This window comes from Petromyzon marinus, chromosome 47 (assembly GCF_048934315.1).
Source record: "Petromyzon marinus isolate PM22_M1 ecotype Great Lakes invasive population chromosome 47, UKy_Petmar_22M1.pri1.0, whole genome shotgun sequence".
NCBI lineage: Eukaryota > Metazoa > Chordata > Hyperoartia > Petromyzontiformes > Petromyzontidae > Petromyzon > Petromyzon marinus.
The window spans coordinates 4,859,272-4,982,085 of NC_133713.1; the positions used below are offsets into that span (position 1 = coordinate 4,859,272).

The 122,814-nt window shown below is 50.2% G+C and overlaps 4 protein-coding genes and 6 non-coding genes across 15 annotated transcripts; 7 read left to right on the forward strand and 3 right to left on the reverse strand.

The window, feature by feature from the left end:
* Nucleotides 1–2,277: 2,277 nt before the first annotated feature.
* Nucleotides 2,278–2,468, forward strand: LOC116952649 (U2 spliceosomal RNA). Its single transcript, XR_004404493.2, has one exon. It is a non-coding gene; the product is annotated as a U2 spliceosomal RNA (small nuclear RNA).
* Nucleotides 2,469–3,998: 1,530 nt separating this feature from the next.
* Nucleotides 3,999–4,189, forward strand: LOC116952643 (U2 spliceosomal RNA). The gene has a single exon (XR_004404487.1). It is a non-coding gene; the product is annotated as a U2 spliceosomal RNA (small nuclear RNA).
* Nucleotides 4,190–11,043: 6,854 nt separating this feature from the next.
* Nucleotides 11,044–11,234, forward strand: LOC116952648 (U2 spliceosomal RNA). Its single transcript, XR_004404492.2, has one exon. It is a non-coding gene; the product is annotated as a U2 spliceosomal RNA (small nuclear RNA).
* Nucleotides 11,235–12,933: 1,699 nt separating this feature from the next.
* On the forward strand, nt 12,934–13,124 carry LOC116952642 (U2 spliceosomal RNA). The gene has a single exon (XR_004404486.1). It is a non-coding gene; the product is annotated as a U2 spliceosomal RNA (small nuclear RNA).
* On the reverse strand, nt 12,963–23,054 carry LOC116952454 (divergent protein kinase domain 2B). 2 transcript variants are annotated; one of them, XM_032971815.2, is made up of 7 exons: nt 22,719–23,054; nt 18,736–19,033; nt 17,922–18,216; nt 16,356–16,529; nt 15,872–16,009; nt 15,474–15,624; nt 12,963–14,111 (listed from the first exon to the last, which is right to left on the reverse strand). In XM_032971815.2, exons 2-7 carry the CDS (start codon nt 19,029–19,031, stop codon nt 13,735–13,737), a joined length of 1,431 nt encoding a protein of 476 aa, XP_032827706.2. In that variant the 5' UTR covers nt 19,032–19,033; nt 22,719–23,054; the 3' UTR covers nt 12,963–13,734. The 2 variants fall into 2 exon arrangements, with proteins under 2 accessions (XP_032827706.2, XP_075930428.1); XM_076074313.1 differs by having other exon boundaries at nt 22,020–22,725.
* LOC116952505 (transmembrane 4 L6 family member 1-like) lies at nt 22,816–44,817 on the reverse strand. 4 transcript variants are annotated; one of them, XM_076074316.1, is made up of 6 exons: nt 44,377–44,817; nt 31,167–31,241; nt 30,333–30,401; nt 26,651–26,834; nt 24,882–25,016; nt 22,816–23,193 (listed from the first exon to the last, which is right to left on the reverse strand). In XM_076074316.1, the coding sequence occupies exons 1-5, from the start codon at nt 44,419–44,421 to the stop codon at nt 24,898–24,900; spliced, it is 492 nt and encodes a 163-aa protein (XP_075930431.1). In that variant the 5' UTR covers nt 44,422–44,817; the 3' UTR covers nt 22,816–23,193; nt 24,882–24,897. The 4 variants fall into 4 exon arrangements, with proteins under 4 accessions (XP_075930431.1, XP_075930429.1, XP_075930430.1 ...); XM_076074314.1 differs by lacking the exon at nt 44,377–44,817 and having other exon boundaries at nt 31,167–32,183; XM_076074315.1 differs by lacking the exons at nt 22,816–23,193; nt 44,377–44,817 and having other exon boundaries at nt 24,154–25,016; nt 31,167–32,183.
* Nucleotides 44,818–52,781: 7,964 nt separating this feature from the next.
* On the reverse strand, nt 52,782–63,188 carry MED17 (mediator complex subunit 17). The gene is made up of 12 exons (XM_032971801.2): nt 62,768–63,188; nt 61,199–61,365; nt 60,542–60,752; nt 60,168–60,304; nt 58,503–58,587; nt 58,211–58,363; nt 57,523–57,659; nt 56,798–56,985; nt 56,193–56,330; nt 55,043–55,160; nt 53,858–54,017; nt 52,782–53,408 (listed from the first exon to the last, which is right to left on the reverse strand). The coding sequence occupies exons 1-12, from the start codon at nt 62,985–62,987 to the stop codon at nt 53,203–53,205; spliced, it is 1,920 nt and encodes a 639-aa protein (XP_032827692.1). The 5' UTR covers nt 62,988–63,188; the 3' UTR covers nt 52,782–53,202.
* Nucleotides 63,189–66,806: 3,618 nt separating this feature from the next.
* On the forward strand, nt 66,807–66,997 carry LOC116952641 (U2 spliceosomal RNA). Its single transcript, XR_004404485.1, has one exon. It is a non-coding gene; the product is annotated as a U2 spliceosomal RNA (small nuclear RNA).
* A 2,117-nt stretch (nt 66,998–69,114) lies between these two features.
* LOC116952640 (U2 spliceosomal RNA) lies at nt 69,115–69,305 on the forward strand. Its single transcript, XR_004404484.1, has one exon. It is a non-coding gene; the product is annotated as a U2 spliceosomal RNA (small nuclear RNA).
* A 3,339-nt stretch (nt 69,306–72,644) lies between these two features.
* Nucleotides 72,645–105,605, forward strand: LOC116952451 (F-box-like/WD repeat-containing protein TBL1XR1). Of its 2 annotated transcripts, none has more exons than XM_032971809.2 (16): nt 72,645–72,856; nt 73,701–73,767; nt 75,261–75,340; nt 76,353–76,498; nt 78,501–78,681; nt 79,733–79,859; nt 81,478–81,631; nt 82,635–82,698; nt 84,351–84,448; nt 85,662–85,722; nt 87,970–88,091; nt 89,478–89,552; nt 91,501–91,628; nt 93,647–93,812; nt 94,135–94,236; nt 101,336–105,605. In XM_032971809.2, exons 3-16 carry the CDS (start codon nt 75,283–75,285, stop codon nt 101,360–101,362), a joined length of 1,509 nt encoding a protein of 502 aa, XP_032827700.1. In that variant the 5' UTR covers nt 72,645–72,856; nt 73,701–73,767; nt 75,261–75,282; the 3' UTR covers nt 101,363–105,605. The 2 variants fall into 2 exon arrangements, with proteins under 2 accessions (XP_032827700.1, XP_032827701.1); XM_032971810.2 differs by lacking the exon at nt 72,645–72,856 and adding an exon at nt 73,086–73,189.
* The last annotated feature ends 17,209 nt before the right edge of the window (nt 105,606–122,814 follow it).

The following is a 122,814-nucleotide window of genomic DNA, read 5'->3' on the forward strand; positions in this document are numbered from 1 at the left end:
AAAAAGGGGAAAAACCTATGATCATAGAACACCATATTTTCAGAAGTCACTCACAATAGCCCCATCTAGTGGAAATGTCACGATCCGCCACTGGATACGTCTCATAGCAAACTATAAAAATAAAAAAAAAATTGCAAACAAGACCTTGCTATTTATATTGACGTCTCATTTGTTTCTATGTTCATCCAATTATACAATAAAATATTAGCAGATAACGTGTATATGTTGTTAATAACTCATAAACACAATAGAGAGGAAGGACAAATTCAAAGGGCTCGCATAATGCACATGCATAATGTATGTTGCCTAAGCAATCCCCCCCCCCACACACATTGTGCAAGAGCGCAGCTGCGTGGTCAACACATCTACGCCTCTATATAAGGAACGAAACAGTAAGACTTCTCCACAAATGTGGCTGTCGCCTGATGAAGCTAGTTGTGATTACTGGCGAAACGTCGTACTCGGTTTGTAAATGTCGTGGCTTGGCTCTCCAACACACCTTGTGTGCTGTACTAGTGAGGAATTGGCACGTTCTGTTTACGTGACAACCCTTACTAGTTGGCTGTGTCGGGTGGTGGCGGGTTTTAACGACACATTTATATATTTACACGATCTAACCCAAAAAAACCTCTATTATGGATGATATTGGTCGCGAAAGCCTACGTGTTAAACTCTGTACAGTATTGTGATTGCTGCATCGTTTCCATGGCTTCTAATATTTTTGTGTCATTTTTTTTCATTGCGACTTGTCACCAGCGTGGCCTGGGATTGAAGATGCTGGCTTAGTGTGGATGAGCGATGCCCCTTTATTTTGCAGTTCTGAGCGTGGTGGTTGCTGCCTCATCCCGTTGACTGCCCCAGTAAACATGGAACGTTGGCCCAACGTTGGCCCAATGGTTAGAACCAATGTCGGAAAGTGCAGAATGCATGCCAACCTCGAATGTGTGTTGGCTGTCTGTCCTACCTGCCAACCCTGCATATCTGCCCTCCCCGTAAACTTGTCTCTGCCCTGCCAACCCTCTGTCTGCCTTGTTTTAGCTGCCTATCAACCAGCATTCCTTCCTTGTCTGTATGCCAATTCAAGATATATATTTATGTCAAACTATTTCGCGGCGTACGTGGACAACCGTGCTAATCGGAGGTGCGAGGAAAGTCTAACAACGGTTGTAAAGAATTTCGTTTTCCCAAATAGTTTCATAGGATCCCATATTTCGTTTGACCAAGACTCATAGAGCCGCACTCTTAGTTTATATAGATTGTAAATGTCGATGTCGCACGTGGAGTTTCTGAGTTCGGCACCAGCGTTCGTTTGTAGCTGAAGAGTGGAAATCGCTCCGTGCCGTGGACAGAGGTGGTATGTGGGATCCTATATTCCGGATTCAGTGGCTCAATGGGCCACTCTGTGGTGTATATGGGATCCGATATTCTGGATTCACAGTAGCCACTCTATGGTGTATATGGGATCCTATATCCCGGATTCACAGTGGCTCAATGGGCCACTCTGTGGTGTATATGGGATCCTATATTCCGGATTCACAGTAGCCACTCTGTGGTGTATATGGGATCCTATATCCCGGATTCGCAGTGGCTCAATGGGCCACTCTGTGGTGTATATGGGATCCTATATCCCGGATTCACAGTAGCCACTCTGTGGTGTATATGGGATCCGACATTCCGGAGTCACCGAGACTCGTAGAGCCACTCTGTGTGTGGGTTGTCAGGGTTCCCCATCCCTTCTTGGTGTAGCTCTCCGAGTCATTCATTGTTTGGGAACCCGGCGTCTAGGCCAGGCCGAAGCCTCGGCCTGGCCTAGACGCCGGGCCGGGCACGCGATCGGTCATACCGCCTAGGTGAAAGACGGTATGACCGAAACACCATTAGCGTCTGGTGGGATGCTAATAATTTGCCATGTTTATATACGGTACAAACAGCAGATATCCGAATTTAAATATAAAGCTGCTTAAAATATTATTACATCACGAGTGAGATTGTGAAATAGCCGTTTTGTATTCATTACGGTACGGCTCATACCGGGGAAGCCCGGTGACGTCACTCCCAGAAGTCAGTGCGTGATATTCTAACAATGTAATATTTTCGATACAAACACACGATCTGTGACTTAATGTTATAAAATTTAAAGCTACAACAATGTTCCATATTACGTTTATAGCTGTGTTACATGTGATTATAGCTGTTTTATGATGATCATGGTATGACCCCATAGCGTAGAGAGAGTTTCTGTGGGTATTTGTACCCCACCACCGACAGGTTGAAGTTATCGCTTCTCGGCCTTTTGGCTAAGATCAAGTGTAGTATCTGTTCTTATCAGTTTAATATCTGATACGTACCACATTGTGGTACCTTATATTAAATTGATTTTTGGGACAGGGAGATGGAATAGGGGCTTGCTCCGTCCACTCCGCGCATCAACCCGGTATTGCAGTACCTCCGGGAATGGTGCACCTCCCCGCTTGGGGAGGGAAAATGTTAAACAAAGAGAGAGTGCAACAGCTTGTGCATCGTATGAAATGGGGCCTCTAACGCACTCATCACCAGGCTTGGGCCCATCTGTGTCATAACTCACCGATACTGCATGGTGTAAACTCTTTAGTTCTTTCGGTAAAGTCACCAGGTAAAGTCATCAGGTGGGAAGGCATGGTCTGCTGCTGAAGCCAAGTTCTTAATTTCTGAGCGATGCCCCTTTATTTTGCAGTTCTGAGCGTGGTGGTTGCTGCCTCATCCCGTTGACTGCCCCAGTAAACATGGAACGTTGGCCCAATGGTTAGAACCAATGTCGGAAAGTGCAGAATGCATGCCAACCTCGAATGTGTGTTGGCTGTCTGTCCTACCTGCCAACCCTGCATATCTGCCCTCCCCGTAAACTTGTCTCTGCCCTGCCAACCCTCTGTTTGCCTTGTTTTAGCTGCCTATCAACCAGCATTCCTTCCTTGTTTGTATGCCAATTCAAGATATATATGTATGTCAAACTATTTCGCGGCGTACCTGGACAACCGTGCTAATCGGAGGTGCGAGGAAAGTCTAACAAACTAAACATAAAAAACGGTTGTAAAGAAATTCATTTTCCCAAATAGTCTCATAGGATCCCATATTTCGTTTGACCAAGACTCATACAGCCGCACTCTTAGTTTATATAGATTGTAAATGTCGATGTCGCACGTGGAGTTTCTGAGTTCGGCACCTGCGTTCGTTTGTAGCTGAAGAGTGGAATTCGCTCCGTGCCGTGGACAGAGGTGGTATATGGGATCCTAAATCCCGGATTCAGTGGCTCAATGGGCCACTCTGTGGTGTATATGGGATCCGATATTCCGGATTCACAGTAGCCACTCTGTGGTGTATATGGGATCCGACATTTCGGAGTCACCGAGACTCGTAGAGCCACTCTGTGTGTGGGTTGTCAGAGTTCCCCATCACTTATTGGTGTAGCTCTCCGAGTCATTCATTGTTTGGGAACCCGGCGTCTAGGCCAGGCCGAAGCCTCGGTCTGGCCTAGACGCCGGGCTGAGCACGCGATCGCACCCCACGGCAGTGTTGTCGGTCATTCCGCCTCGGTGAAAGACGGTATGACCGAAACACCATTAGCGTCTGGTGGGATGCTAATAATTTGCTATGTTTATATACGGTACAAACAGCAGATATCCGAATTTAAATATAAAGCTGTTTAAAATATTATTACATCACGAGTGAGATTGTGAAAAATCCGTTTTGTATTCATTACGGTACGGCCCATAACGAAGGGAAGCGCGGTGACGTCATTCCCAGAAGTCTGTGCGCGATATTCTAATGATTTAATATTTTCGATACAAACACACGATCTGTGACTTCATGTTATAAAATTTAAAGATATAACAATGTTCCATGTTCAGTGTATAACTGTGTTACATGTGATCATTGCTGTTTTATGATGATCATGGTATGACCCCATAGCGTAGAGAGAGTTTCTGTGGGTATTTGTACCCCACCACCGACCGGTTGAAGTTATCGCTTCTCGGCCTTTTGGCTAAGATCAAGTGTAGTATCTGTTCTTATCAGTTTAATATCTGATACGTACCACATTGTGGTACCTTATATTAAATTGATTTTTGGGACAGGGAGATGGAATAGGGGCTTGCTCCGTCCACTCCGCGCATCAACCCGGTATTGCAGTACCTCCGGGAATGGTGCACCTCCCCGCTTGGGGAGGGAAAATGTTAAACAAAGAGAGAGTGCAGCAGCTTGTGCATCGTATGAGATGTTTACTCAACATTGTGGTCTCTAACGCCTTCTAAGTCAAAACTCATCACCAGGCTTGGGCCCATCTGTGTCATCAAACTCACCGACACTGCATGGTGTAAACTCTTTAGTTCTTTCGGTAAAGTCACGTAGGTTTAAAATTAAAAAAAATCACGGCGTTTCGGGCGCAACACAAGCGTCCGTCATCAGGTGGGAAGGCATGCACTGCTGCTGAGACCAAGTTCCTAATTTCTCACTTTAACATCACTCGCCCCGGACACTTCTGTATGATCCTTGCGCTACGCCCATTTCAAACCTTTTCAAACAGTCTGCCTCAGCAGCAGACCATGCTTTCCCACCTGACGCTTGTGTTGCGCCCGAAACGTCGTGATTTATTTTATAAGAAAGAACCAAAGAGTATGGATTCCTGCAGTCACGAAAGCTTGAAATCATGCGTGTTGTATGTTGAACTTCTTTCGCACCGTACGGAGACAACTCCAACTGATCTGCTCGGTTCCATTCTCTCGTTTGTATTGTTTGCTGCTACATAACCTGTGGAATTAGTATCAAGAATTCTTAGACAAGTTGATGCCTATGTAAGACTCGACGTTGAATAGACTGTAGCCATGATTACAAGCAAAGATCCCCCGTATAGCCTGCAACAGACTGCTCGGGCAAAGTATGTTAGCGAGTACTTATGAAAGACGGCACGGCGCACGAGGGGGTGAGTAGCCAGCAACCACGCCCAGCCGCCTTTGTCTCTAGTGACGCTGTTTAGACAACAAAGCAGATCATATTTAGGTTTTTTTAGGCTGAGTCGACATAGGGGAGGCACAGGACCTGCTCAGATAATCGTCACTGGTGTTGGGCCGAGCGGGAATCGAACTCGGGTAGGCCGCGTTTGTAGCGCAGCGCGATCACCGATGCACCACCGCTCCCCATGTGACCGCACGTGGAGACGCTGTGAAGTGTAAATTGAACGACTGAACCTTGTGGCGGGACCCCGGGGTACCGAATAAACGGAAGGAAAAATCGTAATTTATTCATTTAAATTTTTGCGACTCCGTCCCACCACGCACATAAACGCCGAGGCCCGCCTGGCGCGGATTATTCTGTTGCCACGCCGTGTTCAAGCACAGCAGCGAGGACGAATGCGCACAAGAGCTGAACAAGCGAAAGCACTCCATGCTCGGGTATGGGCAGGATCATAACAAGCCTTAACCAAAGCTGCTCAAACTGCCGACACGACTTAAGTCCTTTATTTGTCATAACGGTATGCATAATACAGCGAAACTGCTCGCTCTCTAATCTTCATTATTAATTGTGACCTGCCAATGTTTGCAGGCAGGATCAATCGATGACAATCCTATTACCTGCAGATATTTAACAGATGAGATGCGTTGCACCTCCTGTTTGATAATACTTTCTTGTCTGTATGCATCTGTACAGATACGTTTTTTTTGCGGTTAAGCCATAGTCCCCACATACCGCTCGTATCAATGCGGATAAGAGGAGCGGCGACCCACTACTCTGTAGAGTAACATTGGTATGAACGCTTGCTACAATATGAACAGCGCATTGAAAACGCGTACTAGTTTAAGTACTGTTTACCAAAGTGTGTTCACAAATCTACAGTGAGAAAAATGATGATTGACAAAGGGCTGTATATTATTTTTTCGATAGTGTATTTAAATGGAGGTACTGCAGGTAAGTGGTTTTCAGTTTTAAAGGCATAGTTTGACAAGACAACACTTGCCACCATCCTTGGTGAAAAAGAGCAAAGTTTTTGTTTACATTATAATATAATGTTTATGCGAGAGCCGGGGGCTTATGGTTCAATTCATTAAAATATTTAGCGATTAGAAGATGCTTGATGTTGAATCTCGTCTATTCACGTACACGACTGAACAGCGCGCCACCACGTGGCGCTGGGCGATATGACCGGAATGGACACAATTCCCATAACCCATTGCGTCTATTGCCCGCATTGTGACAATGTGCTATGCTTATACATTATCGATTTAAAAATCAGCTTTCCATATCGTATCAGATATTTGAAGTTAATTACAATGTTTTAATGTGCCGGTTATGGTTCTGCTACATCTGCAATAGCTGTTGTGTGACAATCACGGTTGGTACCCATGGCGTAGAGAAAGAGTCCGGCAAAACAACCCCCTACCTCCTCGCGGTGCCCGACTGGCAACTGTGTCGTGGACAATGCTGTGGGGGTGGAGGGCCAATTCCGATTGGTGCCTCTCCTCATGGCGTACGTGACCACAACAGGGGTCATGAGGGGGCTCTGTAACTAATAAGCTTGTGCCGGTGGCCCAGTTGTGGCAGGCCAAACCACACCACAATTGGCGGAGCCAGGAGATTGAATCTCTGCCATCGGGGCTCCTCCAGAAACAACGATAAGACACGTCGTTTGGCCACGTGGAATGTTCGAACACTCCCTGCTGCCACTCCTCTGTCGGGAGCTGGACCAGTACCGCCTGGATCTCTGTGGCATTCAGGAGGTCTGGTGGACCGGTTGGGGTATACTCGGGGCAGCAGAATACTTTGGGCTCGCCTTCCCATCAATCGGAGGCGTGGTTACCCCCCACCGAAGACGAACATCCGTGGAGGGATGCAAGCAAAGCCGATGAGTCAGATGCGTTCTATGACCTCCTGTCATTGAAGTGGCACCTTGGGATAGAGTCATCTTGTTGGGTGGTCATGATGCTGGCACCTGGTCTGGAGTGATTGGAGGGCATGGGCCGGATCAGCTCAATAACAACGGTAGGAGGCTACTAGATTTTTGTGCAGCCCATGGCTTGTAATTACCAACACGATGTTCGGGCATCGGCGCATCCACACAACATCATAGATGCATGCCGGGTTCAAGCTGCTGGACTACATAGTGACGGACCAGCGGATGCGAGCCCATGTCCTTGACACCAGGTCCTACCGTAGAGCTGATCTGCCCTCTGACCATCGACTTGTCATCTGTAAGATGCGCCTGCCATTCTTACGCTCCGGTGGTGGGTGTAGTTATCTCAGTTATCTGATGAAAGTTGCAAGCGAGAATTTCATCATCGCCTGCGGCTGGGGTTGGCATCGTCCCCCACTCCTGATGTCGAGGGTAAATGGGCGAGGTTTAGGACTGTGACTCATGCAGCTGCAATGGCTGCTTTGGGTACGCGGTCCAGACCTCCCCAGAGACCCTGGCTGACAGAGGTGTTCAGGATGGTTGAGAAAAAGCGACAGGCCCACTGTCATCGGCTACAGAATCCCACGTCAGAGAATGAGGAGGCTTACTGCAGCCTTCGCTCGGAGGTTCAGAGAGCCGTGAGGCGCTGCAAGGATGGGTGGTGGTCGCGGGTTGCAGTGGCCCACGATCACAAATCTCTATTTAACTCCATCAAAAAAGTAACCTGCAGCGCCACACCTATTACCATCATTAGGGGGAAAAACGGTGATCCAATCTCCAACCCCCAGGAACAGGTTTGCAGATTTGCTGAGCATTTCTGTGAGGTCCTGGGGGAGGGAAATCCCTCAGCCAGGAAAACATCGTGGCACAAAGTGAGGATGACCCTACTGAGGCTGCGGTGCCTCAAATATTGGAAGAAGTCACCGCCTGTGAGTGGCTGGCTGAAGTGCCATCTGTTGAGGAAGTACTGAAGGCGATCCGGAGTCTGAGACAAGGAAAGGCAGCGGGCAGAGATGATCTCTCAAGCGAAATGCTGAGGGAGGGTGGCGTTTGTGCACAGACTGCCCTATATGACATCATAACAAGAGTCTGGACCATTGGACAGGTTCCGCAGGATTGGAAGGATACCCCGGTGGTCCCCCTCTTTTGGAAGGGGGACCGCACAGACTGTAACAACTACAGGGGCATCTCACTCCTCAGTGTGCCGGGAAAGGTCCTGGCAAGGATTATTCAACATCGCCTTGCCAGGCATGCTGAGGAGAGGCTTGTGGAGCCCCAATGCGGTTTCAGGAAAGGGCGGTCCTGCACAGATGCCATATTTTCTGTCCGTCTGCTACAGCAGAGGTGTAGGGAATTCCAGCAAGACTTACATCTCTGCTTTATTGACCTGGTCAAGGCCTATGATACCATCAGTAGGCCTGGGCTCTAGGTTGTTCTTCGTGCTTTTGGAGTACCTGACCCTCTGCTCACGATCATTAAGGACCTTTATGATGGTGAGCGGGCCCGGGTAAAACTACGTGGCCGGGAGTCCGAGCCATTCCCTGTACACCTTGGGGTGCGATAGGGATGTCCTCTGGCTCCCACATTATTTAACAACTATTTTGACCACGTAGTTTGTGAAGCCTTCAATAGCTGTACCGGGGGAATCTCCATTTGGTACACATATAATGGGAGGCTGATCGATGCCCGGGTGCGGTCAAGGGATGGCTCCCCATTGCTCAACCACGTTATGTATGCCGATGATTTGGTAACAGCTGCTCATTCAGAGGAGGAGTTGGAGACGCTGCTGCTGAGACTGGAGCGTGCCACTAAGAGATGGGGCCTTACCTATCAGCCCCACCAAAACTAAGCACCTGCCTGGGTATTTTGTACCATCGGACACTCCTCCCTCACAACTCCCAATTGGTGATGGTGCAATTGTGGAGAGAGTGGAGAGTTTCCCATACCTGGGCAGTGTGCTTATGACCGGCTCCAGTTTAACAGCCGAGGTCTCACTCCGAATCAGTCGAGCGGCAATATCTTTTCATCGGTTGTGTAACGCTTTGTGGAAGCTACCTGGTCTGTCGCTCCGCACTAAGCTTCAGGTCTTCTCGGCCACGGTCATTCCCTCCCTTCTCTACACTTGCGAAACGTGGACCCCCCTAATGGAACATCTTCGCCGGTTAGAAACATTTAGGCTGGCCTGCCTACAATCCATCCTGCGGTTAAGCAGACTGGATTGTGTGAGGAGCTCACAAATACTTGAAAGATCTGGGAAAGGTCCCGTGGGTGAGCTCCTCCGGTGGGCAAGGCTGCGATGGCTGGGTCATGTAGTCCGCATGCCCAGCCACCGCATGCTGAAACAGCTATTGTTCGGCCGGATCGAGGGTGCTAAACGGGCGCGGCACGGGCTAGAGAAGAGATGGAGTGATGTGGTACAGGAGGACGTGGAGTTGAGTGGACTTGCCGATGACTGGTACCAGCGGTGTCAAGATTGGCTTCTGTGGAGGAGGCTCGTGAAGGACGCTACTGGGCAGTTGGAGGTAGTCGCCCTCCAACAACAACGGAGGGCAGAGGAGCGACGCTCACAGCAAGAGCGGAGCGCCGGGTGGCTAGGGCACAGCTGGTTGACACAGTAGGGGGCACAGGTGGTGCATCAGCCAGTCATCTCAGTCATCTCAGTCAGTCGACCCGTGGCACCTGCGTCTGCCCCTTGACCTGCCAGCGGGCGTTCGACACTTCACGTGGCCTCAAGGTGCACATGGCCTGGCACAAGCATCGTGGTGACGTTGGATATCGACCTTTTTCCAAAATTGATATCAATAATAATATTTGTATATATATTTTTAAATTACCCGAAATAATGAATAAAAACACAAAAAACAAAAACACGCAAACACAGATGGAAATCGTAAAAAGGCCATAAATGTACAGAATAATAATCTCCAAGAGAGGGCAGAGAGGTTATCTGCGAATCACGAGATGGCCAGGGGACGATTTCACAAACAAACCGGTTGATGGACACAGCCTCCAGGGTCACCAAGAGGGGGGGGGAAGTTAACTCAAAGGTAGAGAGAGAGAGAGGAAGAGCCTCCCGGCCGTCTTTGTCTCTCCCCACAGCACGTTGAATCTCGTCTATTCACGTACACGAGTGAACAGCGAGCCACCACGTGGCGCTGGGCGATATGACCGGATGGACACTATTCCCATACTCTTTGGTTCTATTCGGTAAAGTCACGTAGGTAAAAAAAATAAAACAACAAAAATCACGACGTTTCGGCCACAACACAAGCGGCCTTCATCAGGTGAAGGGACCAGCCTGTCTCGAAGACTGCGCTGGAGTGAAACAGAGCCAAGCTCAGACTACGGCCTTTAAGCTGTGTGAGAGGGATTAAGGTGCCTTGACAAAAGAATTAGCGTAAAAATTAGCATTTGATTGGCGGACTTAGCATGATGAAAGGTGTGCTACACCTACAGGCGGACTTAGCATGATGGAAGGTGTGCTACACCTACAGGTGTAGCACACCTTTCAATCAAATGCTAATTTTTACGCTAATTCCATTGTCAAGGCACCCTAATCCCTCTCACACAGCTTAAAGGTGCACTGCCGCGTGCTACACCTTTCATCATGCTAAGTCCGCCAATCAAATGCTACTTTTTTACGCTAATTCCTTTGTCGAGGCACCTTAATCCCTCTCACACAGCTTAAAGGCCGTACTCTGAGCTTGGCTTACCTACGTGACTTTACCGAATAGAACCAAAGAGTATGGATCCTTGCAGTCACGAAAGCTTCAAATCTAGAACTATTCCCATAACCCATTGCGTCTATTGCCCGGATTGTGACAATGTGCTATGCTTATACATTATCGATTTAAAAATCAGCTTTTCATATCGTAACAGATATTTGAAGTTATTTACAATGTTTTAATGTGCCGGTTATGGTTCTGCTACATCTGCAATAGCTACTCTTTTATTTTCACCTACGTGACTTTACCCAATAGAACCAAAGAGTATGGATCCTAGCAGTCACGAAAGCTTTAAATCTAGAATCTGCAATAGCTGTTGTGTGACAATCACGGTTGGTACCCATAGCGTAGAGAGAGAATCTGTGGGTATGTGTACCCCACCACCGACAGATTAAAGTTATCGCTTCTCGGCCTTTTGGCTAAGATCAAGTGTAGTATCTGTTCTTATCAGTTTAATATCTGATACGTACCACATTGTGGTACCTTATATTAAATTGATTTTTGGGACAGGGAGATGGAATAGGGGCTTGCTCCGTCCACTCCGCGCATCAACCCGGTATTGCAGTACCTCCGGGAATGGTGCACCTCCCCGCTTGGGGAGGGAAAATGTTAAACAAAGAGAGAGTGCAGCAGCTTGTGCATCGTATGAGATGTTTATCGGACCTACCATGTGGCCTCACCTAGCCTTACCCCCTTTCTGTGTCATCAAACTCACCGATGCTGCATGTTGAACTTCTTTCGCACCGTACTCCCATGAACTGCTCGGTTTCCTTGTCTCGTTTGTATTGTTTGCCTCCGCTGTTCCGTGATGCTGTCGTAATCGCGCACCAGGTGCACGATGTCGAGCAGGGCGTAGACGCCGTTCCGTTGCTGCGGCACAAACACCGCGGCGATCGCCACCGGCGTGCTCGCCGGTTCGGCGCGCACGACCCGGGCCACCACCGCGCTGGCCGCGATGCTCTTGGTGTTGTGCGACTGCCCCCCCCGCGCGCAGCCATTGAGTCTAACAGCATGGCAGTCGACCTTGGTGGGCACGTGGCGTTGACGATGACCATACGATTTGCGTATTTGCGTTCGGAGGATATCATACTTTGTTCAAGCTAAAAACACTCACGAAATACGGATAAAAAATAGTGCCGAAACTCCAATTATGCGGATGGAATTCCGGATATGCACGACAGACAGACAAAACACATTCTCCTTCGGAGGGAGCTGGTAGGAACGTTGGGTTGCTCGGTCAATGGCCAGGGTCAACGGCGGCACCACGTGGTGTATTCCGCACAATATGCCCGGCTGTGAGGGCGGGCACAAGCCGGCGTGAGTTGGTTAAACGTTGAGTTTTATAAGGGCACCACGGGGTGACCAGCCCCTCCCCACCCAGCCCCACCCCTCCCACCCCCCACCCAGCCCCATCCCTCCCACCCCCCACCCAGCCCCTCCCCTCCCACCCCCCACCCAGCCCCTCCCCACCCAGCCCCACCCCTCCCACCCCCCACCCAGCCCCTCCCCACCCAGCCCCACCCCTCCCACCCCCCACCCAGCCCCATCCCTCCCACCCCCCACCTAGCCCCTGCCCTCCCACCCCCCACCCAGCCCCTCCCCACCCAGCCCCACCCCTCCCACCCCCCACCCAGCCCCTCCCCACCCAGCCCCTTCCCACCCTCCCCTCCCCTCCCCACCCAGCCCCACCCTCCCCACCCAGCCCAGTCCCCCCCCACCCAGCCCCACCCCTCCCACCCCCCACCCAGCCCCATCCTCCCAACCCAGCCCCTCTCCACCCTCCCCTCCCCACCAGCCCCACCCCCCACCCAGCCCCTCTCCACCCAGCCCCACCCCTCCCATTTTTGGATGCACGACGGACGGACACAATAAACCCTGTGGGCTGGTGTAACCAGGAGGTTCCCACCAGTATAATCCCTGGTGGGCAGTGTGGAACCTGTTGTTCCTACCTGTAAATTGTTTTTACATCACGAGTGAGATTGTGTTCCATGTAAAACAGCCGTTTTGTAATTATTATGGTACGACCCATAGCGTAGAGAAGTCCATATTACGTCACTCCCATAAGTCATTGCGCGGAATTCTAACACTGTACTAGCCAATATTTTAGATACAAACATACGATCTGTAACTTAAAGTTAATTAAATTTCAAGCTATAAACAATGTTCCATATTACGTGTATAGCTGTGTTACATGTGATTATTGCTATTTTATGATGATCATGGTATGACCCCATAGCGTAGAGAGAGTTTTTGTGGGTATGTGTACCCCACCACCGACAGATTAAAGTTATCGCTTCTCGGCCTTTTGGCTAAGATCAAGTGTAGTATCTGTTCTTATCAGTTTAATATCTGATACGTACCACATTGTGGTACCTTATATTAAATTGATTTTTGGGACAGGGAGATGGAATAGGGGCTTGCTCCGTCCACTCCGCGCATCAACCCGGTATTGCAGTACCTCCGGGAATGGTGCACCTCCCCGCTTGGGGAGGGAAAATGTTAAACAAAATCAGATACGCTTCGGTGGTTTTTCTTTATTCGTTTCCCCAGTTAATAAACTGCATGGATGTTGCACAGTGGAGCCATCAGGGAGGACATGGATCGTCGGGACAGGCAAGGTACGACGTGACTCCCGAAAAGAAGCGATGCAGCCAATTATTTCACCCTATCCACACTCTAGCAGTTCCCATGTGGAGGTGACATCGCCCAGCGTTAGCACATTTGTTATTCGTTACAGGGGTTCATTATTCGAATCTGGATTTGAAACTGGGTTCTGAGCGACCCCTCAACCTCGTATGGTGGCGAGATGTTAACTACATCGCCTGGTATACAAGAGGTCGTGGGCTCGATCCTTACCCTGGCGCCTGTAATATTTGGAAGTTTGCATGTTCTCCCCGTGGTGCCATGGATTTTTCTCTCCATTTATAATCAACCTGAGTATTTAGCTGCTATTCATTTCCACGCGATAAGCCACTTCGTTGAGCTACCATTTGTGGTTCTGAAAAACAGCTATACAGCTCAGTGGGCCTTACCTGCCATAATAAAATACAGTTGAGTTTTTTTTTCTAAAAGAGTTTTCCCCGTCCACCTCTACAACCCACCGCCACCGTAGCGGCACTCGGGGTAGCGGTAGGGAAAGTCCGGCCGGCATGGCCTCAGCGAGTCGAGCAGCGAGCGGAGCCACGCGGCGGCCTGCGTGACAACGCGTGGGCCCATGGCAGAGTCCGCGCACAGCGCCAGCAGCGAGTCCACCTGGTGCTGCAGGCCCTGCGGGGAGTGGAACGCGCCGGTGAGCAGCGGCCGCAGCGCCACGTGGCACACGAGCGCCACGTTGCGAGCCTCCAGCTCGCCGGCGGAGGGGAGGGCGCTGCACGAAGTTGAGGGTGGATGCGACGACGATGGTGGCGACAACGTGGAGAAGATGTCGTCGCTGAATCCCGTCGCGGTTGTTGTGGGCGGCGCGCTCGCTGGAATTGCACGCGAAACAATAAGCAGAGCAAAATGTGAGCCTTGATTCTCATTCAGATGAATTAACTATCGCTTCATGGTAGGAAAAAAAATATTTATCAAGATTTGATTAAGTATCCGTTCATGTCACTCAGACATTTCCTTCCCAAAGAGTCAATTTGTCAATATAGTAATCGGGTTTATTAATCTGGTTTCATATCGCATTGTGCATTCACAACCACTTCCGTTTCCACGCACTTCTTTCCACGTTATTTTGAGGAAGTATAAAAAAAGATAAAATTATTATGGTGGCATTTAAAATTGTCTAATAAAAGCAGTTTCGGTTTTCCAAACACCCACGGCGCAAACATGACAATTTAATTTCCCTTGTGGCGAATCGAGCAAAAAAGTTTAAATGCAAACGGTTGGATGACTTTGCTCCTACAAGTGAGTAACTTTACTCCCAACTCAATTGACAAACACCTTCTCTACACAGCTTGGCCACGGCAATGCAATCCCAGTGAAACAAGGGACTGCACGAGATTTTATTTGCTCACCAAGAGAAGCCCAGAGCTGCTGCTCTATGTGTGTGTGTCACGTGTTCAGTGTACAAAGCGGTGGGGAGCGGTGGCACTGTGGTTGGCGCAGTACGCTCACAATTTGGCGATCTGAATTCAGAGATCCCGCTATCACCGTGATTGGTGGGTGGCATCGTTTTGGGAGAAGTCTGAGCTGGCTCGGGGTGCTCTCAATTGGAAGGTTGCGAGTTGAAATCCCGGTTGGGGAATTTGACTCAGTCCATCATCCTTCTCGGGGGTCGATAAAATAGATATCACACTTTGAGGAAGTCAACAGTGGTCCTATGGAATATTCCTTCATGGGGATGTGGAATATCCACCGCTGGCTCGCTATCAACAGGATATAAGCATCGATTTAAAGCTTTCGTGACTGCAAGGATTCATCTTCTTTGGTTCTTTCGGTAAAGTCACGTAGAATGAGAATAAAATAATAAAATAAAATAAAATTATCACGACGTTTAGGCCACAACACAAGCAGCCTTCATCAGGTGAAAGAACAGAACTGTCGGGACGACACCTGATGAAGGCTGCTTGTGTTGTGGCCGAAACGTCGTGAGAATTTTATTGTCATATTTTATTTTATTATTTTATTCTCATTCTACGTGACTTTACCGAAAGAACCAAAGAAGAGGATATAAGCAACAACGCAATGCTCATTTGAGCACGGAAAAATAAAAAATAAAAACCACTTTGACTTGAAGACGCATCATCTATGTAACTCGCATCAATAGATGATGCGTCTTCAAGTCAAAGCCAGCCACACAAGGCCACCAGCCACACAAGGCACAACGCCGGCCGGCGTACGCTGCTTCTGGTCGAAGACTCCGACGACTCTGGCGTCCGCGATGCGGAGCTGCCCATCGCAGCGCACTCCAAACACCGCCCCGTGCATCTCGGTGAAGTAGAGGAGGTAGCCAAAGTCATTGGAGGTCATGCCGGCCGTGATGGTCAGAGCCTAAGAGAGTACATTATTTATTGACGTTAGGACATCCCACCTTAAAACGATCGACTCATTATGAAGTTATCATGGATGAAGTCGTTTATCTACCCCTACGCACTTTTTCAGTAGGGTCCTGCGTTCGATTATTTGACCAATTCCATGGAACGACTGCTTCGGCGTAATGTAGGAGGTAAAAAACCCAAGTCCCCGCATTTGCTCTACTGCCACACCCGGTCCACGCGCTGCAGCGGGGGGCACGCACCTGGTAGGCCAGATCGGCGCTGCGTTCCGCGTCGCCACCGACGAAATGGGCGAGCGGCACCGTGCCCACCGACACGGCCAGCCGCCCACATGCACCGAAGTACCGGGCGAACGGCCACCCCTCCTGCATCGGAAAAATCTTGGGAGGACAAAAAAGAGACACGAGCGTATCAGTGGCGGGGGGTGGGGGGAGGGGGGGGGGAGGGGGGTGTGCTTCCGATTAAATTCGGATCGATCAGAATTGTTTATTTTGTTTTTGACGATCACGCCTGGGTACGATCAGATTTATTCCACCAGAAATTGTCACGCAACGTCGCTCTGGTGGAGCTCCGCGTGCGTTTTCTTGGCGCGTACTTTTCTTGCACTCGTTCGCAAAGTCTCCTGCACGGTATCCATGCCGTGGCGGCGCGACCCACTGGTATGATGGGTGGTGCGGGGGGGGGGCCCGCAGCAATGGACTTTGAGCAAACCCCCACGCCCGTTACCTGCTGCAGTACGAGCTGGGGGCTGGCGGCGAGCGTGAAGAGGAGACGGAGTCTGTCGCGCTCGTCCAGGTGATGCATGAACACGCTGCCCCCGTCGCTCGCCTCCGCAAAGCGACGGACGATGCGGTCCAGCAGCCTCTGGGAGGGACAGGCCAGCAGTGGAGACCGCAGACCCTGGGGGTGGCAGCAGCAGCCAGCGGCGGCGGCGGCGGCAGCAGCGGCAACGGCCTCGCAATTGAGTTACAGTGAGGACTCGGCGTGTCCTAGATGCAACCGCTCGCATAAATAATCCCCACCCTGTTCTCTGTGGATCAGCTGCTGGACTAATCGCCATCCGTTTCCATCTGCACGGCAGTTATAACAACACGACTGTATACACGTTGAACCGTTATGTAGCCGGTCGTGCTCATCGGAGGGTGCGGCAGTCTAAATGGATAAAGAACAGCGTGGTTTCAGTTTCTTTTATTAGGTACCAGCGGTACTACCCGGCTTCGCCCGGGACTTAGATTCACCACGCCCGGCCGCCTTTGTCTCCCCAGTGGCGATGTTCACACACCACAGCAGTTACTCGTTTGAGGCTGAGTCGACCTAGGGGAGGCCCAGGACCGGTTAAAATAATCGTCACCGGTGGTGGCCGTGAGCGGGAATCGAACTCGGGTCGCCGGGTTCGTAGCGCGGCGCGCTTAACCACTACACTACAATGCGTTACGCTTCCACATGCGCGGGTCACGTGACAGATTTGACGTCACAGCTCACTTGCTGTGCAAAAAATATATGCATTGTTGAGCTCCCCCCCCCCCCAAAAAAACCCACAAAAGTATATTTTTATAATTGTTGCATGGTGTACAGTCTGGAAAGTACCCACATGGCAAATGTCAAGTTTGTTGCATGTCGGGAAGTATGCTAAACATTTTGAACAGACACATAATCACAACTTTACCTTTTATATATATGGAAATAACGCTGTGAGCCATGCGGCTCTTGACTCCGGTGCAACCGCAACAAAACAAAAACATGAACAAGAGAACATCTTCAAGTGACTACACAAAATATGTGTACCCCTGCCTCTTCCAAGACGTCTGGCCAGTGTGGAAGAGTAGGCCAAACACCCTTTAGATGTGCTCCCTCTCGAGCTCCCGATTGCAAACAAGTGTCGCGTACAGTCAGCTGTTAGTTCTAAGCGCTAATTGCATTGATGAAATTTGGACCAATTTATGACCAATACAGCTCAATACTTACATAAAATGAACACCACTGAGTTGAACATGTAACGTGTTTTTAAAAAAAATTAATCTCGATCATGTTAAATTCGGTCAATACATTGGCCCGTATCGATAATATTGATGTAAACGTGCCGACAATGTTTTTCGGGCGGTGGAGAATTAACGGCACGCATTGCGGCATCTTACAACCTGCCACGTGGCCAAACGCAACAGCGAAAACGGATCGTTGAACTCGCTGCGAAAAACCAACGATTCAAATTGACCGATGATGCCCGATGGCGTCCGATGGATGACGACGCCGAGCGAGATACCCGCCCACGATTCGTTCGCGTAAAAACTCCACCTGCACCAAGTCGACCGTCAGCCGCTTGGCTCGCGTCCACCGCCGCAAGCGGGGCGAGCGGCGACGAGCCGAGTCGCAGGGCCCCGTGGCGTTGCGTCGGGCGCACAAAGCCACCTCCAGGGCGTCCGCCACCGGCCGCTCCAGAGGTCTCGCTGCCTCCACCACCCGCCAGGGCTCGCCCTCGTTGCAGTGAAGGCCTCGGTAGTGCGTGCGGTCACCGGGCGTGCGTCTCGACCTCCCGCCGCCGTAGCCACCGCCGGCGGGACCCGGTTGTGCCGGTGACCATTCCTCGATTCTGGGGGCGCGCGCGTGTGGGGCAGGCGAGCCGTTTAGAAGCGTGGCATGGCGGGGCGCGCGGTCACGAGGGCGGGTGAACGGGGGGGGGAAAAGTTACATCAGGGATTGTTGATTGTCCCTTTGTTTGCTTCGTGTTGTTTTCGAGCAAGACGTCTCGGCAGTAAGGGACGGCGGCTAGCAATTTAGAAAGGTTGCGAGTTCAAATCCTGGTTGTGGGTTGACTCGGCTCGCCCCTTTTTCGGCGGTCGATAAAAATAAGTACCGCTCTGTCAGGGAAAAAGTCAACGGTGGTTGTCCCATGGATAGGCTCGCCCCCGTCGTAGGGCGGAACGCGGAATTTCCACCACTGGCTCAATGCCGAAAACAGGAGAGACTGAACACCAATGCCTCGATGGTGATTCTAAGTGGCAAATCGCCGTGAGTGGCACGGCGCGTGCAGGAGGTTTCAACCCACGGCGCTTTGTATTCCTGCTCGCTACACTGCGTGCGGGTGCGGTGTTCATGGCAGGGGCCTCACACGACGTCGCCGCTGAGGATCTGGGGGCAGAGCGAGGTGCCCAGGCACAGGTCGCACTTGTCCACCTCGCAGAAGCCTCCCAGGGCCTGGCTCGTCCCCGTGGGCTCCGCGCGGACACCGAGGGTGGCAGCCGTGGCAGCTGCGGAGGCGGCAACGAGAAGCCAAGCGCACGGCCCCGTGCCGTGGCCACCCCACCGCCGCGCCACCGTCACCGCCATCGTCGTCATCATCATCGTCCTCGGAATCGTCGTCATCATCCTCGGAATCGTCGTCATCATCCTCGGAATCGTCGTCATCGCTGCGGAGTTGAGGCCAAAGCGACGCAAGTTGAATACGAAAAAAAGCAGCAGGAAAAACAAATGTGTGTGACCACCCCCCTCCCTCCCTCCCTCCTCCGTCATCATCGCCACTCAGATCCACGGGGCGGTGGTCGTTGCTGGGTACGCTCAGCTCACTTTGCCCCCCAAGTTCAGTCTCCTCCGCGGTACCGGACTGTGTATCACTGCTCTGGTGCCCCCCTCCCCCCCCCCCACACAAGGGACTCGACTGCCCCCCCCCCCTCCCCACGCCCTCTTGCTCCCATCCGAGGACAGCTGGAGCCGGGTCTGATTTTTTTTCCATCTCTCGACATCGGTGTCTGTGACCAGGTTAAGGTACGGGCCGTGAAGCACGTGAGCAGGGCACACACGAGGCACGAGTAGCAGCTGTAGCTACAGCTGTAGCAGCTGTAGCTACAGCTGTAGCTGTGCGTGCGCTTGACGTGTGTCCACGCACTACGGTACCTTCACCAGAGAGAGAGAGACAGGCGCGATCGCCATCGGTGCGATTCGCTCGCGTCTCGCCGTCACGCCGATTTTGGACATCCTGCACGCCAGGTCTCGGTGGATTCTTAAACCTTGTTTTGCGTGTACGTTACTGCGCGTTGGACTTCTTTCGCACCGTACGTAGCCGAACCGTGCTATTATCGGAGGTGCGTTTTTCGCGACCCAATGCACGCCAGTTGGTTTTAATTGCAAGTGCTTTCTCCGAACGAGGCGACGTTGATGTGCCGCGCAACTTTGTGTAGAACGACTTCTTCTGCTTTGAATTCGACCCCCTGCTTCCATGCCGTGCTGGGTGAGCTCCCGGCTGGGTGACCACCGCCACCGCCACCACCACCGCCACAGCACGCGGGGGCTGCGAGTCCACGTGGGTGGAGCAGAGTTCAGCGAAAGGAACATTTCCATCGGGCGCTTCTCCTACGCTCGCACGTCCTCGTGCTGTCCGCTTTCACCCACCAACGCGGTGAAGTATGGTCAAAGAACCCCAGAGGAACCCGCGCAGCCGTGGCAAGGCCCTGACAGTGGGTTGACAAATGTCAGTGTGTGTGTGTAAAAATGTAGGGAGGGCTCGTACAGCCCACACTCTTGTATTTGGATTGATTAGGCTTCCGTGGCGGTAAGAAAGTGCAAATAAGGTCGCCTATCGAGGACTGCCAAGACCTGGGGCTTGATTTATCTTTCATGTGGAAACCAAAGCTGCAACGTAGAACTAAGAAACCAAGGATTTGCCGGATTTCAAAGGTGGTACGGAGGGGGGGGGGAAACGTCGGGAAATGCTAATTCCACTCTGGAGATTTAATGCGCGTGGAACTATCGCGGCGCTGTTTGTTGGCAGTGCTGCTCTAGTCTCCGTGAACGTCGCTGTTTAATCTGCTTTGCTTGGCTCGCTCGCACGCCTGGCCCACGAGGGAGACAGTCGCTCACTTCCCTCCTGCGTCTCCGGGGGGGCTGGGGGGCTGGGGGTAGGGTCTGGGTCTTCGTGTCTGGGCTGCGCCGCGCGAGCCGAGAGCCGAGAGCGCCGCGCGAGTGCTCCGCTCCCGCCCGCGTCGACGGCCGTCTGCCCGTGACGGAGGGGGCCCCGACAAATCGCTGCGTCCGTGATGTGACAGACGACCCGATGGGGCGCTACGGTGGCGAGGATGTTAACTACCTCGCCTGGTATGAAAGAGGTCGTGGGTTATAGCCTTACCCTGATGCCTGCTGCATATTGGGAGTTTGCCCGTGTCTTTCCCCGTGGTCGCGTGGATTTTGTAGCCGTGTTCCCCGGTTTTCCCCTTCACATTTTAGAATCAACATCACGCGCTTTGGAGTATTTTGGCTGCGATATATTAATGTCCACGTGATAAGCCGCTTCGTTGAGCTATCATTTGTGGCCAGGTCGCTTCTGAAAGGGCTACATAGCTCAGTGGACCTTACCTGGTAAAATAAAAAAAGCATTGTTTCCGGTTGAAATATTTTTTAATATATATAGTTTAGTTTACTTTCTCCAACCGGTACCACTGCTTCACTCGGTGCCCTTCTAAGGCCTTTTGTCACTGCGTCGTCGCCCCCGCTGCGTCATGTGGCTCAGCGGTGGAGCGAGCGGCTCGCAGATAGGAAGGTCGCGGAGGTCAAAATCCTCCTCCTCCTCCTCTGCGGTCGATACACAAAAAAAAATCGGTGCCGCTGAGTGGGGGAAATCAAAAGCGGTTGTCTTGGGGGAGAGACTCGCCTCCGTCATAGGAATGTGGAATTTCCACCATTATCTCGGGGCCCGATACACAGGAGATGAGCGCCGCATCGATGCGCATTCGAGCAGCAGGAAATAGCTTCACATTTTAAATTCGTAGCAACAAAAAAATATACAGGCTTGGGGAAAAACGCTTGTCCGACTTCCCCGGCTCGTTTTTCCTTCCACTTTTGTGTTCGTCGCCCAAGTTCCCCGGGTCTCAATCTCCCGGCGCGTCTCAACCGCGGTCACCATCCCGTCATGTCGCGTGGCTTTCACTCCCAAACCTGCGTCTTGAATTCACTGCGAACGGACGTTCACACGCTTCGACCGACTTCTCAGTTCCTCACAAACCATTTTTTTTCCAGAGACAGCCGTGCAAATCGCGAGCGTGGCACGTGACTAGCAGCGAGAGGGTACAATGGATGTGGCTTGCCGAGAAATACTTCTTAGGATGGAGAACCCGGCTGAGATTAAGCCCTGAGTATAGAACACCCGTGGCACGTGTTATTTTTTAAAAATATATATAAATCAGCGAGCGTTAATTGCTATGCCGTATGGATATCAGAACCGTGGACATTGTCCAAAAGCCGCAAAACATGCGCAAAGACATTTGGAGAGCGAGTGCACTCGGAGGAGAGTTACCACGCGGATTTAGAGGACTATGCACGTTAGCGACGTGACATTGACGCTAATGTTACTCGCAGCCAATGTGGGGGGGGTGGGGGGGGGACACGTCGGAGAGGCTTGCCCACCGTAGAGATGGAGCCGTCGGCTGGTGGCGGAGGAGCGAGACGGGTGGTTGAATCGCAGGACCAGAAGAGATGGGGATGACTTATGGGCGGGTTCATCCAGCAGTGGATTAGGTTACAGCTTCTCATTCTTTCGTACGGCCGCTGACGTCGATGCAGAGCAGCAACAGCTACAATCTCACATTCAGGTTGGTCAAGCCAGATAAGCGCTTGAGTGAGCAGCGGATTGTACCGCTGTGATGTCTCATTCTGGCCACAGCCGACGATGGTGATGTAAGCTACGTGGAGTCGGTCGTGCTTACTTGCTTGCTCCAGCCTTCTACTGTCATCAGCCACTGTCCGGCCACTGCTGGATGAAGGCCTCCCCCACACAAGATAACGTAATATGCAAGTAAATGATACGCACTCGCTCGTGTGCCCTGCGTGCATCCGCCAGGTGTGGCATCGGTTGCCCACCTGTGGCACCTTCTCGGTCCGTGCACGCGCCGTAGAATGAAGACGCCAACTCGGCCTCCGGTTTAGTTTTGGCTTTTTTTGTTTGATTACCGTCGGCGGTCACCGTCGCGCACGCAACCTCGCGCGAGGTTTAAGCAACGCGCTCCTCTAACTTCCACCCCACTGCTGTCACGGTCCCCGATGGCTGCAAGCGAGCAAGGGGTTTTAGTGCGGCCTCGTCGAAAGCGCAAAAGTCCGGTGGCTTACCAGGCAACGGCCTTCCTCCCAAAGGGTCTCAACAAGTGCAGCTCCTCTTCTCGAGCCACGCGCACGAACAAAACAAAGTCATTGCGACAACGGCAACAACAAATTCAGTTTTGTTTATTTTCCACTAGCTTTATAGAACCTTGTCTTTTTTTTTAACGAAAACCAAAAAAGAATAATCTTTTTTTTTCTCTCCGTGAAACCTGTCGGCTGGATTAAACGACAGATGAAAGAAAAATGAATGCAGGCGGCTTGGGATAAATTTCAGGAGCCCGGCAAGTTTGGCTTTCGTGGCTGGGCGGTGAGCGGCTGGATGCCTGCTGGAGTAGGAAGCCGGCAGGTTTTGTGTCACCCAACGCGCGCGCCTTGCCAGGGGCCGGAAGGTAACAGCGCCTGGCCCCGCAGATAAAGCGCCGATCCCAGTCTGCAGTTTCCTTGTCAGCGGATTTGGGCAGGATGTTGTTGCAACTCTTTTATCCTAGCAAGGCAGGAAAGCTCGTGAGAAGGGGTATATATTGTTTTTCTCTTTCCCCGTGAAAACAATTCGTTAGCTCTCAATATGATGTTAAACCTTAGAATAAATATTTGTCTTGGCGGCGTTAATTATTGGGGAATTGTTAGGCGTGTTTATGCACATTGTGTTTGTAACATTCAAGGGTTTAAACAAATATCCCTGCTCAATTCATTACTCCTGAGTGCAATAAATGAGTACATTTATGAATGGCAAAAGTTTACAATGACTGACTTGGATAGCATGGATCAGATTTGTAGATTTTAAAAAATGCAGTTCTGCACTAAGGTGAATCACAATGCAATTAGCAATACATTTGAAATAAACCCTACACCTTGAAGATATTCCGTTTGAAAGAAAGAGCACGAACCTTTTGACTTTTGAACCTTTATTTACTAGTTGCAAGATTAGATTATATCTGAAAAAGGTTTACACCAAAAAAGTACGATAGTTTATCAAATTAAATTACCTCTTTTGTAACTGGACTAATGGGACGCTTTAAGTCTGCTGTAATCGCAGATATCGAGCGCAATCTTTCACACTTCACGCAAAGCACCCCGTGGAATTATAATAACAGATCTATCAGCTCTATTTAAAAATAGTTTTACAAACTCCATTAAGAGGGGGGTGGGGGGGGAGAGGATAAAAACTGAACACTCGCTAAAATAACAAAATTGCTCCTGTGGCAACACTTAAACTTGTAGTCGTTACTCCACCATGAAAGACTCAAAGAGTCTCAGGACGCATTTCGTGAGAGCGTTGCCTGACGTGTTTCATCATCACTTGGAAGTCGGCGCCCAGTGCTGCGATCTCTCTGAATTGCTGGGAAATCCATGCCACGGAGTTCATTTAACATCGTTTGTAACGTTCGTTTAAAATATGAACATTAAGTTTCAAGTAGAAACAAAGTTAGTTCAACAGAAGTCCTTTAAAAAATACATATATATAATCAAGTGTGCGTAAAATTATCATGAAACGAACGAAAACTGTCAATGCAGTTGTTGGTTAGCGCACTGAACACGGACAGCCGAGTTTGATTTCCTGGCCGCGGTTAACACCGGTGGGCGAGTGAGATCTGAACTGGATTTTGGGCACCCCCTTTACCAATCTGCATTGACCAGCGTGGTGAAGTATGGTCAAACAACCCCCCGCGACCTGACACGGCATGAAGAGACCCTCGTTGCAGCAGTGGATAGAGCTGTACGTTTAACAAAATCAATGCGTAAACACAACAGCGCTGGTCCAGTTAAACACCACGACGACGCTGCTGCTGCTGCTGCAAAGTGAAACTCGTCGGGGCGGTCACGTGGCCTCGCGGTAACCCGTTCACTGCTCGCTACAGAGGTTCACGGTCACGAATTCCAGCGGACGCCCTGGTTAATGCTGCCGGTGCATTGACCGTAACATACGACGCGGCCAGTTAAAGATGCCGTGGTCCAAAATTTGCCAAATTCTAAAAATAATTACACTCAAATTAGTCAAATGGGATGACGCACATCACAGCTCACGGGCTATACTGTTGGCAACCCCCTCTCGGGTCGCCTTCCCGCGCCTCCGTTGTTTGGCGCTGCGTAACAAGTCGTGCAGCGCCGTGGGATGCCGGAGCTTGCTTCAGGATTCCGTTTCAATTGTCTCGTCACAACGTAAAGGCTCACGTGTTTGAAGCTCGTGTCAGCGGGAGAGACGTGAAGGCGATTTAAAGACGGCTCCAGAAGGCGTCGTGGCGTGCGAGGAGGACGAAACGTGTTCGGCTCCGGCTCCTCTCGCTCGTGTCTTCACGCAACTTGACTCTGCACAAGAACGGAATTCGCAATGTGTAGGCTATGCACAATGCGACGATGAAATGTAATTCACGTTTTAATTTAAAAAAAAAAAATTACAGTCTCATGTTCACAAACACTTTCAGCAAATCTGGTGCGAAACCACCAGTTCCTGAAGAACTACGTGACTTGTACTTTTTGTCTTAATTCACCATCAATACATTGCGCAAAATGTGACCGACTGACGGTCAGCAAGATGAGTTTCGTCGTTTTGTGTACGGTAGGAAATATTAGGTGTCTGGCACGCGCTCACATGTTTGCTAGGCTCGGTTTAAATTTCCAGAAAAAGAAATGCAAACATTCGTCAGTAATATCGGCATATGGGGCTTCTTCTCGGGTTTACATTAACCATCGGGCATTGGTTTGAGCAAGCAAACTTCAGAACAGCCCCAACATTAACTGGCTCGTCAGCGGTGAGGCTTGTGAATGATTTACCGCTGGGTTGACCGAGGCCACCCGCGCTTCCGTCTTTACGATGGGGCCACTTGGGCACAATCAGCGCAACATTGCAAAAGCTTCACGCAGTTTAATTAACGACTGTGTGAGCACAGGAACCGGGTGTCGCAGCTCCGCAGGGTCGCGTTCACCCGTGCCTAAATAAACGCTTAGCCGGCCGGGGTACTCACCACGGAAGGGCGTGCACGACCCTCGCCACTGTGACACGTGCTCACACCAGCTCACCGTGGAAGGACCTGCAGGACCCACCCCCCACTGTGACACGTGCTCACACCAGCTCACCGCGGAAGGCCTGCAGGACCCTCCCCCCCCCCCCCCCCACACTGTGACACGTGCTCACACCAGCTCACCGTGGAAGGGCCTGTAGGACCCTCCCACTGTGACACGTGCTCACACCAGCTCACCGTGGAAGGGCCTGTAGGAACCTCCCACTGTGACACGTGCTCACACCAGCTCACCGTAGAAGAGACTGCAGGACCCTCCCCCCCCCCACTGTGACACGTGCTCACACCAGCGCACCGTGGAAGGGCGTGCACGACCCTCCCCTCTGTGACACGTGATCACACCAGCTCACCGTAAAAGGGACTGCAGGACCCACCCCCCCACTGTGACACGTGCTCACACCTGCTCACCATGTAAAGGCCTGCAGGACCCTCCCCCCCACTGTGACACGTGCTCACACCAGCTCACCGTGGAAGGCCTGTAAGACCCCCCCACTGTGACACGTGCTCACACCAGCTCACCGTGGAAGGGCCTGTAGGACCCTCCTACTGTGGCACGTGCTCACACCAGCTCACCGTGGAAGGGCCTGCAGGACACTCCCACTGTGACACGTGCTCACACCAGCTCACCGTGTAAAGGACTGCAGGACCCTCCCACTGTGACACGTGCTCACATCAGCTCACCACGGAAGGCCTGCAGGACCCTCCCCCCACTGTGACACGTGCTCACACCAGCTCACCACGGAAGGCCTGCAGGACCCTCCCCTCCCTCCCACTGTGACACGTGCTCACACCAGCTCACCACGGAAGGCCTGCAGGACCCCCCCCCCTCCCCCCACTGTGACACGTGCTCACATCAGCTCACCACGGAAGGCCTGCAGGACCCTCCCCTCCCTCCCACTGTGACACGTGCTCACACCAGCTCACCGCGGAAGGCCTGCAGGACCCGCACAAGGTCCCCATGAGGCCGTTGACGACCTGCACGGCGCACATCACGAGCTCCACCAGCGAGTAGACGAGCAGCAGCGAGAAGAGCGCCACGTGCCACTCCACGATGTTGTGCGGGAGCAGGCAGAATCCCCACGTGTCCGGGTGGCTCAGGTAGTTGAAGCTGCACGCGCAAAGCGCACACGTGGTCTTCATGAGGATTCGTCTTTTCAAAAGCCCCCCCCCCACCCAAAAAAAAAAATCCACCTCTACCCCAAGCAACGCTATCGTACTATGGTGGATGAAGGCGCAGCCCTGCAAGTGCTCAGCTCAGGAGGAGTCACTGACCCGATTGCTTGCTTCATGTCTTTAAAGAAGTAGGACCACGTTCCGCTCTAGCAGTAAGGCCCGTAGTCCAACGCCACGGCCGACACGATCACGCAATATCCAGAGCCTACGAGGCCCACCACTCCAAAGATGACGCTGCCCAGCATCTGCATCGGAGAGGTCATCGGTTATCTGTACTGTAGATCTAAATCAGCTCAAGAGCCTCCCGCGAACCACGTGACCTGTGCGACGAGCCCCAGTCCCCGCCCCCTGCGAGAACACACGCTGCTCCGTGTCGCTCACTTCTACGCGCTCCTTGCTTCTGCCCCCCCCACCCCCGACATCTTGACGCGGTCAATGCCTCCTCCCTCTCTTCCCTCTCCTCCTTCTCCTCCTTCTCCTCCCTCTCCTCTCTCTCCTCCTTCTCCTCCCTCTCCTCCTTCTCCTCCTTCCTCTCTTCCCTCTCCTCTCTCTTCTCCTTCTCCTCTCTCTCCTCCTTCTCCTCCTTCTCCTCCTTCTCCTCTCTCTCCTCCTTCTCCTCCTTCTCCTCTGTCTCCTCTCTCTCCTCCTTCTCCTCTCTCTCCTTCTTCTCCTCTCTCTCCTCCTTCTCCTCCTTCTCCTCTCCTCTCTCTCCTCCTTCTCCTCCTTCTCCTCTCCTCTCTCTCCTCCTTCTCATCTCCTCTCCTCTCTCTCCTCCTTCTCCTCTCTCTCCTCTCTCTCCTCCTTCTCCTCTCTCTCTTTCTTCTCCTCTCTCTCCTCCTTCTCCTCCTTCTCCTCTCCTCTCTCTCCTCCTTCTCCTCCTTCTCCTCTCCTCTCTCTCCTCCTTCTCATCTCTCTCCTCCCTCTCCTCCTCCTCCTCTCCACTCTCTCCTCCTTCTCCTCCTTCTCCTCTCTCTCCTCTCTCTCCTCCTTCTCCTGCTGCCGCTGCTCGTCTTGAGCCGTGCCCTCGTCTGCCTCGACTCCCACTCCCGTGGTGTGTGTGTGTCACTGTGTGTGTGTGTCACTGCGTGGTGTGTGTCACTGTGTGTGTCGTGGTGTGTGTGTGTGTCACTGTGTGTGTGTCACTGTGTGTGTCGTGGTGTGTGTGTCACTGTGTGTGTCACTGTGTGGTGTGTGTGTGTCGTGGTGTGTGTGTGTCACTGTGTGTGTCACTGTGTGTGTGTGTCACTGTGTGTGTGTGTGTGTCACTGCGTGGTGTGTGTGTGTGTCACGGCGTGTTATGGCTCTTTAGTGGGGAGCGGTAGTGTAGCGGTTAGCGCGCTGCGCTATGAACCTGGCGACCCGAGTTTGATTCCCGCTCACGGCCAACACCAGTGACGATTATTTGAACCGGTCCCGGGCCTCCCCTAGGTCGACTCAGCCTCAAATGAGTACCTGGTGCGGTGTGTAAACATTGCCACTAGGGAGACAAAGGCGGTCGGGCGTGGTGATGGCCACCCACCTCCTTGTGTACCGTTCTGGCCTTCATAGGTGCTCGCTAACAGCACTTGCCCCTACAGTCTGTTAAGGCTATACCGGGGATCTTTGTGTGTGTGTCACGGCGTGGTGCGTGTGTCACTGCGTGTGTCACTGCGTGTGTCACTGCGTGGTGTGTGTGTGTCACTGTGTGTGTGTGTCACTGTGTGTGTGTCACTGTGTGGTGTGTGTGTCACTGTGTGTGTGTGTCACTGTGTGTGTGTGTCACTGTGTGTGTGTGTCACTGTGTGTGTGTGTCACTGTGTGTGTGTCACTGTGTGTGTGTGTCACTGTGTGTGTGTCACTGTGTGTGTGTCACTGTGTGGTGTGTGTGTCACTGTGTGTGTGTGTCACTGTGTGTGTGTCACTGTGTGGTGTGTGTGTCACTGTGTGGTGTGTGTGTGTGTCACTGTGTGTGTGTGTCACTGTGTGTGTGTCACTGTGTGTGTGTGTCACTGCGTGGTGTGTGTGTGTCACTGCGTGGTGTGTGTGTGTCACTGTGTGGTGTGTGTGTCACTGTGTGGTGTGTGTATGTCACTGTGTGTGTGTGTCACTGTGTGTGTGTGTCACTACGTGGTGTGTGTGTGTCACTGTGAGGTGTGTGTGTGTGTCACTGTGTGTGTGTGTCACTGTGTGTGTGTCACTGTGTGGTGTGTGTGTCACTGTGTGTGTGTGTGTCACTGTGTGTGTGTCACTGTGTGTGTGTCACTGTGTGTGTGTCACTGTGTGTGTGTCACTGTGTGGTGTGTGTGTCACTGTGTGTGTGTCACTGTGTGTGTGTCACTGTGTGGTGTGTGTGTCACTGTGTGGTGTGTGTGTGTGTCACTGTGTGTGTGTGTCACTGTGTGTGTGTCACTGTGTGTGTGTGTGTCACTGCGTGGTGTGTGTGTGTGTCACTGCGTGGTGTGTGTGTGTCACTGTGTGGTGTGTGTGTGTGTCACTGTGTGGTGTGTGTATGTCACTGTGTGTGTGTGTCACTGTGTGTGTGTGTCACTACGTGGTGTGTGTGTGTATGTCACTGTGTGTGTGTGTCACTGTGTGTGTGTGTCACTACGTGGTGTGTGTGTGTCACTGCGAGGTGTGTGTGTGTGTCACTACGTGGTGTGTGTGTGTCATTGTGTGTGTGTGTGTCACTGTGTGTGTGTCACTGTGTGTGTGTCACTGCGTGGTGTGTGTGTGTCACTGCGTGGTGTGTGTGTGTCACGGCGCGGTGTGTGTGTGTGTCACTGTGTGTGTGTGTCACGGCGTGGTGTGTGTGTGTGTCACTGCGTGGTGTGTGTGTCACTGTGTGTGTGTGTGTCACTGCGAGGTGTGTGTGTGTGTGTCACTGTGTGTGTGTCACATGCTGTGAGGCGAATGTCGCGAGCGGTGTTTATTCTGTGAACGAAGTTCGTGACGGATATATTCGTGAACGAAGTTGTTTTATTGCAGGCAGCGACGACTCTGGTTGGGAGTGAGTGGTGAGTGTCGGTGGGTGGCTGGAAGTGGTGAGTGTTTGGGAGTGGTGAGTGGTGAGTGTTGGTGGGTGGCTGGAAGTGGTGAGTGTTTGGGTGTGGTGAGTGTTGGTGGGTGGCTGGAAGTGGTGAGTGTTTGGGAGTGGTGAGTGCTGAGTTTTGGTAGTGGTGGGTGGCTGGGAGTGGTGAGTGTTTGGGAGTGGTGAGCGGTGAGTTTTGGTAGTGGTGGCTTGCTGGGAGTGGTGAGTGGTTGAGAGTGGTGAGCGGTGAGTTTTGGTAGTGGTGGGTGGCTGGGAGTGGTGAGTGGTTGAGAGTGGTGAGCGGTGAGTTTTGGTAGTGGTGGGTGGCTGGGAGTCGTGAGTGGTGAGTTTCAGTGGGTGGTTAGGAGTGGTGAGTGGTGAGTTTTAGTGGGCGGTGAGTTTTTGAGAGTGGTGAGATGGCCTCACCTTGAAGCGACCGCCCATGCATCCCCCGAGTCGGCCTGCTTGCTTGGCCGCGTTCGCCGGCAACAGAATCTGGAGCACAACCACAGCATCACACCACTCGGCATCACACCACTCGGCATCGCAGGTAGCATAGAGTATCGAGGTAGTATAGTGGTAGTGCGTGGAAGGGAGTAGAGTGAGATGAGTGAGGATAGGCAGGGCGAGTCTTGAGAAGGCCGAGTAGTTACGAAACTTGACATCTCTCATGGATCGGGTTAGAGTCACACCACTCAGACGTTCGCTCAACACCAGTCGGTCAACACTCACATCCGTGCCTTTAGAGGAAAGGTCTTGCTGGATCGAGGAAATGTGTGAAACAGACACTCAAGACAGAACCTGCATGCCCTAGTGGGACACGACACACACGAACAACGCCAACACAAACATCACCGGCGGGATGGTTCCACGCGGCCGAGCTCGTGTCTCCAGATCGGAAGGCTGCGAGTTCAAATCCTAGTCGGGGGTCAACTCGGGGGTCTATGATCTCTCCAGGGTCGATAAAATGATTTACCACTTTGTGAGGAAAGTCAACAGTGGTGCGATGGATCAATTAATCCCCGACATAGGAATGTGGAATTTACACAACTTGCTCAGGGCTTGAAACAGGATGTGAGCACCAATGCCTCGATGCTCTGGAGATCTGTGACAAAGAGATTTGTAGCTAATCGGATTCCTACCACGTCTGTATATATATTTATGCAGATTCTGCTGCTTTGAGCAGCAAAATAACTTCTAGGAAGAAGATAACAAAACCACCTGCTCCTCGCAATAGCACCCGCCACACACTGTGCTCACCAGTAAGCCGGCACCCAGGAAGCCGTGAAAGTACCAGACTTCGTTGGAAAGATGTCCGCTTGAGGCCCACATCGTCTGCCAGTTGGGGAAGAAGAGCAGCAGATTGGCCAGGATGGATAAGATGGCCAGTGGCCAGAGAGCAACAGCGATACGCTCGGAAAGCTTTCCCGTACACATGTTGTAGCGTAGTGGTGGGCCGGTGTCTCTGTGCCCGCGTGTCGCTGCTCCTCCTGTCTGGCTGTGGGTCGGGTCCTCTCTTAAACCGGCACGGGGAGTCATAAATTGAAAATAGCTCACAACTGCCCAGGTCAAACACAGCTGCCAAGTCGATATGGGTTGCTATGACATTATTTACAAGACGCTAACCAACACGAAATAAGGCATCGTGCTTGTTAACTTAAACGTATCCCTAGAGATAGTACGACACGTCTGTTTTATGGGCCAATTTAAAAGAGTTGGATTGTGACATTTCAAAAGTCTTTAAGCCCAATGGCCGGAGGAGGTGGCTTGGTGGCTGAGAGATCCGAGACGCAGAGGCAGTAGCGCTCAGATGCTGCATTCGACTCCTGGTTTTTAGCCACCTGTGATGACCACTGACTTCTCAAGCGCCGTTGGTTCGGTTCATGGCCCAGTTACCAACTGCTACAAAATCCGTAAGATTAGATTCGGTGCTGCACTTACATTGGCTAAATTCCAGCTCTGAGAATTAACTATTTGACTGTTTTTTATTTTACCAGGTAAGGCTCACTGAGCTATGTGGCTCTCTTTTAGAAGCGGCCTGGCCAAAAATTATAGCTCAGCGAAACGGCTTATCGCGTGGAAATGTATAGCAGCTACATACTCGAAACGCGTGACGCTGATTCTAAATGTGGAGGGGAAAACCGGAGGACCCTGAGAAAAGCCAGGCGACCAAGGGAGAATACGCAAACTCCAAATATACAGCAGCAGGCGTCAGGATCGAACCCACGACCTCCTGTATACCAGGCGAGGTAGTTAACATCTCCTAGCCACCGTGATGATGATGAGAGAGACACACAAACTCCAAATATACAGCAGCAGCAGGCGTCAGGATCAGGATCGAACCCACGACCTCCTGTATACCAGGCGAGGTAGTTAACATCTCCTAGCCACCGTGATGATGATGAGAGAGACACGCAAACTCCAATTATACAGCAGCAGGCATCAGGATCAGGATCGAACCCACGACCTCCTGTATACCAGGCGAGGTAGTTAACATCTCCTAGCCACCGTGATGATGATGAGAGAGACACACAAACTCCAAATATAGAACAGCAGCAGGCGTCAGGATCAGGATCGAACCCACGACCTCCTGTATACCATGCGAGGTAGTTAACATCTCCTAGCCACCGTGATGATGAGAAAGAGAGACACGCAAACTCCAAATATACAGCAGCAGGCGTCAGGATCAGGATCGAACCCACGACCTCCTGTATACCAGGCGAGGTAGTTAACATCTCCTAACCACCGTGATGATGAGAGAGAGACACGCAAACTCCAAATATACAGCAGCAGGCGTCAGGATCAGGATCGAACCCACGACCTCCTGTATACCAGGCAAGGTAGTTAACATCTCCTAGCCACCGTGATGATGATGAGAGAGACACGCAAACTCAAATATACAGCAGGCGTCAGGATCAGGATCGAGCCCACGACCTCCTGTAGACCAGGCGAGGTAGTTAACATCTCCTAGGCACCGTGATGATGAGAGAGAGACACGCAAACTCCAAATATACAGCAGCAGGCGTCAGGATCAGGATCGAACCCACGACCTCCTGTAGTCCAGGCGAGGTAGTTAACATCTCCTAGCCACCGTGATGATGAGAGAGAGACACGCAAACTCCAAATATACAGCAGCAGGCGTCAGGATCAGGATCGAACCCACGACCTCCTGTATACCAGGCGAGATAGTTAACATCTCATAGCCACCGTGATGATGAGAGAGAGAAACATGCAAACTACAAATATACACCAGGCGTCAGGATCAGGATCGAACCCACAACCTCCTGTATACCAGGCGAGGTAGTTAAGATCTCCTAACCACCGTGATGATGAGAGAGAGACACGCAAACTCCAAATATACAGCAGCAGGCGCCAGGATCAGGATCGAACCCACAACCTCCTGTAGACCCGGCGAGGTAGTTAACATCTCTTTAAAATGTCAGTGTGTCTGTCAGGCGACGCACAATGATTACTTTTCGTGGCAAGATTGGCGTCCAAGAACGCCGTTCCTCTCTCAACGAGAAAAATCGTGAAGTGCTAGGAAAGTGTTGCTCACGATCACCAACTTGACACATCGTGACACATCGTGACACATCGTGACACATCTTGACACATCTTGACATATCGTGACACATCTTGACACATCATGACACATCGTGACACATCGTGACACATCTTGACACATCGTGACACATCATGACACATCTTGACACATCGTGACACATCTTGACACATCGTGACACATCTTGACACATCTTGACACATCTTGACACATCGTGACACATCGTGACACATCTTGACACATCGTGACACATCGTGACACATCTTGACACATCGTGACACATCGTGACACATCGTGACACATCTTGACACATCGTGACACATCGTGACACATCTTGACACATCGTGACACATCGTGACACATCGTGACATCTTGACACAACGTGACACATCTTGACACATCTTGACACATCGTGACACATCGTGACACATCTTGACACATCTTGACACATCGTGTATATTCTCGCTCTGCTGTTGCCTATGATTACGATGCCTATTTTAGGTAAAGTCGGTGGTTTGGGTGCGGTGAATACATGAATTGGCACACGGAAAATATTAGGCGTTTCTAATTACAGTAGAGTACTCCATCAAAATTCAACGCGTTCTGACGCCAAGAAAACACAATGAGTACTGAATATGTTGACAATGTCCAACTTTGAAAGAAAAAAAAACCCGTTACTATTGTTTATTAAAGGTCTGGTTTAAGTACGATTAAAATTGACGTGAGTTAGGGCGAGGTGGCTCTACGCTAGAGCCGAGCGGCTCTCCAATCGGACGGTTCTGGGTTCAACTCCTAGTTGGGGGTTGCCTCGGCTCATCATCCCTTGCGGGGGGTGGGGCGATACAATGGGGTAGTTCCACATTTGCAAGTTTATTTTCACCCAGGCGAACATGCAAGAGACCAGGATGAGCCTGTTTTTTGTGTTCTTTCATGAGTGAACAGAGGATTTTAGTCGGGTACAAGTCGGGGGGAGATGACTGCTACGTCCCGTGTCACTGCAATATCTTAGCGAGTCGCCAACAGGTTAGGTATGGAGAACAACACAGAGACACACAAGCAGAGAGAGACAACACAGAGAAACACAGAGAGAGAGAGACAACAGAGACACAGAGAGAGAGACACACAACAGAGACACACAGAGAGAGACACAACAGAGACACACAGAGAGAGACAACACAGAGACACAGAGAGAGACAACACAGAGACACAGAGAGAGACAACACAGAGACACAGAGAGAGAGACACACAACATAGACACACACAGAGAGAGACACACAACAGAGACACACAGAGAGAGACACACAACATAGACACACAGAGAGAGACACACAGAGAGAGACACACAGAGAGAGACACACAGAGAGAGACAACACAGAGACACACAGAGAGAGACAACACAGAGAAACACAGAGAGAGGGAGACAACACAGAGACACAGAGAGAGACACACAACAGAGACACACAGAGAGAGACACAACAGAGACACACAGAGAGAGACAGCACAGAGATACACAAGCAGAGAGAGACAACACAGAGAAACACAGAGAGAGAGAGAACACAGAGAGACACACAAGCAGAGAGAGACACAGAGAGAGAGACACAGAGAGAGAGAGACAACACAGAGACACACACAGAGAGAGAGACAACACAGAGAGAGAGACACAACAGAGACACAGAGAGAGACAACAGAGAGACACACAGAGAGAGACAACACAGAGCAACACACAGAGAGAGAGACAACAAAGAGACACACAGAGAGAGACAACACAGAGACATCCAGAGAGAGACAACAGAGACACACAGAGAGAGATAACACAGAGACACACAGAGAGAGATAACACAGAGACACACAGAGAGAGAGACAACACAGAGACACAGAGAGAGAGACAACACAGAGACACAGAGAGAGACAACACAGAGACACACAGAGAGAGAGAGACAACACAGAGACACAGAGAGAGAGACAACACAGAGACACAGAGAGACAACACAGAGACACACAGAGAGAGACAACACAGAGACACAGAGAGAGACAACACAGAGACACAGAGAGAGAGAGACAACACAGAGACACAGAGAGAGACAACACAGAGACACAGAGAGAGACAACACAGAGACACACAGAGAGAGGCAACACAGAGACACACAGAGAGAGACAACACAGAGACACAGAGAGAGAGAGAGAGAACACAGAGATACACAAGGAAAGAGAGACAACACAGAGACACAGAGAGAGAGACAACACAGAGAGAGACATACAACAGAGACACACAGAGAGAGACAACACAGAGACACAGAGAGAGACACACAACAGAGACACACAGAGAGAGACAACACAGAGACAGAGAGAGACAACACAGATGCACACAGAGAGAGACAACACAGAGACACAGAGAGAGAGAGAGAGACAACACAGAGACACAGAGAGAGAGACAACACAGAGACACACAACAGAGACACACAGAGAGAGACAACACAGAGACGCACAGAGAGAGACAAGACAGAGACACAGAGAGAGAGAGACAACACAGAGACACACAGAGAGAGACAACACAGAGACACACATAGAGAGACAACACAGAGACACAGAGAGAGAGACACAGAGACAAACAGAGAGAGACAACACAGAGACACACAGAGAGAGACAACACAGAGACACACAGAGAGAGACACACAGAGACAGAGAGAGAGACAACACAGAGACACTCAGAGAGACACACAACATAGACACACAGAGAGAGACAACACAGAGACACACAGAGAGAGACAACACAGAGACACAGAGAGAGACAACACAGAGACACAGAGAGAGACAACACAGAGACATACAGAGAGAGACAACATAGACACACAGAGAGAGACAACACATAGACACATAGAGAGAGACAACACAGAGACACACAGAGAGAGAGACAACACAGAGACACACAGAGAGAGACAACACAGAGACACACAGAGAGAGACAACACAGAGACACAGAGAGAGAGACAACACAGAGAAACACACAGAGAGACAACACAGAGACACACAGTGGGAGACAACAGAGACACACAGAGAGAGACAACACAGAGACACAGAGAGAGAGACAACACAGAGACACACCGAGAGAGACAACACAGAGACACACAGAGAGAGAGACAACACAGAGACACACAGAGAGAGACAACACAGAGACACAGAGAGACAACACAGAGACACACAGAGAGAGACAACAGAGACACACAGAGAGAGACAACACAGAGACACACAGAGAGAGACAACACAGAGACACAGAGAGAGACAACATAGAGACACAGAGAGAGAGACAACACAGAGACACACAGAGAGAGACAACAGAGACACAGAGAGAGAGAGACAACACAGAGACACAGAGAGAGAGAGACAACACAGAGAAACACACAGAGAGACAACACAGAGACACACAGTGGGAGACAACAGAGACACACAGAGAGAGACAACACAGAGACACACAGAGAGAGACAACACAGAGACACAGAGAGAGAGACACAGAGAGAGAGACAACACAGAGACACACAGAGAGAGACAACACAGAGACACACTGAGAGAGACAACAGAGACACACAGAGAGAGACAACACAGAGACACACCGAGAGAGACAAGACAGAGACACAGAGAGAGAGAGACAACACAGAGACACACAGAGAGAGACAACACAGAGACACACATAGAGAGACAACACAGAGACACAGAGAGAGAGACACAGAGACAAACAGAGAGAGACAACACAGAGACACACAGAGAGAGACAACACAGAGACACACAGAGAGAGACACACAGAGACAGAGAGAGAGACAACACAGAGACACTCAGAGAGACACACAACATAGACACACAGAGAGAGACAACACAGAGACACACAGAGAGAGACAACACAGAGACACAGAGAGAGACAACACAGAGACACAGAGAGAGACAACACAGAGACATACAGAGAGAGACAACATAGACACACAGAGAGAGACAACACATAGACACATAGAGAGAGACAACACAGAGACACACAGAGAGAGAGACAACACAGAGACACATAGAGAGAGACAACACAGAGACAGAGACACACAACAGAGACACCCAGAGAGAGACAACACAGAGACACACAGAGAGAGATACAACACAGAGACACACAGAAAGAGACAACACAGAGACACACAGAGAGAGACAACACAAAGACACACAGAGAGAGACAACACAGAGACACAGAGAGAGAGAGAGACACAGAGAGAGAGACAACACAGAGACACACAGAGAGAGACAACACAGAGACACACTGAGAGAGACAACAGAGACACACAGAGAGAGACAACATAGAGACACACCGAGAGAGACAACACAGAGACACACAGAGAGAGAGACAACACAGAGACACACAGAGAGAGACAACACAGAGACACAGAGAGACAACACAGAGACACACAGAGAGAGACAACAGAGACACACAGAGAGAGACAACACAGAGACACACAGAGAGAGACAACACAGAGACACAGAGAGAGACAACATAGAGACACAGAGAGAGACAACACAGAGACACACAGAGAGAGACAACAGAGACACAGAGAGAGAGAGAGACAACACAGAGACACAGAGAGAGAGACAACACAGAGAAACACACAGAGAGACAACACAGAGACACACAGTGGGAGACAACAGAGACACACAGAGAGAGACAACACAGAGACACACAGAGAGAGACAACACAGAGACACAGAGAGAGACACACAGAGAGAGAGACAACACAGAGACACACAGAGAGAGACAACACAGAGACACACTGAGAGAGACAACAGAGACACACAGAGAGAGACAACACAGAGACACACCGAGAGAGACAACACAGAGACACACAGAGAGAGAGACAACACGGAGACACACAGAGAGAGACAACACAGAGACACAGAGAGACAACACAGAGACACACAGAGAGAGACAACACAGAGACACACAGAGAGAGACAACACAGAGACACAGAGAGAGACAACACAGAGACACAGAGAGAGACAACACAGAGACACACAGAGAGAGACAACAGAGACACAGAGAGAGACAACACAGAGACACAGAGAGAGAGACAACACAGAGAAACACACAGAGAGACAACACAGAGACACAGAGTGGGAGACAACAGAGACACACAGAGAGAGACAACACAGAGACACAGAGAGAGAGACAACACAGAGACACACCGAGAGAGACAACACAGAGACACACAGAGAGAGAGACAACACAGAGACACACAGAGAGAGACAACACAGAGACACAGAGAGACAACACAGAGACACACAGAGAGAGACAACAGAGACACACAGAGAGAGACAACACAGAGACACACAGAGAGAGACAACACAGAGACACAGAGAGAGACAACACAGAGACACAGAGAGAGACAACACAGAGACACACAGAGAGAGACAACAGAGACACAGAGAGAGAGAGACAACACAGAGACACAGAGAGAGAGACAACACAGAGAAACACACAGAGAGACAACACAGAGACACACAGTGGGAGACAACAGAGACACACAGAGAGAGACAACACAGAGACACACAGAGAGAGACAACACAGAGACACAGAGAGAGAGACACAGAGAGAGAGAGACAACACAGAGACACACAGAGAGAGACAACACAGAGACACACTGAGAGAGACAACAGAGACACACAGAGAGAGACAACACAGAGACACACCGAGAGAGACAACACAGAGACACACAGAGAGAGAGACAACACAGAGACACACAGAGAGAGACAACACAGAGACACAGAGAGACAACACAGAGACACACAGAGAGAGACAACACAGAGACACACAGAGAGAGACAACACAGAGACACACAGAGAGAGACAACACAGAGACACAGAGAGAGACAACACAGAGACACAGAGAGAGACAACACAGAGACACACAGAGAGAGACAACAGAGACACAGAGAGAGACAACACAGAGACACAGAGAGAGAAACAACACAGAGAAACACACAGAGAGACAACACAGAGACACACAGTGGGAGACAACAGAGACACACAGAGAGAGACAACACAGAGACACAGAGAGAGAGAGACAACACAGAGACACAGAGAGAGAGACACACAACAGAGACACAGAGAGAGACAACACAGAGACACAGAGAGAGAGACAACACAGAGACACAGAGAGAGAGACACACAACAGAGACACCCAGAGAGAGACAACACAGAGCCACACAGAGAGAGACAACACAGAGACACACAGAGAGAGACAACACAGAGACACAGAGCGAAAGACAACACAGAGACACAGAGGGAGAGACAACAGAGACACACAGAGAGAGACAACATAGAGACACACCGAGAGAGACAACACAGAGACACACAGAGAGAGAGACAACACAGAGACACACAGAGAGAGACAACACAGAGACACAGAGAGACAACACAGAGACACACAGAGAGAGACAACAGAGACACACAGAGAGAGACAACATAGAGACACAGAGAGAGAGACAACACAGAGACACACAGAGAGAGACAACAGAGACACAGAGAGAGAGAGACAACACAGAGACACAGAGAGAGAGAGACAACACAGAGAAACACACAGAGAGACAACACAGAGACACACAGTGGGAGACAACAGAGACACACAGAGAGAGACAACACAGAGACACACAGAGAGAGACAACACAGAGACACAGAGAGAGAGACACAGAGAGAGAGACAACACAGAGACACACAGAGAGAGACAACACAGAGACACACTGAGAGAGACAACAGAGACACACAGAGAGAGACAACACAGAGACACACCGAGAGAGACAAGACAGAGACACAGAGAGAGAGAGACAACACAGAGACACACAGAGAGAGACAACACAGAGACACACATAGAGAGACAACACAGAGACACAGAGAGAGACACACAGAGACAAACAGAGAGAGACAACACAGAGACACACAGAGAGAGACAACACAGAGACACACAGAGAGAGACACACAGAGACAGAGAGAGAGACAACACAGAGACACTCAGAGAGACACACAACATAGACACACAGAGAGAGACAACACAGAGACACACAGAGAGAGACAACACAGAGACACAGAGAGAGACAACACAGAGACACAGAGAGAGACAACACAGAGACATACAGAGAGAGACAACATAGACACACAGAGAGAGACAACACATAGACACATAGAGAGAGACAACACAGAGACACACAGAGAGAGAGACAACACAGAGACACATAGAGAGAGACAACACAGAGACAGAGACACACAACAGAGACACCCAGAGAGAGACAACACAGAGACACACAGAGAGAGATACAACACAGAGACACACAGAAAGAGACAACACAGAGACACACAGAGAGAGACAACACAGAGACACACAGAGAGAGACAACACAGAGACACAGAGAGAGAGAGAGACACAGAGAGAGAGACAACACAGAGACACACAGAGAGAGACAACACAGAGACACACTGAGAGAGACAACAGAGACACACAGAGAGAGACAACATAGAGACACACCGAGAGAGACAACACAGAGACACACAGAGAGAGAGACAACACAGAGACACACAGAGAGAGACAACACAGAGACACAGAGAGACAACACAGAGACACACAGAGAGAGACAACAGAGACACACAGAGAGAGACAACACAGAGACACACAGAGAGAGACAACACAGAGACACAGAGAGAGACAACATAGAGACACAGAGAGAGACAACACAGAGACACACAGAGAGAGACAACAGAGACACAGAGAGAGAGAGAGACAACACAGAGACACAGAGAGAGAGACAACACAGAGAAACACACAGAGAGACAACACAGAGACACACAGTGGGAGACAACAGAGACACACAGAGAGAGACAACACAGAGACACACAGAGAGAGACAACACAGAGACACAGAGAGAGAGACACAGAGAGAGAGACAACACAGAGACACACAGAGAGAGACAACACAGAGACACACTGAGAGAGACAACAGAGACACACAGAGAGAGACAACACAGAGACACACCGAGAGAGACAACACAGAGACACACAGAGAGAGAGACAACACGGAGACACACAGAGAGAGACAACACAGAGACACAGAGAGACAACACAGAGACACACAGAGAGAGACAACACAGAGACACACAGAGAGAGACAACACAGAGACACAGAGAGAGACAACACAGAGACACAGAGAGAGACAACACAGAGACACACAGAGAGAGACAACAGAGACACAGAGAGAGACAACACAGAGACACAGAGAGAGAGACAACACAGAGAAACACACAGAGAGACAACACAGAGACACAGAGTGGGAGACAACAGAGACACACAGAGAGAGACAACACAGAGACACAGAGAGAGAGACAACACAGAGACACACCGAGAGAGACAACACAGAGACACACAGAGAGAGAGACAACACAGAGACACACAGAGAGAGACAACACAGAGACACAGAGAGACAACACAGAGACACACAGAGAGAGACAACAGAGACACACAGAGAGAGACAACACAGAGACACACAGAGAGAGACAACACAGAGACACAGAGAGAGACAACACAGAGACACAGAGAGAGACAACACAGAGACACACAGAGAGAGACAACAGAGACACAGAGAGAGAGACAACACAGAGACACAGAGAGAGAGACAACACAGAGAAACACACAGAGAGACAACACAGAGACACACAGTGGGAGACAACAGAGACACACAGAGAGAGACAACACAGAGACACACAGAGAGAGACAACACAGAGACACAGAGAGAGAGACACAGAGAGAGAGAGACAACACAGAGACACACAGAGAGAGCCAACACAGAGACACACTGAGAGAGACAACAGAGACACACAGAGAGAGACAACACAGAGACACACCGAGAGAGACAACACAGAGACACACAGAGAGAGAGACAACACAGAGACACACAGAGAGAGACAACACAGAGACACAGAGAGACAACACAGAGACACACAGAGAGAGAGACAACACAGAGACACACAGAGAGAGACAACACAGAGACACACAGAGAGAGACAACACAGAGACACAGAGAGAGACAACACAGAGACACAGAGAGAGACAACACAGAGACACACAGAGAGAGACAACAGAGACACAGAGAGAGACAACACAGAGACACAGAGAGAGAAACAACACAGAGAAACACACAGAGAGACAACACAGAGACACACAGTGGGAGACAACAGAGACACACAGAGAGAGACAACACAGAGACACAGAGAGAGAGAGACAACACAGAGACACAGAGAGAGAGACACACAACAGAGACACAGAGAGAGACAACACAGAGACACAGAGAGAGAGACAACACAGAGACACAGAGAGAGAGACACACAACAGAGACACCCAGAGAGAGACAACACAGAGCCACACAGAGAGAGACAACACAGAGACACACAGAGAGAGACAACACAGAGACACAGAGCGAAAGACAACACAGAGACACAGAGGGAGAGACAACAGAGACACACAGAGAGAGACAACACAGAGACACACAGAGAGAGACAAACAGAGACACACAGAGAGAGACAACACAGAGACACACAGAGAGAGACAACACAGAGAGACACACAGAGAGAGACAACACAGAGACACAGTGAGAGAGAGACACAGAGACACACAGAGAGAGAGACAACACAGAGACACACAGAGAGAGACAACACAGAGACACACAGAGAGAGACAACACAGATACACACAGAGAGAGACAAACAGAGACACACAGAGAGAGACAACACAGAGACACACAGAGAGAGAGACAACACAGAGACACACACAGAGAGAGACAACACAGAGACACAGAGAGAGAGACAACACAGAGACACAGAGAGAGACAACACAGAGAGAGACAACACAGAGACACACAGAGAGAGACAACACAGAGACACACAGAGAGAGACAAACAGAGACACACAGAGAGAGACAACACAGAGACACACAGAGAGAGACAACACAGAGAGACACACAGAGAGAGACAACACAGAGACACAGTGAGAGAGAGACACAGAGACACACAGAGAGAGAGACAACACAGAGACACACAGAGAGAGACAACACAGAGACACACAGAGAGAGACAACACAGATACACACAGAGAGAGACAAACAGAGACACACAGAGAGAGACAACACAGAGACACACAGAGAGAGAGACAACACAGAGACACACACAGAGAGAGACAACACAGAGACACAGAGAGAGAGACAACACAGAGACACAGAGAGAGACAACACAGAGAGAGACAACACAGAGACACACAGAGAGAGACAACACAGAGACACACAGAGAGAGAGACACACAACAGAGACACACAGAGAGAGACAACACAGAGACACAGAGAGAGACAACACAGAGACACAGAGAGAGAGACAACACAGAGACACAGAGAGAGAGACAACACAGAGACACAGAGAGAGAGACAACACAGAGACACAGAGAGACAACACAGAGACACAGAGAGAGACAACACAGAGACACACAGAGAGAGACAACACAGAGACACAGAGAGAGACAACACAGAGACACACAGAGAGAGAGAGAGAGACAGCATCGACACACCTGATGGCCGAGCAGAGTCCCACACCTCTGTGTGTCTATGCTGTGTCTCTCTCTCTGCTAGTGTGTCTGTCTGTGTGTCTCCGTGTCTGTGTTCTGTCTCTCTCTCAAATGTAGTTCTACCTGATGACGACTGCCTGTGTTGCAATCGAAACGTCGTACTCTATTACTTAATTTATCATCTTTCCACACGTGGCTTTACCGAAAGAACCAAAGAGCAATTATTCCTGCAGTCACGAAAGCTTCGAATGAAGCGAGAGGTCAGCGTTCGGAGAGATGGCACCGCGTGGGCAGAAGCACGGCACCTTTTTAACGCAGTTCCACTGCGGGGGGTGAGGATCTCTTCCCATGCCGCGTGCTCTCTCACCATACTTCACCAACGCGGGTCAGCGCGAGCTGGCGAAGGCGGGGGAACCATCAATTGTGGCTGGGGCATAGAGGCACAGGTGTACCTACAACGGATTTCGTTGCACTTGCCCCGCTGTTGTTTGCCCACCACGTGGCCCCGGCGGACGCCGTTGACAGTACGGCGCGTGGTCGTCGCCCATCCAAGTTCCAGCCCGGCTCAGATACCGCTTAGCGCCGCTGAGCTATCTGAGACCTGATGAGATCGGGTGCATTGATGACGTCCTCCGCTTTTGCGAGTGTTAAACGCGTTTCGCCCTACATTCATCGCACCCTCAATGCATCAGGGAACGTCCATAAATGACGTCATGCACCTGGAGGGGGGGGGAGGGTGTTTGAGAATTGTGACGTCGCATCAAAATGCGCAACTTGAAATAAATATAGACACAATACGTTCTACTTCATTAAATAGACTTTTTAATAAATGTTTTCTCCTACAACATCAGAGTGCAGCGCCACATTAAATACGCACTACAATGACGATAGTTTAAAGCGATTTGAAGCATGTTTTATTTTCAAAATGGAAATATGATTTTTTTTGGGAGGGGGGGTGGGGCAGAGCTTTGTGACGTCATATTTGAGGGGGGGGGGGTCAAAAATCGTCCTAAATCGCGTGACGTCATTTATGGACGGCCCCCTAAGTGCACAAATGAAGTTGTGTTTGTTGCGTGGTGCGATTTGTTGCGTTTGGTCGACTTTACAAACCTCTTCCCTCTTAACACGCCGACAATACACTCCAGCCATTCTCAATCCACCAGAGGACGACAGCCTCCCAACATTGTCGGTCATGGGGTTTTTTTCCGTCACCATACCTCACCACTTGCCACTGTGGGATCTGTGGCCGGGAATGGAACTAGGCTCCCCGGTTCTATGCGCAGCGAGTGCGCTAACCACTGCGCCACCACTCCACGCCAAAACAGCACGCCGACTCGAGCACAAAAAAAAGCATTTAAATGGAAGCCACTGAAATAAACGACGTACAGTTACATGGGCATTGCAAGCACAGATAATAATATATCAATGTGAAAAACCGGACTTCAACCAAATTAAACGCATTTATCTTTTCGCCCGGACTGAATTATCCTGGTCCGTTTAATCGCCCGTAAGGACTTCCACGCTTAATCTGTGGGAAGGTGGCTGTGAGATTCACGCAAGGAGGAGGATGTGGTGGGGGGTGGGGGGCAGGGCCGGATGAATATTTTCTAGGCCCCTGGGCTGCAGGTACTGTGAGCCCCCCCCCCCACCCACCCCCCCAGTAATATTTTCAAAAGGAAAACAAAGTTGCAGTCGAAACGTCGTGAGAATTCTATTGTTTTATATTTTTATTATTTCATTGTTTCCCCTTCTACGCGGTGACTTTACCGAAAGAACCAAGAATGTGAATCCCTGCAGTCACGAAAGCTTTAAATCAAAAGTTAAAGAAGTATTTTGTTTTTTTACAGGGCGAACAACAAACAAAATTCAGCATTCACAAATAAAATAACTTTTCACTTCACCTCTGGAGGCCCCTCCCAGCTGGCGGAGGCCCTCTGGCCTTCAGCCCCCTAAAGCCCCCCCCCAACGCCTTAATCCGGCCCTGGTGGGGGGCCCGTCTGTTGCTGCAACTCTCAGACGCCTTTGTTTGCTGCATCGGCGCAACCCAAGCAAGTCGCGCGATAACGCGGCAGGGGTCACGGGGTCGTTATCAGAAGCCCCACTACCTCCTCAATGCCTCTTGCCCAAGAGCCCCCGTTGCCCCAGGCCTCGCGGACGCGCGCGGTTTATTCACGCGACCGCCATCAATCGGCTTTGCATTCGCCACCACCGTCCGATCGCCATCGGTCTTGGGGGTCGTCCATAAATGACGTCACGCGATTTTTTTAACGATTTTTGACCCTCCTCGTCACACGGCGTCACGAAAAGTCAGATCCAACCCTCAAATATGACGTCACAAAGCTCTGCCCCTCCCCCCCTCCCCAAAACCATATTTCCATTTTGAAAATAAAACGTGCTTCAAATCGCTTTAAACTATTGTAATTGTAGTGCGTATTTAATGTGGAGCGCCGCACTCTGATGTTGTAGGAGTGTTGTTGTAACAATTAGTGTTGCTATAACAATTCTATATTTATTTAAAGTTGCGCATTTTGATGTGACGTCACATTTCTCAAACCCCCCCCCCTCCCCTCTCGTCGCACATGTCTGACCCCCCCCCCCGTGTGCGTGACGTCATTTATGGACGGCCCCTTGGGAGTTTTCACATTTCGGTTTTTGGTTCGAACGCGCAAAGCTGCGTACTGTGCTTGAACTTATATATTCTTGGTTCTTTCGGTAAAGTCACGAAAGCCTTGAACCAAAATTTGTGCTTGAACTTCTTTTGCACGGTACGTAGGCTTCCGCGCTAACCGGAGATGCAGGGGGGGGGGGGGGGTGGAGGAAGGACAAAGTAAACACAAAAAGCAGTTCTGAAGACGAGAGTTGTCTATTTACATTTAGAAGTGCATCATCGGCTCTCGTGGATTCCTGATATCGTAAGAACGTTCTGAAGGGCCGCAGAAGCGCATCTGAAAGCGCGCGATGTAGTGACCCGTCTTTGTTGATGTAGTGACCGTCTTTGTTGTTGTAGTGACCTTCTTTATTGTTGTAGTGACCGTCTTTGATGATGTAGTGACCGTCTTTGTTGTTGTAGTGACCTTCTTTATTGTTGTAGTGACCGTCTTTGATGATGTAGTGACCGTCTTTGGTGATGTAGTGACCGTCTTTGGTGATGTAGTGACCGTCTTTGTTGTTGTAGTGACCTTCTTTATTGTTGTAGTGACCGTCTTTGATGATGTAGTGACCGTCTTTGGTGATGTAGTGACCCGTCTTTGGTGATGTAGTGACCATCTTTGTTGATGTAGTGACCGTCTTTGTTGTTGTAGTGAGCGATAGTGTAGCGGTTAGCGCGCAGCGCTATGTACCTGGCGACCCGGGTTCGATTCCCGCTCACGGCCAACACCAGTGACGATTATCTGAACCGGTCCCGGGCCTCCCCTAGGTCGACTCAGCCTCAAATGAGTACCTGGTGCGGTGTGTAAACATTGCCACTAGGGAGACAAAGGCGGTCGGGCGTGGTGCTGGCCACCCACCCCCTCGTGTACCGTTCCGGCCTTCATAGGTGCTCGCTAACAGCACTTGCCCCTACAGTCTGTTAAGGCTATACGGGGGATCTTTGTCTTTGTGACCATCTTTGTTGATGTAGTGACCGTCTTTGGTGATGTAGTGACCGTCTTTGGTGATGTAGTGACCCGTCTTTGGTGATGTAGTGACCATCTTTGTTGATGTAGTGACCGTCTTTGTTGATGTAGTGACCGTCTTTGTTGTTGTAGTGACCGTCCTTGGTGATGTAGTGACCGTCTTTGTTGATGTAGTGACCGTCTTTGATGATGTAGTGACCGTCTTTATTGTTGTAGTGACCGTCTTTGTTGATGTAGTGACCGTCTTTGGTGATGTAGTGACCCGTCTTTGGTGATGTAGTGACCGTCTTTGGTGATGTAGTGACCCGTCTTTGTTGATGTAGTGACCGTCTTTGGTGTAGTGACGTCTTTGTTGATGTAGTGACCGTCTTTGTTGATGTAGTGACCCGTCTTTGGTGATGTAGTGACCCGTCTTTGGTGATGTAGTGACCATCTTTGTTGATGTAGTGACCGTCTTTGTTGATGTAGTGACCGTCTTTGGTGATGTAGTGACCATCTTTGTTGTTGTAGTGACCGTCTTTGTTGTTGTAGTGACCGTCTTTGGTGATGTAGTGACGTCTTTGGTGATGTAGTGACCGTCTTTGTTGATGTAGTGACCGTCTTTGTTGATGTAGTGACCGTCTTTGGTGATGTAGTGACGTCTTTGGTGATGTAGTGACCCGTCTTTGGTGATGTAGTGACCATCTTTGTTAATGTAGTGACCGTCTTTGTTGATGTAGTGACCGTCTTTAGTGATGTAGTGACCGTCTTTGGTGATGTAGTGACGGTCTTTGTTGATGTAGTGACCGTCTTTGTTGATGTAGTGACGTCTTTGTTGATGTAGTGACCGTCTTTGTTGATGTAGTGACCATCTTTGTTGATGTAGTGACCGTCTTTGGTGATGTAGTGACCGTCTTTGGTGATGTAGTGACCCGTCTTTGGTGATGTAGTGACGTCTTTGGTGATGTAGTGACCGTCTTTGTTGATGTAGTGACCGTCTTTGTTGATGTAGTGACCCGTCTTTGGTGATGTAGTGACCGTCTTTGTTGATGTAGTGACGTCTTTGGTGATGTAGTGACCCGTCTTTGGTGATGTAGTGACACGTCTTTGTTGATGTAGTGACCAGTCTTTGGTGATGTAGTGACCGTCTTTGTTGATGTAGTGACCGTCTTTGTTGATGTAGTGACCCGTCTTTGGTGATGTAGTGACCGTCTTTGTTGATGTAGTGACCGTCTTTGTTGATGTAGTGACGTCTTTGGTGATGTAGTGACCCGTCTTTGGTGATGTAGTGACCGTCTTTTGTGATGTAGTGACCGTCTTTGTTGATGTAGTGACCGTCTTTGTTGATGTAGTGACCGTCTTTGTTGTTGTAGTGACCGTCTTTGTTGATGTAGTGACCGTCTTTGGTGATGTAGTGACCGTCTTTAGTGATGTAGTGACCATCTTTGTTGATGTAGTGACCGTCTTTGTTGTTGTAGTGACCGTCTTTGTTTATGTAGTGACCGTCTTTGGTGATGTAGTCACCGTCTTTGTTGATGTAGTGACCGTCTTTGTTGATGTAGTGATGTCTTTGTTGATGTAGTGACCGTCTTTGGTGATGTAGTGACGTCTTTGTTGATTTAGTGACCGTCTTTGTTGATGTAGTGACCGTCTTTGGTGATGTAGTGACGTCTTTGTTGTTGTAGTGACCATCTTTGGTGATGTAGTGACCGTCTTTGTTGATGTAGTGACCGTCTTTGGTGATGTAGTCACCGTCTTTGTTGATGTAGTGACGTCTTTGTTGTTGTAGTGACGTCTTTGTTGATGTAGTGACCGTCTTTGGTGATGTAGTGAGCGTCTTTGGTGATGTAGTGACCGTCTTTGGTGATGTAGTGACGTCTTTGTTGATGTAGTGACCGTCTTTGTTGATGTAGTGACCGTCTTTGTTGATGTAGTGACCGTCTTTGGTGATGTAGTGACGGTCTTTGGTGATGTAGTGACCGTCTTTGTTGATGTAGTGACCGTCTTTGGTGATGTAGTGACCGTCTTTGGTGATGTAGTGACGGTCTTTGGTGATGAAGTGACGTCTTTGGTGTTGTAGTGACCGTCTTTGGTGATGTAGTGACGGTCTTTGGTGATGTAGTGACCGTCTTTGGTGATGTAGTGACCGTCTTTGGTGATGTAGTGACCGTCTTTGTTGATGTAGTGACCCGTCTTTGGTGATGTAGTGACCGTCTTTGTTGATGTAGTGACCGTCTTTGTTGATGTAGTGACCGTCTTTGGTGATGTAGTGACCGTCTTTGGTGATGTAGTGACCGTCTTTGGTGATGTAGTGACGTCTTTGTTGATGTAGTGACCGTCTTTGTTGATGTAGTGACCGTCTATGGTGATGTAGTGACCGTGTTTGGTGATGTAGTGACCGTCTTTGGTGATGTAGTGACCGTCTTTGGTGATGTAGTCACCGTCTTTGTTGATGTAGTGACGTCTTTGTTGATGTAGTGACCGTCTTTGTTGATGTAGTGACCGTCTTTGGTGATGTAGTGACCGTCTTTGGTGATGTAGTGACGTCTTTGTTGATGTAGTGACCGTCTTTGTTGATGTAGTGACCGTCTATGGTGATGTAGTGACCGTGTTTGGTGATGTAGTGACCCGTCTTTAGTGATGTAGTGACCGTCTTTGTTGATGTAGTGACCGTCTTTGTTGATGTAGTGACCGTCTTTGTTGATGTAGTGACCGTCTTTGTTGATGTAGTGACCGTCTTTGGTGATGTAGTGACCGTCTTTGGTGATGTAGTGACGTCTTTGTTGATGTAGTGACCCGTCTTTGTTGTTGTAGTGACCGTCTTTGGTGATGTAGTGACCGTCTTTGTTGATGTAGTGACCCGTCTTTGTTGATGTAGTGACCGTCTTTGGTGATGTAGTGACCGTCTTTGTTGATGTAGTTACCCGTCTTTGTTGATGTAGTGACCGTCTTTGGTGATGTAGTCACCGTCTTTGTTGATGTAGTGACCGTCTTTGTTGATGTAGTGACCGTCTTTGGTGTAGTGACCGTCTTTAGTGATGTAGTGACCGTCTTTGTTGATGTAGTGACCGTCTTTGTTGATGTAGTGACCGTGTTTGGTGATGTAGTGACCGTCTTTGTTGATGTAGTGACTGTCTTTGTTGATGTAGTGACCGTCATTGGTGATGTAGTGACCCGTCTTTGTTGATGTAGTGACCGTCTTTGTTGGTGTAGTGACCGTCTCTGTTGATGTAGTGACCGTCTTTGTTGATGTAGTGACCGTCTTTGGTGATGTAGTGACCGTCTTTGGTGATGTAGTGACCGTCTTTGTTGATGTAGTGACCGTCTTTGTTGATGTAGTGACCCGTCTTTGTTGATGTAGTGACCGTCTTTGTTGATGTCTTTGTTCGAGGACTCGCCAAAAGCCGCTGCTGTGACGCTAACCGGAGTAAATTTGATCACAATATTCTCCAATTATTTGCAGTGGAAACTTTACAGCCTTGTTCATGCGTAGGCCCAGATGTAATTGCTTCCTAAGGGGGTTCCAATAAAATGACTGGGCAAGTGCGAATTTTCTCATGGTATACATTTTATGTAAATAATAAATACTTCTGGATGTATATTTCATTGAGGGTACATTTATAATTATATACAAGAAACCTTTAAGTCAGGTAGCTCAGCCGTAAAGTTAGCTCCTCGAAACCAAAAGGATGCGAGTTCAAATCCCTGTTGGGGGTTGAGGGAGCCAATCATCCCTTCGTGGTTGATAAAAATGAGTACTGTACCGCTGTGTGGAAGTCAAGAGTAGTGCCAGACTCGTCCCTGCCATGGGGATACAAAATTACCACCACTGGCTCGGCTGTATTAGCACGACCTCGATGCCAATTTGAGCAGGAAATTACTGGAGACGTTTAAATTTGGAACATAGCTTGCAAAAGTTATTTCTGACTTGGTAAGAAATCTACTTGAAATGTTGAGCCGGGTGCCCCACTGCTTACACATTGTTTCCAAACAGAAATAATATCTACCATGAAGCCCTGGGCCCGAAAGACTTCAGCGAAACTTCGCTGAACCGTGTCACCCAGTGACAATGAACACACGCGCATTGACAGCAGACGTGTACGCACATACGTATTTGGCACCAGGGTGCGGTGCCAGGTCTGTCATCATAACCTTCCCAAGCACCACATGTCCCAGCGAGATCACGTCATGGCACGTGGCCGGTTGCAGTTGGTGGCTATGATTACTGCGACCAAAATGTGGGTTTCCTCTGTGGGTGTGGCCAGGAAATCCAGGGTCAGGACCGACTCAATCCAGCCTCCACCCCAGAGTGCTTCATCCAAGGATGTGATTACAAGTTACCCGCAAATGACTCAATGGGAATTATACTTGGCTTTCATTCCACCCCTACCCCACCCCCACCCGCTGGCAGACTCACACCTCAAGATCACTTGCGAATGAGACTATCTTGGCGCCTTGCGTTCTCACGCGGTTGCACAGCTGTTGATGTTCCTGTCTAGCTCGATAACGGGGGAAGTCTGGTCACCTACAAAGCATGCCCCGGCTTCACTTACTCCGAGCCAATATTGCGGGAACACGCTCTGCCATGGGGGTGGCGGGATGCCTCTTCAAACAAGCGGAGTGCATGTTCTCAAGCAAGCAGTGCCCCACCCTGTTCATTGACGCTTCATGCAGTTGCTGCACAGGCGGCTGTAACCCAGCCACTGCTGGCCAAGCGGCGAGCGTTGGGGCGGTGACATGGCCCAGCAGGAGCGAGTTTGCCACTTGTCGGAGAGGTTCGCGGTTAGATTCCGGAAGGCCACCCCGGTTGCTACTGCATGGCCCAGTGAATGTTAAAGAACCATGATGTCACTGCAAGAAGTGTAGGCCATTGTATGCCGGCATTATGGTCTAAATTTGGAAAATTGCTCGCATTTATTGGTAAATGCAAAGCAATCCTCTCCCCCAAATGATCAAAAAAAAAACTTACCCGAGTCTTGAGGCTCCGTGAAGTTTTCTTGGATAAACTAGCATAATTATTATTAATCAGGAGTGCCGTCCAAATCTCCTAAGCATTGGGAAGGGTTGGCGTAAAACATTCAGCCTCACAGAATCGTGAGGCTTGAAGGCAGGCGTACAAACAGCAGAACTTTAATGGTGTACAGCACTCGCGACATGCCAGGTTCCAAAATCACACAAACCAACAAAGCGGCTCCCCCGTTCATTGTTCGTTTCTTCTGATCCAACTTCGCCAAAACGTGCTATCATTCGCGTGAACGACGGGAAAAATCGTCAGGGGAGACGTCGGTTGTTTTTGGGGCATTCCTTCACGTGAATCATCGAGTTCAGTACACGAGCGCTAAACTTCCTTACTCATACCCCCAACATGCCTTGCAATAAAAAAATAACAATGAAAATAGACTTGGCCTCATCATAAATAAACATCTTTGCTTGCCAGGGTGGAGGTGAACGTCAGCTCGTTTGGTCAAAAACAAACCGCGCCTCCTCATCCAGCACCGCGGAAGCCACGGGGGGGGGGGGGGGGGGGTGGGACCCTCAGCTGGGCATGAGCGCTGCCATGAGCAGCTCCATCTTGTTGACGAAATTGCGGCCCTCCACCTTGGCCCAGTTCACCTCCTTGTAGGGTCCGCCCAGGTGCAGCCACTTGGGGTCGCTGATGACGTCGCTCTTGGGCAGCTCCTTGGAGTGGCTCCGTGGACACTGCACCACGACCCGCGTGCCCGTCTCTGGCCCGTTCCTCACTGCGCCGTGGGAGTTAAAACAAGAGGATGGAGGCAATGCACGTTGTTCGCCCGGGGAAAGGCTCACGGCGATTTGTGTTTTCAAGTGGGCTATTTGGCAATCATTTTTTAAGGGAGTGTTTTGCTTCATGCGTGGGAATACAAGCTGGAGTACCTGGAGAAATCTCGCCATGCGAGAGGGAATAACACTCAAAAGATTCAGTTATGAACTCACTTACATTACCGGCATGACCATTTCAGAACCCAGGCAGTTTTGGGTGGGGGGGAGGAGGGTGGTCACAAATGTCCACGATCCACCAATCCTTGGCCTTTCAAAAGACGGATTCAAGATGCGTTCCAACTGCAAATGTGGTCACAGTGGCACAAAGACGCCATGCCGACGCCGTGGTGAACAACGCAAGGTGAGCGAGGTGCTGCCGATTTGAAGAGCGGCGGTGGAGCGAACTCACCGGTGATGGAGTACTCTCCGTTGGGCGATGCCACGCTAATGGAGGAGGCATTGCCGATGCTCTCGACGGGACCCAGCCCCACGTGGTTGCTGAAGCTCAGCACCATCCAGCCCATCACCTTGGCCAGCTGCTGCACCGCATGCACCTGGTGCTGCGACATCTGCAGATGGCAAAGCCGGGGCGGAGCCGACGACGGGAACAAACGTCGCTTAGCACGGGTAGCTTTGCAGATGTGGCTGGGAGACTTGCTGGCTATGTGGCCTCTGACAGAGCGACAAGCCAGCATCGATAAATTATCTGGGATGTAATGCAGGCAACCGGCCGGAACTGGACCCTGTTCTTACGTGGAATGAGTTGACGTTGTTCTCTGCAAAAGCCAGGTGGTGGTGCTTGCCTGTGATCGAGTGCATTTGACGTAAGAGTTGGCGGATGAAATACATCTGTCAAGCTCACTGGAATATGTGAGAGGGCTAGGAAGGCAGTTCTAAAGGTCTATGTGAACCTGTTTGTACGGACCTTTTGAGTGTTATTCCCCCGTGTCCAGGGGTGACATGCAGATACTCTGGTTTCACACTTACATGTAAAAAATCCCTTAAGAGGAACTCGCTGTACATCCCAATGCATGAGCAAGTGAGATTCAGCAAGTCTTCGTCAATTTAACACGTAGGCTTTCGCAACCAATATCATCCATAATACAGGTTTTTTTTTTAGTTAGATCGCGTAAATATATAAACGTGTTGTTAAACCCGCCACCACTCGACACAGCCAATGAGCAAGGTTTGTCATGTAAACAGAACAAACCTTACTAATTGGCTGTGTCAGGTGGTGGCGGGTTTAACGACACATTTTTCTATCTACATGATCCAAGCCAAAAAAACTGCATTTTGAAATCAAGATCAAGTTGCCATCGTGGCTAAAGCCATTGATGCCACCAACACCACACTGCCAACATCTTCTACCCTGCACCAGATACTGCAGCTGCTGCACAGTTGACAAGCAGTGACCTACGACACCTTCCCGGACAGCATCAACAACATCCGCTTTTACGTCTTCCGCTTGATGGTATCCCACAAACCCGCTATCCAAAATCTGCTCTTTGCTCCTCCCCTTGAAGCGGCTGTCACGCGCGAACAAGTTGTGGACGTCGAACGCAAGAAAGCGGTGTGGGACCTCCCCAACCAGTACCTGTGAGATGAGGAAGTCCATGAGCTCCTGCTCCTGGTGGGAGAAGGTCATGACGCGCCCATCGCGATGGACGACCTTCACCTGCTCCAGGCCGATGTTGAGCTGCAGTTGCAAGGTCCTGGGGGTACGGGCAGACATCGGTAGAATTCCGAGAGAAGCACGGGCCTCGTGAGCTACGCTGCTCAGTGTCGACCGCCGAGCTCTCTACTGGCACGCGTGCGTACAGGACTGCGCGCGGTGAGGTTGGCTGAGTGGCTCACGCCGTGTCGCAGCAATGAACCCGGCACTGCCGAGATCCTGGGTTTGAAGCCACCCGCGATTAAAGTTGGTTCCTAAGCGGAGTGAGCTGATGATGGTCTCAGGCTGCCATCAAACAACCGCGCGTATTTTGGTTGTTTGCATTTCTACTATTATTTAACCAGGTAAGTCCCATTGATTCTAGATTTAAAGCTTTCGTGACTGCTAGGATCCATACTCTTTGGTTCTATTGGGTAAAGTCACGTAGGTAAAAATAAAATAACAAAAAATCACGACGTTTCGGCCACAACACAAGCGGCCTTCATCAGGTGAAGGGACGAGACTGTCTGGAGGACAGCGCTGGAGTGGAAGAAGCCACGCTTAGATCACGACCTTTAAGCTGTGTGAGAAGAAAAGGCCAAGTGCCTTGACAAAGGAATTAGCCTATAATTTAGCATTGAAATGGCTCATTGAAATAGCTAAGTTAAAGTATACACATTCGCAGAGGTACCCCTTGACAAGTCCCATTGAGCTATATAGCTCTTTTTCAGATAGTGACCTGGCAAAAAATATTAAAGTTCAAAGAAGTGGAAATTCGCAGCAGCCAAATACTCCAAATGCGTGATGTTGATTCTAAATGTGGAGGGAAAAACCGGAGGACCCGGACAAAACTCCACGCAAACCACGGGGAGACCATGCAAACTCCACATATATACCAGTCAGGGTCGGGATGGATCCCACGACCTCCTATATACCAGGCGAGGTAGCAAACATCTCGCCACCGTGGCGCCCCTAAAAATATCAATTTGCCTGTCATGCCACGAACATTATCCCTCCGAGTGGGAAGAGACAAGACGTAATTTGTTTAATCTCGGAATCAGATTGCCCACGCCGCACGCAGAGCACAACTCACTTGCAGATCTGCTCGTAGCCCAGCGAGGTGATGAGCACCTTGACGCTCGACTCGTACACGTCGTTGACATTAGACCAGTGCGCCTGGATCTGCGGGTCGTCCACCCTTGCCGCCAGCTTGTCGATCGTGGCTGCCGTCCTACACCGTGGACACACGCACACACAAAGACAAATTGTCCCCCCCGTGTAGCCGTGCAGATGGTTTGGGCAAGTGCTGTGAGCGAACGCCACCTATCAAGGCTGGCACAGCACGCCAGGCAGCACCACTCCCGCCTGCTGTTGTCTCCCCAGTGCCGTACTGGCTAAGTCGACCTAAGGGGAGAACAAGGACCGGTTCGGATAATCGCCACTGGTTCGTGGCTCGCCGAGGATTTTATTGTTATATTAAGGGCATCATTATTATGACTCCCCATCCACACATTATCCAGGCTCAACCCTGCACAGCTGCTGAGATTTGACAAGACGGGGCGCATTCCGGGTGATTTGGTCACAGGCTCTCATGACCTGGTTACAAATAGCGATCGCCCTCCTTCTAAAACTATTTCCATCATCGCCACCGTTACAAACGTGCCAACCTGCGGGTTGGGACGTCGTGACGTCGCTCACCTGCGCCGCAGGAAGATGTGTCTGGCCTGCTTGATGATCTTCTCCAGGAGACCCTCAGCGCTCTGCAGTGCCCCCAGCTCTGTCTTGTCGTAGGCCGAAGGCCCCGCCAGGCGCATCCGCTTGGTGAGGCCGAACTGCGCCGTTGACGGGTGCGGCATGGTTGCCACGTTCAGATTCTGCTTGTGGAACTGCGTTGGTGGGGATCGAGGGTGAGGGGGGGAGGATTGGGGGTGGTCAGGGATATCATCAGGACACGCCCCCACTGGGCGTGGTGCTGGCCACCCACCCCATCGTGTGGCGTGCTGGCCTACAAAGGTGCTAATCGCTAACATCACTTGCCCCTACAGTCTGTTCATAGGCTATATGGAGGGTCTTTGCTTAACAGAGACGCTTGCATAGCCAAGGTTGGGGTGCGACTCACTGCCTCGCATCCCTCGCCCGCCTCGCACCATGGTATCGGTCAATGATACAGTACTTCAGGGTACAGTATACTGGCGAAAGGCCAAAAATAACCCCAGCAAGAGAAAAAGTGGTGTACAAAGAGGATGGCTGCAATGGGTCGAAACTGGTAAACCCGCGAAATTCAACGGTCTCCCGTATATATATATATTTTTTTAACAGGTGGTCCAGTTCACGAATACGTTTAATCACGATGCATGTAAGCGTTACTGTTTGTTGAGAGGGCATTAACACAGATACATCAAGCAAGCACAGGCCAACGGTACCTCTCTCATAAGCTGGTGAAGGTTGTGCTCCAGCACGTACAAGTGGTCGTCTGCTTGCGCCGAGCGCTCCGGCGCCAGCTTCTGCGACTTCTTCTCCTCGCTCAGCAGGTGGCACAGCGAGATGGACAGCTGCAGCCCTGCGAGAAATGACGGAGTTCTTGAAAATTAAACAAAAACTTACCTAAGAGGCGGCTAATGGGTCGGGGGACAATGAGCCGGCTCTGCTGAGATCCCGAGTTCGAACCTATGATTCGGCTGCCCAACCGTGGATTAACCAGGTTCTCAAGTGTCGTCTCAGTTGGTCACCAATGACGGCACAAAATAAACTCTCAGCATGCTGTAATATTAATAGTAATTATCATTTGTTTACCCAGAAAAGCACACTCGGTCTGAACACTTTCTTTCAGGGTGGTCCTGGCATTGGGATGTTTGGCCAATAATAATTAAATAGCATTGTTGTTTACTTTTGGGAGGAAACCAGAAGTCCCAGAGAAAACCAATGCAGAATAGGGGAGAGCATACATACTTCACAGTCGGCAATCAAACCCAGGTCCTTCCCTGCTGCGAGGTATACGTGTTACCACTGTGCCACACTCCTGTCCCCAAATCTCTGCCTTCTTAATTGGTGTTAATAACAAAAAAAAACGCAGCACACGCCATGCACGCATCTAACGCTGTGCAATGGCACCTGGGAAGAGCTGGGAGATGATCTGGTTCTTCACAACGATGGGCGGCATCTGGAACTTGATCTGCACGGCCTCTCGGGACAGCTGGGCGAAGATCTCTTTGCAGAAGAGCACGTTCTGGGCGGCCTCCAGCTTTGCCTGCCAGTGTGGCGCCCCTGCACAAAAACCGTAGGCGTGTGAACACAAACCCGCGGGTAAACTCGAGCGGTCTGCGTTGTCACGTGACCGTGCGCCGCTGGCGTGGCGTGCCGCTGGCGTGCGCACCACGCACGCGACCCCGCGCGCGACCCCCACCTTGCCGTGGTTTCCTGGCTGGGCAGCTGAAGAGGTTCACCGTGCCCAGGTCTCCAATGTCTGTCGACTGCTTTTGGATGGACACCTGCAGATTCAATCACCGTGAAAACATTAGATCGATTGCTTTGAATTAGCAATGTGACCCTGAACCCTCCTGCACCTAGCTCTTCCACACACCCCCCGCCCCCCAACTACCAGCTTTCATAAATTGTCATGATTGATGCTTGAACTTTAAATGGGGATTCAAGAATCAAATCTCTCGTTTCACATTTTCGACATCGTTTGTATTTTTCCTGGCTCATTTATAACGTCTCGTTTGCGTCTTTATCCTTAATGCTTCAGTAGAATAATTGCACAAATGGTATGGAACTGATTATATTATCAAATGATCGTTATGACGGTACCCCGGGGTACCAAATAATACAAAATGGCCGAGGCAATTAAATATTTTATTTCTGGGACATTATTTTTCCCAGGGGTGAACTTCACTCTGCGACTGGGGTACCAATCAATCCGAAACCCTGAACGCTTCTATGCACCATAGTGCATCGTGTACAGCTCGTCGAGATGAGCCGATTTCCGCATCGCCGACCGTCAACAGACTAAAAACGACTGCATCACGGACATTATGCGAGAGCCGGGGTACCCCCATAAGGTTCAAATGTACAATTAAATTAATCGTGAGCATAAAAATAATATATTTTTTTAATGGTTTCTTTCTCTCCATTATAAACTAAACTTCTTTTGATTTTACCAGGTAAGTCCCACTGAGCTATCTAGCTCTTTTTCAGAAGCGACCTGGCCGCAAACGATAGCTCAACGAAGTGGTTTATTTTTTTATTTAAAGCTTTCGTGACTGCAGTAATTCATATTCTTAGCTCTTTCGGTAAAGTCACGTTGAAGGGAAACAATAAAATAATAAAATATATATAAAACAATAAAAAAGAGCTAAGAATATGAAGTGGTTTATCCTCACGTGGATATTTCTAGCAGCCAAATCAGAATCCGAATCAGAAACTTTCTTTAGCTTGGAAAAATCCGATGAGCTATGGAGCTCTTTGTCACTGATGTCCCAATTTTGTGACCGGCATCATCAAATGAAATGCCCAATCCGAACTCTTGCACGGTACATCACTCCGCAGTAGAAAATTATCCCTGGAAGAAGATGTCAAAGAACTGCCTGTGAAGTCTCTGCAAACAATCACCTATCCACAAAAGAGAGAAGCACTTTTCCCTGCCAAGCATAATGTTTGTCACATGACCGTCGAACCAATGTCTTAAAATTTCTCGGCACTGTAATACAGCCAGAGTGTAAGGCAACAATTACTGTCGTGGTTTATTTTGCACAGTCAACAGAGATGAGGCTGTGATCATAAACTCACTGCTTTGAGGTCCCAGGACCTGAGTGGTGGCAGCTCGGCAATAATAATCGATTGAACCGATGGAGCAATATCATGATTATAACCGTCGTCATCAACATCACGTCTACCAGTAACGTTTGATACTCAGCCAGTGCAGCCTTGCAAAAGAGGCTCTCCTGGGGTCTCTTGAGCTCTCACCTGGCCAAACAAAATACATTTGAACCCCTCGAGAGACCCTCTATTTGGTTCACAGTTTTTACCAAATCCTAAATATGCGAGAGGCTCGTGTGCAGCTTCCCCTTGCCTTGATATATGCAGTTCCTTCCAGGTCACTTGGCACCAAGACATCAAGGGGACAGTAGTCATCCGGGATCTTCTTGTCCAGGTCAATGTCTGTGTTCTTGAGCACCTCAAATGTGCCCTGGTGCGGGTAGAGGGACCCTGCACGGCGCAACAACAGAGGCACCACAAGCGTCGACAGTCAAACAGATAAGACTTTCCATAAAACATTTGCAAGCTGGGTATGAACCAGAAATAATGATACCTAACTTAAATCTGCATTGTTTGTGTTTCTGTGCATTTTGCAGGTTGCTGTGCACAGTGCCTGGAGATGCTCAACCAAAAATAAATCGCCATCATTATCAGAATGCCCGCAACTCAGGGACGAGAACTCCTCACCGGCGCTGCGGTAGCTGAGGTCTCCGAGGATCTTGTCGCGAACCTTGCGCAGCTTCCAGTGTTGGCGCAGCTTGAGCAGCTCCGCGTTGAAATCGCGCTGCCTCTTCTGCTCCTGGCTCTCGGCCACCGATCGGCTCAGCCTCTCGGCGCCGCGCAGGAGGATTTGCGCCGCGCCAGCCAGCGTCTTCTTCTTAGCCACAAATTGGAGCAACTGCCGATCGGGGGATGCGTAACGGTTCAGCCAGTATCCCCTCCCGCCAGTGATGCAGCAATTACTTTTACCCTCGCGTTCAGTAACAGACAGCAAAGTGTTCAGGAAACTTAATGGCGACATAAATACGTCAGAGAAAGCCTTGGAAGTGGGTTTGTTAAAACTATTTGAACATTTCAAGCATTATCTCTTCATATGCATGGCCTGATATTTCCCCCCGCGTCGTAAAGTTTCACCCCACAAGTAAAACAATCTCCAAAAATAAAATGGCCGAAGAACCCAATGCAGAACCCTCATGACCCTGCTGAAGGAGTTTTGAAACTCACAATGGATATATTCTGGGTAACTAAATTTCACGCACGGCATCGTTGCACCCTTAGCATCTCCTCTCTACCCTCCCTGGCCTCCGCGATTGCCGTGTTTGGGGTCAAGAGCTCAAACCGCACCTGACGAGAGGGCAGCACTTCCAGCGACACGGGGTCGAGGGTCATGTACTTCTTCTCTCGCACCACGTTGAGCACGTCATAGAGCACGCTGATCTCGGTGAGGGCGCTTCGCAACTGGTTCCTCACAGAGTCCCAGGGCCACAGCGAGGGCTGGAATTTTGCAACGCCTGGATGACAGCACCAGCAGAGCGGTGGGGAGAAGGGCAGACGAAAAATAACCGGCAATTAAACCTCGCATCTCATTCACAGCAGCGCCGAGTTTGTGGCATTTAATTGTATAAAAGGGAACACGGCTGTCTGCTCCCGAGCCATTATAGATCCCGTGTGGTACGTACAGCGCGCACTGTGCAAGCATACCCTGGGAATTATGGTGCCTTCATAGGAGTAGCATCATCAAATCGATGACAGTGGTTACTTTTTTTTTAGCGATGTGTTTACCTTTACGATATTTTGAACTCCGTTGGTGTTTTGTATGAAATTTTTATTTAAAGCTTTCGTGACTGCAGTAATTCATATTCTTAGCTCTTTCGGTAAAGTCACGTTGAAAGGAAACAATAAAATAATAAAATATATATAACGTCGTGACCCGCCCCGACTGGACATATGCGAAAAAGAGCTTTATAGCTCATCGAGTTCCTCCAGCAGTACAAATAAATATTCTCATTCAACTTCTGCCATAGGAATATATAATTTTCACCAATAGCTGAGATGCTGGAACAAGGCGTAAGAACATTCTCATTGTAATGGGAAAACCACACTTCAACCTTTTGAAACGTTGCAAACTTCGCCACAGTACTGAAACTTAAAAGAGTGCATTAAGCCGACAACAAAATGAGTCTTGCGTTGTGAAGCTCTGTAATGATTGTTTTATGAATTGGCGTGGTGAAATCTTCCAACAGCGGCGTTACCGTGGCTGGTGTCAACAATGTGATTATGTTTCTGTTGTCGATGATGGTTAATAATTATAATGCTGCTGATGTTTATGGACCATGTATGCTGTTAATTTGTATTAAAATTATTACGCTTGTTGACCCAAGAAAGCCTCACTATCTCACGACTTATTATTAATCATGCTTATATTCATATCGCCTATAATGTTCGTTCCTGCTGACGCTGCTGCTGGTGCTGCTGACTGAATGCTGTGGATTTGCTCTCCAACACACCGGTGTCGCTGTACAAATAACGAATTGACACGTTCTGTTTGCGTGACAAACTTTACTAATTGGGCCGTGTCGGGTGGTGGCGGGTTTAACGACACATTTATATTTACGCGATGTAACCCAAACCCCCCCCTCCCCCCGTATTATGGATGATTTGACTGCTGTTGACGGCTTTTGCCTGCATGCTGGTACGAACGATGATTGACGATAATAATACTGCTGCTGACAATAGTTCATTGATTTGGTATAGCCCTGTGAGCCATTCGGCTCTTGAATCAATGCTTCTCACAGCGCTATAAACCCACCACCACAACAATTTACGTGAGCGGCCTCCCCTCCCCTAGCCTCGCCCTCCCTCGCCCCCCAGCGGCCTAGCGCTCAGGCTGCGGCTCAAAATCCAGGCGAGCACCTTCGTCCTGCTCCTCGGAGGCCGCCGCCGCCTCGGCGTCTCCCTCGGCCTCGTCCTCCGAGTCGCTCTTGGAGAAGTCGATCTTGTGCGCCAACTTGGCCAGGTTCTCGGACATGGACAGCGGCTGCACGAACGTCTCGGTGCCATCGAGGGCGACCTCCTTGATCTGGTGCTCGCTCCCCGCCTCGATGCTGATCTTCACGGACGGAGCAGCCGCCATTCTGGCAACGTCGCTCCCGATCAGCGAATGGCGGAGGTGGGGGGGGTTGGGAGTAATCGATTAGAACAATCGATGAGAGTAATCGATACGCGTGTGCGAGGGCCCGATTCTCGAGCAAAGACACCAATAAGTAAAGACGCCGAATGAATGTCGTGCTGGAGACGCCCAGGGGAGTCGTGGGGTGTGGGGGGGTGGGGGACGTTCGTGACGCCTTCTGCCCGAACCCCAGCTGGCGGAACCCGACTGAACCACACCCCTCGGGGTTCGCTCCAGAAGGAGAAGTAATCGATTAAAATCGTAGAAGTAATCGATTAAAATCGATTACGTGTAAAATCGATTACGTGTAAAATCGTTTACACGTAATGCATTTTCGGTTTACGCGCAATCGATTACATTGAGACATTGCCCCAGAGATCGACGACTTCGTCACGAATCGATTAATCGATTAATTGTGGGACATCGAAAACAATCACTGGGGTGGAGGCGGTGCCTGCCCCGCTCGCTAAGGGCCCGCCCCATAAATTACGTCACGCGATTTTGGACGATTTTTTACCCCCCCCTCGTCACACGGCGTCACAAAAAGTCAGACCCCCCCTCAAATGACGTCACAAAGCTCTGCCCCCCCCCGAAAAAACACGCTTCAAATCGCTTTAAACTATTGTCATTGTAGTTGTGTATTTAATGTGGCGCTGCACTCTGATGTTGTAGGAGAAAACATTTATTAAAAAGTCTATTTTATTAAGTAGAATTTGTTGTCTATATTTATTTAAAGTTGCGCATTTTTATATGACGTCACATTTCTCACCCCCCCCTAGGTGCGTGACGTCATTTATGGACGGCTCCTAAGCAAACATCCCCGCGAGGCCAAACGCGCTCACGGCCTGGCCGACGTGATGGGGACGCGTCCAGAGGCCTGGGGAGACACGGCGGTGGGTGGGCGGAGTCTTTGTAGCGGTGGGTGGGCGGAGTCTTTGTAGTGGTGGGTGGGCGGAGTCTTTGTAGTGGTGGGTGGGCGGAGTCTATGTAGCGGTGGGTGGGCGGAGTCTTTGTAGTGGTGGGTGGGCGGAGTCTTTGTAGTGGTGGGTGGGCGGAGTCTTTGTAGCGGTGGGTGGGCGGAGTCTTTGTAGTGGTGGGTGGGCGGAGTCTATGTAGCGGTGGGTGGGCGGAGTCTTTGTAGCGGTGGGTGGGCGGAGTCTTTGTAGTGGTGGGTGGGCGGAGTCTTTGTAGTGGTGGGTGGGCGGAGTCTATGTAGCGGTGGGTGGGCGGAGTCTTTGTAGTGGTGGGTGGGCGGAGTCTTTGTAGCTGTGGGTGGGCGGAGTCTGTGTAGCGGTGGGTGGGCGGAGTCTTTGTAGTGGTGGGTGGGCGGAGTCTATGTAGCGGTGGGTGGGCGGAGTCTTTGTAGTGGTGGGTGGGCGGAGTCTGTGTAGCGGTGGGTGGGTCGGAGTCTTTGTAGCGGTGGGTGGGTCGGAGTCTATGTAGTGGTGGGTGGGTCGGAGTCTTTGTAGCGGTGGGTGGGTCGGAGTCTTTGTAGCGGTGGGCGGAGTCTATGTAGCGGTGGGTGGGTCGGAGTATATGTAGCGGTGGGTGGGCGGAGTCTATTTAGCGGTGGGTGGGTGGAGTCTATGTAGCGGTGGGTGGGCGGAGTCTATGTAGCGGTGGGTGGTCGGAGTCTATGTAGCAGTGGGTGGGTGGGCGGAGTCTATGTAGCAGTGGGTGGGCGGGGTCTATGTAGCGGTGGGTGGGCGGAGTCTATGTAGTGGTGGGTGGGCGGAGTCTATGTAGCGGTGGGTGGTCGGAGTCTATGTAGCTGTGGGTGGGCGGGGTCTATGTAGCGGTGGGCTGAACAGGGTTCGACATTCCACGTGGACAACCGCGGTGGGTTTTTCTCTCTTTCTGGAGGGGAAACCCCGAGGGATGGGGCTCAGTCGGGCACCGTCAAATTGGGTTATGCACAAACTTAATTTGGTGTTTCCACTGCAGTATTTGGTATGAAATAGTGTCAAGGGTTACCAGCCTCTCGAACACACGAATCTACGCAGATTTACACGCCCCCTGCTAACCCTTAGCTCAGGCTCACCCGCACGAGACCAACCCCAGCGATTCCACCCCACACTGCACCACATCACACACCCTGCAACAACAGTACACATCACCACCACATTCACAACGTACCACAACAGCTTTGTACACCACACAACGGCAAACACAGAACCCACCACATTCACAACGTATCACAATAGCTTTGTACACCACACAACGGCAAACACAGAACCCACAACACAACCACTTAACACGATCGTACTGCAGCACCACTGCAGCGTGCATCACCCCATAGATAAATAACCACACGGCTACACACACGTGCAAACATACAGTACACTGCCACACGCATAACATACACAAGTCGACATTACAATCTTTTTTTTATTTAACGAAATGTAAGTGTACACACAAAGACACAAAATCACACAGATACTTACGCATGATAGTTTTTAGGGGTTAGATAGCGTAAATTTTGCCGTAAACCCACATCCACCCAACAGCCAATTGGTGAGGCTTGTGACATGACTAAAACGTGCGCCAGTTTGTGAAGACTTTAGCACACCGGTGCGTGAGAGGTTAACGCCACAACATTTACAATGGAGTGCTACGTTTCGCTGGTGATCACAACAACCAGCTTCATCAGGCGAACGCCAGAATTGTGAAGTTCAGTACACGTATTCCCGCTGTTGGTCTTAAAATAGGGGAACGTGATGGCATCACTGCGACTACAAGTGCGAAGGACCCGGGAGGATTAATATATTGATATAAATTTTACTGCCTTTATGTTAATACGAGATTATACATGTTTCCGGTCACGGACACGTCTCGTGTAAATAGAATACATTTTGAAAAGTTAATAGAGCGATTGGAGGGGGTGGGGAAGCTTTTTTCTGTCAAGGGCCATTTGGATATTCATATAACATCATTCGCGGGCCATACAAAATGATCAATTTAAAAATTAGCCTGTTATATTTGGTCAATTGGATGGCTGGAACAGACCAAATGATTTTTCGATTTAAAGCTTTCGTGACTGCAAGGATTCATCTTCTTTGGTTCTTTCGGTAAAGTCACCACGTAGAATGAGAATAAAATAATAAATTGATAAAATAAAATAACACAATAAAATTCTCACGACGTTGTGGCCGAAAACGTCGTGAGAATTTTATTGTGTTATTTTATTTTATCAATTTATTATTTTATTCTCATTTTACGTGACTTTACCGAAAGAACCAAAGAAGACCAAATGATTTCGCGGGCCTTATACGGCCCGTGGGCCGGACGTTGTCCACCTTATCACTCACACGTGTGCACCGCCACGTGGGGCATGGCGGTATAACCGGAAATGATTTGAGCCTCTGGCTGGATGCTAATAATTCGCGAAATGTATATACGGTACAAACAGCAGATATCTGAATTTAAAACATGTGATGTAAATCTGTTTAAAATATTTTCACATCACGAGTGAGATTGTGTTCCATGTGAAATAGCCGTTTTGTGTGAATCATGGTACGACCCATAGCGTAGAGAAGGCGCAACGTCACTCCCATAAGGCATTGCGCGAGATTCTAAAAAAATGTGCTATCCTATATTTTCGATACAAACATACGATCTGTAACTTAAAGTTAATTAAATTTCAAGCTATAAACAATGTTCCATATTACGTGTATAGCTGCGTTACATGTGATTATAGCTGTTTTATGGTGATCATGGTATGACCCCATAGCGTAGAGGGAGTTTCTGTGGGTATATGTACCCCACCACCGACAGGTTGAAGTTATCGCTTCTCGGCCTTTTGGCTAAGATCAAGTGTAGTATCTGTTCTTATCAGTTTAATATCTGATACGTACCACATTGTGGTACCTTATATTAAATTGATTTTTGGGACAGGGAGATGGAATAGGGGCTTGCTCCGTCCACTCCGCGCATCAACCCGGTATTGCAGTACCTCCGGGAATGGTGCACCTCCCCGCTTGGGGAGGGAAAATGTTAAACAAATATTAGCAGGCGTCAACGTGGTGCGTTCAGTTCGCAACTGGTGACAAAAAGTCACCTCGCCCGGTACAGCACGTAACCTCGTTAGCGCGAACATGAGCGCATTGCGTGTCGAGAGACAAGGCATCCTGTTTGTATTGCGTCTGAATCACGTGTGCCATCTGTCACGCCGTTTTGATCTCTGTCTGACTCCTTTTCGGTTGTCATGTTCCGTTTGGCGCCATTCGGGGCCATCCATAAATGACGTCACGCACCTAGGGCGAGGGGGGGTCAGACATTTGGGACGATGTGTGAGGAGGTGGGGGGGGTGGGTTTCAGAAATGTCAAGTCGCATGAAAATGCGCAATTTTAAATAAATATAGACAACACGTTCCACTTAATTAAATAGACTTTTTAATAAATGTTTTCTCCTACAACATCAGAGTGCAGCGCCACATTAAATACGCACTACAATGGCAATAGTTTAAAGCGATTTGAAGCATGTCATATTTGAAGGGGGGGTCTGACTTTTTGTGACGCCGTGTGACGACGGGGGGGGGGGGGGGGGTCAAAAATCGTCAGAAATCGTGAGACGTCATTTATGGACGGCCCCTTCGACTGTGCGATTTTATTTAAATTAAAGATTGACATATGAGAGAGTCCGTGAGTATACGCCTCGAGTTTAATATACAAATCGCTACGCGTTCACATATATAGTGGTTCAAAAACCAGGGAAGACACCAATTGAGGCAACACAAGATTTATTAGCACTCTTGCTGCAGGGTCCCTACCCGATCGATACCTGGGGAGGTATGGCCTTCGGGCTGCACGGACCTACCACTGGGACCCTGCTAATTTCCCATCCTCCGGCTGGGCCCTAGGGGAGGCTTTGCTGACCCGACCGTGCCAGGGTCTTCGGGTCCTGACCACTGGCCTCGCTCAGCTCCGGCCCTTAGAAGGACGACGGAGCTTGGGTCCAGGGTCCTAGCTGCAGCCCAGGTCTTCGGAGTGGAGGTGACTGACTCTATCGTTCAAAGGTCCGATTTATATACAGGTCCTGGGCTTGCTCCGCCCTGGCCCCGCCTTCCAGAACCTTCCACCAGTTCCTGTAAGGGTGACGTCATCCCCCAATCCCCCCTCTCGGGTTCTGGGGATTGTGTCCCAGGATCCGTTGTCCCAGAGATCACGGATGGCCACTTTGGCCATCGTCCTTTAACATCGGCGTAGCCACTCTTCCGCCCCCTGTTGACCCAATAGCGACACACGAGGTTGGGGAACAAAAGTCACAATTACATACGATTTGCATTTTCGACGCTTTCAAATGCGACCGCATCGCAAGATGTTTTACTTGACCGTAAATAGGATAATTTATTAAAATATCTATTTAGAACTTAGTCCAGGAGTTATCACGCCCACGGGTGGTACAGCAACGTCGCCACGTGGTGCAAGGCGGTACCGACTAATGCCAATGAGCGTTTGCGTCGGGTGCTAATATTTAGCTGTAATGATATATTTTCGGTATAAAAATCAGATGTCCGAATTTAAATATACAGTATAATGTAAATCTGTATACAACGTTTTAAAAAAAAACACAATTAAGATTGTGTTACATGTAATGTATCCGTTTTGAATTCACCACGATACGACCCATAGATAACTTTTGGCATCTTCCCATAAGTAATTGCGCGGGATTCTAACAATATGCTGTACTGTACTTATTATAAAACACGTGTAGTGTAAGTAGGATCATTCATGAAAATATAAAGCGCGTAGATTAATTATCTTGAACATGAGAATCGATTACAAACATCAGTCTATTCACACACTCACGTGGGTAACACGCCACCAAGTGGCGCAAGGCGATATGGCCGTAATGACATAATTCCCATAGGCCATTGCGCGGGATTCTAACAACAACATTCTTTTACATTTTCATGCAAAAAGATTTCCAGCTCCGACATTTTACGTCAAGTTATTTACGATATTTAATTGTTCCGCGTAGTTGGATGTATTACATGTGATGATAGCTGTTTCCCGATAATCATGGTTTGACCCCATAGCGTAGAGCAATAGTCTGTGGGTATGTGTACCCCACCGCCGACTGCTTTACGTTATCGCTTCTCGGCCTTTTGGCTAAGATCAAGTGTAGTATCTGTTCTTATCAGTTTAATATCTGATACGTACCACATTGTGGTACCTTATATTAAATTGATTTTTGGGACAGGGAGATGGAATAGGGGCTTGCTCCGTCCACTCCGCGCATCAACCCGGTATTGCAGTACCTCCGGGAATGGTGCACCTCCCCGCTTGGGGAGGGAAAATATAAAAAAAATAGATTTCAGCCTAGTATTTTCCACTGTTTTTTTGTTACCAGACATTTCCGGCTACGTCAAGCATAAATTCTGTCTTTTCTCCATGGAATTCTCATCTACAGCACAATGGAATCACCGATCTTGTAGATATTGACCCCAAATGTATGATTAACCTCATATTTTGTTGTTGGTTTTCTTATGCACGTCTTTCTGAGCGTCCGGTTCTATATTAAACTTTATTCGATGAACACGTAGAAACCAGTGGTATTATCGATGTCCGATTGCATATTAATTCAGTGAGTATAATAATAGGTTTCTACCCTTTTATCAGGCAACAAAACTGATACCATTTTTTAACACCATGTGAGACTGGGCTCTAAGAAAAGCTGTCTCAAGGAAAGTGTATACATTATCAGTGTTGTCTTTTTGTTTGCATTTTGACCGCAAGTGTTGTGGTTAATGCAAACATGATCCCTTGTAAAAAAAAGTATCAGTTTTGTTGCCAGATAAAAGGGTAAAAACCTATTATTATATCTTGCTACTGGCAAAGGAGGTCTCATAATGTTAATTCTGTGAGTGTAAATAAAACATTTTCGGGGTAATGGAGCTTTACTCCCTCGCTCTCCAGAATGTATATTTTATTTGCATTGTTTTTAACACGGGCCTTTTGTCAATATACTGCTGGATGAAGGCCTCACTTAGCCTCCCAAATTACATCAGCAGACTTGCTACTGGTCTCACACCCTCCGATCTGTTTTTACCCCATTGTCACTCAACCCATCAATCTCACCGACACTGTCACCACATCCATCACACGCAACACACCGATACACTTTGCGTGTTGAACTTCTTTCGCACCGTACGTAGCCAACCTAAACACAAAAGCAGTTTATCAAACAATGGAACCTCCCATTTTCATTATTTTCCTCCAGTCTACAATATTCTACAATATCATATTATTCGTTTCATAAGTCTATACCCGTGTTACCTGCAGCTTAAAAAGTAATCGCAGTCGTGTATGTCAAAAAGCGACATTTTTTTTGGTGGGGGTGTTGAAAACATTTATGGTCCCATTACGACCAGCATCTTCTCCATCACGCGCCTATACAACGCAACAGATTTCAAAGACAGAGACACACAGGGTAGCCGGCCGGCAGCAGCCAGAGGCAACGCATGTAGCGGGCAGGAGCGATGGAGCCGGCTCACGCCTCTTCTAGCCTCACCAAGACCGCTGTCAGCTGAAGTTGAGTGGAGCAGATGCGCTGTGCGGACGTGGAATGGGTGGTCTGTGTGTGTAGGGGCCGTAGGCGTGAGTGAAGTTCTGACTTGACGTCTATTATGCCTCTGGCTTTGTGGCCGTATTTTCTCTGGGGCGTGTGGCACCATTCGAGGGGCTGGTCTCACCATCTCTCTCGCTGCGTGTACGTTCATTTGTTTGCACTCACTGAATGTGTAAAATGCAAACTTTGACACAGAATTAAGATAAAGTAGGGCATCGGAATGCAATGGTCGTGTCTGCACTCATTGAATGAAGTTTAATAAAAGATCGGACACTCAAGAGTCAAGCTGATGATATAGTTGGACATCAGAATACACTGAATCGCGGCTCTGATAAAGTCGGTCATCAGTATAACATTCAAATACATTTTTTACACAGCGACCTAACATAGCAATCTGATCAACTAAATGAACAGATTCATATACGTAGAAATCTGGCATAAATGTTCGTTTATTGTTGTATACCCATTGAAGCGCGGAATGCGATTTAAGATTACATTTGACACTAATCAAGACGGCTGCCAGATCGACTTTGATCTGGCTCCGGATCGACTGAGCGGAATCGATAGAATTAGCCTCGATCCTCGATCCACAAAGAGCAGCATCCATGCGGCACGACTCGGATCGATGATTGTGCCCGAGTTGATCGAATTACAGCGCCCCTAGGCCAGCCCTAATCCAGCCGCCTCCCCCGCATCACCACCGCCAACATCATAACCATCGTCACCATTATCACCACTACTACCATCATCATCACCATCAGCACCACCAACCACCATCATCATCATCACCACTACCACCTCCATCATCATCATCACCATCACCACCACCATCATCATCACCTACACCACCTACATCATCATCATCACCACCACCACTACCTCCATCATCATCACCACCACCATCATCATCACCTACACCACCTACATCATCATCATCACCACCACCTCCATCATCATCACCACCACCACCTCCATCATCATCACCACCACCATCATCATCACCACCACCATCATCATCACCTACACCACCGACATCATCATCATCACCACCACCACCATCATCACCATCATCATCATCACCACCACCTCCATCATCATCATCACCACCTCCATCATCATCACCACCTCCATCATCATCATCATCATCACCACCTCCATCATCATCACCACCTCCATCATCATCATCATCATCACCACCTCCATCATTACCATCATCACCATCACCACCATCATCACCACCACCTCCATCATCACCACCTCCATCATCATCACCACCACCTCCATCATCACCATCATCATCACCACCACCTCCATCATCATCATCATCACCACCTCCATCATCACCACCTCCATCATCACCATCACCATCATCCCTCGGCCTCCCTAGGGGCCATCCATTTAGTACGTACGCATGGAGGGGGGGGGGGTCTACTGACAATGTAGGCATAGGAAACGGGGGGGGGGGGGTGAAGACTCGATAATAATTTGTCTACGTTGGCCTTCAAATGAGTTAGATAGTCCGGCGGTGGACTATCTGTTTGCTTAAACACGTTCATATTATTAATCATTGGTCGTTTTTGCGTGGATTAAATATGGGCCGTTCTATAGGATTCAGGAGGGGGGGGGGGCGGTGTAAAAAGTCCGCGTGCGTACAGGGAGGGGGGCTAGGGGTCAAGTTTGACAAATTGTTGCGGACCGACTCAATGATGTCCCCTGGCACCACTCAGCGCCATGCCCCTCCCCTCATCCCCCTCACTACCCCCTCACCCCGCCCCTCAGCCCCCTCACTCCCCCCTCACCCCGCCCCTCATCCCCATCACTACCCCCTCACCCCCCACAAACCCCCCATCACCCCGCCCCTCACCCCCCACAGACCCCCCCCATCACCCCGCCCCTCACCCCCACAGACCCCCCCCATCACCCCGCCCCTCACCCCCCCCATCACCCCGCCCCTCACCCCCCACAGACCCCCCCCATCACCCCGCCCCTCACCCCCACAGACCCCGCCCCTCACCCCCCCATCACCCCGCCCCTCACCCCCCACAGACCCCCCCCATCACCCCGCCTCCCCGAGCCGCCATTCCCCGTCTCGGCTGCTCACTGTCCCCCTCCCCCGTCTTTGTTGTCGCTCTCGGCGCTCCGTCCTCGCCGTCACTCGCGGGCCACCGAGCCGGGCACCGAGAGGGGTACCGAGAGGGGCACTGAGCCGGGCACTGAGCCGGGTACTGGAGACGACGCAGCCGCCGGAACCCCGAGCAGAGCGGTGAGCGAGATGGCGTGAGACGCACGCGCACTGTACGCGCGTGCGGGCCACAGTGCATCGCGCACTGTACACAGCATCGCGCACTGTACACGCAACGCATCGCGCACTGTACGCGCACTGTACACGCACTGTACACGCACGCATCGCGCACTGTACGCGCACTGCACACACACGCATCGCGCACTGTACGCGCACGCGTCGCGCACTGTACGCGCACGCATCGCGCACTGTACGCGCACTGTACGCACACGCATCGCGCACTGTACGCGGTTTAACAGCGGCGCCGCGCGTTCCAGTGCTGCTGCGCGTCTCGCGGGTGACCACAGCTGATTGGTATCGTACACTGCCGACATCACTGCACGTTCGTGTTGTACGCGGTGTGTGTGTGTGCACGGTACGCGGTGTGTACTCCTCTAATTAGAACTGCTTTTTGCGTTCCGTTTGCCGTCCGGTTCCCCTCCGCTCCCCCGCACATCGGATGAGCACGTTTGGCTACGCACGGTGCGAAAAGAAGTTTTACATCCAGCAGCATGCTTTGCTCGACCCACAGCTTCTCTTAACGCAGTACAACGCAGTTGTACGGTGCATTACCCTGCGCCGCGTTCCCTGCGGTACACGAAGCTACGTTGAAAGTGCTTTTACAGTGAACACCAATGCGGCTGAGCCCCCCCCCCAAGTGGTGCGAAATTCCACAATCCCATGACGGGAGCCATGTAGGGCCGGGGAAGCCTTGTTGCAGACCGCCCACAACGTAGTACTTGTATTATCGACCCCGGGAACATGATGTCTGTCATTCGTATGTATGGATCGGGCATTTGAGTCGTCGTTGTGCGTGGTGCTGCAGCGGTCTGTCGGCGCGGACGCTTGACTGAGAGCGTGGGGAGTGAACATCGCTTGGTCGCTGAGACGTGGTAAGTGACATTCACTCTCCGAATCGGTGCTCATTTTGTGAGCGAAGTTATTGTACTTGGTTAGATTTTTTTTTTCCCTTAGCAATGGGAGTTAATTGAGTGGTCGGCAGAGTGCCGAATCGATGTCTGTTTGCTTAATTTTTTCCTCGTGCGGTTCTATTGTGGGTTTTTTTTGTTGTTGTTGCGCTTTATTATTTTAGTGACCCGTGCTATGCCGGTCACTTAAATTCTCGCTTGGTTAAATTGGCTTTGTTGTGTTTTTGCTGTCCTTCCGCACCGCACCTCCGATCAGTACGGTTGGCTACGAACGCACAGTGCGAAAGACGCTTAAACGTACAAACAAAATACGCATTGAACTTTAAATTACTGTTGAGTGCAAATTATAGAGAGGGCCGCTGATGTGGAGTGGAGGCATAACCTCTGCTTCATAATAATCCACGTGTGGAGTCTCTGCAGCATTGAGTCTGGATATAGTGTTTTGAAGAGTGACCATGCACACCAGGTTGTTTTAGGCTATGGGACAATGTTGTTGCAGAGGGCAATGCAGCAAATTCCAATGTTGAACTGTTTTTTTTTTATTTTTACCCCCGTGTGGTGAATTATGGTCAAATAACTCCCATGACCCACACGACGTGGCATTGCCCTCATCCATAAGTGACTTGATGAAAGGGCCGTGCGTGTTCATGTACAGGCCCTGCACATCGATAAAGCCAGAGCCGTCCAGAGGGTACACTGAATCGGGGGTGGCATGCCCTGGGCCCCGCGCTTTAGGGGGGGGGGGGGCACGCTATGACTTCACGGTGTCGGATGTAATACTTCCGGTTTAGTTTAAAGGTGTCGGGGGGGGGGGCAATTGGGCCCCGCATCCCCCTATGGACGGCCCTGCCCATACAATACGCTTGGTGTATATGTAGTGGCAGCTCACAGCAGCCCTGCCTAACAGCAGGTCACGTGATAGACCAGAGAGAGGGATCTAGGGGAAGGGTCACGGAAGGGGCACATCGAGAACCCGCTCGGAGGTTCCAGAAAGGGGCGTGGCCGGGGGCGTGGCCGGGGGCGTAGCCAAGCCACGCTGACAGTATAAAAGAGGGGCCCCTTGAGGGGACCTCGGGGCTGTCGTGTGGAGTGGGGTCCCCATCGTGCTGCTGCTGCTGGAGTCTTCACCGTCGTCTCTGTCTTCACCATCTCGGTGTCACCAGTGAGGCAGTCGACCAGCTGTCCTGGTAGACTGCCTGACTGATTGGGAACCGTAGTCACTAAGTGTTCACTGTCAGGCCGTGTTAGTAAACAGAGTGCCTCCTACTCTTAGTGTCTCTGAGTCAGTCACTACACATACACAGCTTCGCGTGGGCATTCTCTTTGTTGAATTTGCAAAAAATACCCCCCAAAATATGATACCTGATAATGTTTTTATAAAGTCACTTGGTTCTCGCATGTTTGACTCAATGAGATTTCATTGGCGTGTGCTCATACATGTGTTTGTGTGTTTACAGGACCGCCGTGCCACGTGCAATCATGAGCCTAAGCAGCGATGAAGTCAATTTCTTGGTTTACCGTTATCTGCAGGAGTCGGGTGAGCATGGGCAATGGGCTATGCAGGGTTTCCTTGGAAGAAAATGAGTATCATGGGAGATACAGGGGTCTTCCATTCCAAGCATAGGGATGTTTCCACCAAACAGGGGTCTCCAGGACTAAACGCACGTCTCCGAGGATGGACTGGGGGGTCTCTGACGAGGTTATGCGTCAGTGGGCTCAGTAAGATCTCGCCAGCCTGAGCGGATTATTTCCCGGCAGCTGTGTACCCATACCCAGCAGCATGGGGAAAACTTGGCAGCGTATTTAATGACATGCGAAGTCTGATCACAGTCATCTTTTACGGTCTCCCCAGTTCAGCCTCTAGGGTATTATTTCCATCATCAGCTGTATACGGGCTCATTCTGTGCCACACTTCAGGTATTTGAGTCTGCACAAATTTGGCAGTAGACCTTGTCTGGCTTGAGCCATGCTTGAGCCATGCCAAAATCCCTCCTGAGATGTGTGCAAACTGCTGGCCAACTACAAGAAACGTCTGACCTCTGTGATTGCCAACAAGGGTTTTGGCACCAAGTACTAAGTCATGTTTTGCAGAGGGGTCAAATACTTATTTCCCTCATTAAAATGCCAATCAATTTATAACATTTTTGACATGCGTTTTTCTGGATTTTGTTGTTGTTATTCTGTCTCTCACTGTTCAAATAAACCTACCATTAAACTTATAGACTGATCATTTCTTTGTCAGTGGGCAAACGTACAAAATCAGCAGGGGATCAAATACTTTTTTCCCCTCACTGTATATATATGGAGATGGAGCACTGCCAAAATGGTTTACCAACATATCTACTTCCCAAGTCATCACAGCCCCACGTGGATTCGTGCCCACAACAATTGCCACCTTGCCCGGGTTCAGACACAAAAATTGCTTGGGGTTTTTTTGTTGTTGTTGTTGCTCTTGTTGGCGCTTTAGCCAGACCCTGCCGACGTTGGCGGGTTAGAACGCGCGAGCGTTGAAACGAGCCGCTGATCTCGGCCCACGTGTCGCGGCGCAGGCTTCTCGCACTCGGCGTTCTCCTTCGGCATGGAGAGCCGCGTGAGCCGCGCCAGCATCAACGGTGCCCTCGTGCCCCCCGCCGCGCTCGTGTCCGTGCTGCAGAAGGGCCTGCAGTACGTTGAGGCCGACATGTCCGTCAGCGAGGTGGGTGTGGCATTGGTGGGCGGGTGGTGGGCCGGTGGTGGCATTGGTGGGCGGGGGGGGGGGGGCGGCGCATGCTGTGCCTTCGCAGCACGTGTCTCATGATGTCATCGTAATCGCGTGATCAGTGTGGGAGTGTGTGATGAATCTTTTCGTGACTGTGATCAATGTGTGATCAATGTGTGACTAATCAGTGTTCGAGCGCATTCTGTAATTTTGTTTAGATTATTGACGTTATTTAGCTGCTCTCAATTTCCACGTAAGCCACTTTGGTGAGCTTTTGTGGCCAGGTTACTTTTGAAAAAGAAGCTAATAGCTTAGTGGACTTTACCTGGTAAGATAAAAAATTGTTTAGTTTTTTGTTGTATATATTTTTTTAAAAGTGATTTGTTTACTTTTCTTATGCTTTGTACTTCTATAATGTTTTTTGTGTAGTTGTAACGTTCTGACCTGCCCCTACTGGACTTCTGTGAAAAAGAGCTTTATAGCTCATCGGATTCCTCCAGTATAAATAAGTATTCGGATTCTGAATGTGGGACTGTGTGATCAATGTGTGCCTGTGATCAATGTGTGACTGAAACTAATGTGCGACTGTGTGGTTAATGTGATAAATGTACAATGTTGTAGACTGTAAGATTTCATTAATGTTCTGCTACATCAGTCTCTGTATAACTGGGTTTCAAGTCCTGCACCGAATATTGCTGCTTGCTCACTACCACCTATCCCTCATTCCTAAAGCAACCCTGCTAGGCTCTTCCTGGTGTTACTCAGCATGTAAGCAATATCATCGATACCATTTTGAGAATATCCAAACGTCCACACATTTCTCAAACATTCATAACTTTATAAACAAGTGATGCCACCATCTCCCACTAAAATAAACATGTTCAGTAATTTCAGCGGCTCTGCCCGGGGAAAAAAATAATGTCAGAACTTTAAAGAAGGTTAAGTTGAAGATGCGGACCATCACATTTAAAGGGTAACACTTGAGCACACTTCACCCAATCTCTTCTGAAAGGTTGAGGCACCATCCGTTCCATTTGTTACTTGATCTCAGCCCCTCGCCCTTTCTTCGCATGCCAGCTCTCCTCACCGCACACGTCTCTCTCGCTCCCTTCCCTCCAGGCACAGCAAAACATCATGCAACCCTACGATGAATGTCAAGGCCCATGTACACTCGGCTAGCCAACGTTCCTTCATTCATTTCAGTGCTCTGGGCATCTCTTCACGTCCTCCCCTTAATGATTATTTTTGTCCAATTACTCGAAGCACATGGTGCTTACTGTAACTTGTTCTGTTCTCGTTTTTCTTGCTGCCTCTGTTGACCTGTTTAATTAAATTTCACCAGTGATGAAATGTTTAAACCGAGCATATATTGCCGTGGACTCCCATGATAAGAAAACACGTTATTTGGTTATGCTGCTGCTGTGTTGGCAGTGGTGCTCAAGCAAAATTAACAAATAAAACTCAATTCATGCGCTATGAAGAAGGATCATTGCCTGAAACGTCATCTATTATATATTTTTTTATTTTACGGCCTCCGTTTTATTGCTAAGAATAGGGCATCTGATTACTATTGATGTAAAAAATATAGAAGAGGTAATCGAATACCATTAACACTGTTGTTAAATCTGATTACAACTGTTAATCACGATGAAGATGCAAGCACCATTGCACACGTGTTGAGTAAACACACGGCTAGCGCGCCGCGCTACGAACCCTGCGACCTGACTTCAATTTCCATTTTGGGCTTCCACCTAGGTCATCTCGGCCTCAAATTAATATCTGCTGCGATGTGTAAACCTCCGCTTGGAAGATGAAGGTGGCTGGATGTGGTGCTGGCCCACCCGCCCACCCTCTCGCGTGCTGCGCCTGCGCCGGCCTTCATAACTGCTACTCGCTCAACAGCACGCTCCCCCGACAGTCTCTCGAAGGCTACACGGGGAATCTTTGTCTTCGCATTAAGCACAAACGCGTTGGCCCGACGTGTCCCCGCCCTCTCCAGGACGGCTCGGCGTTCCGCCCCATCGAGCTGCTCTCCCTGGTGGACGCCGTGATGCCGGCTGTCGTGTCGTCGCGCCCCCACGCCTACCGCCCCAGCAGCCAGCAGCCGGGGACGCCCCCCAAGAACGGGGGCGGCCCGCCGATGAACGGGGTTGACGACTACGGGGCGCACGCTCTCGGCGGTGAGCGCGCGAGCGAGCGAGCGAGCGATACGTTGGTGGCGGCGTCGGCGAGCGGCGCGGCCTCGCCGCGGCCGGCGGGCCGAGTGCCGCGCCACGAGCGTTCCATCGCCGCAGGGTTGGCCTCGACGCCGACGGTGCCCGCTGGCCCAAGGCTTGGATGATTTGGGTAGCGGTGAGGCTTGTGTTCTCGGCCGTACATGTCGCGGCCTTCATCTAAAATTGTATGGATTTATACCGCGCCTTATTTCATGGTGCTTTTTTACAACAATAATGCAGTTGTACGCGAGATGACAGTGGGGTTGGTAGTGATCGGGATAGTGATAGGGGGGTAGAGGTAGTGATAGGATTAGTGATAGTAGTTGGGGTAGTGTTAGGGGTTGGGATGGGGCCTGGTCGTAGCTGGGGGGGGCGGGGGCAGGGAGTAGCCGTAGCAGGATGGGCAAAGGATAGGAGATGACGATGATGGGGTTTCATAAATGAAACTGCTATCCACATTCTGGAAGCAGCCGTTAGTTCTCCTGGTCGTCGCTCGAAAACGTGTGTGTGTTGTATCCTGAGCAGTGTTCATGTTAATGAAACGGGTGACGAAAATGTTTGTTTTGGATGATTGTGATTTGTAATGTTGTGGTACGCTAGGACCTGCAGGTGTTAGTCTCCTCTAAGCTCCGTGTGTGTGCGTACATGTTCATAATTATTGTTGGGAGTGGTAGTTGCAGCTGTTAGAATGATTCCCGCTCACGGCCAACATCGGTGATGATTATCTGAACCGGTCCTGGGCCTCCCCTAGGTCGACACAAACCTCAAATGAGTACCTGAAGGGGTGTGTAAACATCTCCACTGAGGAGACAAAGGCGGCCGGGCGTGGTGCTTGGCCACCCCACCCCCTCGTGTGCCGTGCCGGCCTTCATAGGTGCTCACTAACAGCACTTGCCCCAACATTCTGTTCAGGTTCTACGGGGGATCTTTGTCTTTGTGTGTGATTGCCCTGCGCTGTGTCCTTCCCTGCACCCGTGGCCACCTGTACGCCCGTGCTGCCCCTCCACCCCTCCAGAGCCGCTGGTGGATGGGCCTGACGAGGGCTCGGTGCAGCTGTTGAACAAGGTGTCCGTGCTGCGCGGGCACGAGTCCGAGGTGTTCATCTGCTCCTGGAACCCGGCCCTGGACCTGCTCGCCTCTGGGTACGATTGGACTCTCCCGCCACGCGACTCACGAGCTCTAGCGGCGGTATTTTTTCACAGACGAGTGCCTGGCTGGCAGACAACACGGGTGTCCGTGATGTCACAGGTTACCCGATGGTGCACCACGGCGGTGAGAGGGGCGCCAAGGAGGTGAGGTGTTAACTGCCTCGCCTAGTATACAGGAGGTCGTGGGTTCGATCCCGACCCTGGCACCTGCTGCTGTATATTTGGAGTTTGTGTGTCTCTCTCATCATCACGGTGGCTAGGAGATGTTAACTACCTCGCCTGGTGTACAGGAGGTCGTGGGTTCGATCCCGACCCTGACGCCTGCTGCTGTATATTTGGAGTGTGCGTGTCTCTCTCATCATCATCACGGTGGCTAGGAGATGTTAACTACCTCGCCTGGTGTACAGGAGGTCGTGGGTTCGATCGCGACCCTGACACCTGGTGTATATTAGGAGTTTGCGTGTTCCGTCCGTGGTCGTGTGGATTTTTCTCTGGGTCCTTGGGATTTTCTTTCCACATTTAGAAACGTGGGTGAAGAGTATTTGGCTGCTATCAAATTTCCACGTGATGAGCCACTTCATTGAGCTATCATTTGTGGCCAGGTCGCTTCTGAAAAAGAACTGTACGGCTCAGTGGGTCTTACCTGGTAAAATAAAAAAAATAGTTCAGTTTGGTTTGGTTAATCTTTCTCAGCATTTTTATGTTGAATTATAAAACATAAAAAAATAAATGTTTACCTGCAAACTACGTTGAGTGGAATGAAAACAAATGTCCCAATCCTTTGATTTCTTGAAATTGAAAATATTTTCATACTTCAATATATTGGCAGGATCAAAATGTACTTCTTATTGCAATGGAGGCTCATTTATAATTATTGAATCGGTTACCGTTGTGTGTTTGGAAGACTCGCGGCAGGGCTCACGTTGCGTGAACTGCAGTTGAAGAATGTTTAAGCTAATCTTTATCCTACTGGAAAACACAGCAGAGCACAAAAACAACAACGAAAACGTGAAATACAATTACCAGAAACTGATGTGGCGATAATGGTCGTGGAAAGTTATGTCATGCCAACAAGTCGGAGTATAGCTGACAGTGGTTTCGGAATACATGCGGTCCCCTCTTATATGACGTCACAATGCGTTCTTGGTAACCCCGTTGTAAATCGGATCGTCGTAAATCAGACCCCCGTTTCCCATAGACCGTAGAAACAGTAGACGTCACTTGTGGGTGTATTTTTCCTCGTCAGCCGTATCTAACGGGGTTTAATAGGTATAGATCCACGCAAACATTTGAGAATAACAAAAGCTCCACCCCAAGTCGCATCGAAAACGTGTTCAGAGTCGTGCTGGAAGATGTGTCGTAAATCAAGCTTCTGCGTCGTAAATTGATCCATCGTGGCGTTATATAAACGTTTTAAATGTTGATTGTCGTAAATTGATCCATCGTGGCGTTATATAAACGTTTTAAATGTTGATTGTCGTAAACCAGACCGTCGTAAACTGGAGACCCGCCTACATCGCGTTTAAAAACGTCGCGCGCACATGGTGGCTTAAACAATAAATGTTTACTTCCCGGAAATTAACACCTTGACATGACACCATTGCTGTGCCAGGTCAGGTGACTCTACAGCCAGAATCTGGGATGTGCGCGAGGGCCCGGGAGGGGCGCCGGCGGAGGGCTCCAGCCAGCTGGTGCTGCGCCACTGCATCCATGAGGGCGGCCAGGACGTGCCCAGCAACAAGGACGTGACATCGCTCGACTGGAACGTGCGTGTGTCGCTCGCGACCTCTCTCCTGCTGCCGGATGGTGGCGCCCCCTGCCTGCGCCAGTCGCCTGGCAGTGCTGGCTGTAAACGCAGAGCGTGGGACGTCGTACCAAAATTGATTTTGATTAAAATGGAACACGTGGGCATCGCTGTATTGGAGTGTCATGTTCGTCACGTGACGGATTTATCAGCTGCCTGTGTTAGGCGGAGGAGGGTGCACGACACACATTCTATGAACGCGATCTGAGCCAAATATCAGTTACGAGTCATTGTTAGGTGGTTGTGGATCGCTCTGCAGCATCACCGGTACGCCGAAGCAATGATAGTGTCGCGTTTGTTCACGTGACAACTTTTTTTAATCTGGCCGTGTCGGGTGGACACACGTTGGCATTTTACCCGCATGGCGATCTGACCCAAAACTCAATTTCGAATCAATCGGTCGACTGTTATTACAATCAAATAGTTGTGCTTATGACCGCGGAGTGGAACAAGCAACTCAACACATGGATCAGCAGCTGCCTGCCCATCAACACCGTTAAGCACCGGCACCCAAAGCTTGCAGCCATTGCTGTCGAATGGCCCTGAACAAGCGAGACATTGGATTTTATGCGTTGTGTTGCTGTTCCAAACATCAACAGGTCCTTGTCTGTGCAAGAGTCCGCGCGAAAGAATATGGAGATTGCAACCGATCTCGCGCTGATATTCTTTATATTTGTCTCAACTTTGAACTGGTTTTTGTTTAAAAAAAAAATACATTCTAAAGCTCACGCGGTAAGCCACTGGTCTTTGTCAGTCGGACCCTCGTGTGTTTTTTCACAACGTTTTTTCATCGCTCTATTTTTGCAGCGGGGAGGCAACTTGGTGTGTCCGGAGAGAACCCACAGATTTTGGCGTGGCGTTCGGTGGTGTCGCAGAGGCGTGCGCTAGGCACAGACGTGTGCAGTATGCGCGCGCCGGTTTAGGCCGAGACCTCTGCTGATCAATATGCGTCGCTGTGTTTGTAGAGCGAAGGAACGCTGCTGGCCACTGGCTCCTATGACGGGTTCGCCCGGATCTGGACGAAGGACGGTGAGTTTTAGGCGATTGCCCCAGTTTCGAGGCCTGCCCGGATCTTCCTTTTTGACCCAATAGCCAACCAAACCCCGTGACCCACTTCTACAACGCCAATTTTACCTGCAATTTGACCCGACCCGCTTTCATTAGACCCACATTCTAACCTGACCCGCTTTCATGTGACCCACATCCTGATCCGACCCGACCCACTTTCATCGGACGCGCAACAAAGCTTAGAATGTTTTTTGTTCAATAACAGTATCCGTCTTTATTCATATTCTTAGTTCTTTCGGTAAAGTCACGTTAAAGGGAAACAACAAAATAATAAATTATATATAAAACAATAAAAATTCTCACGACGTTTCGACCATAACACAAACGGTCGTCTTCAGGTGTTTGTGTTATGGTCGAAACGTCATGAGAATTTTTATTGTTTTATATATAATTTTGTTGTTTCCCTTTAACGTGACTTTACCGAAAGAACTAAGAATATGAATTACTGCAGTCACGAAAGCTTTAAATCAAAATTTAAGTATCCGTCTTTGTTTGGACGCTGGGTTATTTTCGCACCGTCACGTACGGTAACATGTACAGAAACCCATAATCGTGTTGCTCCATCGTGAACATGACGCGACTCGCACGCAAACTAAAAGCCACAGAGTTGTGCCTTCCACACGACCCAAAAACAGGCTGGCGCTGTGGTCCAACCCGCCCATGCCCCCGGCTACCCGGCCCGATGCTGGAGCTGACGACCGTTGAGACCGTGTGTCGTAATACATTGATTAGTAGATTTTCAATTGGCGCTATTCTATGAACGCGATTCGATTACCCAAGGCGCTACGCTTGGCAGCCTGGTATAGTCCGCTGGTCATGTTGCAATGTGTTTTTTTTTCTTCCAAATCGAGTAATTTCTTCATTCATGTCATGAGACATAGACGAACATGTCCAACCAGTGAAGATGAAACCTAAATATGGTAGGGGGGGGTGGGGGGGGAGTGACTTATGATTCACACTTTCCCACACCCTCCGATTGGCAGTCTGGAAGCAGCCGAGCTAAAGCAGGAACTTTGTATCCGTGTTCGATTCCCGCTCACGGCCAACACCAGTGACGAGTTTATTAACTGATGCCGTGCATCACTTAGGTCGACTCTTGCCTCAGATGAGTACATAGTGTGGTGTGTAAATATCAGCGTTGGGGAGACAAAGGTGGCTGGGAATGGTGCTGGGAACGCTAACCCCTTGTGTGCCATGCTGGCATTCATAGATGCTCGCTTGCAACACTTGCCCCAACAGTCTGTTGAAGACTAGACAGGGAGAGCTTTGTGTTTGTGTGTTTGGCGGTTGTTGTGCGGAGCGGGAATGAAGTTTCTTAGCGCACTGTGCTATGAACCCGGTGACCCGAGTTCAATTCGAGTTCATGACTAACAACAGTGGTGAATGTTTGATCCATTCCTGGTCATCTCCAAAGTCAGCTCAGCCTTAAATGAGTACCTGGTGCGATGTGTAAACATCAGCACTAGCGAGACACAGGCAGCCAGGCTCGATTCAGGCCACGCCACCACCTCGAGTGACATTCTGGCCTTCGTAGATGCTCACTAACAACGCATGCTTCAACAGTCTGTTAAGGCTATACGGGGGACCTATGTGTGTCTTGTGCGTGTTTGTAGGTAACCTTTCGAGCACACTGGGGCAACACAAAGGCCCCATTTTCGCCCTCAAGTGGAACAAAGAGGGGAACTACATTCTGAGTGCTGGTGTGGACAAGGTGAGGACTCTTGTCTCCCCCACTATAGCTCTAACTCGGCAACACATATGCCTACAATAACACCACCTAAGCCCTGGTGAAATACAATTCGTGTCAACTTACAGCTATTATTCGCGACTACGTTATGAATGCACTTAGTGAATGGACTACATATGTACTCAAATTACCGCAGGCATTTACAGTTATATCACTTGAAACCAAAGTGAACGCATTATCTCATGTTGACATTACTCATGCCATGACAGTATTGCCAATGTTGCTTGAAAACGCATGTGAAATGATCACCGAGGTCTCCTCGCCATTGGAATGTGGAATTGTCAGCGCTGGCTCATCGCTCGCGTGGTCTCGTTTTCAGGACGGCCCTGCTTGCGTGCTTCCTGACCAATTCTGTTTTTTGAGCGTGGCAGGGTGGGGGGAGGCAATTCCACACACACCCACGCGAATTGCTCTCATAATGCCGTCAGAAATCTACGCTCCCCGCCCAGTCTGCAAGATGCCTGCAAACAAACGACTCGTTGCGGGACATTTTCAGCGACAATGCGTAAATGTAAACACTCGTAAATGATTGGAGCGTGTATGTGTGTGTGTGTATACTGAACTTACTTTGCACCTTACGTAGCCAAACGTGCTAATTGGATGTGTGGGAACTTGATTGGAGGTGCGGGAAGCTAAGTGGAGGTGCGGGAAGCTAAGTGGAGGTGTGGTGTGAAGCTAAGTGGAGGTGTGGTGTGAAGCTAAGCGGAGGTGTGGTGTGAAGCTAACTGGAGGTGTGGTGTGAAGCTAAGTGGAGGTGCAGGAAGCTAACTGGAGGTGTGGTGGGAAGCTAACTGGAGGTGTGGTGTGAAGCTAAGTGGTGGAGCTGGAAGCTAAGTGGAGGTGTGGTGTGAAGCTAAGTGGAGGTGTGGTGTGAAGCTAAGTGGAGGTGCAGGAAGCTAACTGGAGGTGTGGTGTGAAGCTAAGTGGTGGAGCTGGAAGCTAAGTGGAGGTGTGGTGTGAAGCTAAGTGGAGGTGTGGTGTGAAGCTAAGTGGAGGTGTGGTGTGAAGCTAAGTGGAGGTGCAGGAAGCTAACTGGAGGTGTGGTGTGAAGCTAAGTGGAGGTGCAGGAAGCTAGGCGGAGGTTGCCGGAGTGTCCATCCACGAGAGGCGGCGTGAACGCGAGCGGTGTGAGACGTGGTGGCGCGTGCCGTGTGTCTCTCTCGCCCCTCGCTCTCAGACGACCATCATCTGGGACGCACAGACAGGAGAAGCCAAGCAGCAGTTTCCGTTCCACTCGGGTAAATCCTCGCGTGCCGTGACCACGCCGCCAACGGCATCACCGTGCCGGTGCCGGAGACTTAATCACTCTGACCTGTTCTCCTAACTGTCACCCCAACTACACCACCGCTTTTAATAACCCTCCTCTTTATTTTAACCACTATCATCTTATGTACAATTTATTAAGGTGCTATGTTCAATGTATGTAAGATAAGAAACGATCAATTGTGTTTATTTACTGATCTGTTATTAATTCACTTGGTGACCTCGCTGCACGTGAGCTGCTTCAAACACCGCAGGCATTCACAGTTGGTATCAGTTGAGGCCAAAGTGAACGGCACCACCTGATGTTTGCATGAATCGTGCCACAAAGGGAGTACCAATATGTTGAAAAAACTATCGGCTTTACCCTTTCCGGTAATAATGCAGGGATTCATATTCTTGGTTCTTTCGGTAAAGTCACGTAGAAGGGAAATAATAAAATAATAAAATTCTCACGACGTTTCAGCCACAACGCAATCAGCCGTCCTCAGGTGAAGAACAGGGCTGTCGGAAAGACAGCGTCCTACTGAACACTGCTAAGCTTGGCAGCGAGGAGCAGAGAGCGCCTTGACAAAGGAGTTTACATATCAACAGAGGAATTTAGCATATTGACGCTAAAGAACTGCAATTACCCTACTACCATACAATAGACCGATGTGAAAAAACTAAATATAAACTACATCAATATAATCAATGTACTCAATATACTTTTCAATAACCTGGGCTGTTCACATTAAGTAACTGGGTATAAACTTCACTATATAATGACTACCATATAGTGAACCGATAAAAAACTGCAGTCACGAAAGCTTTAAATCGAAATTTAATACAGGGGGTGTTAAGATGTTCAAACACCACATAGACACCTATTGCAAGGCATCATCAAGTCTGCATTAACTCCACATACTTGTGGGAAAAACATGTAAACAATGATGTTATGCATATTCTTGGTTCTTTCGGTAAAGTCACGTAGAAGGGAAACAATAAAATAATTAAAATATAAAGCAATAAATAATATAAATAAAACATTATATTTATTGTTTTATATTTTTTAAATATAAAACAATGAATAATATAAATAAAACAATATTTATTGTTTTATATTTTCATTATTTTATTGTTTCCCTTCTACGTGACTTTACCGAAAGAACCAAGAATATGAATCCCTGCAGTCACGAAAGCTTTAAATCAAAATTATGTTATGCATTGTCTTGGAACCTGATTGGCCAACACCAGAGATTGCCTCCTTTTATGGTCTCACCGGTGTTAGACGAGAGGACGCCAATAGGCGAACAGTACGAAGGCGATCTTAACACCTCCTGTATTATTGCCGGAAAGGGTAAAGCCCATTCTGTTTTAATCATCTTGATATCGGTAGTATCAATGTTCCTACGTGTGTAAAATGATGAGTGAGATTCCCTCGCCATGGGAATATGGAATTTCCACCGCTGGCTCGGGGGGGGTGGGGGGTGGGGGGCCTTAACAAGCCTTGATTTTCAGTAAAATCCTGCTTGGGTCGTCGGACCGATTCTTTTTGACCGAAGCTTACAGTCGCCACTGGCAGCGAGCTAACGGCTCGTGAGCCGCCCAGCTTGGCGACACCTGGCCTGCGCTTGCAGGGCAGCGAGCCCGCAGCTCGGCCAAATGCCTCAACTTCTTGGACCCTCGTAGCACCAAACTGTTGCTCCTGCGTTTCCACGACCACCGGGAAGTATGCTGGCTCAGCGCTCCGCTCGGTTTCGCCGCTCGGGCCCGGGGTTCCAAACGGCAGCCCTGCCGTGCCGTCCCGGTCACCTGGCGGGCTCGGCACACCTGCGCGGTGCCTTGCGTTGGTAGGGAGGGCGACGCTTTTTCACCGGAGCCAACCTCAGAATCGATTGGGGGGGGGGGTCTCTGCTGCGTTTCGGCTAATGTCAGGGTCGCACGTTTGAAACAACAAAAAAACACCTTAGACAATTCCGAAACTTAGCATATTTCAGCTTACATGTTGTGAATGACTTAAAAAAAAATTGTCTTCTCTCCTTTCACGACACGACCGTCCAGAGGAGCGAGGGGAAGGGGGCGGTGGGGAGCAGATCCCCCACGGCCTTTTGGCTCGCGAAGCGTCGGTGGGGGGGGGGGGGGGGGGGGGCGAAGTGAAACCTGTACCGTGGTGTGGCTGTTGTAACATCCGAACCGCCGGCCTCCGGCCCCCTTTGTCGTCTCCCTCGTTCCTCGCGTTGCAGCGCCCGCGCTGGACGTCGATTGGCAGACGGACGACAGCTTCGCCTCGTGCAGCACGGACATGAGCATCCACGTGTGCCGGCTGGGAGAGGAGGAGCCGATCCGGACCTTCCGGGGGCACACGGTGCGGCGCGTGCTTCGCCGCGAGTGCCGAGCGGTTGCGCGTTTTGCCGTTCGACGCGGGGGTTTGCGGTTCGAGTCCCCGCGCCCGCCCCGGTCAGTACTGTGGGGGCGTAGTGTCCGTAATGACAAGATGACGTCGCGCAAGCCGGCTGCCGTCCCATCACCTAAACTTTGACTCGGCTGGTTTTTTTTTCCATCGTAGCAGTGGGAGGTGGCTTGGGTGGGAGTGGGTAGGGAGCGGTGGCGTAGTGGTTAGTGCTCTAAGCTACGAACCCCGCTACCCAAATTCCATTCCCGCTCATGGCCACCACCAATGAAGATTATTTGAACCGGTCCTAGGCTTCCCATAGGTCGACTCAAATGAGTACCTGGTGTGATTTGTCAACATCGCCACTGGGTAGACAAAGGCAGTCTCGGGCGTGGTGCTGGCTAATCATCCCTTCATGTGCCGTGTCGGCCTTCATAGCTGCTCGCTAACGGTACTTGCTCCAACAGTCTGTTACAGGCTATGCGGGGGGTCTTTGTCTTTGGTGGGGGGGGGAATCACTTCTGAGAGACAGAGGCCCCACCTCTGTGTCCTGGCTTTCGAGTGACACTTGGCTTGGCCTCTCAGCCCCAGAGTCACGGTCATTTACGTCCGTGATGTATTGCACGCACGTGATATCACAATGACATCACAATGACAATGACATCACAATGACATCACAATGCCTACGCAGCCGTCAGCTTTGCAGTGGACGTTCCAGATCCCGCAACGTCACATTTGAACAAGAGCAGACCACATTTCCTGGAGTCACGGTCCGAATTTGTCAAATTTCATAGGAACAATCTCCTTACAAAATAGTTAAGTGAGAGATAACTCCCCCCCCCCCCCCCATTAGTAGGCAACAGCCGTTTATAATATAAATAAGCAGACGATACTCCTTAACGTATCCATCTCCACGTAAAATAATGAATAAATATTTGGTACGTAACCCGCCAGCTACAGCTTTCTGGTAGAGCCTTAAGACGCACTTGTTTTTAAGTGGTGTTTTCTATTTCTTTAATATATCGTTTTTTTCGGTTGGATGTTATGGGTGTGAGCCTGCATGCGTCTGTGTTTGTGTTTGTACAGCGCCTTGTGATCTCCGGGTGTAAGGCACTTTAGAATTACAAATTATTATATCAGCAGAGTTTCTTCAGTACAAGCGAACTCTGGACCGGTTTTGACACTCAGTTTTTCATGTGTTCATGGATACATATTTAATGCTGCGGCGATGGTGGTTATATAAATTATGTTGTTAATCCATGCTGAATTTCTGGATACTTTTTTTTTATGGTAATACGCGAAAGCACAAGCATGTTGCTGGTTTATCACCGTTCGCACGTGTGTCTGCGTGTGGAACAGAACGAAGTTAACGCAATCAAGTGGGACCCCTCGGGGACGCTGCTCGCCTCCTGCTCTGACGACATGACTCTCAAGGTGCGCGCACGAACAAACAACTCTCTTTTTTTTTTTAGTAGGTGGCATCACAAAACCCATGAGGTCGGCGACTCCAGGTGCTCGTGACGGCTCTTGTCGGAGCGACGAGCCAGCACCGGCGAGGTTCGGAGTTCAAAAGCCCAGGGAATTCTCATTTCCGCAGCCGCTAAAAACCTTGGCCCGGGCGGGAGTCATGCCCAATGTCACTGTGGCCCCTTGGTTTGCACAGCAGGTCTGTGGAGCCGTAGCCAGTAAAGCTTTCTGTGCCTTGGCCTCGGAGCTCCCTTTCTGAACTCTACGACCCTTGTGTGGAGGCCGGCCCAACTCTGGATATGGTTTTAACGTCATGGGGTTAGCGGAGTCTGGTCCCAGACTGGTCCCAGACTCAGCTGGCCAATCTTGGCTCTGATACGAGTCTGGGACCAGCTTGAATCTGGAACCAGCTTGAATCTGGGACCAGCTTGAATCTGGGACCAGCTTGAATCTGAGAGCAGCTTGAATCTGGGACCAGCTTGATTCTGGGACCAGCTTGAGTCTGGGACCAGCTTGAATCTGGGAGCAGCTTGAGTCTGGGACCAGCTTGAGTCTGGTTGTGGATACATGGGAACAGTCGGACCTGATTAATCAAGGTTGCCTACTTAAGATGAACAGTCTAAAATGAATCTTATCGAGCCGACTTAACCCAACAAAAAATGTATTATTTTACACGGATTTATGTTTGTGCACTTTTAATTTTTTTTCGTGACACATATTTTTGCTCCGATTTCTCTATGCTTTATCGCTCCACTTTATTTTGCATTTGTCATATTGGTGACCCAGGTCACTCCAGCAAATGGAGGCTCTGTTCTGGTCCTTTTAGTTCTTGCCTGGTTAAACAACACTAACTTAGCCTGACCAAGGTGTTGTCGATCACCGATGTCTGCACAAGAAACCTCTTGGGTTTTTAATGCAGCCCAGTGAACTTCTTGAGAGGTAAATATGAATATAGACTCGTGTGCCCGCTGATCGACATTTGGTGAACCCATGCATAAACTAAATTATTTCTATTTTATCAGGTAAGGCCCACTGAGCTATGTAGCTGCTTTTCAGAAGTGACCTGGCCACAAGTGATAGCTCAACGAAGTGGCTTATCACGTGTAAATGTATAGCAGCCCAAAGACTCTGAACGGATGATTCCAAATGTGGGGGGAAAAACCGGAGGACCCGGAGAAAAATCCACGCGACCACGGAGAGAACATGCAGACTCCAAATAGGGTCGGGATCAAAGCCATGCTGTCCTGCATGCATAGCAGGCGAGGTAGTTAACATCTCACCACCGCATCTAACGGAGCATCATCCCTGGGACTCACAACGTTGAGCACCTCACGGCCGTCTAATGGATTCTCGCGGTGTAGTTCACCTGTTGCAAATCACACACTCGGCCCTGTTTACCGCAGCGTCTCGCCAGCAGCTGCTGCCCGTGGTTCAGGCCTCGTGTAAGTGGTCAGCTCCACGAGTTCTGTCTGTACTCACTGCCTCTCTTATCATAAGCAAGCAGCAAACTAATCACAACTATCGAATGTTATTATTTCATTTTGCTATGGGTGGTTGGGGGGGGGTGTGTTTAATAAGTGGTGTGCATTAACCTATTGCTGCTACGCAAACCAATTCAGTAAACTCCCCCACATTTTCGACAAAAGTTGACTCGCCTTTGCTTGCTGCTCAATGTTTCTGTGCCTCAGCTTCTCGGGGTTTCCCTGTCAGTTTCTTGGGTTTCCATCTCAACAGTTCCTTGGTGTTTTCCCAAATTTGTATCCATTCGGGCTCCGACTGACTTTGGAACCCTTCGGGGGTTGACGTGTACGCGAGCCACTCTGACCGCTCTTCACATCGCGAAGAAGCGTCGTCCAACATGGGACAAGAGGTGGCAGCTGTCCATCTGACCGCGGGGCACTTTGATCGTTCTCAGATCTGGAGCATGAAGCAGGACACCTGCGTGCACGACCTGCAGGCCCACAGCAAGGAGATCTACACCATCCGCTGGAGCCCAAGCGGGTCCCACTCTGGCCACCCCAACAGCGGCCAGATGCTCGCCAGGTCTGCGTCCTCTAGAATCGGAATCGGGAATGATCTATTTAAACTGGAGGAACCCAATGAGCTAAAAAGCTCTTCTTCACAGACGCCCGGTATAGACCAGCGGGTCCAAGCCTGTGGTCGGCAGGCGACCGTTGGCCCAATGGGCTGTCGAGAAGTGGGATCAAAGTCGGCATTCATAATTGTGATTCATAATTGATTGGGTTTTTGGGTTTGGTTCGTCGTGTACGATACACTTCTTTACGCAACTTAACTCAAAATACCTATTATGAACAACGATAAGTGAAGTTTTAAGCGTGAAGCTTTCGCCCGGTAAATTTGGTGCTTAAAAAAATCACGTCTTCAGCGGGAATTTATTTCACCGTGGAATCTTCACTGGAAGGTAATCCCCCTCATTTCACGCGGTGGTCGATGCGTTCCTGAAAAGTGCCACGATAAGTGAAAACGCGTTCACTGACGAAAGACCAAGTTTCCGAATCCCATTCGCCATTCGTGCACTGTGCGCTCGGCCTGCAGCCAGGCAGTGAGATTGGGGGTACCGGATCATTCCGCGGGGATCATCGAGGAGTGGTCCGCGGAAATTGTTGTGGCCCACGTGGTGTGATGCCTTCGTTCTAGTTGGGAGGGTTAACTGTGGTCTGCGGCTCTACTATGGTTGTGAGCCACCGCTCCAGACTGACCCCTACATCCAAGCCCAGGAGCTGCCGCAGCGCCGGAAGCCTCCTGCGCCGTAGCGGTGCCGCTAGTCCCCAAGCTGCGCAGCCGCAGAGTTGAGCCGCGTCCTGACCCTAGCGGCGCCGTTTAAAAGACAAATGATGAGCGTGGGGCCAACGATGATCGTTTATTGGCAGCCCCAAGGTAGTGGTGGGGCTCGCGTGTTGTTAATCCTATGACGGAGCCAGTCTTTGCATGTACGTTGAGCTTCTAATGCACCGTACGTAGCCAACCGTGCAAATCGGAGGTGTGGGGAAGGACAACAAACTCACCACAGAAGCAGTCGTAAAGAAATACGTTTTTTAGTCTAGGTGATTTAAAAGTGTATAGCTCCAGTGGTCTCCTAATCTCGGAAGGAAGCTCTCGATGCAGTGACCGCCTTTGTTCGATGGCTAGCCAGAAGCCGCTGCGAGGGTGACCGGAGTTCACGTGATCGTTTATGCTTCTTGACAAGCAAAGGGCGTTGCGTTTCATTTGTAGCAAACACTTTGGGTGTCATGAGTGCGATCTTATAATGTGTCCGTTCGGCAACCTGGAAGTCAGTGCAGCTCGATGAGCACTGGACAACCGCTGTTGACCCTCTGCGAATCGGCGCAATAACGGGCCGAGTTGACTCGAATATCCCCCCCACCCCCCCCCCCCCCATATATTCTGGATCATGATAACTCGTGACATTCGTCAATAACACTGACCTTGAAACTTTTTGTGCAATTTACTTTTGCCGATGCGCTGTGAAAAAGGGTTATTGCCCGAAACGTCACCTACTTCTTAAGGCCAGAGTGTTGTTGACAAACGTGTTGTATTTGTCATTTGTGCTTGTGCTCCACCGCCAATGCAACAGCATCGCCAGATTATCATGCTAGAGCAGCTTTGTTTGCGAAAGGGACGTGCCATCTACGTGGGTGCAACGCTGGCCTCGTCACTCCATCGTGCTATTTTCCCAGCGTTGATAACGTGTTCCCCGACAGCGCTTGCAAGTCTCTAGGGCTCAATGCGCGACCTCTTTGTTTTGTATTTGTGTGCACACGTGTTGTGCCGGGGAGCACTCGCGTTGTTGTTCGATTCCTGCTCACGACCAATAACAGTGGCGAATATTTGAACCGGTCCTGGCCCTCCTGTAGGTAGACTCAACCTTAAATATGCAGTTGGTGCGGTGAGTAAACATCAGGCAAGCCCGGGCATGGTGTCGTGTGGCTTTCACTCGGTGCTACTCGCTAACAGCACTTGCCCCAGCAGGCTGTTGAAGGCTACTTGACGGCGATGATCTTTTTGCTTGTGCCGTGGCGGCGGCGGCGGTGTTCCCGCAGTGCGTCGTTCGACGCGACGGTGCGCCTGTGGGACGTGGAGAGCGGCACGTGCACACACGTCCTCACGCGCCACACCGAGCCCGTGTACAGCGTCGCGTTCAGCCCCGACGGGAAGTACCTGGCCACCGGCTCCTTTGACAAGTGTGTACACATCTGGAACACGCAGGTGAGGCCCAGTGTGAGAGAGGCCATCCTATGGTGGGATAAAGAACTGAAATGAGGCCATGCCACCGCGTACTGTATCATTCCGTGTACTGTATCGTACCGCTCAGCCGTGCAGCTCAAGAACGTAGTTTGTTGTTGACCGTGAAGAACGTGTGCCTGTGGCGCGTGCGTTCAACGCGTGCGATAGTGATGTGTGTGCGTGCCATGGTTGTGAATGTGTGCGTGTGTAATGTGTGCCTGCCTGCGAGCGATATGTACCGGTGCGATTTTGTGTGTGTGTGTGCATGCAATGTGCTTCGTGTGCGGTGTGTGTGTGCGTACAGACGGGCTCGCTGGTGTACAGCTACCGGGGCAGCGGCGGCGTATTCGAGGTTTGCTGGAACTACACGGGAGAGCGGGTCGCGGCCAGTGCCTCTGACGGAACGGTGAGTGACGGTGATTACCCAGGGCTCCACTCACTCACAGATCCACTCACCCCCAGATCAACTCACTCACCCCCAGATCCACTCACACACTCACAGATCCACTCACCCCCAGATCCACTCACAGATCAACTCACTCACCCCAGATCCACTCACTCACCCCCAGATCCACTCACACACTCACAGATCAACTCACTCACCCCCAGATACACTCACACACTCACAGATCCACTCACCCCCAGATCCACTCACTCACCCTCAAATCAACTCACCCCCAGATCAACTCACTCACTCACAGATCCACTCACTCACCCCAGATCCACTCACTCACCCCCAGATCCACTCACTCACCCCCAGATCCACTCACTCACCCCCAGATCCACTCACACACTCACAGATCCACTCACTCACCCCCAGATCCACTCACAGATTAACTCACTCACTCACAGATCCGCTCACTCACCCCAGATCCACCCACTCACCCCCAGATCCACTCACTCACCCCCAGATCCACTCACACACTCACCAATCCACTCACTCACCCCCAGATCCACTCACAGATCAACTCACTCACAGATCCACTCACTCACCCCCATATCCACTCACACACTCACAGATCAACTCACTCATCCCCAGATACACTCACACACTCACAGATCCACTCACCCCCAGATCCACTCACTCACCCTCAGATCAACTCACCCCCAGATCAACTCACTCACTCACAGATCCACTCACTCACCCCAGATCCACTCACTCACCCCCAGATCCACTCACTCACCCCCAGATCCACTCACTCACCCCCAGATCCACTCACACACTCACAGATCCACTCACTCACCCCCAGATCCACTCACAGATTAACTCACTCACTCACAGATCCACTCACTCACCCCAGATCCACTCACTCACCCCCAGATCCACTCACTCACCCCCAGATCCACTCACTCACCCCCAGATCCACTCACACACTCACAGATCCACTCACTCACCCCCAGATCCACTCACACACTCACAGATCCACTCACTCACCCCCAGACCCACTCACAGATCAACTCACTCACTCAGATCCAATCACTCACCCCAGATCCACTCATTCACCCCCAGATCCACTCACCCACTCACATATCAACTCACTCACTCACAGATCCACTCACTCACCCCCAGATACACTCACTCACCCCCAGATCCACTCACACACTCACAGATCCACTCACTCACCCCCAGATCCACTCACAGATCCACTCACTCACCCCAGATCCACTCGCTCACCCCCAGATCCACTCACCCACTCACAGATCAACTCACACACTCACAGATCCACTCGCTCACCCCCAGATCCACTCACAGATCCACTCACTCACCCCAGATCCACTCACCGCCAGATACACTCACCCACTCACAGATAAATTCACTCACAGATCCACTCACTCACCCCAGATCCACCCACTCCCAGATCCACGCACCCACTCACAGATCCACGCACCCACTCACAGATCCACTCGCCCACTCACAGATCCACTCACAGATCCACTCACAGATCCACTCACAGATCCACTCACCCACCCCCAGATCCACTCACTCACAGATCCACTCACCCCCAGATCCACTCACCCACTCACAGATCCACTCACAGATCCACTCATTCACCCCCAGATCCTCTCACCCACTCACAGATCCACTCACTCACCCACAGATGCACTCACTCAGGGCTCCACTCACCCACAGATCCACTCATTCACCCACAAATGCACTCACTCAGGGCTCCACTCACTCACCCACAGATCCACTGAATCAGGGCTCCACTCTCTCACAGATCCACTCACCCAGAGATCCACTCGGATATCCACTGATTCACAAATTACTCACTCAGATCCAGTCATTCAGGGTTCACTCACAGATCCACTTACACACAGAACCTCTGACTCACAGGTCCACTCATCCACAGATTCACTCTCATGAGCGGATCTGTATGTGAGTGGATCTGTGTGTGACTGAGTAGATCTGAGTGTAACGGAATTGATCTGTGTGTGACTGAGTGGATCTGTGTGTGACGGAGTGGATCTGTGTGTGACGGAGTGGATCTGTGTGTGACTGAGTAGATCTGAGTGTAACGGAATTGATCTGTGTGTGACTGAGTGGATCTGTGTGTGACGGAGTGGATCTGTGTGTGACGGAGTGGATCTGTGTGTGACGGAGTGGATCTGTGTGTGACGGAGTGGATCTGAGTGTGACTGAGTGGATCTGTGTGTGACGGAGTGGATCTTTGTGTGACGGAGTGGATCTGTGTGTGACGGAGTGGATCTGTGTGTGACGGAGTGGATCTGTGTGTGACGGAGTGGATCTGTGTGTGACTGAGTAGATCTGTGTGTGACGGAGTGGATCTGTGTGTGACGGAGTGGATCTGTGTGTGACGGAGTGGATCTGTGTGTGACGGAGTGGATCTGTGTGTGACGGAGTGGATCTGTGTGTGACGGAGTGGATCTGTGTGTGACGGAGTGGATCTGTCTGTGACGGAGTGGATCTGTCTGTGACGGAGTGGATCTGTCTGTGACGGAGTGGATCTGTGTGTGACGGAGTGGATCTGTGTGTGACGGAGTGGATCTGTGTGTCATGGAGTGGATCTGTGTGTGACGGAGTGGATCTGTGTGTGACTGAGTGGATCTGTGTGTGACGGAGTGGATCTGTGTGTGACGGAGTGGATCTGTGTGTGACGGAGTGGATCTGTGTGTGACGGAGTGGATCTGTGTGTGACGGAGTGGATCTGAGTGTGACGGAGTGGATCTGTTTGTGACGGAGTGGATTTGTGTGTGACGGAGTGGATCTGTGTGTGAGTGGATCTGTGTGTGACGGAGTGGATCTGTGTGTGAAGGAGTGGATCTGTGTGTGAAGGAGTGGATCTGTGTGTGACGGAGTGGATCTGTGTGTGAGTAGATCTCTGTGTGTTACTGAGTGGATCTGTGTGTGACGGAGTGGATCTGTGTGTGACGGAGTGGATCTGTGTGTGACGGAGTGGATCTGTGTTTGACGGAGTGGATCTGTGTGTGACGGAGTGGATCTGTGTGTGACGGAGTGGATCTGTGTGTGACGGAGTGGATCTGTGTGTGACGGAGTGGATCTGTGTGTGACGGAGTGGATCTGTGTGTGACGGAGTGGATCTGCGTGTGACGGAGTGGATCTGTGTGCGAGTGGATCTGTGTGTGAGTGGATCTGTGTGTGACGGAGTGGATCTGTGTGTGACGGAGTGGATCTGTGTGTGACGGAGTGGATCTGTGTGTGAAGGAGTGGATCTGTGTGTGACGGAGTGGATCTGTGTGTGACGGAGTGGATCTGTGTGTGAGTGGATCTGTGTGTGACGGAGTGGATCTGTGTGTGACGGAGTGGATCTGTGTGTGACGGAGTGGATCTGTGTGTGACGGAGTGGATCTGTGTGTGACGGAGTGGATCTGTGTGTGACGGAGTGGATCTGTGTTTGACGGAGTGGATCTGTGTGTGACGGAGTGGATCTGTGTGTGACGGAGTGGATCTGTGTGTGACGGAGTGGATCTGTGTGTGACTGAGTAGATCTGTGTGTGACGGAGTGGATCTGTGTTTGACGGAGTGGCTCTGTGTGTGACGGAGTGGATCTGTGTGTGACGGAGTGGATCTGTGTGTGACGGAGTGGATCTGTGTGTGATGGAGTGGATCTGTGTGTGACGGAGTGGATCTGCGTGTGACGGAGTGGATCTGTGTGCGAGTGGATCTGTGTGTGAGTGGATCTGTGTGTGACGGAGTGGATCTGTGTGTGACGGAGTGGATCTGTGTGTGACGGAGTGGATCTGTGTGTGAAGGAGTGGATCTGTGTGTGACGGAGTGGATCTGTGTGTGACGGAGTGGATCTGTGTGTGACGGAGTGGATCTGTGTGTGACGGAGTGGATCTGTGTGTGACGGAGTGGATCTGTGTGTGACTGAGTGGATCTGTGTGTGACGGAGTGGATCTGTGTTTGACGGAGTGGATCTGTGTGTGACGGAGTGGATCTGTGTGTGAAGGAGTGGATCTGTGTGTGAAGGAGTGGATCTGTGTGTGACGGAGTGGATCTGTGTGTGAGTAGATCTCTGTGTGTTACTGAGTGGATCTGTGTGTGACGGAGTGGATCTGTGTGTGACGGAGTGGATCTGTGTGTGACGGAGTGGATCTGTGTTTGACGGAGTGGATCTGTGTGTGACGGAGTGGATCTGTGTGTGACGGAGTGGATCTGTGTGTGACAGAGTGGATCTGTGTGTGACGGAGTGGATCTGTGTGTGACGGAGTGGATCTGTGTGTGACGGAGTGGATCTGCGTGTGACGGAGTGGATCTGTGTGCGAGTGGATCTGTGTGTGAGTGGATCTGTGTGTGACGGAGTGGATCTGTGTGTGACGGAGTGGATCTGTGTGTGACGGAGTGGATCTGTGTGTGAAGGAGTGGATCTGTGTGTGACGGAGTGGATCTGTGTGTGACGGAGTGGATCTGTGTGTGAGTGGATCTGTGTGTGACGGAGTGGATCTGTGTGTGACGGAGTGGATCTGTGTGTGACGGAGTGGATCTGTGTGTGACTGAGTGGATCTGTGTGTGACGGAGTGGATCTGTGTTTGACGGAGTGGATCTGTGTGTGACGGAGTGGATCTGTGTGTGACGGAGTGGATCTGTGTGTGACGGAGTGGATCTGTGTGTGACTGAGTAGATCTGTGTGTGACGGAGTGGATCTGTGTTTGACGGAGTGGCTCTGTGTGTGACGGAGTGGATCTGTGTGTGACGGAGTGGATCTGTGTGTGACGGAGTGGATCTGTGTGTGATGGAGTGGATCTGTGTGTGACGGAGTGGATCTGCGTGTGACGGAGTGGATCTGTGTGCGAGTGGATCTGTGTGTGAGTGGATCTGTGTGTGACGGAGTGGATCTGTGTGTGACGGAGTGGATCTGTGTGTGACGGAGTGGATCTGTGTGTGAAGGAGTGGATCTGTGTGTGACGGAGTGGATCTGTGTGTGACGGAGTGGATCTGTGTGTGACGGAGTGGATCTGTGTGTGACGGAGTGGATCTGTGTGTGACGGAGTGGATCTGTGTGTGACTGAGTGGATCTGTGTGTGACGGAGTGGATCTGTGTTTGACGGAGTGGATCTGTGTGTGACGGAGTGGATCTGTGTGTGACGGAGTGGATCTGTGTGTGACGGAGTGGATCTGTGTGTGACGGAGTGGATCTGTGTGTGACTGAGTAGATCTGTGTGTGACGGAGTGGATCTGTGTTTGACGGAGTGGATCTGTGTGTGACGGAGTGGATCTGTGTGTGACGAAGTGGATCTGTGTGTGACGGAGTGGATCTGTGTTTGTCGGAGTGGATCTGTGTGTGACGGAGTGGATCTGTGTGTGACGGAGTGGATCTGTGTGTGACGGAGTGGATCTGTGTGTGACGAAGTGGATCTGTGTGTGACGGAGTGGATCTGTGTGTGACGAAGTGGATCTGTGTGTGACGGAGTGGATCTGTGTTTGACGGAGTGGATCTGTGTGTGACGGAGTGGATCTGTGTGTGACTGAGTAGATCTGTGTGTGACGGAGTGGATCTGTGTTTGACGGAGTGGATCTGTGTGTGAAGGAGTGGATCTGTGTGTGACGAAGTGGATCTGTGTGTGACGGAGTGGATCTGTGTGTGACGGAGTGGACCTGTTTTTGACGGAGTGGATCTGTGTGTGACGGAGTGGATCTGTGTGTGACGAAGTGGATCTGTGTTTGACGGAGTGGATCTGTGTTTGACGGAGTGGATCTGTGTGTGACGGAGTGGATCTGTGTGTGACTGAGTAGATCTGTGTGTGACGGAGTGGATCTGTGTTTGACGGAGTGGATCTGTGTGTGAAGGAGTGGATCTGTGTGTGACGAAGTGGATCTGTGTGTGACGGAGTGGATCTGTGTGTGACGGAGTGGACCTGTTTTTGACGGAGTGGATCTGTGAGTAAGGGAGTGGATCAATCTCAGTGAGTGGATAAGTGTGAGTGAGTGGATAAGTGTGAGTGAGAGGATCTGTATGTGAGTGCATATTTTGTCTTGACTTCAGCTACTAATGCATTAGTGGACAGCCAATTGTGCAAATTAAATATTTCGTTCATAATTTTTGGATGCCAATTCTCTATTGTGAACACATCTACCTTCACAACCACCATCACCACCGTTAATGTTACTCTTCCCGACCCCACCACATCACCACATTCACCGCCCAAGACCATTGTCAATGTCATCATCATCATAACTACATCCACCATCCGGAGTTTGAGGTGGATCACGAGGATGGGGTTAATTTAATTGAACTCACCAATAGGGGGCGAGACAGGGCTCTATGTATGTTGAACTTCTTTCTCACTGTATGGATCCAACCGGCCTAATCGGCGGTGCGGGGGGAAGGACAACAAACTAAACACAAAAAGCAGTTCTAAAGAAATAAGTTTTCAGTCGGGATTTACAAGGAGGCCCGGTAGCAGCACCCCTGGGAGGCTGACAATGTCTCTCTTTCACGTACCTGTCTCTCCACGTATTATTAATAATAATAGGGGAGCCACACTGAGCCATAGGACTCTGTTGAAGGGCGTCCTGCATTGTTGGGTTTTTAATGTAAGATGTTTCCAGCCAATGAATGATTATAGCGGGAGGAGTCTGAAGCACCCGGAGAAATCCCACATCTTGCGTGAGGGTGCAACGCTCTCTAACCCCGTTCATGAAGACAGATTTGCGAAGGAGATCAATTGTCTGCTTATATTTTTTCAGTATTCTTATTGTTCACATTTTCAGAAGCACCAAATTGGGTAAACCCTTTGAGTAGCAGCAGCAGCAGCAGCAGCAGCTTGGTCACAGTTCTCTGACGGCCACGCTTGCTGGGGTTTTCTGCGCGGTCGGCTTCTTCTCCGTACGGCCGATGTTGCTGTCGAACAACAGCTATCGTTTGACATTTGGGGGGATTGCGGAGTCGGGACTGGCTGAGTGGTGCACCGAGTCGTTAAAATGTTCCTTGGTGCCCTTCTGGGTGGTGACCACAGCCCGGTTAACAATTCATTCGCCATCCTCTGCCCTACCCCCTCCACCTTCCGTTTCTTCTTGGCAGGTGTGCGTGCTGGACCTGCGGAAGTAGCCAAACGCGCCAAGCCCTACGACCCCGCGGCCCCCACACGGTTCCCAACCACACCAACCCTACTCTACCCCCTCGCCACACCCCCTCTCCACCCGTGGCCCATCAAGGTCCACGCCTTCTCGGCTTGCTCAGTCGCGCACCCCCCCCCTCCCCCCCCATCGTACAACCTTTACCCCGACCCGCCGCTCAAACGCTCTCTCGCCGTAGCCTTTATCGGCAGCCCGTGGCTTCGTATTCTCCGATAAATGTTCCGCTCTCTACCTTCACGAGTTTTAAGGTCGTGGAGACCTCTCTCATAACGGGGTCGCGGTGGTAAAGGGGTTATGCGGTCGTCACGAGCTTTCTTTTTGCCGTAATCTTTTAGTTGCACGCGTTGTATTTTTAAAGTGGCGAACACGCGCCGTGGTACTGCCAGCACGTAGTCTGTCCGCTGCTGCGAATGCTGTGCGATGAGAACCATCGCTCAGTGGGGTTCCACGATCAACTGTCCCGCTTGCAGCAGCAGCAGCAGCACCGACAGTAATGCTGCTCCGTGGTTTCACAGCACATCTGCCTCTCATCGACTACTCCTATCATCTGCACCGACAATATTATTCGCGCTTACCCGCAGATCGCACCTCCGATTAGCACGCACGTATGTACGGGTAAATGACCCCGAAGAGTGGTGGTTGATTCATCCTCGCTATCCACGCTTTTAAGGTGCCGATACACACGCGCACAACTCCCCCGTGGTGCGGTGGTAGTGGTGGTGGTCTCTTGGTGGTGGTGGTGGTCTTTTGGTGGTGGTGGTGGTCTCTTGGTGGTGGTGGTTCTCCCATGGGGCCCCAGTGGTAGTTCCGCTGCTGGTCCCAGCGATCTCTCTGTGGTCCCAACCTCCCGACACCGACTCGCGTGGTGATGCCCAGCGGCCACGGTGGTGGCGGCGGCGTCCGTTGGCAGCGGCGGCGAAGTCGATGCCACGCGCACCCGGACGTTTGCCACAGGTGGTTCATCCCCTTATCCGCATTCGCCCACGCGCCCTCTGCACGCAGATAAGAGGGCGGAAATTCACGCCGTTATAGACCAGGGACATCACGCAGCTAAGCCTGGGATGGCTTAATCAGTGCAATTGCAAAACACGAAATCGAACGACATTTGAAGGAACACGAGAACGAACGCATCAAGTTGCGCTGATATTGAGGCGACGTGGATCGTTTTTGTCGATCGCGACAATCCACACGTTCGAGTCGCCGTCGCCGCTTGACGTTCGCTCGGCACCGTGGCAAACGCCGAGCAGCGCCGATCGCCGTGCGAGCAGCCTGGAACGCCGACAAAAGCCCCTAGGGAAGTATTTTGAAGGCGGATTGTTTGGGGCAATTGTCGCCGTGTTCAGGCCCGTTGCCAATCCAGCGCTGGGGCGAAAGGCCTCTTTTTCATCCCCGTTTGGCCATGCTTCACCGTGCTGGTTTCGGTGAAGGGGAGCCCAGAACCCTGTTGAGATTTGATGCTCGCCACTGATTTGCTTACTCTGGGCCCGGAGTCAAACTCGAGTCACGGTGCCAACGCACCACCCACACCACCCACACCACCCACCCAGTGCACCACCCACACCACACACACCACCCACACCACCCACACCGCACCACACCACTCATCAATGCACCACCCGCACCACCCACCCAATGCACCACCTACACCACCCACACCACCCACACCGCACCGCACCACCCACACCACCCACACCACCCACCGAATGCGCCACCCACACCACCCACACCACACCACCACATCACCCAATGCGCCACCCACACCACCACACCACCCACCCAATGCACCACCCACACCACACCACCACACCACCCACCCAATGCACCACCCACACCACCCACACCACACCACCACACCACCCACCCAATGCACCACCCACACCACCCACACCACACCACCACATCACCGAATGCACCACCCACACCACCACACCACCCACCCAATGCACCACCCACCCAATGCACCACCCACACCACCACACCACCCACCCAGAGACGTTGGTTCTGTTGTTTCTTTGGTGTCATTTTCTGTCTTTCAACGTTGCTCTACCGAGCTTGGAAAGGGGGGGGGGTTGTTTGTGTGTGTCTGATCTCATGTCTTCTTGACTCGTGTTTGGACTGCTGAGATATCCTTTGGTTTAAAATGTGAGAAAAAAATCAATGCCATTCTGACAACACTCTCTTTATCTTAGGTTAAAGTAATCTTAAGTCGATCCATGTAAACATCTAATGATAATTTTACATGTGTAGCTTTCAGAACTAAACTACGATTCATAATTCGTTTATTTTGGGTTAGATCGTTTCGGTACAATACCAATGTATTAATTGTAACCCCCCCACGTCCCGAGAGTCGATGATTCACACGCATGGCTATCCCGATGACGTCATGGCAGCCACTGAGCTTCTATCCACGCCTCATGATGCAGGGGAGGTGTAATCTCCAGCGAAACGTCGGACACAATTGTCCAAAATAATTGGTCGCTTTTCGACATTCGGCGCATCTGCCCAAGATGTGAGAAGTCGATTTGATTGCCCCTGTCAGGTGAAGGGGCTGTCGCAACAGCAAGAATGTTTGACATCAGAGCTACGGCAGCTACACGACCATCTTGCCCAGGCGTCGGCAGCCTGCGGTGGTGTCTCTTTGGCTTCCCCCTTGAGGAGGGGGCAGCCGTTTTACACAAACAAAAACACCTAAATCTTAAACGTAGTTTTCCGTGTACATAATTGATTAAATTTGGCAGGGAATGGGTCACTGGAATGTCTTGGTGACGACAAAAAGTACAACAGTCAAACTGTATTCAATTTCGATTTCAAGCTTTCGTGACTGCAGGGATTCATCTTCTTGGTTCTTGCGGTAAAGTCACCACGTAGAAGGGAAATAATAACAGGTCCCTGCAGGGTGGGCTGGTAGGACAAGTCTCGGCGCTGTCTATTGCTGATTTTACACCCAACAGCACGAGATTTCACTTCGTTAAAGTATTGAAAGGGGACGGACGGACGGACACATTAATCTATTGCAGGCTGGTACACTCAGTTTACAACTTCGTTCCTACCAGTAAAATAATAATCCAGTTGGAGCGCTGTCCTTCCGACAGTTCTGTTTCTTCACCTGAGGACGGCTGCTTGTGTTGTGGCCGAAACGTCGTGAGAATTTTTTATTTTATCATTTCCCTTCTACGCGACTTTACCGCAAGAACCAAGAAGCTCAAACCGTATTGTTAAAGAATAAGGGGGGAACAAAACTAAATTGACGCAGCTTATGCCATCACGTGTGTTTAAGTCATAATGTGTGTTGTCAATTGCTGCATTACCCGCTGTGTTTGTGTACAAGTAGCTCTGCGTGTGGTGCGCACTCCAAACTATTCTGGTCGAGACAAAAACTAAACAAAAGACTTCTGCTTCTGCTTCTTGGAAAGGTTTCCGACCCCTGCTGCAGACCAAAAGAAACCGTGACTCATATTCTACGAGAATACAAAAATAAGTCGTGGTCACGCATGGAACTTCGTATCTGTCAAATGTGGCAACCCCCCAAAACCCACCACCACTGCCATCACCAAACTTCCCCCCACACCTCCCCTCCCTCCCCGCTCACAAACGACGGTGAATGTCCCCCCCCCACAAACCCTTGAAGCCCAGGCGCCTGGTTCCGAGCCAGGGTCGCTGGCCTCCTCCCATCGCATGCGGTCGCGTGCACGGGCGGCCGCGTGCACGGGCGGCCGCGTGCACGGGCGGCCGCGTGCACGGGCGGCCGCGTGCACGGGCGGCCGCGTGCACGGGCGGCCGCGTGCACGGGCGGTCGCGTGCATAGGGAGTCACGTGCACAGGCAACCGCGTGCACGGGGAGTCACGTGCACAGGCAACCGCGTGCACGGGGAGTCGCGTGCACAGGCAGTCGCGTGCACAGGCAGTCGCGTGCACAGGGAGTCGCGTGCACAGGCAGTCGCGTGCACAGGCAGTCGCGTGCACGGGCAGTCCGTGGGGAATGGCGGCGTCTAAAATAGTTGTAAATGTAAAAAAAAAATTGTCCTTAAAAAAATACTTTTTAAAGAATCTCCTCTCAGTGAGTCACTTTTTTTGGAAAGAAACTTGACTGTGAACGTAGAATTATTATACAGTACTGTATATGTATTATTTTAAGTTTATAAAATGTGTACAGTGTAAAATGTAAGCTTTTGAAATACACATTTTGAAAGCGAAATAAAAAAGCATGGAGTGAGTGCTGTGTGTCTGCGATGAGTGTGTGTGTGTGCGATGTGTGTGTGCGATGTGAGTGTGTGTGTCTGGGAGCTTATGACTGGCTCCAGTTTAACAGCAGAGGTCTCACTCCGAATCAGTCGAGCGGCATTATCTTTTCATCGGTTGCGTAACGCTGTGTGGAAGCTACCTGGTCTGTGGCTCCGCACTAAGCTTCAGGTCTTCTCGGCCACGGTCATTCCCTCACTTCTCTACGCTTGCGAAACGTGGACCCCCCCTAATGGAACATCTTCGCCGGTTAGAAACATTTAGGCTGGCCTGCCTACGATTCATCCTGGGTTTAACCAGACTGGATTGTGTGAGGAGCTCACAAATCCTTGAAAGATCTGGGCAAGGTCCCATCGGTGAGCTCCTCCGGCGGGCAAGGCTGCGATGGCTGGGTCATGTAGCCCGCATGCCCAGCCACCGCATGCCGAAACAGCTTTTGTTCGGCCGGATTGAGGGGGCTAGGCGGGCGCGGCACGGGCTAGAGAAGAGATGGAGTGATGTGGTGCAGGAGGACGTGGAGCTGAGTGGACTTGCCGATGACTGGTACCAGCGGTGTCAAGATCGGCCTCTGTGGAGGAGGCTCGTGAAGGATGCTACTGGGCAGTTGGAGGTAGTCACCCTCCAACAACAACGGAGGGCGGAGGAGCGACGCTCAGAACAACGAGCGGAGCGCCGGGTGGCTAAAGCACAGCAGGTTGGCACAGTAGGGGGCACAGGTGGTGCATCAGCCAGTCATCTCAGTCGACCCGTGGCACCTGGGTCTTCCCCGTGACCTCCTGCCAGCGGGCGTTCGACACTTCACGTGGCCTCAGGGTGCACATAGCCTGGCACAAGCGTCGTGGTGACGTCACCGCCACTTAGTGGCGAATGGCGGTTGTTGTTGATGTGGGGAGCGACAGTATAGCGGTTAGCGCGCTGCGCTATGAACCTGGCGACCCGGGTTCGATTCTCGCTCACGGCCAACACCAGTGACGATTATCTGAACCGGTCCCGGGCCTCCCCTAGGTTGACTCAGCCTCAAATGAGTACCTGGTGCGGTGTGTAAACATCGCCACTAGGGAGACAAAGGCGGTCGGGCGTGGTGCTGGCCACCCACCCCTTCGTGTACCGTTCCGGCCTTCATAGGTGCTCGCTAACAGCACTTGCCCCTACTGTCAAGGTTATATGGGGGATCTTTATCTTTGTGTGTGTGTGTGTGCGATTAGTGTGTGTGTGTCTATGAGTATGTGTGTGTGTGTGTGCGATGAGTGTGTGTGCGATGTGAGTGTGTGTGTCTATGAGTGTGTCCGATGTGTGTGTGTGCGATGTGTGTGTGTGTTTCTATGAGCCCAGTGTCCCTTCTCAAAGATGTCCCCAATCGTGGCCTTCTTTACAATCAGCTCTGTGAAAGATCGCGAGAACTCGCTCGTTTGTTTGCATTGTTAGTCTATGGGCAATGTTAGTCTATGGGAAATGATAGTCTATGGGAACTGTTAGCTATGGGCAATGTTAGTCTATGGGAAATGTTGGTCCCCAGCCTTTCCGGCGAGCGAGTGACTGCATGTTGACCTATTGAACTTTCCAGTTCAACTAACGCATCAAGGTTCCACGGGTGATCTCTGACAACACCACGCCAGGCCGACATTGTTACGCTAGTGGTGTTGATGACACCGCACGAGGTACTCATTTTAGGCCGAGTCAACATAGGGGAGGCCGGGGCACCAGTTGAGACGATGGCCACTGGTGTTGTTAGCCGTGGGTACCGAGTGGGCATCCTGTTCCTCGTCTCTGGAACTGTCCCCGGCTGCGGTCGTGTGGCGTTCACTCCCTTCATTGAATCACGCCCAATGACTCGCATCGAGACCCATAGACAAGCAAAGGCCCAGGAGAGGCGGGGTTCGTAAAGTTTGACTATTCCTCCTCCGTTGCATGTCCACAGTTGCACTGCCGAGGCTTCTCTACAATTTTCCATTCACGAGAATGAGAAGGTGCGCATCGGTCTGTTGATGCTCTGCTGCCTTCCAGGAGATAGAAATGTGAAAACCGGGTGGTCGCGATGCTTGGCCTCGAGCGAGGTGTTTATTTCGGGCTTGCGCGTTGTTCCACTCGGAATGGATGACAATGCTTTGAGATAAGGGGCCGCCCATAAATGACGTCACGCACCTGGGGGGGGGGGGAAGTCAGACATGTACATTGAGGTGGGTTACGCACAGAGAGAGAATGCAGTTGCAGTTACTTGAAGCTCACCGAGTTCCCACAGAGTTGGCTTATTGATACACTAATATTAAAGGCACTATATCATATAATACCATACTTTCATGTTGATAAAATCTAACATCCTTAAATCTTGACTTAAAGCTTTCGTGACTGCAGTATTATTTGGGTCTCTCGGTAAAGCCACGTAGATAGGGGTGGTCCAGTAAACGTTACGGTCAGCCAGAAATGTTTCCGGTAGTTTGCTGGACGTGGAAAAATAAAATTTTATTTATTTATCTGGCTATATTTCCCCTCGATGGAAACTTGCACTCTGTGGCACGGGATAGGAATGATCCATCGTAAAGTATAAGTTTGGGTACGTTCATGAATGACGAATTCTATAAAAACGCGACGTTAGACACACCAGAGTTTTGTCAAATAAACATTTTGATAGCCATAGGGCGCACATAAATCATGACACGGCTGATTTAATTTTAAAATGTAGATAAGGTACAGTGAGATAAGCACAGTAGTTCTTGCTACCTTGAGGTCGCAGTGGGCCCCGCAGTGACTCAGCGGTTTGCACGCCCGGCCACCTAAGTTCGATTCCCAACCACAGCCAACGTCCGTAGCGCCATGATATTTGAACCGGTCCTGCACGCGCCCCGACTTCGCCGACCCGCACTGACCAGAGTGGTGAGGTATGGTCAAACAACTGCCATGACCGAGAGGCATTGGGGAGGCCTTGTGCGGTGAAATTGCTGGAGAGCTGCCCACCGTCTTGTGCCACAGCTCACTGCTTGGTACGCTGTTCCACGTACGTCAATTTAAAGGCCATCAACCGCATCAGAACATCAACGGCATCTTCATTCGTTGTCAATGTGAAGGCACAAGCCACAGTCGAGCAATTGTGGCCATGCGATCTAAACCATGGACCGTAGGGTGTATAAAAGCACTGTGGCCTTGCGCTCCTTCCACGGAGGATGAGGAGCAGCAAAACGACACGAATGATCTCTCTGCCGAAGCCCTCTCGACGTGGCGAGCAGCGGATTAGTTTCGGCCTCCTCAACATTGCCACGCAAGGATGTCATAGGTTACAATTTACTTGATTTGATTCCTTCGTCATGAGGGCTGAGACAACACTAAAGCAAAACTATTTTTTATTTTATTTTATCATGTCAAGGCCACTGAGCTATATAGCTATTTCTAAGAAGCGATCTGGCGAACGCAAATGATTGCTCCGCGAAGTGGCTTATCACGTGGAAATGTACAGCTGCCAAATTTACTCTCAACGCGTGGATGTTGATCCTAAATGTGGACGAAAAGACTGGGGGACCCGGATATAAAATGTCCACGTGACCACGAGGAGAGAGACATCGCAAACTCGACGTGAGCAGCAGGCGTCAGGTTCGGGATCGAACCCACGTACCTCCTTGCATGCCAGGCGAGGGAGTTAACACCTCCTAGCCACCGCTGCGCCCAAAGCTGGGAGGAGAGACGAGGCTGTGACTTGGTGCGGTGCTCAGACCGACGTTTGTGCGAAGCCGCCGGTTGGCTTTGGTGTCCTCCCACGTGTAAGCCACTCATTGACTGACTGACAACGCCTTCAATATATATCGAGGACCGCAGAGCTTGGGCAATGGTTTGCGCCGGCTCACGGCGTGCCCGCTGCTGCTGCCGCCGCCGCCGCCGCCGTTCTCGGCGAGAGCGAGCGAGCGCTGTGCGGCCGCGTCGGGTAACAAGTTTAAACATATAAACAATGGTAATTATTACCGTGAGTTCTTTAAAGCAAGCATTGGGCAAACGGGGGAAGGGAAAACCAAACTCGCTAACGGCAACGCTTTAGCACGGCTGTGGTTGCGACCGCAGCCTCAGGTGCTCGCCTCCGACAAAGAGGGGAAAGCCGCGCAGCTGAAAGAGCCCCCTGGGAGGTAAACAAAGTGGAGGGGAGAGAGTCCATAGTTAATAGTTCCATTTATTTTGTGAGCCATTCGGCTCTTGAATCGGGTGCAACCGCAACAAACAAACAAAAAACACGAACAAGAAAAAACATCTTAAAGTGACTTTGTGTGTTGACTGTGCAAACAGCAAATCCAGGAGAAAAAAAACAGCAAAATGTTTCTGAATAAAGCACCGTACACCAACGCTGTGTGCAAAAAATCCCAGTGGGATGCAAGTCAAACAACAACAACCGCAAGACTCGGGTGTGGACCAATCAAATTCAAGGACAGTGCAATTATTATCAGAGTCGTCTTTTTTGTTTGCATTTTGACTGCTTGAGTTGTGGTTATTGCAAACATGATGCCTTGAATAAAGGTGTCAGTTTTTTTGTGTGCCAGTTAAAAGGGTAAAACCTATTCCTATAACCACAAGACAACTTAGATTAAGGCCATCAGTCTAACTCCGTACTACAATAAACAAAAACATGGCCAAACCAAAAAACGTTTTCGAAATCACCAAAAAATAAAGCCATAATTGCAACGTAACAGTGATCACAGGGACTGTGACCGAATTTTTACAATAAACTACATAAATAACATGAGAGAGAGGAGCCCCGGGGAGAGAGACTTTTTAAACAACTTTTATTGCCGCCAGCAGCAACAGCACTGGAGGCGATTCCTATACGAAATACACAAAGTCACCAGCAACACAAATAACAACAAACGCTATAAATCCACGCGCTGTAGCGCTAAAAGCACCGTGCACAACTCAAAATAAAAGCCACGTGGTGGTGGTGGTGGTGGTCGTAGCGCGCCACGTTGACGAGCGAGCGCTTCAGAAGGTGAACACGTGGAGGGTGCCGTCCACACTGGTTACAGAGAGGGGCTTGTCCGGCCCCCCCCAGCGTTCGAGGAAGACGCGCTGCACATCACCGGCACGTGTGTGGTGTGCGTGCTCCAGTCGGAGCCGCGCCTTGAGCAGGCCCCTGAACATTGGAAGCACGGAGCAGCCGTCAGTGTCACCATGCAGCATCTTTTTCCTCGTCTTGTACACGGCCGTCTTCGCCTGAGCACAGGCGAAGAGATATGAGCCCCGGGGAGAGGCTAAGGCGGTGGCGCGCAGAAAGACGCAAAAAGGTCTCGCGAAATTGGTTTAACAAGGTGGAGGGCGTGCAGATCGATTTTTCAAAGAATGTAGAATGAGAGTGATGTTGTACTGATACAATGAGAGTGATGTTGTACTGATACAATGAGAGTGATATTGTACCTATACAATGAGGGTGATACAAGAACCGGTTTAGGTCGGTGGGTGCCGTTCCTGAAAGTCGCGAGGACGAATATCGAAACGACGCAAATGAAAGCGGCTAGCGGGGCAGGTTCACTTCTCGGGAGCCTGCCGCTCTGGGTCGCTCTCTGGAGCGGCAGGCGGTGGCTCGTCCAGGACTGCTGCCTAGTGAATCGCTCTTTATTAAGGCACCGCCACCACCACCACACAAGCTCTTGAAATATTCATATTCTATGGGTCTTTCGGTAAAGCCACGTAGATAGAAAACATTTTTTTTTAAATATCACGACGTTTCGATCGCGACACAAGCAATCGTCTGCATTTGTTTCACCTGAAGACGATTGCTTGTGCGATCGAAACGTCGTGATATATTGACTATTTTTTTATTTTTCTATCTACGTGGCTTTACCAAAAGACCCATAGAATATGAATTCCTGCAGTCACGAAAGCTTTAAGCCACGATTTAGCTCTCGAAATATTGTGTTGATGTGTTTTTCTCTTCTTCTTCACCGAATTCGAGAGAGAGAGAAAATGTTTTTGCCTCTTGTTATTTGGGTTGCCCGACCCCGGGGGTAGGTGGAGGCGAAGGCTGACGGACGACGGATAACGAGGAAGGGCGGACGGCGCTGTGAGCGACGTGAGCGTGGGGCTGAGGCGACGCAAATCGGTGAGCGGCGTGTGAATAATAAAGTTAAACGACGTAACAGAGGGAGGACGCAATTCGGGGTATTACTGATCAGTGTTATGTTTTATATGTATTCTAGATTTTAAGCTTTCGTGACTGCAAGGATGCATACTCTTTGTTTTTTTTTTCGGTAAAGTCACGTAGGTAAAATAAAATCAAAGAAAATAACTCAATTAAATCACGACGTTTCGGAGGCAACACAAGCTCCCGTCTTCAGGTGGAACAGTCACAGCAGAATAGCTGTGCCAAGTGGACAGCTCTGAGACAGCCGGGATTATATACAGGTTAAGAGGGGGGGGAGGGCTAAGTTAAGCCACCTTTTGTTATGCTGCAGGGGTTTCGGGGGGAGCGATGGCGCTATATATAATATGTACCGTTCATTGTCAGACCACACAGAGTTACAGAGGAACGTGTTGAGTCATTCCCCAAGTCACGCGCTGCTCCTACTGCCGCTGTCTCTCAATCTACAATCTGGGAACTAAATCACGATTGTTTACCCAGGCAACTCTGAAGGAGTCTCGAGGGTCTCTTTCAGCAGGGTCTTGCGACGTTTGTCGCAATAGGAGGCGATGATGTTGCTGCTGCTGCTGCTGCTACTGCTGGACATATGTAGAAAACAGATCGTGTGTGAACCCGGTTGAGTGATTTTCAGTGTAAATTTCTGCATGGGAATGTTTTGGCGACTCCCGGTTAGAGTGTGGATTTGTGTGTGTTTAGCGATGGGAGGAAATTTATGTAGAACAGAAGGAAATAATATCTAAACTTCTCACTCACTACATAACAGGGGGAGAACAGACAAACTCCACTCACTCTGTAGAACAGGGGGAGATCACACAAACTCCACTCACTCTGTAGAACAGAGGGAGATCACACAAACGCCACTCACTCTGTAGAACAGGGGGAGAACACACAAACTCCACTCACTCACTCTGTAGAACAGGGGTAGAACACACAAACTCCACTCACTCACTCTGTAGAACAGGGGGAGAACACACAAACTCCACTCACACTGCAGAACAGAGGGAGAACACACAAACTCCACTCACTCACACTGCAGAACAGGGGTAGAACACACAAACTCCACTCACTCACTCTGTAGAACAGGGGTAGAACACACAAACTCCACTCACTCACTCTGTAGAACAGAGGGGGAACACACAAACTCCACTCACTCACTCTGTAGAACAGGGGTAGAACACACAAACTCCACTCACTCACTCTGTAGAACAGGGGGAGATCACACAAACTCCACTCACTCACTCTGTAGAACAGGTGGAGATCACACAAACTCCACTCACTCTGTAGAACAGGGGGAGAACACACAAACTCCACTCACACTGCAGAACAGGTGGAGATCACACAAACTCCACTCACTCACACTGCAGAACAGGGGGAGATCATACAAACTCTACTCACTCTGTAGAACAGGGGGAGATCACACAAACTCCACTCACTCACTTTGTAGAACAGGGGGAGAACACACAAACTCCACTCACTCACTCTGTAGAACAGGGGGAGAAAACACAAACTCCACTCACTCTGTAGAACAGGGGGAGAACACACAAACTCCACTCACTCACTCTGCAGAACAGAGGGAGAACACACAAACTCCACTCACTCACTCTGTAGAAAAGGGGTAGATCACACAAACTCCACTCACTCACTCACTCTGTAGAACAGGGGGAGATCACACAAACTCCCCTCACTCACTCTGTAGAACAGGGGGAGATCACACAAACTCCACTCACTGTAGAACAGGGGGAGAGAGAGAGAACACACAAACTCCACTCACTCTGTAGAACAGGGGTAGAACACACAAACGCCACTCACTCTGTAGAACAAGGGGAGATCACACAAACTCCACACACTCACTCTGTAGAACAGGGGGAAATCATACAAACTCCACTCTCTCACTCTGTAGAACAGAGGGAGAACACACAAACTCCACTCACTCACTCTGTAGAACAGGGGGAGATCACACAAACTCCACTCACTCACTCTGTAGAACAGGTGGAGATCACACAAACTCCACTCACTCACTCTGTAGAACAGGGGGAGAACACACAAACTCCACACACACTCTGTAGAACAGGGGGAGATCACACAAACTCCACTCACACACTCTGCAGAACAGGGGGAGAACATACAAGCTCCACTCACTCACTCTGTAGGACAGGGGGAGATCACACAAACTCCACTCACTCACTCTGTAGAACAGAGGGAGAACATACAAACTCCACTCACTCTGTAGAACAGGGGGAGATCACACAAACTCCACATGGAAACACTTACCGAGTCTGGAATCGAACCCAAGCGCGAGGAGACCACTCGAGTTTGTTTCTTCGGCGAATGCTTTTGCACGTGACTTTTACACAGAGCAACAGATACACAATAAATAATTAGAACACATGAGGACGGTCTCGTGGCTGCACGCCGATCACACCCCACGTCACAGACACGAGCTGTATCGGGGGAGGGCTGGGCTCTGCCCACTCCCCGGTGCTGTTCACGTTCAGCACCACGAGTCAGAAGTCTCATCCCGGAAGTTTCCCGTTGTGGTGCCGCGCAGATTCACCATTATAGCCTCGCAATCCCTTAACGCATAACACATTCTCCTGCGGAGGGAGCTGGTAGAAACGTTGGGTTGCTCGGTCAATGGCCAGGGTCAACGGCACCACCACGTGGTGTATTCCGCAAATATGCCCGACTGTGAGGGCGGGCACAAGCCGGCGTGAGTAGGTTAAACGTTGAGTTTTATAAGGGCACCACGGGGTGACCAGCCCCTCCCCACCCAGCCAAACCCCTCCCACCCCCACCCAGCCCCTCCCCACCCAGCCCCTCCCCACCCAGCCCCTGCCCACCCTCCGCTCCCCACCCTCCCCTCCCCACTCTCCACCCAGCCCCACCCCTCCCATGTTTGGATGCACGACGGACGGACACAATCCCCTGTGGGCTGCTGGTGTAGTAACCAGGAGGTTGCTACCACAGTATAAAGGATTGTGTGTCACTGTACGGGCAGAGGCAAGTGAAGGGCATGTGTGTGTGTGTGTTCGTGGGTCACAGGCTGAGTCGACCTAGGGGAGGCCCAGAATCGTCCTCAAATAAGTACCTCGTGCTGTGTGTAAACATCACGACTGGGTACTCATTTTCTGGCCACCCAACCCCCTCGTGTGCTGTTCTGGCCTTCATAGGTGCTGCCCGCTAACAGCACTTGTCCCTGCAGTATGGTGATGCTATACGGGGGATCTTTGTCTGTGTGTGGGTCACAGGAGCGGTCACCACAACACTGAGAGCCGGAAGCTCCACGGGCGAGAGCGGCTAATTAATTGCAGGCGCTGAGGAGAGGCACTTGCAAGCAAAGTCTTACATTTGATGTTTGATTAATTTAATTTTAAATTATACTTTGTATTTCTCACGTAAAAAAAGAAAGTTGTTCTAGAGTGGAACATTTTGGGGCTGAAAGGTAACTCAGCCTTTAATAACGACGATCTCTTGAACGAATTTTCGCTGAACGAGCGATTTTCGCGGAACGTATCTCGCTCGTTAAGCGAGACACGCCTACACCAATTTTAGATTTTCCTCGTCTCAGCGTGCGTGGGGGTGGGTGGCAAATGCCCCCATGCCCACATCGCCCCCCACCGCCCCCCCCCCCGATCGGCGACTAGCAGCTGCTGCCCCTAATCTCTGCACACTCAACTCACGCAGACCACACGGACGATAACAAACAAAGCCGCGACAGAAATCGAGGTCAGCCAGGCGCTGTTTCTATTTGCACCCCACGTGAGAGAGCTTGTTCGCGTAGTGCCCTCCGTGGGGATTCCGCAGATTTCCCAGTGCTTCAAGATGCATCATCATTACTGTGCTGTTACTTCAATCTTTAACGCATTCCTCAATAACACTGTGTGCAATAAAGTATTAAAGCTTTCGTGACTGCATAAAATTACTCATTGTTTTTTTTCGGTAAAGTCACGTATGTAGAAATACAATAAAATTATATTAAAACAAAAAAACAATCACGACGTTTCGATCACAACGCAAGCGATCTTCATCAGGTGTCAAGAACAAATCACGGAGGTACATACAACAAAAAGATGAGAGACGAGAATTCAACAAACCTGAAAAAACATTATGTGAAGCACATCCAGTCAGGCCAACAACACAGTTAGACACTCCCTTTATTATCACACTTCTACGGGGAAGTTACCGTTGTAATTATGTGTAAGATGTGTCCTTTTTTGAGCTGCCGTTTTGTATTTACAAGAGGTGGTCCTTTTTTGAGCTGCCGTTTTGTATGTGTAAGATGTTGCGTGTTTGAGCTGCCGCTCTCGCTCTGGCCCCTCCCCCCCTCCGACCGTATTTCCTATTTAAGCTTCTGTTCATCCCCCCCTCTCTCTCTGCCTCCCTGTCCGTCTTTCCTCCCTCCTTACCTCTTGGTGGACTTGTATATGTATTTCTACTGACTTTGTACCTCGTATTTTTCATTCTATCTGTGCTGGTATGTGCAATCCAAAGGTTGAACACGAAATTTAACACTCTTCTGAAATTCGTGGTCTGCCAGGAAGTGTCTGTGTTGTTGGCCTGACTGGATGTGCTTCACATAATGTTTTTTCAGGTTTGTTGAATTCTCGTCTCTCATCTTTTTGTTGTATTTACCTCCGTGATTTGTTCTTGACACCTGATGAAGATCGCTTGCGTTGTGATCGAACCGCCGTGATTGTTTTTTGTTTTAATATAATTTTATTGTATTTCTACATACGTGACTTTACCGAAAACACCAATGAGTAACACTGTATGTGGCCTCAATAACACTGTGTGTGTGGCCTCAATAACACTGTGTGTGTGTGGGGCCTCAATAACACTGTGTGTGTGTGGGGCCTCAATAACACTGTGTGTGTGGGGCCTCAATAACACTGTGTGTGGCCTCAATAACACTGTGTGTGTGGCCTCAATAACACTGTGTGTGTGTGTGGCCTCAATAACACTGTGTGTGTGTGTGGCCTCAATAACGCTGTGTGTGTGGCCTCAATAACACTGTGTGTGTGGCCTCAATAACACTGTGTGTGTGTGGGGCCTCAATAACACTGTGTGTGTGTGGGGCCTCAATAACACTGTGTGTGTGGGGCCTCAATAACACTGTGTGTGTGGGGCCTCAATAACACTGTGTGTGGCCTCAATAACACTGTGTGTGTGTGGGGCCTCAATAACACTGTGTGTGTGTGGCCTCAACAACACTGTGTGTGTGGGGCCTCAATAACACTGTGTGTGTGTGGGGCCTCAATAACACTGTGTGTGTGTGAGGCCTCAATAACATTGTGTGTGGCCTCAATAACACTGTGTGTGTGTGGGGCCTCAATAACACTGTGTGTGTGTGGGGCCTCAATAACACTGTGTGTGTGGGGCCTCAATAACACTGTGTGTGTGTGTGGCCTCAATAACACTGTGTGTGTGGCCTCAATAACACTGTGTGTGTGGGGACTCAATAACACTGTATTTGTGTGGGGCCTCAATAACACTGTGTGTGTGGCCTCAATAACACTGTGTGTGTGTGGGGCCTCAATAACACTGTGTGTGTGGCCTCAATAACACTGTGTGTGTGGGGCCTCAATAACACTGTGTGTGTGTGGGGCCTCAATAACACTGTGTGTGTGTGGCCTCAATAACACTGTGTGTGTGGCCTCAATAACACTGTGTGTGTGTGGCCTCAATAACACTGTGTGTGTGTGTGGCCTCAATAACACTGTGTGTATGGGGCCTCAATAATAGTGTGTGTGTGGGGCCTCAATAACACTTTGTGTGTGTGAGGCCTCAATAACACTGTGTGTGTGGCCTCAATAACACTGTGTGTGTGTGGGGCCTCAATAACACTGTGTGTGTGTGGGGCCTCAATAACACTGTGTGTGTGTGTGGCCTCAATAACACTGTGTGTGTGTGGGGCCTCAATAACACTGTGTGTGTGTGAGGCCTCAATAACACTGTGTGTGTGGCCTCAATAACACTGTGTGTGTGTGTGGCCTCAATAACACTGTGTGTGTGGGGCCTCAATAACACTGTGTGTGTGGCCTCAATAACACTGTGTGTGTGTGGCCTCATTAACACTGTGTGTGTGTGGCCTCAATAACACTGTGTGTGGCCTCAATAACACTATGTGTGTGTGGGGCCTCAATAACACTGTGTGTGTGTGGGGCCTCAATAACACTGTCTGTGTGTGTGGCCTCAATAACACTGTGTGTGTGTGGCCTCAATAACACTGTGTGTGTGGCCTCAATAACACTGTGTGTGTGGCCTCAATAAAACTGTGTGTGTGGGGCCTCAATAAAACTGTGTGTGTGGCCTCAATAACACTGTGTGTGTGTGGGGCCTCAATAGCACTGTGTGTGTGTGGCCTCAATAACACTGTGTGTGTGTGTGGCCTAAATAACACTGTGTGTGTGTGGGGCCTCAATAACACTGTGTGTGTGTGGGGCCTCAATAACACTGTGTGTGTGTGGCCTCAATAACACTGTGTGTGTGTGTGGCCTCAATAACACTGTGTGTGTGGCCTCAATAACGCTGTGTGTGTGTGAGGCCTCAATAACACTGTGTGTGTGGGGCCTCAATAACACTGTGTGTGTGTGTGTGGGGCCTCAATAAAACTGTGTGTGTGGGCCTCAATAACACTGTGTGTGTGTGTGTGGGGCCTCAATAAAACTGTGTGTGTGTGGGGCCTCAATAAAACTGTGTGTGTGTGGCCTCAATAACACTGTGTGTGTGGCCTCAATAAAACTGTGTGTGTGTGTGGCCTCAATAACACTGTGTGTGTGTGTGGCCTCAATAACACTGTGTGTGTGGGGCCTCAATAACACTGTGTGTGTGGCCTCAATAACACTGTGTGTGTGTGTGGCCTCAATAACACTGTGTGTGTGTGGCCTCAATAACACTGTGTGTGTGTGGCCTCAATAACACTGTGTGTGTGGGGCCTCAATAATACTGTGTGTGTGTGTGGCCTCAATAACACTGTGTGTGTGGCCTCAATAACACTGTGTGTGTGTGGGGCCTCATTAACACTGTGTGTGTGTGGCCTCAATAACACTGTGTGTGTGTGGCCTCATTAACACTGTGTGTGTGTGGGGCCTCAATAACACTGTGTGTGTGTGGCCTCAATAACACTGTGTGTGTGTGGGGCCTCATTAACACTGTGTGTGTGTGGGGCCTCAATAACACTGTGTGTGTGTGGCCTCAATAACACTGTGTGTGTGTGGGGCCTCATTAACACTGTGTGTGTGGGGCCTCAATAACACTGTGTGTGTGTGGCATCATTAACACTGTGTGTGTGGCCTCAATAACACTGTGTGTGTGTGGCTTCAATAACAATGTGTGTGTGTGGCCTCAATAACACTGTGTATGTGACCTCAATAACATTGTGTGTGTGTGTGGGGCCTCAATAACATTGTGTGTGTGTGGGGCCTCAATAACACTGTGTGTGTGTAGCCTCAATAACACTGTGTGCGTGGGGCATCAATAACACTGTGTGCGTGGGGCATCAATAACACTGTGTGTGTGTGGCCTCAATAACACTGTGTGTGTGTGTGGCCTCAATAACACTGTGTGTGTGGCCTCAATAACGCTGTGTGTGTGTGAGGCCTCAATAACACTGTGTGTGTGGGGCCTCAATAACACTGTGTGTGTGTGGTGCCTCAATAACATTGTGTGTGTGTGGGGCCTCAATAACACTGTGTGTGTGTAGCCTCAATAACACTGTGTGCGTGGGGCATCAATAACACTGTGTGCGTGGGGCATCAATAACACTGTGTGTGTGTGGCCTCAATAACACTGTGTGTGTGTGTGGCCTCAATAACACTGTGTGTGTGGCCTCAATAACGCTGTGTGTGTGTGAGGCCTCAATAACACTGTGTGTGTGGGGCCTCAATAACACTGTGTGTGTGGGCCTCAATAACACTGTGTGTGTGTGTGTGGGGCCTCAATAAAACTGTGTGTGTGTGGGGCCTCAATAAAACTGTGTGTGTGTGGCCTCAATAACACTGTGTGTGTGGCCTCAATACAACTGTGTGTGTGTGGCCTCAATAACACTGTGTGTGTGTGTGGCCTCAATAACACTGTGTGTGTGGGGCCTCAATAACACTGTGTGTGTGGCCTCAATAACACTGTGTGTGTGTGGCCTCAATAACACTGTGTGTGTGTGTGGCCTCAATAACACTGTGTGTGTGGGGCCTCAATAATACTGTGTGTGTGTGGGGCCTCATTAACACTGTGTGTGTGTGGGGCCTCAATAACACTGTGTGTGTGTGGCCTCAATAACACTGTGTGTGTGTGGGGCCTCATTAACACTGTGTGTGGGGCCTCAATAACACTGTGTGTGTGAGGCCTCAATAACACTGTGTGTGTGTGGGGCCTCAATAACACTGTGTGTGTGTGTGGCCTCAATAACACTGTGTGTGTGGGGCCTCAATAACACTGTGTGTGTGGCCTCAATAACACTGTGTGTGTGTGGGGCCTCAATAACACTGTGTGTGTGTGGCCTCATTAACACTGTGTGTGTGTGGGGCCTCAATAACACTGTGTGTGTGTGGCCTCAATAACACTGTGTGTGTGTGGGGCCTCATTAACACTGTGTGTGGGGCCTCAATAACACTGTGTGTGTGTGGCATCATTAACACTGTGTGTGTGGCCTCAATAACACTGTGTGTGTGTGGCTTCAATAACAATGTGTGTGTGTGGCCTCAATAACACTGTGTATGTGACCTCAATAACATTGTGTGTGTGTGTGGGGCCTCAATAACACTGTGTGTGTGTGGTGCCTCAATAACATTGTGTGTGTGTGGGGCCTCAATAACACTGTGTGTGTGTAGCCTCAATAACACTGTGTGCGTGGGGCATCAATAACACTGTGTGTGTGGGGCCTCAATAACACTGTGTGTGTGTGGGGCCTGAATTAAACGGGGAGCGGTGGCGCAGTGGTTAGCACGCCGCGCCACGAATCCGGCGACCCGAGTTCGGCCAATACCGATGACGATTATCTGAACCGGTCCTGGGCCTTCACTCGGTCGACCCCACCTCAAATGAGCACCTTGTGCGGTGTGTAAACATCGCCACTGGGGAGACAAAGGCTGGCGGACGTGGTGCTGGCCACCCACCTCCTCGTGTGCTGTTCCGGCCTTTTATCGGTGCTCGCTCACAGCGCTCGTCCCAACAGTGTGTTAAGGCTACACAGGTCATCTTTGTCTTTGCCCTTAACAGGTTAAACATAATAGGCGACGTTTCGGCCGATGGTCCTTTTTTCACGGCACATCATACGATGTGCTTTTAAGAAAGGCCATTGCCGCAAACGTCGCGTTTTTAAACAATGGGTTATTGTCCGATAACACCTTCATATATAGAAGAACACAGAGCTTGGGCAATTGTTGTGTGGCCAGGCTCACCGTGTGGCTGCTGCTGCTGCCGCCTTCCCGCCTGTCTGTGGTTCTTCCTCGCCGTTCTCCCTCTACGAGAGCGAGCGAGTAAAATGCAATTGCCATCAAGCCCCCACGGTGCACACGAGTACAGCTTCCAACTCTTACCATCCACTCTGTCTCTCGTCTGGAATCTCTGCTCAGGTACCCGTACTTTATGTTGGACTTCTTTCGCAGCGTACGTAGCCAACCGTGTACCACGAAGAAGGGTTATGTCCCGAAACGTTGCCAATTGTGTATTTTTTTATTTCAAGGCCACAGTGTTGTTGACGAATGCGTTGAGTTCGTTTGGTAATGAGCACGGGCCAGACAACCAAATTAAAACAACTCAATATTTCTAGAGCTGTGTAGTGGTGGTGAATACGAGACGGTGATGGTGCCTTAATAAAGAGCGAGTTAATACAATGTCACTCTCATTGTAGCAGTACAATGTCACTCTCATTGTATCAGTACAATACAGTGAGGGAAAAAAGTATTTGATCCCCTGCTAATTTTGTACGTGTGCCCACTGACAAAGAACTGATCAGTCTATAATTTTAATGGTAGGTTTATTTGAACAGTGAGAGACAGAATAACAACAACAAAATCCAGAAAAACGCATGTCAAAAATGTTATTGATTGATTTGCATTTTAATGAGGGAAATAAGTATTTGACCCCTCTCCAAGACATGACTTAGTACTTGTTGGCAAAACCCTTGTTGGCAATCACAGAGGTCAGACGTTTCTTGTAGTTGGCCACCAGGTTTGCACACATCTCAGGAGGGATTTTGTCCCACTCCTCTTTGCAGATCTTCTCCAAGTCATTAAAGTTTCGAGGCTGACGTTTGGCAACTCAAACCTTCAGCTCCCTCCACAGATTGTCTATGGGATTAAGGTCTGGAGACTGGCTAGGCCACTCCAGGACCTTAATGTGCTTCTTCTTGAGCCACTCCTTTGTTGCCTTGGCCGTGTGTTTTGGGTCACTGTCATGCTGGAATACCCATCCACGACCCATTTTCAATGCCCTGGCTGAGGGAAGGAGGTTCTCACCCAAGATTTGACGGTACATGGCCCCGTTCATCGTCCCTTTGATGCGGTGAAGTTGTCCTGTCCCCTTAGCAGAAAAACACCCCCAAAGCATAATGTTTCCACCTCCATGTTTGACGGTGGGGATGGTGTTCTTGGGGTCATAAGCAGCATTCGTCCTCCAAAAACGGCGAGTTGAGTTGATGCCAAAGAGCTCAATTTTTGTCTCATCTGACCACAACACTTTCACCGAGTTGTCCTCTGAATCATTCAGATGTTCATTGGCAAACTTCAGACGGGCATGTATATGTGCTTTCTTGAGCAGGGGGACCTTGCGGGCGCTGCAGGATTTCAGTCCTTCACGGCGTAGTGTGTTACCAATTGTTTTATTGGTGACTATGGTCCCAGCTGCCTTGAGATCATTGACAAGATCCTCCCGTGTAGTTCTGGGCTGATTCCTCACCGTTCTCATGATCATTGCAACTCCACGAGATGAGATCTTGCATGGAGCCCCAGGCCAAGGGAGATTGACAGTTCTTTCGTGTTTCTTCCATTTGCGAATAATCGCACCAAATGTTGTCACCTTCTCACCAAGCTGCTTGGCAATGGTCTTGGAGCCCATTCCAGCCTTGTGTAGGTCTACAATCT

Excerpts from the sequence above, each read along its gene's own strand:
- LOC116952505 (XM_076074314.1), bottom strand. The coding sequence starts at position 31,445 with ATGACTCCCCGTGCCGGTTTAAGAGAGGACCCGACCCACAGCCAGACA. Across the intron at positions 26,835-30,332 it reads GCATGGGCGGTCGCTTCAAG|CTTCAACTACCTGAGCCACC; the intron begins GTGAGGCCATCT and ends TTGCGCGTGCAG. Across the intron at positions 25,017-26,650 it reads GGTCCTGCAGGCCTTCCGCG|AGTCAAGTTGCGTGAAGACA; the intron begins GTGAGCTGGTGT and ends GTTCTTGTGCAG.
- LOC116952451 (XM_032971809.2), top strand. The coding sequence starts at position 75,283 with ATGAGCCTAAGCAGCGATGAAGTCAATTTCTTGGTTTACCGTTATCTG. Across the intron at positions 84,449-85,661 it reads TGAGTGCTGGTGTGGACAAG|ACGACCATCATCTGGGACGC; the intron begins GTGAGGACTCTT and ends CCTCGCTCTCAG. Across the intron at positions 88,092-89,477 it reads GGACCTTCCGGGGGCACACG|AACGAAGTTAACGCAATCAA; the intron begins GTGCGGCGCGTG and ends CGTGTGGAACAG.
- LOC116952454 (XM_032971815.2), bottom strand. The coding sequence starts at position 19,031 with ATGACGACGATTCCGAGGATGATGACGACGATTCCGAGGATGATGACG. Across the intron at positions 16,530-17,921 it reads TGACGGTCGACTTGGTGCAG|GGTCTGCGGTCTCCACTGCT; the intron begins GTGGAGTTTTTA and ends TGCCACCCCCAG. Across the intron at positions 14,112-15,473 it reads AGTCTTCGACCAGAAGCAGC|CGAGCGCGCCGCCCACAACA; the intron begins GTACGCCGGCCG and ends GTGCAATTCCAG.
- MED17 (XM_032971801.2), bottom strand. The coding sequence starts at position 62,987 with ATGGCGGCTGCTCCGTCCGTGAAGATCAGCATCGAGGCGGGGAGCGAG. Across the intron at positions 55,161-56,192 it reads GGCTACGAGCAGATCTGCAA|GACCTTGCAACTGCAGCTCA; the intron begins GTGAGTTGTGCT and ends CCGTACCCCCAG. Across the intron at positions 54,018-55,042 it reads TGGACTTCCTCATCTCACAG|ATGTCGCAGCACCAGGTGCA; the intron begins GTACTGGTTGGG and ends TGCCATCTGCAG.